This window comes from Natrix helvetica (genome assembly GCF_964273705.1).
Source record: "Natrix helvetica genome assembly, chromosome: 2".
In the NCBI taxonomy this organism is placed as follows: Eukaryota; Metazoa; Chordata; class Lepidosauria; order Squamata; family Natricidae; genus Natrix; species Natrix helvetica.
Window position 1 is genome coordinate 297280569 of NC_138552.1, and position 111708 is coordinate 297392276.

The 111708-nt window shown below is 47.9% G+C and overlaps 1 protein-coding gene across 1 annotated transcript; it reads left to right on the forward strand.

Annotated features, from left to right (window-relative positions):
* Nucleotides 1-16413: 16413 nt before the first annotated feature.
* Nucleotides 16414-96680, forward strand: SEZ6 (seizure related 6 homolog; the record flags this gene model as incomplete). Its single annotated transcript, XM_081943954.1, has 18 exons — nt 16414-16447; nt 33260-33697; nt 38092-38228; nt 59208-59400; nt 67412-67597; nt 68498-68666; nt 69836-70002; nt 70200-70394; nt 71254-71392; nt 73817-74013; nt 74803-74997; nt 81701-81892; nt 87899-88096; nt 89407-89445; nt 90695-90815; nt 90931-91033; nt 94571-96114; nt 96213-96680. 17 exons carry the CDS (start codon nt 16414-16416, stop codon nt 94604-94606), a joined length of 2739 nt encoding a protein of 912 aa, XP_081800080.1. The 3' UTR covers nt 94607-96114; nt 96213-96680.
* Nucleotides 96681-111708: the final 15028 nt, after the last annotated feature.

A 111708-nucleotide genomic window follows, 5' to 3' on the forward strand; every position in this document is an offset into this window, starting at 1 on the left:
GGATCATCCCTGACGATCATTTCATGGGCATCCATGAAACAGGCTATCCCTAGCCTCAAAAAGAGCCAACTACGCGCTCCAGACATCCTGCTTCGAGACTACCAGGGGAACCGAGTCCCCATCGTGGGCCAAGGCACATTCCAGATCCGTTTCAAGGACATCGTAGCCCAGCTGCCCGTGACCATCGCCAGCGCACCGTTACAGAACCTTCTAGGACTAGATTGGTTTGAAGCCTTGGGGCTAGAAGTCACCGGAATCAACACCGTGGAGAACAGCAGCGCTGAGCAGATCTTTAAGGAGTTCGAGGATGTGTTCAGCCCCGGTCTTGGTAAGTATGTGGGTAAACCAATCTCATTCAATTTAGACCCCAAAGTGGCGCCAATCCGACTTAAACCGAGACGAGTGCCTTTTGCACTCCACCCAAAAATAGACAAAGAGATAGATAAGTTAGTGGAGCAAGGAATCCTTGAGCCGGTGGATCACGCGCGCTGGGAAACTCCCATCGTGACCCCAGTCAAGCCAGACGGGTCAGTCCGCATCTGCGCGGACTATAAATGCACAATTAATGTCGCGCTACAACAAAGCGCATATCCTGTGCCAGTAGTACAGCACTTATTGCACTCGTTGGGGCCAGGAAAGATATTTGCTAAATTAGACATGGCACAAGCTTACCAGCAGTTGCCCGTGGATAGCGCCACAGCGGAGGCCCAAACTATAGTGACGCATAGAGGGGCATTCAAATGCAACCGGCTACAATTCGGTGTGAGCATTGCTCCAGGTTTGTTCCAGAGCGTCATGGAACGACTTTTGCAAGGGATACCGGGAGTCGTCCCCTATTTCGACGACATCTTGGTGTCCGCTGCAAACGAGGAGCAATTAAATAAAAGAGTCAGAACTGTTTTGGCCAGAATCAGAGAGAAGGGTCTCCGCCTTAAAAAAGAAAAATGCCAAATTAACGTGCCTAGCGTAGAATTCCTGGGATATAGAATCGATGGTCAGGGAATACATCCCACTTCAAAGAAAATTAAGGCGATCCAGGACGCCCCCACACCACGTAATCAGACCGAGCTGCAGGCCTTCCTCGGACTACTTAATTTCTACAGCGTTTTTCTGAGACAGAAGGCGACCGTTGCTGAGCCATTACATCGACTACTCCAGAGGAACGCAACATGGAGATGGGGACGATCCGAAGCAGCAGTCTTCGCCGCAGTAAAGCGCCTGCTCACCACTGACTCACTGCTAGTCCAATACAGCCAGACGGAGCTGGTATTGACCTGCGACGCATCACCATTTGGAGTTGGCGCAGTCCTCAGCCACAGGATGCCAAACGGAAACGAAGCACCCATCGCATTCTACTCCAGGACTCTTTCATCGGCCAAGAGGAATTACAGCCAGATGGACAGGGAAGCGTTAGCTGCTGTAGCTGGAGTAAAACGTTTCCACGAATACCTCTACGGCCGCGATTTTGAACTGATTACAGATCACAAGCCGCTGTTGGGACTTTTGGCGGGAAACCGCCCCACTCCAGTCTCCCTTTCTCCACGCATGACCAGGTGGACTGTTTTCCTGGCCGCGTACTCATACAAGCTGATACATCGACCGGGCTCCACTCTAGGACACGCAGACGCACTCAGCCGTTGCCCACTACCGGACCTTTTGCCAGACCCCACTCCCGAAGTACCGGTGTTACTCATTGACTGTTTGGACTCAGGACCGGTTTCTTCCTGCGACGTTGCAAGGTTCTCCTCTAAAGACAATATAATAAAGCAAGTTCAAACTTGGGTTTGGAGGGGGTGGCCGAAGGGAAATGTGGGCCCAGAATTCAAAGTGTTTTGGTCGAAACGGGACGAACTCTCAGTGTTACAGGGTTGTTTATTGTGGGGGGATCGAGTTGTTATTCCTTATGCTTTACGTAGAAATGTGTTAGATGCGTTACATGTTGGGCATCCGGGGATCGTTAGGATGAAGGCTTTAGCGAGAAGTTACGTTTGGTGGCCAAACATGGACAAAGAGATAGAGGAGTGGGTGGCCACTTGCGATCCATGCCAAGAATCGAGACCAGCACCCCCGGAAGCGCCCGCCACAGAATGGGAAAAGCCGAAAGCACCCTGGTCGAGAATACACATCGACTTCGCAGGGCCAGTTCAAGGTCAGACTTTCCTTATAGTTGTGGATGCATACTCCAAATGGCTAGAAGTAGTCCTAATGACTTCGACCACGGCAGAGGCAGTCATTAAGGTTCTACGGCGACTTTTCGCCACTCATGGCCTGCCCGACCTCCTGGTATCCGATAACGGGCCCCAATTCACGGCCATGCAATTCGAAACATACTTAGCAGGTCAGGGAATTCGGCATGCCCTCGTCGCGCCATTCCATCCGGCATCAAATGGACAGGCGGAGAGAATGGTGCGATCCGCAAAAGAGGCCCTCGCTAGGATGGGTCCAGGTGATTGGCAAACACGCATTGACCATTACCTCCTCATTCGGCACATTACCCCCAGCGCAACGACGGGTAGGAGCCCCGCTGAAATGCTCATGGGCCGCCGTCTACGGTCTCACCTGGACCGTCTTCACCCCAATTACTCTGCCACAGCACCCCCAGACTCCACAAGCAAAATTCGGAGTTTTAGCATAGGGGATTTGGTATACGCCCACAACTATGCAGGGGGAACATTGTGGATGCCGGCAAAGGTCATTGGCATCACGGGTCCACGATCGTATCTGTTAGAACTGGAAGATGGGCGGAACTGGAAAAGGCACATCGATCAACTTTGGTGTCGCCTGGCGCATTCAGACCTACGAGCTGAGAACGAGAGCTACCTACCAATGCAATGTCAGCCACTCGAGAGCCCCAACACAGAGAACTATGACACCTGCGAGCCCAGGACAGAACAAGAGGTCGAGCGCGAAACGGAACAACCCCCAAGCAACGTAAGCGAGCAGACCCCCGAACGCCCAAGCAACAAAAGCCTGCAAACCCCAGAACTCGAAGCAAAGAAAGCAACTGATCCTGCAACTACTTCTGACCAACCCGAACTGCGACGCTCCTCCCGAGTAAGGCAAACGCCAACATACCTTAAGGACTACATAACTAACCGCAATGTTCCGTCTAAGAGGGGAGGGGTGTTAGATATTAACATATATCGTAGTAAGTCTCCTCTCTGGTCCGCTGCTACAGCGGGAAACAGGTATCGCTCTGATTGGTCGAGAGGCGTACCCGATCCCTATAAAAGGGGAATCCTCTGGCCACAGAGCAAGCTGGATCACTACTACTACTACTAATAAAGAGCTGTTAAGTCACTTCATTGTCCGCAGTCTGTTCTCTCGTTGCCCAGATCTAACACTATGAATTTTAGTTTGCTGGGGACATAAATTTTCTGTATCAATTAATTCTCTGTCCCCGCTCTTCAGTTTAAATGTTTATCAAGAAAATCTGTGAATTTAATGCCAAGTAACTCAGTCCCTTTCTTGGATGGGTGCAACCCATCTCTTTTGTACAGTTTTTCATTGGACCAGCTACAGGCACCATGACTAATAAAACCAAAGCCTTCCCTTTTACACCACTCCTTTAGCCAAACATTAAACTCTGCTACACGCTGGCCCTTCCCTTTTTGTTCCTTATATACTGCTAAAACCTCTGAAAAGATAAGCCTACAACCTATACTATTAAGTTCATACCCCAAGTTCTGGAAATCATCCTTCACAGAAAGTACATCTTTTTGGGACTGATCATTTGTGCCAAGATGTATAATAGCATCAACGTCACAATTCTTACTTGCATTCTTGGCTATCTTAAGAATACGCCTCTTGTCTCTGCTGGCAGTAGCACCTGGCAGACACCTGACCTCTTTTAAAACCTCCATATCCTTTCCTAAATTTACATCCCTTACGATTGAATCACCAACCAGAAGGTGGCTTCTCTTTTTGGATACCTTGCTCTTCTTGTGCGACTGTTGTGTGATACCTGGTTCCCCATTTCACCTTTCCGAAGTAAGTTCTTCATTTTGAACCATGATCCCAAATGGATTTGAGTCATCATTATCACAACTACCTTGACCTGTCTCTTTAGTGTCCCCATTGAGGTCAGCAAGGGCGCTATATCTGTTATGCTAGGTCACAGCAAAAGCTTTGTGTTTATGGTTCACAGCTCTCACCCTGCCACATCCCACGGTTGTCCAGACTGCTCTTCTCCTGCAGGATCTTTGCGGTAGAGGGGGCTGATAGCATGGCATCGCCATAGAGTGGAATGGCCAAAATGGACACCAAATTTCTGCTTGGAGAGCACAGATTAGAGATTCTAGATAGGTAATCTGTCTATGTAGACTAGTAATTTGTTTACAAAGGGGACAGTATCCAAATTTGAAAAGAGCACTGCGAAATACAGGTGCAAGACAGCTATTACATTCAACTAAACCGGTCATTTTGAAATAAAATAAAATAAAATCACAATCTCAAGCGCACTAATCCAGAATGTATTATTACTATTTTGGTTTATAGATATATGATCCGTGCACCATTAGGCACGCGAGCTACTACCTAGTCCTCTTTGTCTCTCTGACTCCCCCCTTGTAGCCAGCAGCTCCAATCACCAGCCTCGATCTATCAACCAATCAATCAATCACCTATCATCTTTCTCTCAATCAATGTCTGTCTGCCTATCTGTCTGTCTATCATCTATATATTGTTGTTAGTTGTGAAGTCATGTCCGACCCATCGCGACCCCATGGACCACGTTCCTCCAGGCCTTCCTGTACATTTAAGCTCACTCTGACTGCTTTGGAGACTCCATCCAGCCACCTCCTTCTCTGCCGTCCCCTTCTTCTTTTTTTGCCCTCCATCGTTCCCAGCATGAAGCTCTTCTCCAGGGAGTCCTTCTTCCTTCTCATCAGGTGGCCAAAGTCTTTGAGTTTCCTCTTCAGGATCTGGCCTTCTAAAGAGCAGCCAGGGTTGATCTCCTCTAGGACTGACCGGTTGGATGGCCTTGCAGTCCAAGGGACTCAATGCAGGAGTCTTCTTCTCCAGCACCAGAGTTCAAAGGCCTCCATTCTTTGGCGCTCAGCCTTCCTTATGGTCCAATTTCCACAGCCATCCATTGCAACTGGGAAAACCACAGTCTTGACTATGCACACTATTTTTTTTCCCAGAGAAGAGACTAAATGGGTTTTCTGCGACGGAGAGAAGTGGAGTACACGGTGCAACCTGGCAACCAGTAGGAAAACAAGAATTAATGAATGTGAACCATGTATAATGCCTTTATTGCCTGCTTTGTGCGGTTCTTATTTTGCAGCCTCCAAAATAGCTGTGAGCAGAAGTTCCTGTTTTAAATTTAATTGCTGATGGGAAATACTCACAGAGGGTCTTCCTGGAAATAAAGAGAATCCCCATGCATTGTAGATTTTTCAAGGCATTTAATTCAGCTGTGAGGAAGGTCTTTTTGCATTCATTGGAAGGCTAAAGTTTCTCGCCCTTAAGGACCGGAAAGGAAGGAAGAATTCCCATGTAGATTTTGCATCAGGCAATTGTGAGGGATTTAATTCCGCTATGAGGAGAATATGTCTGCATTAATTGAAGGGCTGAAGTTTCTAGTCCTTAAGGACCCAGAAGAAGGAGAATTCCCATGTATTGTAGATTTTGCACCAGGCAGATGCAAGGCATTTAATTCAGATGCGTGGAGAGCCTGCCTGCATTCATTAGAGGGCTAAAGTTTCTAGTCCTTAAGGACCTGGAAAGAAGGAAGAATTCACATGTAGTTGCAAAATATTTAATTCCAATATGAGGACATGGCTGCATTCATAATACAATACAATATAATAGCAGCGTTGGAAGGGACCTTGGAGGTCTTCTAGTCCAACCCCCTGCCTAGGCAGGAAACCCTATACCGTTTCAGATAAATGGCTATCCAACATCTTCTTAAAGACTTCCAGCCCCAACAGCATTAGAGGGCTAAAGTTTCTAGTCCTTAAGGGCTGAAAGAAAGGGATGCACGTTGGTCGTCAGAGACAGGAAATGCTTCAAGCAAGACTGAAATATGTTCTCTGTCATTCTGGAAGCTTCCATTGCCTTTGTTTCGCCCTGTGATTAATACAGGCAGAATCACTTCAGCCAAATGGGAACACATTGGCATGATGCGCACAGGGCCCAAGTCCTGCACTTAGCTGGGTGCAGCATTTTTATTCGAGCCACAACACGCAACCCCAAGGCCACATTTGGCCTGGCACAACCCAAACCCCTCCGCACTGGGCCTGCCAATCAAAACCTGGAGCTCCCCGCCCCCCCAGTTTTCAGCAGAATGTTGAAGCAAGTGGCTTAGTCTGGTTTTTAACTAGGATAGGATACGATGGGACAGAATAGGATAGGAGATTAGAATTAGGAATAGAATAGAATACAATACAATTATAATTACAATTATTAGAATCAGAATTGTTAGAAAGAATGGAATGGAATGGAATAGAATAGAATAGAATAGAATAGAATAGAATAGAATAGAATAGAATGCAATGCAATGCAATGCAATTAGAATTAGAATTACAATTATTAGAATCAGAATTGTTAGAATAGAATGGAATGGAATAAATGGAATAGAATAGAATAGAATAGAATAGAATAGAATAGAATAGAATAGAATAGAATGCAATGCAATGCAATGCAATGCAATGCAATTAGAATTAGAATTACAATTATTAGAATCAGAATTGTTAGAATAGAATGGAATGGAATAAATGGAATAGAATAGAATAAAATAGAATAGAAATATAAAATAAAAGAATAGAATATAGAATAGAATAGAAATAGAGAATAGAGAATAGAGAATAGAGAATAGAGAATAGAATAGAATGCAATGCAATTACAATTAGAATTAGAATTACAATTATTAGAATCAGAATTGTTAGAATAGAATGGAATGAATGGAATGGAATGGAATAGAATAGAATAGAAATATAAAATAAAAGAATAGAATATAGAATAGAATAGAAATATAGAATATAGAATAGAATAGAATAGAATAGAATAGAATGCAATGCAATGCAATGCAATGCAATTAGAATTAGAATTACAATTATTAGAATCAGAATTGTTAGAATAGAATGGAATGAATGGAATAGAATAGAATAGAATAGAATAGAATAGAATAAAATAGAATAGAAATATAAAATAAAAGAATAGAATATAGAATAGAATAGAATAGAAATATAGAATATAGAATATAGAATATAGAATATAGAATATAGAATATAGAATATAGAATATAGAATATAGAATATAGAATAGAATAGGGAATGGAATATAGCAGTGATGGCTAACCTTTTCCGGACTGAATGCCCAAAGAGTGTGCAAATGTGCGTGTGTGCGCCTGAACCCCCCAAATGCAATGTGCGGCCCCAACGCATGCACCCCACGCATGTGCATGCAGCCCCCTGCAAGCGCCCCAACCCCATGCATGCACGTGCCCCCTGCATGCAGCCCCCCGCACATGTGAGGCAGAGACCGAAAGACCAGCTGGCCGGTGTGAGGAACGCGCATATGCGCAGCAGAGTTGAACTAGAGCAACGGCTCACCTGCCCACAGAGACTGTGCTGCGTCCCAGAGGTTCACCATCAGGGGAATACAGAATAGAACGGGGTGGGATGGGATAGGATAGAGCTGGGAGGGACCCTGGAGGTCTTCTAGCCCAACCCCAACTTCTAGCTTAAGCAGGAGAACCTGTACCATTCCGGACAAATGGTTGTCCAATCTCTTCTTAAGAACCTCCAGGTTTGGAACAACCACAACTTCTGGTGGCCAGCTGTTCCACTGGTTAATTTTTCTCACTCTGCCATTCCAGATAAGGGGCTGTCTAGTCTCTTCTTAAAAACCTCCAGTGATGGAAAAAATGGAAACTTATTTCATTTTTGTTTGCAAGTAGTCCTACGATTCCCTTAGTGACGGTTCAAACGGCACTGAAAAAGGGGACTTAGGACCATGTTTCCCACTTAACGCCCTCCGCAGCATCCCTGTGGTCATCAAAACTGAGGAACTTGGCAACCGACCCCTATTTACGACGGTCGCAGTGTCCCAGCGATCACGTGATCCCCTTTTGCGACCTGATCCGCAAAAGGAATGTGGAAACCAGATTCACTTAACAACGCTGTTACTAACTGAACAACTGCACTGATTCGCTTAAGAACGGTGGCTTCGAAAGTCGTAAAATGGGACAGAGCTCACCAAACAACTGTCTTGCTTAGCGATGGAAATTTTTTGTGGCACAATTGTGGTCGTAAATCAAAGACCCTCCCCCTGTAAGTGAGTTGTTTTAATTTAAATGTTTAATCGGTGTTTCAGTGGTTTCGCATGGGCTCTTGGGATGGGAAGGGGGGCTTGGAGGTTTTACGTTTTGCTTCCTCCTTCTTGTAAAAGTTGCGAGCTTAGATTAAAACGGGGTCAGCCCAGGTTCTTTGATCTCCTGTGCAAATTCCAAAAGTGAAAAATTCTCTTTATTTTTATAATTTCCTGCGTTTCGCAGACCCCGATTCCACACACACACACACACACACCGACTTAAGTTCTTCTTCTAATCTTTCAACAAATGGAAGGAAAGAAATAAATGTTTTGCCCTTTTCGTTCTCATTCTTAGCATTAGCTGCTTTGAGCTCAACGCCTTGCTGGGAAGAAAGCGGGATTAAAACCCCGGAAAAACAGAATAATGTCCAGAGAAGAAACGAAGGTTTTGCGTTTGGGTATTTTGCAGAGCACTTTAAACCCAGCTGGTGTTTTTCTTTTTTTAAATGACTGAACCAGAGACCATTGGAGCTTTCTGGAAATCTGCGCAGGCAGTGCTCGACTTACAACAGTTCATTTAGTGACCGAAGTTAGAATGGCACTGAAAAAAGTGACTTATGACTGTTTTTCACAATTATAACGGCTGTTGCACCCCCATCGCAATTCAGACGCTTGGCAACTGACTCACACTTATGACGGTTGAATGACCCGGAGTCACCCGATCCCTTTTTGTGACCCTCTGACAAGCAAAATCAAGATTCACTTAATGACCAGGTTACTAACAACTGCAGTGGCCCACTGAACAATTGAGTCAAGAAGAAATGGGGCAAATCTTACTTAACAACTTGAGATTGGACAGCCAACTGTCTGAAATGGTGTAGTAGGGACTCCTGCTTGGCCAGGGGGTTGGGCTAAATGACCTCCATGGTCCCTTCCAGCTCTATTCTGTTCTGATTGAACTCTCTCTCTCTCTCTCTCTCTCTCTCCAACTTCTGCATGTTGTATGTTCTCATGTCAGATTTTGCATTCGTACGTGGAAAAAAACGTCCCTTCTCTACCATGGATTTTTGCAAAGGTTGTATTTAAAGCTGTTTATCGTTTTAAAGAGGGAAAGGCAGAGAGAAAGGAAGGAAGACACCGCATCGTTTTGCTCCGAGATAATCTCTTCTCTGTACCGCATCCTAATCTGAATATTTGCTTTCTGTTCTGCATATTACCGTCTGTTGTAATTATCCATTTTGCATAATCTATTCTGTCGTCGCTAATCAGCATGCCGGCGTTTTCCTTCTGAAAGGCATTGAAGGTCTATAAACCTGAGCAATCTCCTGCCACATTATATTTCCCCACCTTCTTTTATCCCAAATCACGGAGGACTGGAAACCTGGGGGGTGTTTTCCCCCTCTTTTTAAAACAGGATTTAGGGGATGTTAATTCCCATCCTGAATTCTGCACATTTAAAGGAGTACGGGGAAAAGCACAAAAGATGATTAGGGGGCTGGAGGATAAAAGATGACGAAGAAATGTTGCAGGAATTGGATGTATTTGGTTTAATAAAAAGAAGGATTAGAGTGGAACAGGATAGCAGTTTTCCAGTATTTGAGGGGCTCCCCCAGAAAAGGGGCTCTCCAAAGCAGCTGAAGGCAGGACCAGAAGCAATGGATGGATTAGAAGACTCCCAAGGTCCTCTCTATAAATAACTGTTATACTGTTACGTTGGAATAGATTAGACTACACTAGTCTAGAATAGAATAGAACAGAACAGAATACAATATAATACAATACAATTAGAATTAGAATTATTAGAATCAGAATTGTTAGATAGAATAGAATAGAATAGAATAAAATAAAATAGAATAGAATAGCAATAAGAATAGAGTAGAATAGAGAATAGAATAGAGTAGAGTAGAATACAACACAATACAATACAATACAATACAATACAATGAGAATTAGAATAATTAGAATCAGAATTGTTAGAAAGGATAGAATGGAATGGAATGGAATGGAATACAATTAGAATTATTAGAGTTAGATTTGTTAGCATTAGAATAAGTTAGAATAGAATAAAATAGAATAGAATAGCAATAAGAATAGAATAGAGAATACAATACAATACAATAGCAAAGTTGGAAGGGACCTTGGCGGTCTTCTAGTCCAACCCCCTGCCTAGGCAGGAAACCCTATACCGTTTCAGACAAATAGCTATCCAACATCTTCTTAAAGACTTCCAGTGTTGGGGCATTCACAACTTCTGGAGGCAACTTCTGTTCCACTGATTAATTGTTCTAACTATCAGGAAATTTCTCCTCAGTTCTAAGTTGCTTCTCTCCCTGATTAGTTTCCACCCATTGCTTCTTGTTCTACCCTCAGGTGCTTTGGAGAATAGTTTGACTCCCTCTTCTTTGTGGCAACCTCTGAGATATTGGAACAATGCTATCATGTCTCCCCTAGAATAGAATAGAACAGAACACAATACAATACAATGAGAATTAGAATTAGAATTAGAATAATTAGAATCAGAATCATTAGAAAGGATAGAATGGAATGGAATGGAATGGAATGGAATACAATACAATTAGAATTATTAGATTTGTTAGAATTAGAGTAGGCTAGAATAGAATAGAAAAGGTTAGGATAGAATAGAAGAGAATAGAAGAGAAGAGAAGAGACGAGACGAGACAATGGATGGAAACCAACCAAGGAGAGAAGCAACCTGTAATTTTGGAGAAATTTCCTGACAGTGAGGACAATCAATCAGTAGAATAATTTGCCTCCAGAAATTGTGGGTGCTCCAAAATGGAGGGTTTTTTTTTAAAGAAAAGACTCAACAGCTATTTGACAGGGCTGGTAGGGTTTCCTGCTTGAGCCAAGGGGAAGACCTCCAAGGTCCCTTCCAGCTCTACTCTATTCTAATCTACTCTCCAGCCTGCATGGATTGCTTTTATTTATTTAGAAGGTGACTCCTAGTTTTCTTTTTTCTTTTTCTTTTGCAATGGACGAATGTGCTTTTGTGCCTGCTTATGCACCTTCCCAGCTCTGTTTGGTTTGCTCCTCCGCCACGGTGCCCGTTTCTTGGGGTGGGAGGAGGTCCCTTGGGGAACTGAGTTGCCCACCCCTGCCTTAATCACCCTCGCCTGCCCCTCGTGTCCTCCCCTCTCCTGGTCTCCCAAGGCGCATTGTCGTCCCCTCCCCCCCCAGCTTCAGCCGCATTAATATTCACGGGGCTTCCTCTCCACCAGCGTTTGACCTTGTGCGTGGCACGACTCTCCTTGAGTGGCACACTCATTTACACACTTGACACTTGTCACAGGTCGCCTCGACGGGCTCCCTGGAGCCTCGGGGAGGAGAGGCAGAAATGGCAGCTGACACTGACAGATCAGATCTCGTGTTGGGCGATTACGCTCATGTTGCGGTAACGGAGCTGCCGGCGGAGGGGACAGGCAGCCTGGCTGGCGGGGACGCTGCGTGCAACAGCAGCACGGGGCTGGGACGGGTTCTCCTCCATTTAACGACCATCCCCAACATTTCCGTGGCTAGTTGAGACATCGGTCCAGGTAGTGCGGCCCCGTTGTACGGCTTTTCCTGTCGGCATCATTAAACGAATCCCTGCAGATGTGAAATGAGTAACCCGGTTGTTGAGTGAATCCGTCTTCCCCACGGATTGCTTGTTAGAAGGGGATCGTCATGTGACCTCAGAGAACTGTGACTGTCATAAATGTGAGTCGGTTCCCAAGGGGCTGAATTTTGATCCATCAACCGTGGGAAAGTTCTAACGGTGGTGTGAAATAGGGTCATGTGCAGAAGTCGTATTCAGCCGGTTCAGACCGGTTCACCCAAACCAGTAGCGGAAACCTTTCACAGGCTCTATGCCAGGGGTGTCCAAACTTGGGATGTAGAGCAGATAAAGCAGATAAAAAACAGTATATAAACAGTCCTAAAAAATACCCAATTAAAATTACCCAGTTAAAAATATATCTGCCAAGAGGTATAATGAGGTTATGAATGGTCCAGGCCGGCTAAACGGAACAGGTGAGTCTTCAGTTTTCGTCGAAAGGAGAGAAAGTTGGTGGTGGTTCTGATATCGGGGGGGGGGGGGAGGTCATTCCAGAGGGTTGGGCCCATCACAGAGAAGGCTTTACTCCTAGGTGTCGCCCGTTGGCACTGCCTAGTGGACGGCACCCGGAGGAGCCCCTCCCTGTGAGAGCGAATCGGTCGCAGGGAAGTGTGTGGTAGGATGTGATCCCGCAAGTACCTAGGTCCTGAGCCATGGAGCGCTTTAAAGATGGTGATTAACACCTTGAAACGCACCCGAAAGACCACAGGCAGCCAGTGCAGCTCGCACAGGAGTGGTGTTACGTGGGAGTACCTAGTACTCCCAAAAATAGCCCGCGCGGCTGCGTTCTGGACTAGCTGCAGTCTTCGAGCGCGTCCCAAGGGAAGCCCCATGTAGAGGGCATTGCAGTAATCCAGCCGAGACGTCACCAGTGCATGAGTGACCGTGCGTAGGGCATCCCGGTCCAGTAGGGGGCGCAATTGGCGCACCAGGCGAACCTGGTGGAACGCCCCCCTTGCCACGGCTGCCACATGGTCATCCATTGACAGCCGGGCATCTAGGAGGACGCCCAAATTGCGCGCCCGTTCCACAGGGGGCAATTGTTCGCCCCCTATGGTCAGCGATGGAATCAACTGACTGAACCGGGTTGCCGGTAGCCACAGCCACTCAGTCTTGGAGGGGTTGAGCTTGAGTCTGTTGTCCCCCATCCAGACCCCGACGGCTTCCAAACACCGGGTCATCACCTCGACAGCCTCGTTGGGGTGGTCTGGGGTGGAAATGTACAGCTGAGTATCATCAGCGTACAGGTGGTACTCCACCCCAAAACCACGGATGATCTCCCCCAGCGGCTTCACATATGCGTTGAACAGAAGGGGCGAGAGGACCGACCCCTGAGGCACCCCACAAGTGAGTGGCCTCAGAGTCGACCTCTGCCCCCCTGCCAACACACATTGCGTCCGGTCGGAGAGGTAGGAGCCGAACCACCGCAAAACGGTGCCTCCAACTCCCATCCCCCCCAGCCGGCGCAATAGGAACCATGGTCGATGGTATCAAAAGCCGCCGAGAGATCTAATAGGACCAGGATAGAGGAACAACCCCTATTTCTGGCCCTCCAGAGATCATCGACCAACGCGACCAAGGCCGTCTCCGTGCTGTGTCCGGGCCGGAAGCCGGACTGGCGCGGGTCTAGATAGTCGGTTTCCTCCAGGTGACGTGGGAACTGTTGTGCCACCACGTTCTCTACAACCTATGTTTTTATGTTTCCATGTTTGTAGTCTATTTTATCTATTTCACTTGACTGTACACCGCCCCGAGTCCCTTTGGGGAGAGGGGGCGGTATAAAAATCGAAATAAAAGGTAAAGGTAAAAAGGGGAACTTTAAGACTTGTGGACTTCAACTCCCAGAATTCCCCAGCCATGCTGGCTGGGGAATTCTGGGAGTTGAAGTCCACAAGTCTTAAAGTTCCCAAGTTTGGACACCCCTGCTCTATGCCATCCTATTTAGGTACATTTTTGAGGCTGGGGGCTGAGCAAAGCAAATTTAGCGACCAACCAGTGGTAACAAAATGTGAAACAGGGGACCTTCTTTCATACGTGGTGGAAGTGTCCGAAAGCCAAAGAATCCTGGACCAAAATTCAAAAATGGTTAGAAGAAGTAACAGAACAAAAAACTGACATGAACCCTGAGCTGTTTCTTCTAGGAATAATAGAAAGAAATATTAGTAAGGATATCCAATATATAATGCTTCATGTAATCATTGCTGCCAGAATCTCATTTTTGGAAACAAAAAAACCATTCCCTCAAATGCAGAGATCATAAAACAGGTGCTAGAGTACGCCGAAATGGACAAACTAGCAATGGAACTAAGAGATCGAGAGGAAACGGAGTATTTATAAGATATGGGAAAGGTGGTAAAACTGGCTTGGAAAGAGATGTAAAATCAATGCATAAGGAACACCTAGTAAACTACAATAAAAGGAGATGGCATATACTTAGAAAGCAGTAGAGATGGAAATGTTGTATATACACGTATATGTTGTAAAAATGAGAAAGTATGAAACAAAGAGGAAGATGTAGAAGACAGCGGGTCATAAATTAGAAAACCCGAAATTAGAAAAAAGAAATACCGATAACGGAAAGCTGTTAAAGTGTAATGATGATTTTAATGTTTGGAAAATGCTGACTAAAAACACTTTTTTTTAAAAAAAATGTGAAACCCACCGCTGTTCATACGTCGCTTTTGTCAATGATGTTGTAACTTTGAACAGCCGCTAAACGAACCGTTGCAATGCGAGGACTAGCTGAATTTAACGTTTAAAATAAGGCAGGGGCACTCTGATTTCCTATCATGAATCCGTTCTCCAACTGAGATGACATCAATAGAATTCCTGAAATGTGCCAATTCTATAGGGGGGAAAGTGCCACAAAATTAAAAATCTGTTTTGCTGCAATTAACAGATTAACAGAGAATTGGAAGGGACCTTGTAGGTCATCTAGTCCAGCCCCCCTGCCCGCCCGAGAATCTTTTAATTTGGTGTTCATTTTTTTAGTGGGTATCTGGACTCCACCACAATGTTTGTCAACTTCAACCACTTTAAGACAACTGGACTTCAACTCCCAGAATTCCCCAGCCAGGGGAATTATAGGAGTTGAAGTCCACAATAAATAAAACTTTTCAGGCTGGGGAATTCTGGGAGTTGAAGTCCACAGTAAATGAAGGTTTTCTGGCTGGGGAATTCTGGGAGTTGAAGTCCACCAGTCTTAAAGTTCCCAAGTTGGATGCCCCTTGCTTTGAGGTATCTTGCTCAAGCAGGGGATTGGACTAGATGACCCCCAAGGTCCCTTCCAACTCTGTTATTCTGTAAGTCATCCTAGCTACGCTTCGCAGGGACGAAACGGCGAGCATGGATGACCTGCGACACACGAAGCCGCCCCCCCTCCCGCTCTTTGTCCCGTCTGGGCTTTCCTGCCTGTCAATCAATTTAATTGAGTGACCTGCCGGTGCGGAAGGTGGAAGAGGCGAGCGAGCGGCAAAGAGACCTTTCGTTTGGCCTCTTTGTGCTAACCGATGCTTCTTCGGTCTCCACTGTTGGTTCTTTTGACCCGGGGAGGGGGTGCTCCCCCAAGGTGACTTTAAGCAGCCCCCTCCCCCATTAGGCGTCTGAGGGCCCCCCACTCTCCAGGGGTTCCTGCATGCACCCTCTACCCGTGATGGCGAACCTATGGCAAGGGTGCTAGAGGTGCCACCCAGAGCCCTCTCTCTGTGGGCACCCGCACCGTTGCCAACTGGTCTTTCGGTTTCCCGCACATGCCTGCGTGCCTGCCAGCTGTTCTTCGCATGCGCTGAAGTGTCGGAAACCCAAAGACCAGCTGGCTGGCACACATGCGCTTGCCAGGCACCTCATCTTTGGGTTTCCGGTGTGAACGTGCCCCCGGGCAGCTGGTTATTGCATGCACCGGAGCGCCTAATCTTCGGGTTTCTAGCACTCCGACGCACCCAAAGGCCATATGCGCACTGCCCAGCTGGTCTTCAGGTTTATGGCGCTGCGGTGTGCCACGCATGCACACGCATTCCAGTTTGGGCACTAGGTGCCAAAAAGGTTCTCCATCCCTGCCCTATATGACGCCCGTTGGCTGAACCAAACATTCAGACTTCACACAACATCTGGATCCCATGCTCTGGGCTGGCTTCCCCAGCGCATGGGTTTAAACATGGGCTTGTTTGGATGCCATGCAAAGGCCCAGGCTTTTGGGGAGCTCTGCCACGTGCTGCCCATCACTCCTTCTTTTCCGCCACCCACCCACCCACCCAAAAAGGCCTACCCTGGACAAAGCATTGGTTTATTTGTTAATTAAATAGAATAACAGAGTTGGAAGGGACCTTGGAGGTCTTCTAGTTATGTATACAGGTAGTCCTCAGCTTGCGACCATAATTGAGCCCAAAATTTCGGTCGCTGAGCGAGGCAGTTGTTAAGCGAGTTTCGCCCCATTTCCTGTCCTTTCCTGCCGCCATTGCTAAGTGAATCATTGCAGTTGTGAAGTTAGTCCCAAGGCTGTTAAGTGCACCTGTCTTCTCCGTTGTGTTTGCTTGTCAGACGGTGACATGATCCAGGATGTGGCAGCCATCAAAAGGACGAGTTAGTTGCCTAGCAGTTGAATTTTATTCACGGGACTACGGCTGGGCTGCAATGGTTCCTTTTTTGGTGCCGTTGTAACTTTGAAACTAAAAGTTCCGTTGCAAGGCGAGGACTGCCTATAGGTGCATTCCTTCTCCTGCAGCATGCTAGTCCCTATGGAAGGTTTGGACTACACTTCCCATCCTCCAGCGACTCCATGGCCTGTCTGAATTACTGGGAGATACTGCAGGATCACTCTCTTCATAAGATCCTCTGAGAGAGAGAGAGAGGATGAGAGAGGGAGAGAGGGATGGGTGGGTGGAGGGACAGACAGAGATAGAGATAGATGATAGATGATAGATGATAGATAGATAGATAGATAGATAGATAGATAGATAGATAGATAGATAGATAGATAGATAGATAGATAGATAGATAGATGATAGATAGAAAGAGCGAGAGAAAGAGAGAGAGAAAGAGAGAAAGAGAGAGTGATAGAAAGAAAGAGAGAGATAGAAAGAGAGAAAGAGAGAAAGCTAGAAAGAGGTAGAGAGAGAAAAGAGAGAGAGAAAGAGATAGAGAGAAAGATAGAAAGAGGTAGAGAGAGAAAAGAAAGAGAGAAAGAAAGAGAAAGAGAGAGAGAGAAAGAGAGGGGGGATGGATTCTTGCTGCCTAGGAGAGCCCGTGGGGCCCCTCCCCTCCCTCCCCCCCTCTGCCACCTGAAAGCCTGCCAGCGCCCGCCTCTTCTTGCCAGATGTCCAAGGTTCTCGCCAGGTGGCTGCACCAGCCTCGCGCTTTCCCATTAATTAAATGTTGGTTTTTTCCACCACTCGTTGGACCTCCTTTATGGCCATTGTGGGAGTCCCAAGATTAGCCCCGTTAACAGCCGGCAGGAGAGCCACGCGGGGTCCCTCGCTCGGTCCGGGGGGGGGGGGGGGCTGCAGCTGCTCCCTTCCTCCGCTCCAGCCTGGATGGACCGAGCACAAAAAGCCAGCAATATGCCGTTTTCTCTTCCTTCCTTCCTTCCTACCTACCTTCCTTCTTTCCTTCTTTCTCTTTCTTTCTTTCTTTTTCTTTCTTTCTTTTTCTTCCTTCCTTCCTACCTACCTTCCTTCCTTCTTTCTTTCTTTCTTTCTTTTTCTTCCTTCCTTCCTTCCTACCTACCTTCATTCTTTCTTTCTTTCTTTCTTTTTCTTCCTTCCTTACCTACCTACCTTCCTTCCTTCCTTCTTTCTTTCTTTCTTTCTTTCTTTTTCTTTCTTTCTTTTTCTTCCTTCCTTCCTACCTTCCTTCCTTCCTTCATTCTTTCTTTCTTTCTTTCTTTTTCTTCCTTCCTTCCTACCTACCTACCTCCCTTCATTCTTTCTTTCTTTCTTTCTTTCTTTTTCTTCCTTCCTTACCTACCTACCTTCCTTCCTTCCTTCTTTCTTTCTTTCTTTTTCTTCCTTCCTTACCTACCTACCTTCCTTCCTTCCTTCTTTCTTTCTTTCTTTTTCTTCCTTCCTTACCTACCTACCTTCCTTCCTTCTTTCCTTCTTTCTCTTTCTTTCTTTCCTTTTCTTCCTTTCTTCCTTCCTTCCTTCCTTCCTTCCTTCCTTCCTTCTTTCCTTCCTTCCATCTTTCTTTCTTTCTTTCCTGGCTGGAGAATCCTGCTAAACTTTTACCGCCTCTCAGTCTGCAGCAGAGGCACAATGAATCGCGGGGCCATTAACTCAGTGCCAACGCCAAAACCTCGGCTTCCCAGAGGGGGCAGATTGTCCCGTCTTTAAAATGGGCAGAGCAAGAGTGAGGACAATTAACCTGGGGAAAAGCTTGCCACCGGAGGTTGTGGGTGCTCCATCATTGCAGGTTTCCAACAATAGACTGGATAACCATTTGACCAAGATGGCCTCGGGTCTCTCTTGGACAGGGGGTTGGACTAGATGACTTCTGAGGTTCCTTCCAGCCCAAGGATGGATGGATGGATGGATGGATGGATGGATGGATGGATGGAAGGAGAGCAAGGATAGGGAGGAAGGAGGGAAAGAGAAGGAAGGAAGGAAGGAAGGAAGGAAGGAAGGAAGGAAGGAAGGAAGGAAGGAGAGCAAGTGGAGGGAGGGAGGAGGGAAAGAGAAGGAAGGAAGGAAGGAAGGAAGGAAGGAAGGAAGGAAGGAAGGAAGGAGAGCAAGAGAAGGAAGGAAGGAAGGAAGGAAGGAGAGCAAGTGGAGGGAGGGAGGAGGGAAAGAGAAGGAAGGAAGGAAGGAAGGAAGGAGAGCAAGAGAAGGAAGGAAGGAAGAAGATAAGAGAAGGAAGAAAGGAAGGAAGGAGAGCAAGTGGAGGGAGGGAGGAGGGAAAGAGAAGGAAGGAAGGAAGGAAAGAAGGAAAGAAGGAAGGAAGGAAGGAAGGAAGGAAGGAAGGAAGGAAGGAAGGAAGGAAGGAAGGAAGGAAGGAAGGAAGGAAGGATCTGATCAGAGGAAGTTCCAACCTGGAGTAAAACGGAAATGTCCTGACAGTGAGAACAATTAATCAGTGGAACAGCTGGCCTTCAGACTCATACTTACGACGGTTGCAGCGTCCTAGGGAGGGTGTCACATTATCCCGTTTGCGACCTTCCTGCAAACAAAGTCAACGGGAATTCACTTCACAGCAGCAGCAATTTGCTTAACAACGGTGGCAAGGACGGACGTAAAACAGAGCAAAACTCACTTAACTATCTCGCCTAGCAACAGACGTTGCTAATTGTGGTTGTAAGTTGAAGACTCCCTGTGTTTCTCTCCAGCCACAGCGGAGTCCAGCAGCTGGCCTCTCTGGGGTCTCTTAACCCCCATTTCTAGAGACCCATCATCCCTGCCCGGAGGGATGATGAGCCCATGTGCCTGCAGCTGGAGGAGGCCCACTTCATGGACTCTCCCTTCCCAGCTGGGGGCTTCCTGACCCAAGAGAGAAATTCTCAGCATAAACTTTAATTAGGGATTTTCATTCTCTTTAATCTGGAAGCAACACCTGGGCAGCCATGGAGGCTGGAAGGGGCGGGGGATGTAGAAGTGGGGGGTGGGGAGAGCTCCTGGCTGGTTGGGGGAGGGGGCTCCTGAAAATGGAGGGGGGCGCAGACCAGCAACAGCAAATATTTCACGCTTGAGGGGGGGGCATTTTCCTGTCTGTTCTTGCAAGGTTGGCTTGTGTCGTAGAAGTGTCAGGGGGCCTGGGAGGTCCTTTAATCCACAGCCCCGAATTCTGACTTTGGCAGTTTTAAGATTTGAGACCTTCAACTCCCAGAATTTCCCAGCCAGCAGAGCATGGAATTTGAATTTAAAGCCTGCTGGCTGGGGGATTCTGGGAGTGGAAGTCCTCCCCTCTTAAAGCAGGCTGGCTGGGGGATTCTGGGAGTGGAAGCCCACCCCTCTTAAAGCATGGCTGGCTGGGGGATTCTGGGAGTGGAAGTCCTTCCCTCTTAAAGCATAGCTGGCTGGGGGATTCTGGGAGTGGAAGTCCTTCCCTCTTAAAGCATTCTGGCTGGGGGATTCTGGGAGTGGAAGTCCTTCCCTCTTAAAGCAGGCTGGCTGGGGGATTCTGGGAGTGGAAGTCCTCCCCTCTTAAAGCAGGCTGGCTGGGGGATTCTGGGAGTGGAAGCCCACCCCTCTTAAAGGATGCTGGCTGGGGGATTCTGGGAGTGGGAGTCCTCCCCTCTTAAAGCATAGCTGGATGGGGGATTCTGGGAGTGGGAGTCCTCCCCTCTTAAAGCATAGCTGAATGGGGGATTCTGGGAGTGGAAGCCCACCCCTCTTAAAGCATTCTGGCTGGGGGATTCTGGGAGTGGAAGTCCACCCCTCTTAAAGCATAGCTGGATGGGGGATTCTGGGAGTGGAAGTCCTCCCCTCTTAAAGCATGCTAGCTGGGGGATTCTGGGAGTGGAAGTCCATCCCTCTTAAAGCAGGCTGGCTGTGGGATTCTGGGAGTGGAAGTCCTCCCCTCTTAAAGGATGCTGGCTGGGGGATTCTGGGAGTGGGAGTCCTCCCCTCTTAAAGCATAGCTGGATGGGGGATTCTGGGAGTGGGAGTCCTCCCCTCTTAAAGCATAGCTGAATGGGGGATTCTGGGAGTGGAAGCCCACCCCTCTTAAAGCATTCTGGCTGGGGGATTCTGGGAGTGGAAGTCCACCCCTCTTAAAGCATAGCTGGATGGGGGATTCTGGGAGTGGAAGTCCTCCCCTCTTAAAGCATGCTAGCTGGGGGATTCTGGGAGTGGAAGTCCATCCCTCTTAAAGCAGGCTGGCTGTGGGATTCTGGGAGCGGAAGTCTATCCCTCTTAAAGCATGCTGGCTGGGGGATTCTGGGAGTGGAAGCCCATCCCTCTTAAAGCAGGCTGGCTGGGGGATTCTGGGAGTGGAAGCCCACCCCTCTTAAAGCATTCTGGCTGGGGGATTCTGGGAGTGGAAGTCCTTCCCTCTTAAAGCATTCTGGCTGGGGGATTCTGGGAGTGGAAGTCCTCCCCTCTTAAAGGATGCTGGTTGGGGGATTCTGGGAGTGGAAGTCCTCCCCTCTTAAAGCATTCTGGCTGGGGGATTCTGGGTGTGGAAGCCCACCCCTCTTAAAGGATGCTGGCTGGGGGATTCTGGGAGTGGAAGTCCTCCCCTCTTAAAGGATGCTGGTTGGGGGATTCTGGGAGTGGAAGTCCTCCCCTCTTAAAGCATTCTGGCTGGGGGATTCTGGGAGTGGAAGTCCTCCCCTCTTAAAGGATGCTGGCTGGGGGATTCTGGGAGTGGAAGTCCTCCCCTCTTAAAGCATTCTGGCTGGGGGATTCTGGGTGTGGAAGCCCACCCCTCTTAAAGCATGCTAGCTGGGGGATTCTGGGAGTGGAAGTCCTCCCCTCTTAAAGCATGCTAGCTGGGGGATTCTGGGAGTGGAAGTCCATCCCTCTTAAAGCAGGCTGGCTGTGGGATTCTGGGAGCGGAAGTCTATCCCTCTTAAAGCATGCTGGCTGGGGGATTCTGGGAGTGGAAGCCCATCCCTCTTAAAGCAGGCTGGCTGGGGGATTCTGGGAGTGGAAGCCCACCCCTCTTAAAGCATTCTGGCTGGGGGATTCTGGGAGTGGAAGTCCTCCCCTCTTAAAGCATGCTAGCTGGGGGATTCTGGGAGTGGAAGTCCATCCCTCTTAAAGCAGGCTGGCTGTGGGATTCTGGGAGCGGAAGTCTATCCCTCTTAAAGCATGCTGGCTGGGGGATTCTGGGAGTGGAAGCCCATCCCTCTTAAAGCAGGCTGGCTGGGGGATTCTGGGAGTGGAAGCCCACCCCTCTTAAAGCATTCTGGCTGGGGGATTCTGGGAGTGGAAGTCCTCCCCTCTTAAAGCATTCTGGCTGGGGGATTCTGGGAGTGGAAGTCCTCCCCTCTTAAAGGATGCTGGTTGGGGGATTCTGGGAGTGGAAGTCCTCCCCTCTTAAAGCATTCTGGCTGGGGGATTCTGGGTGTGGAAGCCCACCCCTCTTAAAGGATGCTGGCTGGGGGATTCTGGGAGTGGAAGTCCTCCCCTCTTAAAGGATGCTGGTTGGGGGATTCTGGGAGTGGAAGTCCTCCCCTCTTAAAGCATTCTGGCTGGGGGATTCTGGGAGTGGAAGTCCTCCCCTCTTAAAGGATGCTGGCTGGGGGATTCTGGGAGTGGAAGTCCTCCCCTCTTAAAGCATTCTGGCTGGGGGATTCTGGGTGTGGAAGCCCACCCCTCTTAAAGCATGCTGGCTGGGGGATTCTGGGTGTGGAAGCCCACCCCTCTTAAAGCATGCTGGCTGGGGGATTCTGGGAGTGGAAGCCAACCCCTCTTAAAGCATGCTAGCTGGGGGATTCTGGGAGTGGAAGTCCATCCCTCTTAAAGCAGGCTGGCTGTGGGATTCTGGGAGCGGAAGCCCACCCCTCTTAAAGCATTCTGGCTGGGGGATTCTGGGAGTGGAAGTCCTCCCCTCTTAAAGCATGCTAGCTGGGGGATTCTGGGAGTGGAAGTCCATCCCTCTTAAAGCAGGCTGGCTGTGGGATTCTGGGAGCGGAAGTCTATCCCTCTTAAAGCATGCTGGCTGGGGGATTCTGGGAGTGGAAGCCCATCCCTCTTAAAGCAGGCTGGCTGGGGGATTCTGGGAGTGGAAGCCCACCCCTCTTAAAGCATTCTGGCTGGGGGATTCTGGGAGTGGAAGTCCTCCCCTCTTAAAGCATTCTGGCTGGGGGATTCTGGGAGTGGAAGTCCTCCCCTCTTAAAGGATGCTGGTTGGGGGATTCTGGGAGTGGAAGTCCTCCCCTCTTAAAGCATTCTGGCTGGGGGATTCTGGGTGTGGAAGCCCACCCCTCTTAAAGGATGCTGGCTGGGGGATTCTGGGAGTGGAAGTCCTCCCCTCTTAAAGGATGCTGGTTGGAGGATTCTGGGAGTGGAAGTCCTCCCCTCTTAAAGCATTCTGGCTGGGGGATTCTGGGAGTGGAAGTCCTCCCCTCTTAAAGGATGCTGGCTGGGGGATTCTGGGAGTGGAAGTCCTCCCCTCTTAAAGCATTCTGGCTGGGGGATTCTGGGTGTGGAAGCCCACCCCTCTTAAAGCATGCTGGCTGGGGGATTCTGGGTGTGGAAGCCCACCCCTCTTAAAGCATGCTGGCTGGGGGATTCTGGGAGTGGAAGCCAACCCCTCTTAAAGCATGCTAGCTGGGGGATTCTGGGAGTGGAAGTCCATCCCTCTTAAAGCAGGCTGGCTGTGGGATTCTGGGAGCGGAAGTCTATCCCTCTTAAAGCATGCTGGCTGGGGGATTCTGGGAATTGAAGTCCTCCCATCTAAAATCCTGCTGGCTGGGGAATTCTGGGAGTGGAAGTCCATCCCTCTTAAAACATGCTGGCTGGGGGATTCTGGGAGTGGAAGCCCTCCCCTCTTAAAGCATAGCTGGCTGTGGGATTCTGGGAGTGGAACTCCTCCCCTTTTAAAGCATCCTGGCTGGGGAATTCTGGGAGTGGAGTCCACTTATTCTAAAGCATGCTGGCTGGGGTATTATGGGAATTGAAGTCCTCCCATCTAAAAACCTGCTGGCTGGGGGATTCTGGGAGTGGAACTCCTCCCCTTTTAAAGCATCCTGGCTGGGGGATTCTGGGAGTGGAAGTCCTCCTCTCTTAAAGCATCCTGGCTGGGGGATTCTGGGAGTCCACCCTCTTAAAGCAGGCTGGCTGGGGGATTCTGGGAGTGGAAGCCCACCCCTCTTAAAACAGGCTGGCTGGGGGATTCTGGGAGTGGAAGTCCTCCCCTCTTAAAGCAGGCTGGATGGGGGATTCTGGGAGTGGAAGTCCTCCCCTCTTAAAGCATCCTGGCTGGGGGATTCTGGGAGTGGAAGCCCATCCCTCTTAAAGCAGGCTGGATGGGGAATTCTGGGAGTGGAAGCCCTCCCCTCTTAAAGCATCCTGGTTGGGGGATTCTGGGAGTGGAAGCCCATCCCTCTTAAAGCAGGCTGGATGGGGGATTCTGGGAGTGGAAGTCCTCCCCTCTTAAAGCATGATGGCTGGGGGATTCTGGGACTGGAAGCCCATCCCTTTTAAAGCATCCTGGATGGGGAATTCTGGGAGTGGAAGCCCATCCCTCTTAAAGCAGGCTGGCTGGGGGATTCTGGGAGTGGAAGTCCTCCCCTCTTAAAGCAGGCTGGCTGGGGGATTCTGGGAGTGGAAGACCTCCCCTCTTAAAGCAGGCTGGCTGGGGGATTCTGGGAGTGGAAGTCCTCTCCTCTTAAAGCAGGCTGGCTGGGGGATTCTGGGAATGGAAGTCCTTCCCTCTTAAAGCAGGCTGGCTGGGGGATTCTGGGAGTGGAAGACCTCCCCTCTTAAAGTATGCTGGCTGGGGGATTCTGGGAGTGGAATTCCACCCCTCTTAAAGTATGCTGGCTGGGGGATTCTGGGAGTGGAATTCCACCCCTCTTAAAGTATGCTGGCTGGGGGATTCTGGGAGTGGAATTCCACCCCTCTTAAAGCAGGCTGGCTGGGGGATTCTGGGAGTGGAATTCCATCCCTCTTAAAGCAGGCTGGATGGGGGATTCTGGGAGTGGAATTCCACCCCTCTTAAAGTATGCTGGCTGGGGGATTCTGGGAGTGGAATTCCACCCCTCTTAAAGTATGCTGGCTGGGGGATTCTGGGAGTGGAATTCCACCCCTCTTAAAGCAGGCTGGCTGGGGGATTCTGGGAGTGGAATTCCACCCCTCTTAAAGTATGCTGGCTGGGGGATTCTGGGAGTGGAATTCCACCCCTCTTAAAGTATGCTGGCTGGGGGATTCTGGGAGTGGAATTCCACCCCTCTTAAAGTATGCTGGCTGGGGGATTCTGGGAGTGGAATTCCACCCCTCTTAAAGTATGCTGGCTGGGGGATTCTGGGAGTGGAATTCCACCCCTCTTAAAGTATGCTGGATGGGGGATTCTGGGAGTGGAATTCCACCCCTCTTAAAGTATGCTGGATGGGGGATTCTGGGAGTGGAAGTCCTCCCCTCTTAAAGTTTCCAGGTTTGGAAAACAAGGATTTTCTTGTTCTTAGGACCATCCCAATCTGGCTCTGAAATAACTAGCAGTTTCCGCTGCCAGCATCTGGTTCTTTAAAGTAGACTGCCCTTAAATACGGAAGCTCCTTTGATGGAAGGGGACAAATTAAATTTGCAAGGAGAAATTAAGATGCCCCCAGGACATCCTGCTGACAGGAAGGTCCGGCCAGGTGTTTTTTCTTCATGTGTTAAATTTGGGTTTGTTTAAATTTATGATTAATCGCTTAAATGTATCCCCACCGCCTCACGGGGTAGACCCACGTTCTAAAGAGTCGCTGTGGGGAGGAATGGGGAGGGGTCTCTAAATCTGATAAATAAAGTGGGGATTTCATGCAGGCTCCGCAGTGGGGGGAGGGAACTGATGAGAGAGTTTATTACCCTCCCCCCCCCCCCCAGTGGCTGAGCATGGACAGCTAAATAAATGGCTGTTCTCCCCATTTGGCCAAGGTTGAAGGGGCCAGGACATCATCATTTCAGGGGGTCAAGAGGGCCCCCATTAACGTCAACAGAGAGATGGGGAGTCATAACTCCATCTGCATTAGTGTGGAACCCATTTGGCCACAGTGGGGGAGGAGGAGAGAAAAGAGGAGGGAGGGAGGAGAGGAGGAGGGGATGGGAGCAGGGGGAGCAGAAGGAGAAGGAGAAGGGGAGGAGTAGGAAGAGGAAGTGGAAAAGGTGGAGGAGGAAGAAAGGAAGGAGGAGGAAGAGGAGAAGAGGGGGAGGAAGAGGAAGGGGAAAAGGAGGAGAGAAAAGAGGAGGGCGGAAGAGAGGGAAGGAGAGGGAAAGTGGAAAGAGAGGAAGATGGGGAGGGAGAGGAAGAGGGGGAGAGGAGGGGCAGAGGAAGAGAGGAGCAGGGGAGAGGAAGGGGAAGAAGGGAAAGGAGAGGAGGAAAGAAGAAAGTAGAGAAGGGAGGGAGGGAGGAAAGGAAAGGAAAATGGCATCAAAACAAAATAGGTGTATGGGATGGTAAGCAAAGCGACCCCGGTCCTATATTTTAATCTTTTATATGGAAAAATGAATGTTTAAAAGCATTCAAATCTGATAAGAATAATAACCATGAGAATTTATACTTGTAAATGTGTTCATGAGACTAAAAAAAAACCTTTTACAAAAAAAAAGGAGGGGGAGGAAGAAGGGGAGGAGGAGGAGGAGGGGATGGGAGCCGGTGGAGCAGGAGGAGAAAGAGAAGGGAAGGAGGGAGGAAAAGGAAGGGAAAAACAAGGAGGAGGAAGAAAGAAAGGAGGAGGAAGAGGGGGAGGAAGAAGAGGAGGAGGAGAGGGTGGGAGAAGGCAGAGCAGGAGGAAGAGAAGGGGAGGAGGAAGAGGAAAAGGAGGAAAAGGAAGAAAGGAAGGAGGAGGAAGAGGGGGAAGAAGAGGAAGGAGAAAAGGAAGAGAGAAAAGATAGAGGGGAGGAGGAAGGGATGGGAGTACGGGGAGCAGAAGGATAAAGAGAAGGGGAGGATGAGGGGGAGGAAGAGGAAGGGGAAATGAGGAGAGAAAAGAGGAGGGGGAGGAAGAAGAGGAGGAGAGGATGGGAGCAGGGGAGCAGGAGGAAGAGAAGGGGAGGAGTAGGGGAGGAAGAGAAAGACAAGGAGGAGGAAGAAAGGAAAGAGGAGGAAGAGAAGAGGGAGAGAAAGAGGAAGGAGAGAAGGAAGGAAGGAAGGAAGGAAGGAAGGAAGGAAGGAAGGAAGGAAGGAGGAGTTTCTGGGGTCCATTGTAATCGTAAGTAAGTCGAAGTCTACCGGTATTTCCTTGTGCAGCATTGCAGGCTGACTCTGCACACTGCCAGCAGTTCGATCCTGAAGGGCTCAAGGTTGACTCAGCCTTCCGTCCTTCCCAGGTCACTAAAATGAGGACCGAGATTGTAGGGGGCCAGAGGCCGACTCTGTAAACCGCTTAGAGGGGGCTGGAAAGCGCCGTGAAGCGGGATATAAGTTTTAAGAGCCCTTGCTAAGCGCTCTTCCTTCTGGCAGGGACGGCAGGTGGGGGCTGCAAAGGGGAAATCAAGGCATTTGGTGGTCATTCCTTTCCGGATCTTTCCGTTTCAGATCCCGACCCTTGTGAGCTTGTCCAGTCCGGTTGGTCAAACTGGACCTTTGAAACCAAAGTTTGCTTTGGAGACACGCAACGATTTCCCTGCCCTTTCCTGCCAAAGGCACGGCTTGCCTCGCAGCTTGGCTCGATGGAGGCGATCTTCGCAAACTGTTTTCACCAATGTGAAACCCGTTTTGCATCTTATTTGCATGCATCGATGTGGTTTGTGTACAGATTGTTCCCTCATTTGCATATTCAGGGGGAGAAAACATTGGCAGGAGTGGGAAAACGCGGATCTCCAAGGATAATTGGGATTCTGCACGCGGTAAGGAGCAAAATTCACTCCGGAACACTGTCTCACTTAACAACAGACATTTGGGGCTCCACGGTGGTCGTATTTCGAGGATTACCTGAACTGGCAGTCCTCGACTTGCGACCAAAATTGAGCCCCAAACTACCGTTGCTAAGCAAAACACTTAAGGGACGTGCGCTCCATTTTACGACCTTTCTCGCCACTGTTGTGAAGCAAATCGGTGCAGTTGTGAAGTTGGTAACACGGTCGTTAAGTGAATCCGGCCTGTCAGAAGGGCGGATCACGTAACACCCTCCTCCCCCAGGATGCTGCGTCCGTCATAAATATGAGTCGGTTGTCAAGCATCCGAATTTTGAAAAAATTGTGAAAAAATGGATGTAAGCCAGTTTTTTCCCTGCTGTTGTAACTTTGAATGGTCACTAAATGATTTGTTGGGAGTTGAGGGCTACCTCTACACATTGTTGACACCCACCTGTGCCCCCCTGCCCCCCCTGCCCCCTGCTCATGTGCACATAACCCCCACTTCCCCCCCCATGCTTGCGCACACGCCTCCCACATGCATGGTAGAGACCCCAAAATCAGCTGGCTGGTGCGAGGAGCCTGCGCATGGCGTTTCTTTGTGATCCTGAAATCTGCTGAGAACAAATTGGTTTCATAATTAAATAAATATCTTAAGCAATTCCCTTTCTAGGCCAGGAAGGATTTTAGGAAGGAATAACAGCATCGGAAGGGGCCTGGGAGGTCATCTAGTCCAACCCCCTTGTCAAGCAGGAAATCCCATATAGGCCGACCTCAGCTTACAACCACAATCAAGCCCAAAATTTACGTCGTCAAGTGAAAAACTTTGCGAATCTGCCCCGTTTTTAACGACTTCCCCTGCCACATTTGCCAAGTGCTAGAGCTCAATGAGGAACATGGTTGTTAAATGAACCTGGCTTGTCAGAAGGTCGCAAAATGAGTCCTAGATGCTGCAACCGTCATAAATAGGAGTCACTTGTCAAGAATCCGGATGCAAATCACCTGGGATGCTGCGGTGGTCACAAGTGTGGGTTGGGGGGGGGGAAGCGGTCATAAGTCATTATTTTCAGGGCCGTGGTGACCTCGAACGGTCACTAAATGAACTGTCGTAAATCGAGGACTACCTGTAATGAGTTTCGGGCAGAGGGGTGTCCAGCCTCTCCTTAGAAACCTCCAGGGGTGGAGCAGCTTCTGGAGGCAAAAGGTTCGATTCCCTGCTCCCTGCGGTGGGTCATAGACGGGTGGGAGGGTTGGATATTGGGGGTCCCGGGGGGGGGGGGGGGAACGACAATTTTGAAACTGGCAAAAAAAAAAACCTGTAAAAATGGAAAAACCGGGAATTAAGGAGCTGCACCAGCCACGAGTGCGGGACGGCCCACTAATCCCGCTATTAAAACCTGAAAAGAAATCCTGGCGCCTTCCCGTATAAACTCATTAACTTTTATGGCGTAATAAATGAATTCTATTAAAGCATAATTTGCTCCATGCTGGGGGCGTTTTAACCTCTGGACGCCTCCACGGCAGCTGCCTGTCGTCTCCCCCCCTTGCTATCCTGCCCCCCCTCCCCGACCCAGCCGACTCCGCAGCCCCCCTCTCCCCCCTCCCATTCCAGGTTGGCTGGGTGGGGAGGGGGCTTCTTGGCCAGCTGCCCACAGAGATGCCGCTCCGAAGCTGTAGTGTAGCCTCCGTTGCAGCTCTGCTTAGAGAGGTCACCCCAAGATCATCTAGTCCACCACCCCCTGCTCTCCTGCAGCTCTGGGAGCCTGGTTCTCCCCCTGCTGTGGAGGTCCTCCCTGGGCCCACGTGAATTCTGCCTTCCCCGGTCTGAATTTTGCCTCCCAGAGTGGCAGGGAGCCTGGCAGGGCTAGCCAGGTGGCCGTATGGGCAGCTGACGGTGCCCCTGGTGGCCTGTTTGGGGCTCCCTGATCTCGGTGGTGGTGCCTGCAGAGGTTGTTCTACCCGAAGAGGTGGCATCCTCACTGTTGGGAAGGAGAACGAAAGGAAAGGGAGATAAAAAGGGAAAGGAAATGGGGAGAAGGAGGAGGAGGAGGAGGAAAGGAGGAGGGAGGAAAGGAGAAGAAAAGGGAAGGTGAAAGGGGGAAGAAGGAAGGGAGAGAAAGAAAGGAGAAGGGAAGGGAAGGAAGCAGGGAAGGGAGGAGGAATGAAAATAGAAGGAAGGGAAGGAAGAAGGGAAGGAGAGAAGGGAAGGGATTGGGAAAGGAAAGGAAGGAGGAGAGCGAAGAAGATGGATTAGGAGGAAGGAAAGGAGAGAAGAAGGAAAGGAGGAAGGAGGAAAGGAGAAGAAAAGGGAAGATGAAGGGAGAGGAGAGGAGAAGGAAAGAAGGAAGGAAAGGAAAAGAAAAGAAGAAAGGAGGAAGGAGAGAAGAAAAGGAGAGAAGGGAACGGGGAAGGGAAGAAGGGAAGACTGGGAGGGGGGCTGGTGCTCTCTGAGCTGGGTGGTTTCCTTGCAGACATTTCATGACCCAATTAGATAGCATCATCAGTGCTAGAAGAGAGGGGGGCTGGGAGGAAGAAGAGGAGTCCTTGTGGTTGGTTCTTACTTGCAGACGTTTCATGACTCAACTAGGGAATGTTATCAGGGTTAGAAGAGAGGGGGTTTGAGAGGAGGAGGAGGAAGAGGAGGAGGAAGGCTATGGGGGGTCCTTGGTGTTCTCTGTGCTTGGTGGTCTGCTTGCAGATGTTGCCTGGCTACCCTAACAGCTACCCTCCTCAGGGCCACTTCTGATTCCCACCTGTGCCAACGAAGGGCAGAGGCAGGTGCCACTCCGCCTGTCTTGGCAGCATTCCACACTTCTGACCGGGAAATCCCAGGAAGCTCCAGGACCTGCCTGGCTGGGGAATTCTGGGAGTTGAAGTCCACAGGACTCAAAAGTAGTCACCAAGTTTGGAATCCCGCTGGTTTATGGGGCCTGTCTGTCTGTCAGGCGCAAACGTGTGCCTACCTGTGCGAACACACCTGCCTGTGTGGGCAGGGAGACCTGCCAGCCTTCCAGCTGGCACAGGGGGCTGTGCCCACAACTGAAGCTTGCGGGGAAAACACTGGAGGCAATGAAACATTTTTTCCTTGCCAAGCCAGCCGTTCAGGTGCAGCGAGTCAAACAAATTAAAAGAGAACATCCAGGTGTGCTCACTGCCACAAACGACTCATGTCATTCAGACCCATCATGTCTGAAATAGTATAGGCGGGTTTTCCTGCATGCACAGAGGGTTGGACTAGAAGACCTCCAAGGTCCCTTCCAACTCTGTTTTCTTCTTCTTCTTTTTACGTTCCTTTAATCCCTTCAAGGCGACTGAGTGGAGCTGAATGTTTACTAGCCAGATGCCCTTCCTGACGCCTATATGGAGTTCACAGCAGATCACCTTCTCTTTGCACCCTGATAGAGAAACATCTGGTGCTACCCAGGATTGAACTCTCAACCTTCCAAGCAAGCAACTTCACCGCTAAGCCGCTCCCTTCTGACTCTGTTATTATGTCACATTTAAGGGGAAAAATCAGAAAGCGATTGTTCTGTCCCGTGATTCCAATGAATATGCAGACACCGGCTTGGCTGTCTTCCACGACTAAATAAGGAGATAAAGCCACCCCTTGTCTAGGAGCCTAGAAGGCTATCTTCAAGAAACCAAGATTAGACTTACAGAATGCTTTCTCAAAGGCTAGTAAAGTGGACTGTTGTTTCCTACAAAGATTCCCCTCCCATCGCTCCACCTATAAACTCTTTGGGAGGGGCCACAACAGTAGCCAGCTGTCCCTATTTCCTTCTATGATGTCGTCTCCACAGCTGCTCCCTTCTCCTCTCAGCTCTACGCACACGCACATCAGGGACAACCTCCCTCTGTTCCTCCTCACTGCTCCCTGACTCAGATGCCACCTGGTGGCCAACAGGCCTCTCTAGTCCCTGCTCTGACTCCAAACACCTTCCAGAGTCTTCCTCATCCTCCAGAGCAGTCCCACAATGGTCTGAGCTGTCAGAGTCCACAACAGCTGTAGACCTCAAATGATTGTGGTTGAGAGTTTGGGGTGTCAATACAGGTCGGTGCAGGGCAATTGTGTCCTTGACTTACGGACACAACTGAGCTCAAAATTTCCATTACTAAGCAAGACCGTTGTTAAGTGAATTTTGCCCCTTTTTACAACCTTTCTTGCCACCATTGTTAAGCAAAACATTTCAGTTGTTAAGTTAGTAGCACAGTTGTTCAGTGAATCAGGCTTCCCTATTGACTTTGTTTGCTTGTCCAGGACGCAAAAGACAATCACATGACCCCGGGACACTGCAAACCGTCATAAGTACATGCCAGTTGTCAAGCCTCTTAATTTTGATCATGTGACCACGGGGATGTTGCAAGGCTTTTGTGCGAAAAATACTCATAAGTCAGGTTTTTTTATAAAAAAACTACCGTTTTAACTTCGCATAGTCACTAAATGAAACGTTGTTAAGTCGAGGACTTCCTGTAACACCATCAACCACGCTGTTATTGACATGAGGGGAGGGAGGGGAAGGCCAGGCCGTTTTCTCTCCTGCAGTGGGATAGCCATTAAGGAGAAACTTCGTAACAGTGAGGACAACTAACCAGTGGAACAGCTTGCCACCAGAAACCTTGGGGGCTCCATAGCTGGAGGGTTTTTAAGAAGAGACTAGATCAGGAGTCGGCAACCTGCAGCTGGGGAGCCGCACGTGGGCTCTTCCGTCTCTCTGCTGTGGCTCCGTCCCTCAAATTATGCATCACAACCGTCAATGTGTGTGACACCCACCAGCACATGATTGATTGAGCATTTTGTCCCCCCGTTGGCCAACCACGGAGAAATCCAAGGAACGCTTCAGAAGTAAACAGAACGTTTAAGTCAACGACATACGAAGTTAGTTTTGCTCAGGAAATATTCAGGCGCGGGAAAGGTTTGTGTCTTTTCTGTGGAAAACGGGTCCAAATGGCTCTTTTGAGTGTTTAAGGTTGCCAAATCCTGGAGTAGGTAGTCACCTGTCCTGAAATGGTATAGGATCACCTGTTTCAGCAGGGGGCTGGACTAGAAGACCTCCGAGGCCTCTTCCAGCTCTATTCCATTCATAATACTCGCAGTTGAGTAGCCCCTCCATTCAACGGGCACCTGGAAAGAGCACAGGGAGGGGAGGGTCCTCTTCTGCCCCCCCTTGCCAAAATGGGGCAGGGGGGTGGGGAAACGCAATGCCAGCCCTCCTCCCTGGGTGCCCGCCTGCAGCACGGCTCTGCCAGCGAAGGAGGCCAACGCACCAGGGAGGCATTTTTGATGGCTCATTACCGGCTAATGAAAGCAGTTTAGCATTTAGCTTAATGGCTCTAAATGGCGCACAACTTACAGTAGTTGGTGATAATGAGAATGCGGGAAACCAGGGCCTGTTTTAAACCAGCTTCACTGCAGCAGCAGCAGGTAGAAAACTCCCTTGGGGGGGTGGGGGGGGGCACAGCGCCTCTCTGAAGAGAGAGGGCTCTGGGGCATGTGAAGAGATCTTTCTGGAGCATCTGGCTCAGAAGGAAGGTTGCTCTGAGACGACCTTGCAAACTTTAACCCTGTGTTTTTCAATCTTGGCAATTTTAAGAGGGGGGGGGGCTTCCACTCCCAGAATCCCCCAGCCAGCATGTTGAAGTCCGCCTCTCTTAAAGTATTCTGGCTGGGGGATTCTGGGACGCCGTTTTAAGCGGCAACCATAAAGGGGCCATTTCGTTTGTTTGCTTATTTACTTGCTATCTACTTATTTACTTTCCAATTAATTAATTTAATTAACTCTTTCCGCCGCCCATCTCATTATTGCAGCGTTTCTGTACCTCTGGGGAGGTAGGAGCCCCCGCCTCACTTTTGCTTAAGCCGAGGGCTCCTGGGGCTGGACTAGATGCCCTCTGGGGTTCCTCTGCCCTTCGCCTTCCACAGCTCACCGCCCTCTCCGTCTCCTCTTCTTTCCCCCCTCTGCAGGCTTCTCCCACGAGGATCCCGACTCCGAGGCGACCGCCAGCTCCGAGGCCGAACGGACGGCGCCCCCCACCCGCGACCACCCGGCGCGCCAGGCTCCCTTCACCACTACGGCACCCACCCTGAAGCTCCTCAACCACCACCCGTTGCTGGAGGGCTTCTTCCCCGAGGAGCCCCCGCCCAGGGACGGCTTGCAGCCAGCGCCCCTCCTCGCCTGGGCGACCCCCCGCCGCCCGCCAGCCCCGGGACCTGCTGCGACCCCCACTCCGCCAGCCGCGTCTCCAGCCTCGGGGCCCGCGGGCGCCGTTAGCCTGGTCTCCGCCCGGGACCCCCAGCCGGCGCGCCCCAGTTCCTCGGGGATCGGGGTCTCCAGCCCCAGGGAACTGTCCCCGGGGGCCACGTCGAGCAGGGGACCTGAGACCCCTACTGCACCTGTGGCAGGTAAGAGAGAAGAGGAGGAAGGAGGAAGAGAGCGGGAGAAGTTTGGGGGCTTCCACGCACAGATTCCGGGGCGGAGTTGCGCCAGCTACATCCCAGGCTGGTGGTCCTCGTGGGTTGGAGGAGCCCCCAGCCCCAGCAGGCGGCAAGGAATCTAGGTCTCCAAAGGAGGAAGGGGGTAAAAGAGGAGGGGGGGAAAGGGTTGGGGGCATTAGGGACCTTCAGATTTGGACAAAGTTCTAAATTCAGCTGGTGCAAAGGTGCCCCACGTGGGGGGGGGAGGGGGGAGCACAGGATTGGGGAACAGTAAAACCTGCCCCCCCCCCAATGCCATGGCTTTCCTTGAGCTGTCCTCCCCCCACCCACCCCATTCTGGACAGTTGCCCTGGACAGCCAAAACTGGACAGGTCCTGCAGCAAAATCTGGGCATTCGTTGGGCTTACGACTGCAATGGAGCCCCCAAAAGATAAGGGGCCATTTGGACCCATTTTCCCACAGGAAACCCACCAGAACCCTTTCCTGGGCCTGAGTAATCCCTGAGCGGCCACAAAAGAAGCACATGTAGTTGAATGTTCTGTTTACGACCTTACGCCTCACGGTTGTTAAGTGGATCGCTGCAGCTGTTAAGCGAGTGGCACGGTCGGTTGTGAGGATTTTGGCAGTCAGAAGGCGGCCGAAGTGGATTGCGTGACCCCTCCCCCCCAAGATGCTGCCGACCGCCATAAATACGAGTCGATGGCCAAGCAGCGTCTGAATTTTTGTCCTCTGCCGTGGGTGCAAAGGTCGCAAGGGTGAAAACTGGTCCTCCTCGGTGCCCTTTGAGCGGTCACTAAATGAAGCGTTGTCATTTGAGGACGGCCAGTAACCACTTTTGGCCCTTCCTGGTTGCGAAGCCCCCCAAAACCAGGACAGCACAAGCAAAGCATAGATCTCCCTTCAAACTAGGCTACTCTTGCGGTCAGCAAGCCAATAGCAAACCCTGGATCCGGATGGGGGTTTGTAAGCGATCACGGATTGGGACGTTTCAATTCTACCTCCTGCAGGTGATTTTTTGCCATCACGTCTTGCTTGGGAAGTAGAGGAGCCTTTTGTGTGTGCACATGTACACACACACACACACACACACACACACAGAATCCTGGTCCCACCTTAGAAGAGCCCCTCACCCCCCCGCCCCCCAAATAATGCAGCCCCAACTCCATCCCCAAAAGTGAGGCAGCCTGTATGCCAGGCTGCTTAAGCACAATTAAAATTAAATTTTAAAAAATACGTTGAGATTTTGGGGAAAGTGCAGAGAGGAGGGAATTAAAGGCCTGGAGACAAAAACCATGAAGAATGATTGCAGGATTTGGACTTGGCCAGTCTAAAAACTGGGACACGGTGGCTCAGGGGCTAAGATGCTGATCTTGTCGATCAGAATGGACGGTTCGAATCCCTAGCACCGCATAACGGAGTGAGCTCCCGTGACTTGTGCCAGCTTCTGCCAACCTAGCAATACAATACAATACAATAATACAATACAATAGTAGAGTTGGAAGGGACCTTGGAGGCCTTCTAGCCCAACCCCCTGCCTAGGCAGGAAACCCTATACCGTTTCAGACAAATGGCTATCCAACATCTTCTTAAAGACTTCCAGTGTTGGGGCATTCACAACCTCTGGAGGCAACTTCTGTTCCACTGATTAATTGTTCTAACTGTCAGGAAGTTTCTCCTCAGTTCTAAGTTGCTTCTCTCCTTGATTAGTTTCCACCCATTGCTTCTTGTTCTACCCTCAGGTGCTTTGGAGAATAGTTTGACTCCCTCTTCTTTGGGGCAACCTCTGAGATATTGGAATAATGCTATCATGTCTCCCCTAGTCCTTCTTTCTCTTAAGCTAAACATACCCAGTTCCTGCAACCGTTCTTCATATGTTTTAGTCTCCAGTCCCCTAATCCTCTTTCTTGCTCTTCTCTGCACTCTTTCTAGAGTCTCCACATCTTTTTTACATCGTGGTGACCAAAACTGGATGCAAATATTCCAAGTGTGGCCTTCCCAAGGCCTTGTAAAGTGGTATTAACACTTCACGTGATCTTGATTCTCTCCCTCTGTTGATGCAGCCTAGAACTGTGTTGGCTTTTTTGGCAGCTGCTGCACGCGGCTGGCTCTTATTTAAATGGTTGTCCACTAGGACTCCAAGACCCCTCTCACAGTTACTACTATTGAGGAAGGTACCACCTATACTGTACCTGTGCATTCGAAAGTACATAAAAAATGCAAGTAGAAAAATAGGAACCACCTTTGGTGGGAGGGGAACAGCGTTCCGTGCACCTTCGGCATTTAGACATGCCGGCCACATGACCCCGGAGACATCTTCGGACAGCGCTGGCTCTTCGGCTTTGAAACGGAGATGAGCACTGCCCCCTAGAGTCAGGAACGACTAGCACCTGTGTGCCAGGAGAATCTACCTAGTCTAGAGAAAAGAAGGAGGGACATTAGGTCAGTATTCCAGTATTTGGGGGGCTGCCCCAAAGAAGAGGGGGGCAATTTATTTTCCAAAGCACCAGAGGACAAGAAGCAACGGATGGAAACTAATCAAGGAGAGAAGCAATTTGGGATTAAGGAGAAATTTCCTGACAGTGAATTAACCAGTGGAACAGCTTGCCTCCGGAAGTTTAGATGCTTCATCCCTGAAGGTTTTTAAGAAGAGACTGGACTTACCTCGATTTGTACAGGGCTTGAGCAGGGGGCTGGACTAGAGGACCTCCAAGGAGCTCTTCTATTCCGAATGAAAAAATAAATCCTGATTCTTAGTCTTGAGTAGTGAAAGGTCTGGAACAGGGGTGTCCAACTTTTAAGACCTGTGGACTTTCAACTCCCAGAATTCCCCAGCCAATAAGTCCATAGGTCTTAAAGCTGCTAAACAAGGACATCCGTGGTCTGGAACAATTTTCTCTCCGAGAATATCCGAGATGCCCGGCTGCTTCTAGCAGGGGACAGAGGCCCCCTCCCCTATTGTTCCTTGGGGGGTGCTGCTGCTGCTGCTCTGAGAGCCCCCTGAAAAGGGGAGGCCTCCTCCCACACCAGCCCTTGCGGGGAGGGGGGTTCAAAGGGGGGGGGTCAGTATTTTTCATTTGAGGCAGTAAACCTGCTCAGGTGGAAAATCCAATTTTGGATTGCTGGCAAGATCCCTGATGCACTCAGTTCTGGATGGAGACTCCGTTCATCAGAAAAGGGTTGAGTTTGGGGAGGGGGCCTGGAAGGGAGTAGGAGGCAAAGCCCCTTCCGGTCTTCCCAAGGGGAGAGCAATCATTCAGTGGAATAGTTTGCCTCCAGGAGTTATGGGTGCTCGATCTCGGGGGGGGGGGTTCAGAAATAGACTGGACAGCCAGTTGACTGGGGTGGGATAAGGACTCCTGCCTTGAACAGGGGGTTGGACTAGTTGACCTCTGAGGTCCCCTCCTGTCCTGTGATTCTATGATTTAGGAAGGGGGGGAAGGGGGAAAGTAGAGTAGGAGGTTGACTCTGTAAACCACTTAGAGTCAGAGCTGTAAAAGCACCGTGAAGCAGTATATACAGTAAGTCTAAGTACCTTGGGACGGAAGGGATGGGAAGGAAGGAAGGAAGGAAGGAAGGAAGGAAGGAAGGAAGGAAGGAAGGAAGGAAGGAAGGAAGGAAGGAGAGAGAAGTGAAGAAAAGGGAGGGGAGGGGAGGAAAGGAAAATAGGAGCGAGGAAGAGGGGAGGAAGGAAGGAAGATGAGGAAGGGAAGGAATGGCAAGGAGGGAGAGGGAAAGCCAGGAAAACAGGAAAGAAGAAAAGAAAAGGAACTAGGAGGGAGGGAGGAAAGGAAAATGAGGGAAGGAGGAAGAGAAGAAGGTAATAAGAGAAGAAGGGAAAGAGAAGGGGAGGAAGGAAGGAAGATGAGGGAAGGAGGAAGGGAAGAATGAGAGAAGAAGGGGAAGGGAAGGAGAGAGGAAGGGGAAGGAAGAAGAAAGGAAGGAGAGGGAGGGAGGGAAAGGAAAATAGGTGCGAGGAAGAGGGATGGAAGAAAGGAAGGGAGATGAGAAAGGGAATAAGAGAAGAAGGGGAAGGGAAGAAGGGAAGAGAAGGGAATAAGAAGGCAAAGGGAAGGAAGGAAGGAAGATGGATAGAAACTCATCAGAGGGAAATCCAATCTGAAACTAAGAAGGAATTTCCCAACAGTGAGAACAGTTAATCAACGGAAAAACTCGCTTCCTGGAATAATGGGTGCGCCGTTGCTCTTGTCTTGGTCTTCATTTGTCTGTGATGATATAATGAGGACTCTTGCTTTGGGCTGGGGGCTGGACTAGAGGACCTCTGAGGTCCCTTCCAGCTCTGTTATTCTGTTAAGGCTCTCTTCCTTCCTCCTCCCCCCTTTTCAACCCCTCCCCCCGTCAAGCAACCTGCAGCTGGAACCTGACCGGACCTCGAGGCTCCTTGGCGTCTCCGCTGTCCAGCAACCTCCCCTACGAAGGCAGCTGGCTGGACTGTGCCTACACCATCTCCGTCTATCCTGGTTACGGCGTGGAGATCCGGGTGAGTGAGTCCCACGGAAGGGAAGGCGTGAGCCAAGCTGCTTTTGAGAAGGAATAGGCAGCACTCCTTGGCTCAATCTTTGGAAAGGGGTCTCGGGGAGTTGGGAAGAGGGGGGGGGAAACCTTCCCGGGTTTACGACCGCTCCAGTAGGGTGGGGCATGAACCAATCAGAGAATTGGGGGGGGGAGACAGGGACTCAAACAACGAACCCTATTGGGGGTAATCCATTCGTTTCGCAACAGTGCAAAGTTATAGCTAGTCCTCGACTTACGACCACCATTGAAACCAGAATTTCTGTGGCTAAGTGTTCTGACCGAGGCTTCCCCCCAAAGCAGGAGGCAGAGTCCTGGTCCCGACTAAACCCCTTTTATAAGACGGATGTGAATTCCTCTCGTTCACATCCAGCCAAGGCCTGGCAAACAGTCTTTCAAAGGAGTATTTATGACCACAGACCTTATCTAGCTTGGAAAGCTGCCATGTCAATATTTCCCAAATGAGGGGCTGTGCAAGGAAAGACTCTGGGCACAGAGTCTCTGGGATTCACGGACAGATCTTCCCACTCCTGAAGCGAACGAATGAAGGAATTGTCTCCTGCAAAAGCCCCCTCCCCTTTCGCTCCCCTTTTATTTCCCCTGGGAGGGGCCATTCACTCTCCACCTGTGGCTTTACTCCCAAGTCGACCCTGATTTCTTAGCTGTTCTTGTCTTCTGGCAACTCCACACATGCGCACCCTGGGAACAGGCTCCAGCTGTTCCTCTGCCTCACTGCTGTCTGATTCCGAAGGCAGCTGATAACTGTCAGACGGCCCTGGTCCCCTCTCTGCCTCCAGCACAGAGCCCTCGTCCAAGCCTTCCCCAGACTCCAGGACTGGCCCATCTCCCTCCCCAACCCTCCTCACTGTCCGACTCTGCTGCCAGCTCTGTTGGCTGCTGGCGAGCCACAACACTAAGCAAGACAGTTGTTCAGTGAGTTGCGCCCACACTTACGGCCGTTTCTGCCATGGCTGTTCAGCAAATCATTGCAGTTGTTAAGTGAATCTAGCCCCATGTTTGTTAACTTTAACCGTTGACCTCAAGGCCCTTTAAGTTGAAATCCCCATGTGTTTGGATTTGAACTCCCAGAATTCTGGGAGTTGAAGTCCACGCGTATTAAAGTGCCCAGGGATGAGAAGCACTGCTCTAACCATTAGCCTCCCCTTCCTCACATTTCAAGCCCCCAGCAGTCACTACAGCTATGTGGGGGTCTCACGCTCAGATGCCCACCCTGAGGCCACACCCACTCGCTCCCCTCTGTGGGCACCAGGTTGGAGAAGGCCAGACCGACGAGTTTCCATCCCTTCCCGGATGTTGGCATGTGCCTGGCGTCATGCACGCACGCGGGCACACACACAAATTGTGCTCGGCTGGTAACCACCGCCGGGCACACGTGGCCTTTGTTTGCCGCACGTGCTAGGAACGGCGGGTGGCACCTCCAGAGCTCAAGGCTGTTTGCTCTCCTAATGACAAGCAATGATCTGTCATTATGCCAGCATGCCAACACCCGCGGAGCGGAGAAGATGCTCAGTTCATCTGCAGGGGAGGCTGGGAGGGGCGGGGGCCGTTCGCAATGCCAGGGAAGCTGAAGGGCAAACAAACCGAGATGTTGGCACTGAAGCCGTGCCCTTTGATACGGGCATGACCCGCGCATAGGGCACCTATTTGGGCTTATTTGTTGTGCCGGCTCTTGTGAGCATTATCAAATCAAATCAAATTTTATTTGATTAGCCGCACCCTCTCCAGAAGGACTCGGGGCGGCGTACAATTAAAACACATAAAAATTTACAGATATAAAAAATACATAAACATATACATATACATGTGCATGGAGGAGGTAAACACGAATAAAATAGCATTAAAATTCCAATTTAAAATCCCTCGATTACAATACAAAATACACAATTAAAAAACCCGTCAGGAGCGATATGATAAAACTATGGTTGAGCCCGGCCAGCTACTTGGAAGAGGTGGGTCTTGAGCTTTACGCGGAAGGAGCGGAGGTCAGAGGTGGTCCTGATATCAGGGGGGAGGTCATTCCACAGGGCTGGGCCCATCACAGAGAAGGCTCTGCTCCTAGGCGTCACCCCCCGACACTGTCTGGTGGACGGCACCTGGAGAAGTCCCTCTCTGTGTGAGCGAATTGGTCGCAGGGATGTATGGGGCAGGATACGATCCCGCAAGTAACTAGGTCCTGAGCCATGGAGCACTTTGAAGATCGTTATCAAAACCTTGAAACGCACCCGATAGACCACAGGAAGCCAGTGCAGCTCGCGCAGGAGAGGTGTCACATGGGAGTACCTAATCTGGACCAACTGAAGTCTCCGAGTGCATCTCAAGGGAAGCCCCATGTAGAGAGCATTGCAGTAGTCGATGCGAGACGTCACCAGCGCATGAGTGACTGTGCGTAAGGCATCCCGGTCCAATAGGGGGCGCAATTGGCGCACCAGACGAACCTGGTGGAACGCCCCCCTTGCCACGGCTGTCACATGATCATCCATGGACAGCCGGGTATCCAGGAGGACGCCCAAATTGCGCGCCTGCTCCACGGGGGCTAGTTGTACGCCCCCAATGGCCAGAGATGGAAGTAACTGGTTGAACCGGGGGGGGCGGAAGCCACAGCCACTCTGTCTTGGAAGGGTTGAGCCTGAGTCGGTTGTCATCCATCCAGACCCGTACGGCTTCCAAACACCGGGACATCACTTCGACGGCCTCGTTGGGGTGGTTCGGGGTGGAAATGTACAGCTGAGTATCATCAGCGTACAGATGATATCCCACCCCAAAACCACGAATGATCTCACCCAACGGCTTCATATATGTGTTGAACAGGAGCGGCGAGAGGACCGACCCCTGTGGCACCCCACAGATGAGGGGGCTTAGGGTCGACCTCTGCTCCCCTGCCAACACACGTTGCGTCCGGCCGGAAAGGTAGGAGCCGAACCACCGCAGAACGGTGCCCCGGACCCCCAACCCCTCCAGTCGGTGCAACAGGATACCATGGTCGATGGTATCAAAAGCCGCCGAGAGGTCTAATAGGACCAGGATAGAGGAACAACCTCTATCTCTGGCCCTCCAGAGGGCCCCTTTGGTCTACTGGTGAACCCCAGGCTAGAAACCAGGAGATGGTGAGTTCCAGTTCCACCTTAACCATGAAAGCAGGCCGGGTGAGCCTGGATGAATTACTAGGAGACTGGGAGTTCTAGTTCCACCTTAACCATGAAAGCAGGCCGGGTGAGCCTGGATGAATTACTAGGAGACTGGGAGTTCTAGTTCCACCTTAACCATGAAAGCAGGCCGGGTGAGCCTGGATGAATTACTAGGAGACTGGGAGTTCTAGTTCCACCTTAACCATGAAAGCAGGCCGGGTGAGCCTGGATGAATTACTAGGAGACTGGGAGTTCCAGTTCCACCGTAACCATGAAAGCAGGCCGGGTGAGCCTGGATGAATTACTAGGAGACTGGGAGTTCTAGTTCCACCTTAACCATGAAAGCAGGCCGGGTGAGCCTGGATGAATTACTAGGAGACTGGGAGTTCTAGTTCCACCTTAACCATGAAAGCAGGCCGGGTGAGCCTGGATGAATTACTAGGAGACTGGGAGTTCTAGTTCCACCTTAACCATGAAAGCAGGCCGGGTGAGCCTGGATGAATTACTAGGAGACTGGGAGTTCCAGTTCCACCGTAACCATGAAAGCAGGCCGGGTGAGCCTGGATGAATTACTAGGAGACTGGGAGTTCTAGTTCCACCTTAACCATGAAAGCAGGCTGGGTGAGCCTGGATGAATTACTAGGAGACTGGGAGTTCTAGTTCCACCGTAACCATGAAAGCAGGCCGGGTGAGCCTGGATGAATTACTAGGAGACTGGGAGTTCTAGTTCCACCGTAACCATGAAAGCAGGCCGGGTGAGCCTGGATGAATTACTAGGAGACTGGGAGTTCTAGTTCCACCGTAACCATGAAAGCAGGCCGGGTGAGCCTGGATGAATTACTAGGAGACTGGGAGTTCCAGTTCCACCGTAACCATGAAAGCAGGCCGGGTGAGCCTGGATGAATTACTAGGAGACTGGGAGTTCTAGTTCCACCTTAACCATGAAAGCAGGCCGGGTGAGCCTGGATGAATTACTAGGAGACTGGGAGTTCCAGTTCCACCGTAACCATGAAAGCAGGCCGGGTGAGCCTGGATGAATTACTAGGAGACTGGGAGTTCTAGTTCCACCTTAACCATGAAAGCAGGCCGGGTGAGCCTGGATGAATTACTAGGAGACTGGGAGTTCCAGTTCCACCGTAACCATGAAAGCAGGCCGGGTGAGCCTGGATGAATTACTAGGAGACTGGGAGTTCTAGTTCCACCTTAACCATGAAAGCAGGCCGGGTGAGCCTGGATGAATTACTAGGAGACTGGGAGTTCTAGTTCCACCTTAACCATGAAAGCAGGCCGGGTGAGCCTGGATGAATTACTAGGAGACTGGGAGTTCCAGTTCCACCGTAACCATGAAAGCAGGCCGGGTGAGCCTGGATGAATTACTAGGAGACTGGGAGTTCTAGTTCCACCTTAACCATGAAAGCAGGCCGGGTGAGCCTGGATGAATTACTAGGAGACTGGGAGTTCTAGTTCCACCTTAACCATGAAAGCAGGCCGGGTGAGCCTGGATGAATTACTAGGAGACTGGGAGTTCTAGTTCCACCTTAACCATGAAAGCAGGCCGGGTGAGCCTGGATGAATTACTAGGAGACTGGGAGTTCCAGTTCCACCGTAACCATGAAAGCAGGCCGGGTGAGCCTGGATGAATTACTAGGAGACTGGGAGTTCTAGTTCCACCTTAACCATGAAAGCAGGCTGGGTGAGCCTGGATGAATTACTAGGAGACTGGGAGTTCTAGTTCCACCTTAACGATGAAAGCAGGCCGGGTGAGCCTGGATGAATTACTAGGAGACTGGGAGTTCTAGTTCCACCTTAACCATGAAAGCAGGCCGGGTGAGCCTGGATGAATTACTAGGAGACTGGGAGTTCTAGTTCCACCTTAACCATGAAAGCAGGCCGGGTGAGCCTGGATGAATTACTAGGAGACTGGGAGTTCTAGTTCCACTTTAAACATGAAAGCAGGCCGGGTGAGCCTGGATGAATTACTAGGAGACTGGGAGTTCTAGTACCACCTTAACCATGAAAGCAGGCCGGGTGAGCCTGGATGAATTACTAGGAGACTGGGAATTCTAGTTCCACCTTAACCATGAAAGCAGGCTGGGTGAGCCTGGATGAATTACTAGGAATCTGGGAGTTCCAGTTCCACCGTAACCATGAAAGCAGGCCGGGTGAGCCTGGATGAATTACTAGGAGACTGGGAGTTCCAGTTCCACCTTAACCATGAAAGCAGGCCGGGTGAGCCTGGATGAATTACTAGGAGACGGTGAGTTCCAGTTCCACCGTAACCATGAAAGCAGGCCGGGTGAGCCTGGATGAATTACTAGGAGACGGTGAGTTCCAGTTCCACCTTAACCATGAAAGCAGGCTGGGTGAGCCTGGATGAATTACTAGGAGACTGGGAGTTCTAGTTCCACCTTAACCATGAAAGCAGGCTGGGTGAGCCTGGATGAATTACTAGGAGACTGGGAGTTCTAGTTCCACCTTAACCATGAAAGCAGGCCGGGTGAGCCTGGATGAATTACTAGGAGACTGGGAGTTCTAGTTCCACCTTAACGATGAAAGCAGGCCGGGTGAGCCTGGATGAATTACTAGGAGACTGGGAGTTCTAGTTCCACCTTAACCATGAAAGCAGGCCGGGTGAGCCTGGATGAATTACTAGGAGACTGGGAGTTCTAGTTCCACCTTAACCATGAAAGCAGGCCGGGTGAGCCTGGATGAATTACTAGGAGACTGGGAGTTCTAGTTCCACTTTAAACATGAAAGCAGGCCGGGTGAGCCTGGATGAATTACTAGGAGACTGGGAGTTCTAGTTCCACCTTAACCATGAAAGCAGGCCGGGTGAGCCTGGATGAATTACTAGGAGACTGGGAATTCTAGTTCCACCTTAACCATGAAAGCAGGCTGGGTGAGCCTGGATGAATTACTAGGAATCTGGGAGTTCCAGTTCCACCGTAACCATGAAAGCAGGCCGGGTGAGCCTGGATGAATTACTAGGAGACTGGGAGTTCCAGTTCCACCTTAACCATGAAAGCAGGCCGGGTGAGCCTGGATGAATTACTAGGAGACGGTGAGTTCCAGTTCCACCGTAACCATGAAAGCAGGCCGGGTGAGCCTGGATGAATTACTAGGAGACTGGGAATTCTAGTTCCACCTTAACCATGAAAGCAGGCTGGGTGAGCCTGGATGAATTACTAGGAATCTGGGAGTTCCAGTTCCACCGTAACCATGAAAGCAGGCCGGGTGAGCCTGGATGAATTACTAGGAGACTGGGAGTTCTAGTTCCACCTTAACCATGAAAGCAGGCCGGGTGAGCCTGGATGAATTACTAGGAGACGGTGAGTTCCAGTTCCACCGTAACCATGAAAGCAGGCCGGGTGAGCCTGGATGAATTACTAGGAGACGGTGAGTTCCAGTTCCACCTTAACCATGAAAGCAGGCTGGGTGAGCCTGGATGAATTACTAGGAGACGGTGAGTTCCAGTTCCACCTTAACCATGAAAGCAGGCTGGGTGAGCCTGGATGAATTACTAGGAGACTGGGAGTTCTAGTTCCACCTTAACCATGAAAGCAGGCCGGGTGAGCCTGGATGAATTACTAGGAGACTGGGAGTTCTAGTTCCACCTTAACCATGAAAGCAGGCCGGGTGAGCCTGGATGAATTACTAGGAGACTGGGAGTTCTAGTTCCACTTTAAACATGAAAGCAGGCCGGGTGAGCCTGGATGAATTACTAGGAGACTGGGAGTTCTAGTTCCACCTTAACCATGAAAGCAGGCCGGGTGAGCCTGGATGAATTACTAGGAGACTGGGAATTCTAGTTCCACCTTAACCATGAAAGCAGGCTGGGTGAGCCTGGATGAATTACTAGGAATCTGGGAGTTCCAGTTCCACCGTAACCATGAAAGCAGGCCGGGTGAGCCTGGATGAATTACTAGGAGACTGGGAGTTCCAGTTCCACCTTAACCATGAAAGCAGGCCGGGTGAGCCTGGATGAATTACTAGGAGACGGTGAGTTCCAGTTCCACCGTAACCATGAAAGCAGGCCGGGTGAGCCTGGATGAATTACTAGGAGACGGTGAGTTCCAGTTCCACCTTAACCATGAAAGCAGGCCGGGTGAGCCTGGATGAATTACTAGGAGACTGGGAGTTCCAGTTCCACCTTAACCATGAAAGCAGGCCGGGTGAGCCTGGATGAATTACTAGGAGACTGGGAGTTCTAGTTCCACCTTAACCATGAAAGCAGGCTGGGTGAGCCTGGATGAATTACTAGGAGACTGGGAGTTCTAGTTCCACCTTAACCATGAAAGCAGGCTGGGTGAGCCTGGATGAATTACTAGGAGACTGGGAGTTCTAGTTCCACCGTAACCATGAAAGCAGGCCGGGTGAGCCTGGATGAATTACTAGGAGACTGGGAGTTCTAGTTCCACCTTAACCATGAAAGCAGGCCGGGTGAGCCTGGATGAATTACTAGGAGACTGGGAGTTCTAGTTCCACCTTAACCATGAAAGCAGGCCGGGTGAGCCTGGATGAATTACTAGGAGACTGGGAGTTCCAGTTCCACCGTAACCATGAAAGCAGGCCGGGTGAGCCTGGATGAATTACTAGGAGACTGGGAGTTCTAGTTCCACCGTAACCATGAAAGCAGGCCGGGTGAGCCTGGATGAATTACTAGGAGACTGGGAGTTCTAGTTCCACCTTAACCATGAAAGCAGGCTGGGTGAGCCTGGATGAATTACTAGGAGACTGGGAGTTCTAGTTCCACCTTAACGATGAAAGCAGGCCGGGTGAGCCTGGATGAATTACTAGGAGACTGGGAGTTCTAGTTCCACCTTAACCATGAAAGCAGGCCGGGTGAGCCTGGATGAATTACTAGGAGACTGGGAGTTCTAGTTCCACCTTAACCATGAAAGCAGGCCGGGTGAGCCTGGATGAATTACTAGGAGACTGGGAGTTCTAGTTCCACTTTAAACATGAAAGCAGGCCGGGTGAGCCTGGATGAATTACTAGGAGACTGGGAGTTCTAGTTCCACCTTAACCATGAAAGCAGGCCGGGTGAGCCTGGATGAATTACTAGGAGACTGGGAATTCTAGTTCCACCTTAACCATGAAAGCAGGCTGGGTGAGCCTGGATGAATTACTAGGAATCTGGGAGTTCCAGTTCCACCGTAACCATGAAAGCAGGCCGGGTGAGCCTGGATGAATTACTAGGAGACTGGGAGTTCCAGTTCCACCTTAACCATGAAAGCAGGCCGGGTGAGCCTGGATGAATTACTAGGAGACGGTGAGTTCCAGTTCCACCGTAACCATGAAAGCAGGCCGGGTGAGCCTGGATGAATTACTAGGAGACGGTGAGTTCCAGTTCCACCTTAACCATGAAAGCAGGCCGGGTGAGCCTGGATGAATTACTAGGAGACTGGGAGTTCCAGTTCCACCTTAACCATGAAAGCAGGCCGGGTGAGCCTGGATGAATTACTAGGAGACTGGGAGTTCTAGTTCCACCTTAACCATGAAAGCAGGCTGGGTGAGCCTGGATGAATTACTAGGAGACTGGGAGTTCTAGTTCCACCTTAACCATGAAAGCAGGCTGGGTGAGCCTGGATGAATTACTAGGAGACTGGGAGTTCTAGTTCCACCTTAACCATGAAAGCAGGCCGGGTGAGCCTGGATGAATTACTAGGAGACTGGGAGTTCTAGTTCCACCTTAACCATGAAAGCAGGCCGGGTGAGCCTGGATGAATTACTAGGAGACTGGGAGTTCCAGTTCCACCGTAACCATGAAAGCAGGCTGGGTGAGCCTGGATGAATTACTAGGAGACTGGGAGTTCTAGTTCCACCGTAACCATGAAAGCAGGCTGGGTGAGCCTGGATGAATTACTAGGAGACTGGGAGTTCTAGTTCCACCTTAACCATGAAAGCAGGCCGGGTGAGCCTGGATGAATTACTAGGAGACTGGGAGTTCTAGTTCCACCTTAAACATGAAAGCAGGCCGGGTGAGCCTGGATGAATTACTAGGGGACTGGGAGTTCTAGTTCCACCGTAACCATGAAAGCAGGCCGGGTGAGCCTGGATGAATTACTAGGAGACGGTGAGTTCCAGTTCCACCGTAACCATGAAAGCAGGCCGGGTGAGCCTGGATGAATTACTAGGAGACTGGGAGTTCTAGTTCCACCTTAACCATGAAAGCAGGCTGGGTGAGCCTGGATGAATTACTAGGAGACTGGGAATTCTAGTTCCACCTTAACCATGAAAGCTGGCCGGGTGAGCCTGGATGAATTACTAGGAGACTGGGAGTTCTAGTTCCACCTTAACCATGAAAGCAGGCCGGGTGAGCCTGGATGAATTACTAGGAGACTGGGAGTTCTAGTTCCACCTTAACCATGAAAGCAGGCCGGGTGAGCCTGGATGAATTACTAGGAGACTGGGAGTTCCAGTTCCACCTTAACCATGAAAGCAGGCTGGGTGAGCCTGGATGAATTACTAGGAGACTGGGAGTTCTAGTTCCACCTTAACCATGAAAGCAGGCTGGGTGAGCCTGGATGAATTACTAGGAGACTGGGAGTACTAGTTCCACCTTAAACATGAAAGCAGGCCGGGTGAGCCTGGATGAATTACTAGGAGACGGTGAGTTCCAGTTCCACCTTAACCATGAAAGCAGGCCGGGTGAGCCTGGATGAATTACTAGGAGACTGGGAGTTCTAGTTCCACCTTAAACATGAAAGCAGGCCGGGTGAGCCTGGATGAATTACTAGGAGACTGGGAGTTCTAGTTCCACCGTAACCATGAAAGCAGGTTGGGTGAGCCTGGATGAATTACTAGGAATCTGGGAGTTCCAGTTCCACCTTAACCATGAAAGCAGGCCGGGTGAGCCTGGATGAATTACTAGGAGACTGTGAGTTCCAGTTCCACCTTAACCATGAAAGCAGGCCGGGTGAGCCTGGATGAATTACTAGGAATCTGGGAGTTCTAGTTCCACCTTAAACATGAAAGCAGGCCGGGTGAGCCTGGATGAATTACTAGGAATCTGGGAGTTCCAGTTCCACCTTAACCATGAAAGCAGGCCGGGTGATCCTGGATGAATTACTAGGAGACGGTGAGTTCTAGTTCCACCTTAACCATGAAAGCAGGCCGGGTGAGCCTGGATGAATTACTAGGAGACTGGGAGTTCTAGTTCCACCTTAACCATGAAAGCAGGCCGGGTGAGCCTGGATGAATTACTAGGAATCTGGGAGTTCTAGTTCCACCTTAACCATAAAAGCTGACCGGGTGAGTCTGGATGAATCACCAGGAAATGGTGCGTTCTAGTCCTTTCTCAAGCAAGGAAGCCAGCTGGGTGACATTGGGACAATCACCAGGAGACTGGGAGTTCTAGTCCTGCCTTTGGCATGAAAATCAAGTAGGGGATTTTCAGCCGGCTCCTCTCCCTCACCTCAACCTACCTCAAAGGGTTGTTGTTGGGGGGGGGGGAGGAAAGCGGATGAACTATATCAGCCTCCCTCAGTTATTTATAACAATAATCAAGGCAGGAGAAAAATAACATAAATAACAGCAAATACCCCAGAATAAATCGGCTTCTGCCACGGAGATGGCTCAGCTGCGGAAATTGGGGCCAAGTCCAAGAGGAATGTGCAGGGGAAGCACGGAATTTGAGCCACGGAAAGGAGGATCTAAGAGCAGCTAAGGCAGGGGTGTCCAAACTTGGGAACTTTAAGACTTGTGGACTTCAACTCCCAGAAGTCCACAAGTCTTAAAGTTCCCAAGTTTGGACACCCCTGAGCTAAGGGGATCAAAGGCTAAAATAGAGGAAGAACGGCTGCAGGTTTGGGGTCTGGCTAGTCTAGAGAAAAGAAGAATTAGGGGGGACACGATAGCAGCTTTCCCATAGTTGAGGGGCTGCCACAAAGAAGAGGGGGTCAAATTATTCTCCAAAGCACCTGAAGGCAGGACAAGAAGTTATGGATGGAAACTAATGGAGGAGAGAAGCAACCGGAACTAACACACAATTTCCTGACAGTGAGGACAATTAACCAGTGGAACAGCTTGCCACCAGAAGTTGTGACTGCTCCAACAGTGGAGGTTTTAGAGGAGAGATTGAACAGCCATTTGTCTGAAATGGTATCCGATCTACTGCCTGAGCAGAGGGCTGGACTAGAAGACCTCCAAGGTCCCTTCCAGTTTCTCTTCCTTCCCTTCCCTTCCATTCTATTCTATTCTCTCTTCCCTTCTCTTCTATTTTTTGTTCTCTCCTCTCCTCTTCTCTTCCCTTCTATTATATTTTCTCTTCTCTTCTATTTTCTCTTCCCTTCTATTTTCTCTTCCCTTCCATTCTATTCTATTCTATTTTCTCTTCTATTTTCTCTTCTATTTTCTCTTCTTCTCTTCTATACTCTTTTCTTTTCTCTCCTCTTCTACTTTCTCTTCTCTTCTATTTTCTCTTCTCTTCTCGTCTCTTCCTTTCCATTCTATTCTAATCTATTCTATTCTCTCTTCTCTTCTATTTTCTCTTCTCTTCTCTTCCATTCCATTCTGCCCTATTCCTCTTCTCTTCTCTTTTCTATTCTATAAATTCTAATTCTACCTTATTTCCTGGACTTCCTTGAAATCTCTCTCACTTGAGCATTTCTGGGCAGATTTCCCCTTTTTTTAAAGCGGAGAAAGGCTTCGTAGGCTCTGGGACGGATGCATCGCTCAGCAGCCGAGGCAGAGGCCCTTTGCGGGCGGGCGAGGGGAGGAGGAGATTGAGGAAGAATTGGGGAGGGGAAGGCCTGCAGGGGTGCTGAGAGCTCCGTTGCAAAGCGATGTCTTCCCCGCATCTCAATGAGGAGCTACAAAGGCAGACGCCGGAGGCTTTCGGAGAGGCAGCCAGGCGTGCCCACTCGGCAACACAGCGAAGCAAATGTCAAATCGATCGCAGTGGCATTTGGCCGACATTTCAATGGTACCTGGCCTTCCCCTCCCCCCACCGGGCTCCTGGGGCATCATTAGCTCACCTGGAGCCCAAGGACCCCTCCCCCCAGCTGCATGCCTTGCCTCTGGCCAGGGGGCAGAGGGGGCATCCCTGGGGCACCATCAGCCGAGGACAAAGAGGCACACACGGTGTAAGACAGGAGGAAACGGCACCGGGAGGGGGTCGGGGGTGGGTGGGAGGAGTCCCTGGGGGAGATCTGTGTGAGTGTGTGTGTTGTCAAGGGGCCGAAGCTTTTAGAAGGGGCAAGCTGGCACTTGGCCCACTGGCCTCTCCGGAGAAGGAATTCTTCCCAGCACAGACCCCCACACCCAAGGAGAACGAGGAAGGAAGGAAGATGAGAAAGAGACAAAGAGGAGAAGGAGGAGAGGAAGGAAAAATGGAGGGGGGGAGGGAAGAAGGAAGGGAAGGAAGGAAGATGAGAAAGAGGCAAAGAGGAGAAGGAAGGAAGGAAGGAAGGAAAATGGAGGGAGGGAAGAAAGAAGAGAGAAAGGAAGGAAGGAAGATGAGAAAGAAACAGAGGAGAAGGAAGGAAGGAAGGAAGGAAGGAAGGAAGGAAGGAAGGAAAAATGGAGGGAGGGAAGAAGGAAGAAAGTAGGAAGAGGAAGGAAGGAAGATGAGAAAGAGACAAAGAGGAGAAGGGGGAGAGGAAGGAAAAATGGAGGGAGGGAGGGAAGAAGGAAGGGAAGGAAGGAAGATGAGAAAGAGACAAAGAGGAGAAGGAAGGAAGGAAGGAAGGAAGGAAGGAAAATGGAGGGAGGGAAGAAAGAGAGGAAGGAAGGAAGGAAGATGAGAAAGAAACAGAGGGGAAGGAAGGAAGGAAGGAAAGAAAAATGGGGGAGAGAGGGAAGAAGGAATGAGAAAGAGGAAGAAAGGAAGATGAAAAAGAGGAGACAAAAGAGAAGGAAGGAAGGAAAAATGGAGGGAGGGAAGGAGGGAAGAACGAAGAAAGCAAGAGGGTGGGAAGGAAGGAAGGAACAAGGGGGAAGGCAGGAAGGAAAGAAAAATGGAGGAAGGGTGGGAGGAAGAAAGGAGCATGATGGAGGGAAAGGAGCAATGGGGAAGGAAGGAAGGAAGGAAGGAAGGAAGGAAGGAAGGAAGGAAGGAAGGAAGGAAGGAAGGAAGGAAGGAAAAATGGAAAGGGAAGAAGGAAGGAAGAAAGGAGCAAGACGGAGGGAAGGAAGGAAAGAAAAATGGAGGGAGGGTGGGAAGAAGAAGGCATGATGGAGGGAAGGGAGGAAGGAGGAAGAGGAAGGAAGGAAGGAACAAGGGGAAGGAAGGAAAGAAAAATGGAGGAAGGAAAGAAAGAAAAATGGGGGAAGAGGGAAGAAGGAAGAAAGGAGCAAGAGGGAGGGAAGGAAGGAAAGAAAAATGGAGGAAGGGAGGAAGATGAGAAAGGGACAAAGAAGGGAGGAAGGAAGGGAAAAAAAGGTCCTCAGAGGGAGATCCTACCTGGAATTGAGAAGAAACTTGTTGACAATTGAGATTAATAGGACAATTAATCTCAATTGGCAGGAAATTTCTTCTTAATTCCACCCTATCTCCGGAACTTTTCAAGAACAGACTGGACAGCCATTTCTCCGGAATCCTATAAGGTCTCCTGCTTGAGCAGGGGGTTGGACTGGAAGACCTCCGAGGCCCCTTGCAACTCCCTCCTTCTGTTACTCTGTCTCTTTGCTCTCCTTTGCCACCTGTCTGCCTTTCTCCCCCTCCCACCCCAGATCTCTGGCACCTTTGTGATGTAATTAGGGGAAGAGGTTTGTGGCTTTGGGCCATTTATCACCCAGCAGCCCCATTTAATTACCGTAATTAATATACAACCACTGGATTAATGAGAGACGGGAGCAGAGGGTCGTTTATCAAGATAAGCTACGCCGGGGCTGCTCCCAGGAATTACCGCTTGGCTGGTGCCCAGCCGCAGGTGGGTGAGATGCTTTCGGAACTGCCGGACGGATCCAGTCAAATGATCCTCCCTTAAATACCTTCATCCTTCGCTGATATCAAAGATCTGTGCTTGCAAAATGCAACTTGCTTTTCCGATACAGAATGGCCTTAAATTTATGCCCTTTCCAATTTCTTTCAGCCCCCCAGGGCAATCGACCAAACTCTGTACTTCAAGAGAGGCCCCAAATCCAATTCTGCAGGTAGTCCTCAGACTTACGACGGCAATTGGGAGGAGGATTTCCCATTGCTGGCCAGAGCAGTTGTGAAGCGAATCTCCGAATCCCAAAAATTGGAAGGGATCTTGGAGGTCTTCTAGTCCAACTCCCTGGCCCAGCAGGAGAAAATAAAATCTCACCCGATTTTTATGATAGTTTTTTTGAACCATCGTTGCTAAGTGAATCGGCGCAGTTCTTGACTGATTCATGTGGTCGTTAACCGAATTTGAATCCCCCCTTTGACTTGTGAGTAACTGTCTGGGTGGACAGGTCACAAATGGTAAACGTTGCTTGCCAAGTGCCCGAATTTTAACCGTGTGATTGTGGGGGATGCTACAAAGGTTGCAAGTGTGAGGATCTGTAAGGAGGTCACATGATCCCCTTTTGTGACCGTCTGACAAGCAAAGTCAGTGGGGAAGCTGGATTCGCTTCACCACCGTCTTATTAACAGCTGCAGTGATTCGCTTAACGACCGTGGCAAGAAAGGCTGCGAAAGGAGACAAAAATGGACAACGTTGGGCTCTCTTGTGGTCGTAAGTCAAGGACCAGCTGTATTCTACGCCTTGCTTCTGACGCAGCCAGGGAGGAGTGGGGAGCGGAGTTCTCTTGAGCCTGGCAGGGCAGTTGTGTGGCAGTGGGAACTTTAGAGCCAAGTCACTATCTTGGTTTATGCCCAGCTTGTATAAATAAAGTTGGTGGCTTTCTGTGCCAGGAAGAAAATGGAAATGCTGGAAGCTGATGGTAACATCCTCTGCTCAAAGTCCCAGCTCATCTCGTTGGCCTCTGTTTCGGCACGTCCGGCCAACTGCTACGTTTCTCCAGGCTGTGCCCGTTAGGGACTGCGGATTTTCTGCCACTAAGAAATGTTGGGGAAGGGAGCGATTTAACTCATCAGCTCCCATTCCTGCTTCATGGGGAACCTGCTTTTGTTGTTTGAGAAATGGGGTCCAGAACTAGAATAGAATAAGGGAGTTGGAAGGGACTTGGAGGTCTTCTAGTCCAACCCACTGCCCAAGCGAGAAAACCTATACCTCTTCAGAGAAATGGCAGTCCAATCTCTTCACAAGGACCTCCAGGGATGGAGGCAAGCCATCTCCACTGGTTAATTGCTCTCACTGTCAGGAAGTTTCTCCTTATTTCTCTCCTTGATTGGTTTCCACCCGTTGCTTCTTCTCCTGCCTTCGGGGGCTTTGGAGGAGAGGTTGACTCCTTCTTCTCTATGGCAGTCCCTCAAATATTGGAACTCTGCTATCATGTGAGGTGGGGGCCCTTAAACTCCATATCATTTGAATCTTCCTGAAGCTAGGATTGGAGCTGCTGGAGAGAAGGAGGGGGTGAGTCACAAGACAAAGACACTGAGGTGGGGGCCCGCGCGCCTAACGGCGCGCGAATCATATATCTATAAACCAAAATAGCAATAATACATTCTGGATTAGTGTGTTTGAGATTGTGATTTTATTTATTTCAAAATGACTGGCTTAGTTCAATGTAATAGCTGTTTTGCACCTGTCTTTCGCAGTACTCTTTTCAAATTTGGATACTGTCCCCTTTGTAAACAAATTACGAGTCTACATAGGCAGATTACCTATCTAGAATCTGTAATCTGTGCTCTCCAAGCAGAAACTAGGTGTCTACGTCAGCCATTCCACTCTATGGTGAAGCCACACTATCAGCCCCCTCTACCACAAAGATCTTGCAGGAGAAGAGCTGTCTGGACAACTGTGGGATCTGGCAGGTTGAGAGCTGTGAACCATAAACCCAAAGCTTTTGCTGTGACCCAGCAAAACAGATATAGTGCCCTTGCTGACCTTAATGGGGACACTAAAGAGATAGGTCAAGGCAGTTGTGATAATGATGACTCAAATAAGCAGGGGATCGTGGTCCAAAACGAAGAACTTTCTTCGGAAAGGCGAAAAGGGGAACCAGGTATCACACATCAGTCGCAGAAGAAGATCAAGGTATGTAAAAAGAGAAGTCACCTTCTGGTTGGTGATTCAATCGTAAGAGATGTTAATTTAGGAGAGGATACGGAGGTTTTAAAAGAGGTCAGGTGTCTGCCAGGTGCTACTGCCAGCAGAGACAAGAGGCGTATTCTTAAGATAGTCAAGAATGCAAGTAAGGACTGTGACGTTGATGCTATTATACATCTTGGCACTAATGATCTATCCCAGAAAGATGTACTTTCTGTGCAGAATGATTTCCAGAACTTGGGGTATGAACTTAATAGTATAGGTTGTAGGCTTATCTTTTCAGAGGTTTTACCTGTATATAAGGAACAAAAAGGGAAGGGCCAGCGTGTAGCAGAGTTTAATGTTTGGCTAAAGGAGTGGTGTAAAAGGGAAGGCTTTGGTTTTATTAGTCATGAAGCCTGTAGCTGGTCCAATGAAAAACTGTACAAAAGAGATGGGTTGCACCCATCCAAGAAAGGAACTGAGTTACTTGGCATTAAATTCACAGATTTTCTTGATAAACATTTAAACTGAAGAGCGGGGACAGAGAATTAATAGATACAGAACATCTCTGTCCCCAGCAAACTAAAATTCATAGGGTTATAAATGCATGTAACATAGATGTGTGTGTGGGTAAGATTATCACTCCTGCTGTCAAGCAAAACCAAGCATGTAATAGTGATTGTCATACCATGTGCATGAATCACACAAGTGGCAAGAAAATAGGGGCAGTCAGGCATAATACAGGTTATGTAGACAGTAAACACAAGGTCAATCAAAATGGACTCAAATGTCTATATACCAATGCACAGAGCATGAGGAATAAACAGGGAGAATTAGAAATTCAAGTAAAAGAGGGCAGATATGATATTATTGCCATTACAGAAACTTGGTGGGATGAAACTGACAAATGGAACATACAGCTAGAAGGATTTAAATTATTTAAAAGAAATAGACCAAATAAAAGAGGAGGTGGAGTTGCACTATATATAAGAAATAACTATGTCTCTACAGAAATAGAGCACAACAATAATGAGAACTATCTTGAATGCATTTGGGTCAATATTAAAGGTTGTGGGGGAAATGACATTGCCATAGGTCTATACTACAGGCCACCCAACCAAGCAGAGGAAGAAGATGAACTTTTTGCTAGTCAGCTAACTAAGGTATGTAGGAAGCACACCACAATAGTAATGGGAGATTTTAACTACCCTGACATCAACTGGGAAACAAACTCTGCACCAAGTGGAAGATCCAACAGGTTCCTAACAAACCTAGCAGACAACTTTGTTTTCCAAAAAGTAGAGAAGGAAACAAGGGGATCAGCCATACTGGACTTAATTCTCACTAACAGAGAGGAAATGATAGAAGGTGTTGAAGCCATAGGAACCCTGGGGGCAAGTGACCATGCAATATTGGAATTCAACATTATCCAAACACAAGTAGTAGAACAAAGTCAAACTAGAGTCTTGGACTTTAAGAAAGCTAATTTCAATAAACTTAGAGAGAGCTTGGGAAAAATTCCATGGATGAGAATCCTCGAGGGGAAAACAACTCAAGAAGCTTGGGAAATTTTGAAAAATGAGATTAGAAAAGCCCAGTCTAACACAATACCAATGAAGAAGAAAAACAACAGCTCCCAAAAGAAACCAGCATGGCTGCATAAACAACTATCTGACAAACTGAAAGACAAAAAAAGTAAGTATAAAAAGTGGAAGGAGGGGGACATAACTAAGGCAGAATATCAGCAAATAGCCCGAGCCTGTAAAGATGAAGTGAGGAAAGCTAAGGCTCACAATGAAGAAAGGCTTGCCACAAAAGTAAAAATTAACAAAAAAAGCTTCTTCCAACATGTTAAAAACAAGAAAAAAAGTTAAGGAAACAATTGGTCCATTGCTAGGAGAAAGTGGCAAGAAGGTGACAAGCAACAGGGAGAAAGCAGAACTATTTAACTCATGTTTTGCATCTGTCTTTACACAAAGGGATAAAACAGTCCAACCTATCAAAAGCAGCACCACAAAATTAGGAACACAAATTGAAATAGGGAAGAAAATGGTAAGTGAGCACCTGTCTACCCTAGATGAGTTCAAATCACCAGGACCGGATGGATTACACCCCAGAGTTCTGAAGGAACTAGCAGACGAGATCTCAGAACCACTGAATTATATCTTTCAGAGATCCTGGAACACCGGGGAACTACCAGAGGACTGGAAAAGAGCTGATGTGGTTCCCATCTTCAAAAAAGGGAAAAAATTAGATCCAGGAAACTACAGACCTATCAGCCTAACCTCAATACCAGGAAAGATTCTGGAAAAAATAATCAAGCAACGAATTTGCGAACACCTAGAAGCAAACAAAGTAATAGCCAAAAGCCAACATGGATTTGTCAAAAACAGATCATGCCAGACTAATCTTATTGCATTCTTTGATAATGTGACAAAATTAGTGGACCAGAGGAATGCCGTTGATATAGTTTACTTGGACTTCAGTAAGGCTTTTGATAAGGTAGACCATAACCTACTACTAGATAAAGTAGAAGAATGTGGGTTAGACAGCATCACCACCAGATGGATTGGTAACTGGCTGACCAACCGCACTCAACGTGTAGTTCTCAATGGAACTGCATCTACATGGAGGGAAGTATGCAGTGGAGTACCCCAAGGCTCTGTTTTAGGCCCAGTACTCTTCAACATCTTCATCAATGATTTGGATGAGGGAATAAATGGGGAACTCATCAAATTTGCAGATGATACCAAGCTGGCAGGAATAGCCAACACTCCAGAAGATAGGCTTAAGATACAGAAGGATCTTGACAAACTTGAACATTGGGCACTATCTAATAAAATGAAATTCAATGGTGAAAAGAGTAAGGTTCTACATTTAGGCAACAAAAACGGAATGCACAGGTACAGTATAGGTGATACCTTACTCAGTAGTAGTAACTGTGAGAGGGATCTTGGAGTTCTAGTGGACAACCATTTAAATATGAGCCAGCAGTGTGCAGCAGCTGCCAAAAAAGCCAACACAGTTCTAGGCTGCATCAACAGAGGGATAGAATCAAGATCACGTGAAGTGTTAATACCACTTTATAATGCCTTGGTAAGGCCACACTTGGAATACTGCATTCAGTTCTGGTCGCCACGATGTAAAAAAGATGTGGAGACTCTAGAAAGAGTGCAGAGAAGAGCAACAAAGATGATTAGGGGACTGGAGGCTAAAACATATGAAGAACGGTTGCAGGAACTGGGTATGTTTAGCTTAAGAGAAAGAAGGACTAGGGGAGACATGATAGCATTATTCCAATATCTCAGAGGTTGCCACAAAGAAGAGGGAGTCAAACTATTCTCCAAAGCACCTGAGGGTAGAACAAGAAGCAATGGGTGGAAACTAATCAAGGAGAGAAGCAACTTAGAACTGAGGAGAAATTTCCTGACAGTGAGAACAATTAATCAGTGGAACAGCTTGCCTCCAGAAGTTGTGAATGCCCCAACACTGGAAGTCTTTAAGAAGATGTTGGATAGCTATTTGTCTGAAACGGTATAGGGTTTCCTGCCTAGGCAGGGGGTTGGACTAGAAGACCTCCAAGGTCCCTTCCAACTCTACTATTGTATTGTATTGTATTGTATGTCCCCCCAGTCCTTCTCTTCCTTAAACATTCCCAGTTTCTCCAACTATTCTTCATATGTTTTAGCTTTAATAATAATAGAACAGAACAGAACAGAACAGGAGGAGGAGTGAGAAGGGAGGACAGGACAGGACAGAATAGAACAACAGAAGAGAATAAAAGAGGAGGGCAAGGAGGAGGGAGACGGTTGGACAGAACAGAACAGAATAGAACAACAGAACAGAACAAAATAGAACAGGAGGAGGAAGAGGGGAGGACAGGACAGAACAGAATAGGAACAACAGAATAGAATAGAATAACAGAACAACAGAACAGAATAGAACAGGAGGGCAAGGAGGAGGGAGACGGTTGGACAGGACAGAACAGAACAGAATAGAACAACAGAACAGAACAAAATAGAACAGGAGGAGGAAGAGGGGAGGACAGGACAGAACAGAACAGAATAGGAACAGAACAGAATAGAATAACAGAACAACAGAACAGAATAGAACAGGAGGGCGAGGAGGGAGACGGTTGGACAGGACAGAACAGAACAGAATAGAACAACAGAACAGAACAAAATAGAACAGGAGGAGGAAGAGGGGAGGACAGGACAGAACAGAACAGAATAGGAACAGAACAGAATAGAATAACAGAACAACAGAACAGAATAGAACAGGAGGGCAAGGAGGAGGGAGACGGTTGGGCAGGACAGAACAGAACAGAACAGGAACAGAACAGAACAGAATGCTTTTTTGGCCAAGTGTGACTAGGCACACGAAGAATTTGCCTTTGGTACAAAAGTTCTCAGTATACATGGGAAATAGCAAAGTAATAATCATAAAAATGATACCAATAATAAAAGATGGTGGGACAGATGGGAAGGATAATAGTAATACAGACATATCTTACACGGCTTGTACCACCGTTCTACCTCTTTGTTGACCTCCTTCACACGCTACATCTGGTATGGTCGTAAGTCGAGGACTAACTACAGAATTTTTTCAAGGACAGAATTGGGGAATCGGAGTCCGTGCTGTTACCTGCCCGGTCCCACCGCCTGCCCCCTTGCCAGTCCCAAAGTAGGAGCCGGTGCCCCATGACGCTTCTCTCTTACCCCCCCTCCCCCTTTGCAGGTGCAAAACATCAGCCTTGCGGTGGGCGAGACAATCACCGTGGAGACCCTCGGAGGCCTGGAGCCCGTTCCACTGGCCAACGAGTCCTTCCTGGTGCGTGGTCAAGTGGTCCGTGGCCCCACCAACCAGGTGCTGGTTAGGTTCCAGAGCCCTTCTCCAGCCAACCCAGGGACCTTCCACTTCCACTTTGAAGGTAAGACTCTCCATTGAAGCTGGGGGGAGATGGAGGACTTCTGCTCAACCCTGGGGAAGTCAACGGTGGGGGAGAGATGCTGCGGACATCTGCCCCCCATTGGCCTCGTAGTCCTTCAAAAGTAGACAATGCAGCACTCTTTCAGAATTCAGTTCACGGATCCTTACTGGAGAATTCCATCAGCTGGCCTACCATGAAGGGCTGGCGTTTGTTCTCATCCTCACAAAAGGGAACCTTGACCTCCTGTCATTTTTGCTGACTTTCCCATCACGAGTCCATGCAGAGCAGTGGTGAAATTCAAATTTTTTTACTACCAGGCGTGGCTTGGTGGGCATGGCAGGGGAAGGAGACTACAAAATCCCCATTCCCTCTTCACTGCAGGGTAAGGATACTGCAAAATCTGCATTCCCTCTTCACTCCAGGGTAAGGATACTGCAAAATCCCCATTCCCTCTTCACTCCAGGGTAAGGATACTGCAAAATCCCCATTCCCTCTTCATTCCAGGGTAAGGATACTGCAAAATCCCCATTCCCTCTTCATTCCAGGGTAAGGATCCTGCAAAATCCCCATTCCCTCTTCACTCCAGGGTAAGGATCCTGCAAAATCCCCATTCCCTCTTCATTCCAGGGTAAGGATACTGCAAAATCCGCATTCCCTCTTCACTCCAGGGTAAGGATCCTGCAAAATCCCCATTCCCTCTTCACTCCAGGATAAGGATACTGCAAAATCCCCATTCCCTCTTCACTCCAGGGTAAGGATACTGCAAAATCCCCATTCCCTCTTCACTCCAGGGTAAGGATACTGCAAAATCCCCATTCCCTCTTCACTCCAGGGTAAGGATACTGCAAAATCCCCATTCCCTCTTCATTCCAGGGTAAGAATCCTGCAAAATCCCCATTCCCTCTTCACTCCAGGGTAAGGATCCTGCAAAATCCCCATTCCCTCTTCATTCCAGGGTAAGGATACTGCAAAATCCCCATTCCCTCTTCACTCCAGGGTAAGGATCCTGCAAAATCCCCATTCCCTCTTCACTCCAGGGTAAGGATACTGCAAAATCCCCATTCCCTCTTCACTCCAGGGTAAGGATCCTGCAAAATCTGCATTCCCTCTTCACTCCAGGGTAAGGATACTGCAAAATCCCCATTCCCTCTTCATTCCAGGGTAAGGATACTGCAAAATCCCCATTCCCTCTTCACTCCAGGGTAAGGATACTGCAAAATCCCCATTCCCTCTTCACTCCAGGGTAAGGATACTGCAAAATCCTCATTCCCTCTTCACTCCAGGGTAAGGATCCTGCAAAATCCCCATTCCCTCTTCACTCCAGGGTAAGGATACTGCAAAATCCCCATTCCCTCTTCACTCCAGGGTAAGGATACTGCAAAATCCTCATTCCCTCTTCACTCCAGGGTAAGGATCCTGCAAAATCTCCATTCCAGTGGTAGGTTTCAAAAGTTTTTAGAACCTATTCTGTAGGTACAGCCTGTTTTGTGGGAGTGGCTTGGTGATCATGTGACCGGGTGGAAGTGGCTTGGTGATCATGTGACCGGGAGGGAGTAGCTTGGCAGTCATGTGACTGAGTGGGAGTGGCTTAGCAGTTATGTGACTGGGTGGGAGTGGCCAAGTCGATGTCACTGAATTCTTTGCCACAAAGAATGACCTACAAAAAGAAGATATAAAAGAAAGGAAATTTATTATTTTGTGCACTTACTACTTAAATAAGAATAAAATAAGTACACAAAACAATAAAACAGCTACTTACAGAGGACATATGGCTGTCCTTGCCGATCTTCAACATTACTGACCATCTTACACACACCCTTCCAGCCCCTCTGCCTCTTCCCTCTTCCTGGATTCACTCAGACATTTTTAAAACTCACAGCCTGAGCACACACTCTTCTAACAGCCCCTCTGCCTCTTCCCTCTTCCTGGATTCACTCAGACATTTTTAAAACTCACAGCCTGAGCACACACTCTTCTAACAGCCCCTCTGCCTCTTCCCTCTTCCTGGATTCACTCAGACATTTTTAAAACTCACAGCCTGAGCACACACTCTTCTAACAGCCCCTCTGCCTCTTCCCTCTTCCCCAACATCCTCCCCCCCCCCCCCAGCCACTCACCAGTTGTTTCTTCTTCTGGTTCTTCTTCTGAGAACTTTTCGGCAGCGTGGTGCGGATGGGCGGGGCAAGTGAAAGAGCGAACGAGGGGAGGGAGCGTTCTGGTACGGGGTCTCCTGACCAACGGGTACGGGAAGGCACGCTAAATTTCACCACCTGGTACGGCCGTACTGGGCCGTACCGGTTGAAACCCACCCCTGCTGCATTCCCTCCCAATTCTGGGGCCAACCAGATGTGGTATTTGCCGGTTCTCTGAACTACCCAAAATTTCCACTGCTGGTTCTCCAGAACCTGTCAGAACCTGCTGGATTTCATCCTGGATGCAGAGCCTTCTTCACACGGCTCCTGTCTGCCCTCAAAGCCTTGGGTCTGGTCTGCTGAATGCAGGTCACCCTCAAATTCAGTGTAGAGAAAAGTCAAGTCTTACACTTAGGCAAGAAAAGTCAAAAGGACACATATAGAATGGGTAAAACCAGGCTTACTAGCAGTCGGAGAGGGACCTTGGAGTCTTAGTGGACAACCAGCTAAATAGGAGCCAACCGTGTGTACTGGCAGTAAAAAATGCCAACGCAATCCTCAATTGCATTAACAGAGGGATACAATCAAGATCAAGGGAGGTATTAATACCACTCAATAAACCCTTAGTAAGACTACAACTAGAGTACTACATTCAGTTTTGGTCACCACACTATATTAGTGTGGTCACCACACTAAAGATGTTGAGACTAGAAAGTGCAGAGAAGAGCAACCAGGATGATGAGGGGACTGGAGGCTGAAACATAAGAAGAACGGTGGCAGGAACTGGGCCTGGCTAGTCTAGGGAAGAGAAGGACCAGGGGAGACAGGAGAGCATCTTCCAATATTTGAGGGCCTGCCACAGAGAGGAGGAAGAGGGTCAAGCTATTGTCCAAGGCACCCGAAAGCCAGAGAAGGAACAATGGATGAAAACTGACCAAGGAGAGATTCAACCTGGAAGTAAGGAGGAATTTCCTGACAGTGAGAACAATCAACCCATGGAAGAGAAGTTGCCTTCGGAAGTTGTGGGAGCTTCATCCCTGGAGGCTTTCAAGAAGAAACTGGACTGCTATCAGTCAGAAATTGTGTAGGGTCTCCTGCTTGGGCGGAGGGTTCGACTAGATGACCTCCAAGGTCCCAACTCTGCTGATCTGTAAAGTTACAGCTATTCATTTAGTGATCATTGGAAGCCAGATTCCCTTAACAACTGTGTTGCTGTGCAGTTGTTCCCTTAGCAACGGCGGCAAGAAAAGTTGTAAAACAGGGCAAAACTCAGCTAACGGTTTTCTCGCTTAGCAACAGAAAATTTGGGCTCAATTATGGTTGTAAGTCAAGAAAAGAGCAGCCAGGGTATGTAGCAAGTTGTTCTGACCCAACTCCCCAAACACAACAAACCCTTTGAAGTGAACTCAAAAGATTCCATGATTAAGAATTCCGGCAGCCCCGGCAAAAAGTTTCTCTCTCACCGCAGGCTAAGAAGTCTGTCCGGCAGGGAGATGAATAGTTGCCTGGCACATCTATTCATCTCCGCCCTCTGCCTTTGATCCCCAGAGCTAGGGTGGGGCTTCACTAGCAGCGGTGGCTCTTCTGTCCCGAGGACCAGCCCATAGACTTCCATTGTTCTCCTCTCCTCTGCCTTTCTTTCCATTGGCGCATCAGGGACTGGACCCAGCTGTTCCTCCTCTTCCTCATCAGCCACCTCCTGACCTGGGGGTTGTTGACGCTCCATCTGAGAGCTGAGGGACGGCCCAGCCTCCACCTCTCTCTCTCTCTCTCTCTCTGCCAGCTCCATTCGCTCTTCGCCCTCGGAGCTCCCAGGTTGCCTTGATGTTGACCCTGATTCCCACACCTCCTCCTCTGATTCGGCTGCTGGAGGGGACGGCGGCCGACAGGCCACAATGCAAATGCTTCAATCCATCGGCAGGGCCCCCAATGCTCCATTGCCACACATGTATGTACGTATGTACACACACGCACACACACACACACACACACCACAATAGCAGCTCCAGGGTGTGCCACAGTGCCAGGATTTTCGCTTGCAGCTGTAGAGCAATTAGCTAATTGGAAGCTCGCTAATCGCCGCAGGAGCTAATCGCTGATGCTGCCAGGTTAAAGCGGGCACCTCCGAAGAAGCAGCGTCTAATGAGGAGGTAATTGGCCCCAACAATTAACACAATTTGCACAGAGTGGGGGCAGGGAGGGGGGAGGACAGCTGTCACCGTACCTGTCTACAGATAACGCTGCTGGAATTTCTCTGCCATCCCATCATCCAAGCAGTGGTGGGTTCTGGATCCTGGTGCAACTGGTACGGTGCAACTGGGCCACCTTCTACCACATGAATGCGTGCATTGTGCACATGCATACTTACCTCCTGGGACGCTCCATGACGCCTCCGCGATGGTCCAGATGCTCGGCGAAGCGTCACGCAGGCACCGTACACTCCATGCGCGGAAGCCCCTAAAACCTCAGATACCGGAAGGGGCGCAGGTGGGCAGGTGGCCTCCCCAGAGCACCATACCGGAACGGTACCTGGTGCACCCGGCAGGCACCGGGATGCCCGTACCGGGGCGTACAGGCCATAACCCACCACTGCATCCAAGGGACAGAGATGTCCTCCTTCACCCTGCTTGCAAAGAGAGTGGTCAGCTTCACACAGCCTTACTACTCGTATTGGACAAGTGTGTTATGCCAGGCCAGGATCCCCAACCTGGTGTCCACCAGACGGGATGCATTAGAAACCCCCACATTTCCCAGGCTGCAGCGTACAGCAGTGGTCCCCAACCTTTCCAACTTGGCAGCCTGGAAGAAGGGACGGTTCTGTGGGAGTGGCAGGCACATGCGCACACAAGCAACTCCATTTGCACAAGCAGCGGGTGAATGCACATGCCATTCACACTAAGGAAGCGTCATGCAGTCAGCAGGTTCTGACCAGTTGTGGAGAACCGGTAGCAGAAACTTTGAGTAGTTTGGATAACCGGTAAATACCACCTCTGACTAGCCCTGCCCCATCTATTCTCTGCCTCCCAAGTCCCAGCTGATTGGGAGGGAATGGAGATTTTGCAGTATCCTTCCCCTGGAGTGAAGAGGGAAAGGAGGTTTTGCAGTATCCTTCCCCTGGAGTGGGCAGGGATTAGGGATTTTGCAGTATCCTTCCCCTGGAGTGAAGAGGGAAAGGAGATTTTGCAGTATCCTTCCCCTGGAGTGAAGAGGGAAAGGAGATTTTGCAGTATCCTTCCCCTGGAGTGAAGAGGAAAAGGAGATTTTACAGTATCCTTCCCCTGGCGTGAAGAGGGAAAGGAGATTTTGCAGTAATCCTTCTTCTGGAATGCGCAGGAATTAGGGATTTTGCAGTATCCTTCCCCTGGAATGAAGAGTGAATGGACATTTTACAGTATCCTTCCCCTGGCATGAAGAGGGAAAGGAGATTTTGCAGTATCCTTCCCCTGCCACATCCTCCAAGCCATGTCCACCAAGCCACGCCCACAGTAAAAAAATTTGAATCCCACCACTGCTTGCACAGTTTGTTTCCGAATGTGTTGCAGTCTGGTAGTGGACCATAGACCGTAGGTTTGGGGACCCCTGGCGTAGAGGATACTGTCTTGGGGGTGTGAGAAAGACCTTGGAAGGCGGGATGAAAAGATGCTGACAGATAAGAGACAGCCAAACCCTCAGCTGCATAATGGGCAAAAAAAGGAGCTCCGAAGAAACCTTCCCTAGTTTCCCAGACTGCAAAGGAGACAGTGAGAGAATCGTATTTTCAGACCTGCAAGATTCTGTTCATGCAGCTTTGCGATAAAGTAAAATTAGTTGTAGAGGGTTGTGGTGGCTCAGTGGCTAAGACGCTGAGCTTGTCGATCAGAAAGGTCGGCCATTCAGCGGTTCGAATCCCTAGCGCCATGTAACGGAGTGAGCTCCCGTGACTAGTCCCAGCTTCTGCCAACCTAGCAGTTCGACAGCATGTAAAAATGCAAGTAGAAAAATAGGAACCACCTTTGGCGGGAAGGGAACAGTGTTCCATGCGCCTTCGGTGTTGATCATGCCAGCCACATGACCACGGAGACGTCTTCGGACAGCGCTGGCTCTTCGGCTTTGAAACGGAGATGAGCAGCGCCCCCTAGAGTATAGGTATTCCTCAACTTACAACCACATTGTGCCCCAAACCTCTATTGCTAATTGGGACACTTGCTTGTCACAAAAGGGGAATCACTTGATCTTAGGACACAGGAACGGTCGTAAATACGCAGCATCCTGGGCGTCACGGGATCCCCTTTCGCAACCGTCCGACAAGCAAAGCCAACGGGGGAAGCCAGATTCGCTTAACGACCGTGTGACTAACTTACCAACGGCAGCGATTTACTTAACAACCGTGGCAAGAAAGTTTGTAAAACAGGGCAGAGCAACTCTCTCGCCTAACAGTGGAAATTTGGGGCTCGATTCTGGTCGTAAGTCGAGGACTACCGGCGTCGCATTTGCAGGCGGGAGGCACTGGGTTTAGGCCTTGGCCTCTGCAACGTGGGTCGAGCAGACAGTCCTGGAATAGATGCTGCCTCTGATGTGGCAGAGAACAAGGGATGGGGAAGAGCACAGTTGCCCAGGACGATGGACAGGGGGTTGTTTTAGCCATGGACTTTAGTGCTCAGGACTGACCAGGGGTGTCAAACACAAGGCCTGCAGATCCGGCCCACAGGGCCGTCCTGGAAAATGTAATGGCCCGGCCCGCATCGGTTCAGCCCAGTTTACCCAGTACAAAGAGGAGACAGCTGGTCAGCATGGCTTCGGCCCAGTCTACCCATTCCAGAGAGGAAACATGCCAGCAGTTTGGACAGTGACTGAAGGGGGGGATCTCCCAAAAAAGGAACCACAAAATAGGAAGGGAAGGAGGAGAACAGGGAAAACCCTGGAGAAAGTGACTAGAACAATAAAAGTAAATGCTCTGAATAAAAGATACAACAGCCACAAAAACAGGGAAAAGAAAAAGAAGAAGTTAGGGGAAAGAGGGAGAAGAAGGAAAAGAATTAAAACCGGGACTTTTGGGGAGCCCAAGAGAAAACGGTGAAAAGAGGAAGGAAGGGGAAAAGAGTTGCATTAGTAGATGAAAGAGAATAGTGGTAAGATTGTTATGGTGACGCAACTAATTAAGAAATAAAGAAATGATGGTATATTGATCATGGTAGAAAAAAAATGGAAAGAAATGCTCTCTATGCTTCAATTGAATGAGAGGATGGGTGCTGTTTATAGCAAAATACACCAAGGGAGGAAATAAGAAAAGGAAAATTTGGGGTAACTTTAAAGGGGAAAATTGAAGATTTTGTTTATGTATTAAGGAAAAATAACTATAAAGATGGAAAATAATGGAATAATTTGGCTGAAAGTGAAAATGAAAACTATGATGTCAAAAGGATGATGGAACTGAGAGGTTGTAAAAGAAAAGACTCAGACAATGCTTTGTTCCTATAATATCTAAAATTTGCATTAAAAAATAAAAAACCTTGACTGGCAAACTGGCCACGCCCACCCAATCAAACATGCTCACCCAGTCAGCCACGCCCAGCGAGTGGCATCAAGCTGGCCATGCCCACCCAGTTGCCCACGCCCACCCATCCCCTGAGGTCAGCCACAGCCCTGACAGGGCCCTCAATGAAACTGAGTTTGACACCCCTGCACTAAACCAACAGCCCTCAACCTTGGGACCAGCAGGGACCAGTTCCATGGAGAGAGGTATTTCCGTGTGGTTTCACATGCTGCTTGAATCCTGTGGGTGGGACTTTGCTTGTTTGCGCGGACTGGTTTCTGATACGCCACAACCCGGTGCTGGTCCACAGACCGGGGATTGGGACGCCTGCATTAAGCTACTGTCCGCGTCTCTCCTCCATGTCCAGCGTACTTGCTGAGTTGTGCCTTCCCTGCGCGGCCGGTGTACGGCGATGTCTCTGTCACCAGCACTCACCCAGGGGGCCGAGCGTGCTTCTCCTGCGCTGTCGGCTACCAGTTGGTGGGGAAGCCCTGCCTGGCATGCCTCAATGCCACCCATCCCTTCTGGAGCATCCAGGAGCCTACCTGCATCGGTGAGTTTTTCTCCATTCTTCCTCCATCCATCTCTTTCTCCCTCCCTTTTCTTCATTCCTTCCTTCCCGCCTTCCTTTCTTCCTCTTTTCTCCATTCTTCCTCCATCCATCTCCTTTCTCCCTCCCTTTTCTTCATTCCTTCTTTCCTTCCTTTCCGCCTTCCTTTCTTCCTCTTTTCTCCATTCTTCCTCCATCCATCTCCTTTCTACCTCCCTTTTCTTCATTCCTTCTTTTCTTCCTTCCTGCCTTCCTTTCTTCCTCTTTTCTCCATTCTTCCTCCATCCATCTCCTTTCTCCCTCCCTTTTCTTCATTCCTTCTTTCCTTCCTTCCCACCTTCCTTTCTTCCTCTTTTCTCCATTCTTCCTCCATCCACCTGCATCGGTGAGTCAGCTGGGAATTGGGGCAGCAGAGCAGGGGAGGGGGTTTCCCACGCCAGACCTGGACCCCAATTCGCGTTGCCTGTCAGCTGTCACCCTAATCTTGCTGTGCTTCGCTGTTACACAATGACAGAGTGCCATGAATCGTGGGGAAGGTGGGGACGAGGAAGGTGACGCTTGGGGAATTGAAAGTAGAGACTGTACCACCTCGAGACGCAGCCTCAAGGTCAGGCAGCTGGAAAAAGAAGGGAGAGGCTTACCAGGCGGTGCTCGGAGAGACCGTTATGAAAACGTCTTACATGCCGGATTGGTTACAGTGCAGTGGGCAGCGAGGGACAGTTAGAGGGTGGGAAAGTAGAACTTAGGGATTTTGGCGCACGATTCTCGGTTCTGGCTATGCACACCTGCAATACATTTTATCTCTAATAAAATTATATCTTTCTCAAGAAATGGAGCCAAGGGTTGCTTAGGAGTTCAGGTCCTGGACAGTCTGATATTGCCCCTTCCGTGCTCTTCTTGCAGCGGCGTGTGGAGGGGTGATCCAGAATGCCACCACCGGGCGCATCGTGTCGCCAGGCTTCCCGGCCAACTACAGCAACAACCTGACCTGCCACTGGGTGCTGGAGGCGCCCCCTGGGCAGCGGCTACACCTGCATTTCGAGAAGGTCTCCTTGGCAGAGGATGACGACAGGTGAGCCCTCAGAGGACAGGAGGGCAAGGGATGGGGGGCTGCCGAGGGGTTCTGCTCAGGCTGGTGGTTTGCTAGGACCTTGGCTGCTTTCTCGCCACGGCCCTTTGAGGTAATTAAGGTGAAAGAGAGTGCCCCTTGCTAGCTGGGGGAGTCTGGGAGTGGAAGCCCACTCCTCTTAAAGCATGATGGCTGGGGGATTCTGGGAGTGGAAGCCCTCCCCTCTTAAAGCAGGCTGGCTGGGGGATTCTGGGAGTGGAAGTCCACCCCTCTTAAAGCATGATGGCTGGGGGATTCTGGGAGTGGTAGCCCACCCCTCTTAAAGCATGGCTGGCTGGGGGATTCTGGGAGTGGAAGTCTATCCCTTTAAAGGATGTTGGCTGAGGGATTCTGGGAGTGGAAGCCCTTCCCTCTTAAATCATGGTGGCTGGGGGATTCTGGGAGTGGAAGTCCAGCCACCTTATTGAAGCAGGCAAGGTGAAGAAACCTATTCTAGGGCAATAGCATTTCCAGTCTACAACCTGACTGGTCAAAAGCTGCCCCCCCCCCCCCCGAGACAGCGTTCATCCTCCTCAGACTAATCATCCCAGCATCCCGTTGGGGCATCCACAGAGGATGAGTAAAACAATGAAGATTCTATTCACTGCCATGGATAGATGGTCCTTGACTTACAGCCATTCATTTCCTGACTATTTAAAGTGAAAAGGGCACTTAAAAAGGGATTTATGGCCATTTTTCACACTTACAACCATTTCAACGTCCCCATAGTTACGTGATCAAAATTCGTCTGCTTGGCAACTGGCTCCTATTTATGACGGTTGCAAAGTCCCAGGATTGCGCTATCCCCTTTTGCAAGCAAAGTCAACGGGGATAATCCTGATTCACTTAATGACTGTGTGACTCACTTAACAACTGCAGGGATTGACGTGGCAAGAAAGGTCGTAAAACGGGGCAAAACGCAGCTGCCTTGCTTAGCGTGGAAAATTTGGCCCCCATTGCGGTCGTAAGTCGGGGACTGCCTGTCATCAAACTCATTTTTTCCCTCGCATCGCAACACGCGTAAGCAAGGGGCCATCGCACAACTGGGGTCCCAGTTTTGGACCCTCTCTCTTGCCCCAAGTCTTGGAATTCTTGAGACCCTCAGGAAGTTAATGCGCCCCTCTTGGTTGCAGGCTGATCATCCGTAATGGCAACAACATCGATGCGCCCCCAGTGTACGACTCCTACGAGGTGGAGTATCTGCCCATCGAGGGGTTGGTCAGCACCAGCCGTGGCTTCTTCGTCGAGTTTTCCACGGATAGTGGCGGCGTGGCTGCCGGCGTGGCCCTGCGCTATGAGGGTGAGTGGCCAAGAGGAGCTGGGGTCCCTCGTCCCCCCAAGGCTCCCCCTTGGATGCTATTGCAGCGGGTTGGACTAGAAGACCTCTAAGGTCCCTTCCCAACTTCAACTGTGCTGGCTGAGGCTGATGGGAGCTGTAGTCCGGCATCCAGCAGGGACCAGACCAAGCCCTCCTTCTCCCTGCTCTGCCCTTTGCAGCTTTCCGTCCCGGTCACTGCTACGAGCCCTTTGTCAAGTACGGCAACTTCACCTCCAGCAGCGGGAGCTACAAAGTGGGCACCACCGTGGAGTTCACCTGTGAGCCCGGCTACACCCTGGAGCAAGGCTCGGTCATCATCGAGTGCGTGGATCCCTCCAACCCCCAGTGGAACGAGACGGAGCCAGCCTGCCGAGGTGAGGGAGGGGAAGGAAATGACAAGAGTTGGCTCCCTTGTGGCGACTTAAGGATTCTAGGCTGCTTCCTCTTTTGACTCCACCTCCCCACACACAGGTTCTTCCATTCCTTTTCCCAACTTCTTTCCTACTCATCTTTTTTCTTTCACTTCCTTCCTTCCTTCCTCTTTTCATTCATCTCCTCCCTCCCCCCTTCATTTCTTTCATTCCTTCCTCTTTTCATTCTTTCCTTCCCTCCTCCCTTCCTCTCTCCATTTCCTTCCTTCCTTTCTCTTTTCATTCATCTCCTCCCTCCCCCCTTCATTTCTTTCATTCTTTCCTCTTTTCATTCTTTCCTTCCCTCCTCCCTTCCTCTCTCCATTTCCTTCCTTCCTTCCTCTTTTCATTCATCTCCTCCCTCCCCCATCCCTTCATTTCCTTCATTCTTTTTCCCTATATCTCCTTCCCTCCCTCTTCCTCTCTCCCTCTTCTTCCTTCCTTCCATCCGTCCGTCCGTATTGTCCATTAAACTGATTCATGGCTAAAAGCCTAAGCCCAGGAATCGCCTCAACTCCTGGTGGGCAACTTCTAAGAGCTGGATAAGCCTGAACTGAATTCACGGGGCTGAGTTTAGTCCGCTTGCAGCTACTCAGGGATTCTGGGCTGAGGGCTCTTTTAACTCCACCCCCAGCTTCTGTCATTCCTTCTTCAACACTTCTATCCTCCCTTCCTTCCCTCCTTCCTTCCCTCCCTCCTGAGGGAGAGAAATGTCACTTGTACTGAATTTTAAAACAAAAAGCTAGAAACTCAGACAGGGATCTAAAACCCGAGCGTTGGCAATGCACACGTATGACCTTTTTCTCACGCGTGTCCCCAACAGCCGTGTGCAGCGGGGAGATCACGGATGCCTCCGGAGTGCTTTTGTCCCCCAACTGGCCCGAACCGTACGGAAAGGGGCAGGATTGCATCTGGGGGCTTCACGTAGAAGAGGACAAGCGCATCATGTTGGAGATACGTGTGTGAGTGGACTGCTTCTCTCTTCCCCTCTTTCGGAAGGAAGGAAGGAAGGAAGGAAGGAAGGAAGGAAGGAAGGAAAGATGGGGAGGAGGAGGGAAGGAATGGAAGGAGGGAAGGATGGGGAGGAGTAGGGAAGGAAGGAAAGATGGGGAGGAGGAAGGAAGGAATGGAAGGAAGGAAGGAGGGAAGGATGGGGAGGAGTAGGGAAGGAAGGAAGGATAGATGGGCAGGAGGGAAGGAATTAGGGAGGGAAGGAAGGAAATATGGGGAGGAGGAGGGAAGGAATGGAAGAAAGGAGGGAAGGATGGGGAGGAGTAGGGAAGGAAGGAAGGAAGGAAAGATGGGGAGGAATAGGGAAGGAAGGAAAGATGGGGAGGAGGAGGGAAGGAATGGAAGGAGGGAAGGATGGGGAGGAGTAGGGAAGGAAGGAAAGATAGATGGGCAGGAGGGAAGGAATTAGGGAGGGAAGGAAGAAAAGATGGGGGGGAGGAGGGAGGGAAGGAAGTAGGGAGGGAAGGAAGAAAAGATGGGGGGGAGGAGGGAGGGAAGGAAGTAGGGAGGGTTTATTATTTGATTATTTCCTTCTATCAGTTTCAGTGTTATATATGTGATGTTTTTATATTTGTGTAAGCCGCCTTGAGTCCCCAGGTGTGAATAGGTGGCAATCTAGATTTTCTAAATAAAATAATAAAACAGTTTGTCTGAAGTAGGGGAAGGTCTCCTGCTTGAGCAGGGGGGTTGGACTAGAAGACCTCCAGGGTCCCTTTTATTTTGTCACTCTCTAATTCTAGTAAAACACCAGAAGACTTGATGGATGGCTAGGGAATGCCTGCCAATCCTGCCTGGCAACCCAAACCAGGGAGGGCCTGGCACGCACACCAATGCACACGCAACACGCACACATTCACACACAGACACACAACACAGACACACATGCACACACACATTGCACACAATGCACACACAATGCACACACACAACGCACATACAACACAGACACACATGCACACACACAACACACAATGCACACACAACACACACACAACACAGAAACACAACACACACAACGCACACACAACATGCGCACACATGTACACACGCACAACGCACAAACACACACAATGCACAAACACAACGCACGCACACAACGCGCACACATGTACACACGCACAATGCACACACAACACACACATGCGCACCCACAACGCACCCACAACGCATACACAACACAGACACACATGCATACATACATAGAACACACACAACACACACACACACACACAATGCACACACAACGGATACACATGCACGCACACAACACACAATGCACACACAACACAACACACAACACAACACACACACAACGCGCGCACACAACGCACACACAACACAGACACATGTACACACACACAACATACACACGCACACACACAACGCACACAACACAACACACAGCACACACAACACACAAATGCACACAGACACACAACACGCACAACCCAAGCACCCCACACACACAACCCAGCCAGCCAGCCAGCCAGCCAGAGAGAGAGCCACGCCCAGCCACCCGCACCCTGGGTGTCTCCTGGGGTTTGCGAGGGGTCCGAAGGGGAGGCGGAGCCTTTATTTGCCTCCCTGGTTTTGAACATTTCTCCACCTTCCCCGACGGGATTCCCGTAACGGTAGAAGGCAGTCTAGGAGGGAAGGCTGCCAGACAGCCACGCGTGTCTTCGGGCGCCCGGGGCAGCCCAGCCAGGCCCACCGGTGGCAACCAGGACGGCCAAGTGGATTTGTATTTGGGGGGGGGCGGGATGTGAGGAAGCGTGAGAAACGTCCACTTGAGAAGGTTGGGTTGAGAGAAAAGGAGATGGGCAGAGTCAGAAGGGATTTCTCTCTCTCTCCTTCCTTCCTTCCTTCCTTCCTTCCTTCCTTCCTTCCTTCCGCTTTGTTTGAGAGACTTCCCTCCCTTCGTGGCTGCCATGGAAGAGGGAGATCTGGGCCCAGCTGATCAAGATTCTTCTCAACAGAAGATTTGTAGCTGAGGGTTGGACTCTGGGATCTCTGGGGCTCTGTGAGCTGGGCGGTCTCCTTGCAACGTTTCATGACCCAACTAGGGAACATCATCAGTGCCAGAAGGGAGAGGGGTTTGCAGAGAGGAGGAGGAATGATGGAGGAGGAGGAGGACCGAAGGGTGCTTTCTGAGTTGGGAGGTTTCCTTGCAGACGTTTCATGACCCAATTAGGTACCATCATCAGTGCTCGAAGGGAGTGGGGGAATGAGGATCAGGCTGAGAGAAATGCAGAATAAAATCCCATTTATAAGCCAACGTTTGGATTTTCTTCCTTGTGATTTGCTAGGAAGACATCAAAGGGCCCCCTTGCTGAGGCAGCCCCCTTTTCCTCCCCCCCCCCCGCTTGTCCTTAAAGGTTGCGTCTCGGCCAAGGCGACACCCTGACCTTCTACGACGGGGACGACCTGACGGCCCGCATCCTGGGCCAGTACTCAGGCTCCCACCGGCATTTCCAGCTCTTCACCTCCATGGCGGATGTCACCGTCCAGTTCCAGTCGGATCCCGGGAGCAGCGCCGTGGGTTACCGGCATGGCTTCATCATCCATTTCGCGGGTAAGTGGAGCAGCTGCCTTCCCGGGAGACCCTCCAGACGGCCTTTGCGGCTCAGCTTCCAACATGCACCGGGAGGGGGGGGCAGAGGGGGGGATTGCAATTACAGGTAGTCCTTGACTTATGACCACAAATGAAGGCCAAAATTTTCATGGCTAATTAACCCAGTTGTACAATGAATTTTGCCCTGTTTTACGACCTTTCTTGCCTCAGTTGTTAAGTGAATCACTGCAGTTGATAAGTTAGGGACACAGTTCTTAAGTGAATCACTGCAGCTGTTGAATTAGCAACTCAGTTGTTAAGTGAATTGCTGCAGTTGTTAATTTAGGAACACGGTTCTTAAGTGAATCACTGCAGTTGAGAGGAACATGCTTATTAAGTGAATCACTCAGTTGTTAAGTAAGGAACACGGTTGTTAAGTGAATCACTGCAGTTGTTACGTTAGTGGTTGTTAAGTGAATCCCCCCTCCCCATTGATCTTCTGGCCAGCAAAGTGAAGGGGGGAATTCTAGATTCACTTAACAACCGTGCTACTAACATAATGACTGCAGGGATTCACTTAACAACAGTGGCAGGAAAGGTCGTAATGTGGGGCTCAACTCACTTAACAACTGCATTGCTTAGCAATGGAAATCTTGGCCCGAATCATGGTCGTAAGTCGAGGACTATCTTTGGACACCCAGTTGAGGCAGCCAGGAGGGGGAGCTTCCCATTGGGGAAGAGGCTCTTGTCCCCAAATCAGATGCCAAGGGGTCCCCTCCCCAGCCTCCCACCGTCTTTCTCCCCTGCCAGAGGTTCCCCGCAACGACACCTGCCCGGAGCTGCCGGAAATCCCCAACGGCTGGAAGACCACCTCGCACCCGGAGCTCATCCACGGGGCCGTGGTCACCTACCATTGCTACCCTGGCTACGAGCTGGTGGGCACCGAGATTCTCATGTGCCACTGGGACTTGGCGTGGAGCGGGGACCTGCCCTCCTGCCAGAGAGGTGAGGGGGGGAGTGGGGGAGGTCTGGGGATGGGAGGGAGAAAGGAAGCAGGGAAGGGAGGAAGGAGAAAGAAGGGAAGAAAGGAAAGGAAAAAGGGAAGGAAGACAAAAAGGGAAGGAAAGGAGAGGAGAGGAAAGGAAGATAAAAAGGAGAGGAACAGAACGGAAAGGAAAGGAAGGAAATGGATGAAGAAGGGAAGGAAAGTGAAAGAGAGATTTCTGTAAACCACAGGAACATCTGGAAGCATATTAATCCTTTTTTTCAGGTGAAAATTAGACAACTTTTCCAAGAGAATTTTCCCCTTTTTAAATTGCGTACTCGTGACAGAAATAAATGTGTAGCCCGTAGAGCTTCCTGTGGTTTCCTTGCAGGCGTTTCATTACCCACCCTCAGTGCTATGGAAAGGAGGAGGAGGAATAGGAGAAAGGAGGGAGGGAGGGAAGGAAGGAAGGAAGGAAGGAAGGAAAGGAGAGGATGGGAGAGGGGAAAAGGACAGAAGAGGGAGGGAGGGAAGAAGAAAGACAGGAAGGAAGGAAGGAAGGAAGGAAGGAAGGAAGGAAGGAAGGAAGGAAGAGAGGAGAGGAGAGGATGGGAGAGGAGAGGATGGGAGAGAGGGAGAAAGGACAGAAGAGGAAGAGGAGGGAGGGAGGGAAGAAGAAAGACAGGAAGGAAGGAGGGAAGGAAGGAAGGAAGGAAGGAAGGAAGGAGAGGAGAGGATGGGAGAGGGAAAAAGGACAGAAGAGGGAGGGAGGGAAGAAGAAAGACAGGAAGGAAGGAAGGAAGGAAGGAAGGAAGGAAGGAAGGAAGGAAGGAAGGAGAGGAGAGGAGAGGATGGGAGAGGAGAGGATGGGAGAGAGGGAGAAAGGACAGAAGAGGAAGAGGAGGGAGGGAGGGAAGAAGAAAGACAGGAAGGAAGGAGGGAAGGAAGGAAGGAAGGAAGGAAGGAAGGAGAGGAGAGGATGGGAGAGGGAAAAAGGACAGAAGAGGGAGGGAGGGAAGAAGAAAGACAGGAAGGAAGGAAGGAAGGAAGGAAGGAAGGAAGGAAGGAGAGGAGAGGAGAGGATGGGAGAGGAGAGGATGGGAGAGAGGGAGAAAGGACAGAAGAGGAAGAGGAGGGAGGGAGGGAAGAAGAAAGACAGGAAGGAAGGAGGGAAGGAAGGAAGGAAGGAAGGAAGGAAGGAGAGGAGAGGATGGGAGAGGGAAAAAGGACAGAAGAGGGAGGGAGGGAAGAAGAAAGACAGGAAGGAAGGAAGGAAGGAAGGAAGGAAGGAAGGAAGGAAGGAGAGGAGAGGATGGGAGAGGAGAGGATGGGAGAGAGGGAGAAAGGACAGAAGAGGAAGAGGAGGGAGGGAGGGAAGAAGAAAGACAGGAAGGAAGGAGGGAAGGAAGGGGAAGAGGACTCTGAGGTCCTTGGTTGTTTTATTGCAGGCGTTTCATGACCCAACTAGGGAACATCATCACTCTGTCTGTTCCCTGTTTACATGCAGTCCTTTGCCTTCCCATTGTTGTGCCTGTGCCGGGGGGGGGGGGTCTGTGAGTGTGCTCGCACACGCTTTCCTCCATGGGTTTTAAATGTATTTTAAGATGGTTCGAAGCTGGCCAGAGTCCCTTGCTGAGATGGGCAGCCTAGAAATGAAACAAGGGAGGAGCTTTGATCTCCCATGCTTAGGGCTGCCCCCTTCACCCTCTCCAGCCCACCCCCAGCCCCGGACAGCCCCACTGGAGAGCGGCTCCTTCTGGGTCATCCCCCCCACCCAATCGGCTGCACCAGGGACTTGGGATGGCCCTTGAGCCATGTCCGTGTGAGAGAGGGGGGGGGAGGGAGGGAGGTGGATGGTTCTCTCCTCTTTAGCATCCTGAACAATGAAACTGTAAGCATTTTAAATCCTCTGCCTTTCAGAGGGGGGAGGGGGAATCATGCCACAATTACCCCCAGAAAAGTGCCCCACATTTTAAGGTGGCAATCAGCGATGTTGAGCCGCCCCTTTGACTTTTCAGAGGAGCCAGACTGAGTGTTGATGAACAGCTACTTTCCAAAAATTTAGAGCAGGGTGTGCAATCTTGGTCCCTTTAAGACTTGTGTGGACTTCAACTCTCAGAACTCCCCAGTAAGCATGTATGCATATACTGGCTGGGGTATTCTGGGAGTTGAAGTCTCCACGTCTCCAAGCAGAGTTGGTCCCCTCTGCTCTAAGGACTTCGACTCCCAGAATTCCATAGGCTGGTTGGGGAATTCTGGGAGTTGAAGTTCACAAGTTTTCAAGCAGCCAGGGTTGGACCCCCCTGATTTAGAGTCTTCCTAAGGAGGATCTTCTTGAGTAAGAAGGAAGGAGGGAGGACCCCAATGGCAGAAGCATTCGGGGAGGGGGCAATAGCAGGTGCATCCACGTGGGGGGTGACATTTCCTTAAAGCTCCTCCATTGTGCTTGTAAAACCATTGTTGGCTGTATGTTGGGTGTGTTAAGAGCTCCCCCTCCTGGCTGATGAGGGGATCGCCTGGAATATCCGAAGGAAGCATTGGGGAAACAGCGTTCTGCTTAATGACTGACCGCTGCCAAAAATATGATCAAACCCATTTTATGACTGTCGCAAGTTATGTCCATGATGGGCAGGCTCCGTTCCTGTTGTAACTTGACGGCCATCTCTACACATTCATTACTTCCTGCCTCGTTTTTATCCTGTCCCTTGATGTACAGGGGACCCTCCTTGGCTTACATTCGTTTAGTGACCGCTCGAAGTTATGATGGCATTGAAAAAATGACTTAGGACCATTGTTCACACTTACGACTGTTACAGCCTCCCTGTGGTTACGGGACCAAAATTCAGATGCTGGGCAACTGACTTGCATTTATGACGGTCGCCGCGAACGGGGTCACATCGTCCCCTTTTGCGACCATCTGACAAGCCAAGTCAATGAGAGAAGCCAGATTCGCTGAACAACCATGTTCCTCACTTAACAACTTCAGTGCTTCGCTTAACAACTGTGGTGAGAAAGGTTGTAAAAGGGGACAAAACTACCTCAACCGAAATTATGCACTCAATTGGGATTATAAGCTGAGAACTCTGTGTGTGTGTGTGTGTGTGTGAGAGAGAGAGAGAGAGAGAGAGAGAGATGAGAGAGATGAGAGAGATGAGAGAGAGAGACAGAGGGAAAGATGAGATAGATAAAGAGATAGATATAGATACAGAGAGAGAGAAAGATGATAGATGATAGATAGATAGATAGATAGATAGATAGATAGATAGATAGATAGATAGATAGATAGATAGATAGATAGATGATAGATGATAGATGATAGATAGATAGATAGATAGATAGATAGATAGACAGACAGACAGACAGACAGACAGACAGACAGACAGACAGACAGACAGACAGACAGACAGACAGACAGACAGACAGACAGACGGACGAGAGAGAGAGAGATCTGAAATAGTATAGGTTCTCCTGCTTGAACAGGGGATTGGACTAGAAGTCCTCCAAGGTCCCTTCCAGCTCTTGCTCTCTCAATATGTGTGTGTGTGTTTTGTGTGTGTGTCTGTGTTGTGTTGTACCGGTACATATATGTGCGTGCATGTATATGTGTGAGAGTATACATATATATATATATATGTTAATAATTCCACTGCAGGAGTTCACTAAATGTCAGAGTTCAAACCGGAAATGTTTCTCCTAGAGATAATGAAGGTGAAATACAATAGAAAGTTAAAGTATTTGATGTTACACGTAATAACGGCTGCAAGGATTGCTTTTGCGCAATATTGGAAGAAAGATAGTATTCCGCCAGAGGGCTTAGTAATCCAAACAATATACGATTGTGCAGAAATGGACAAACTCACAGTAGAGGATGATTTGGAATACGATGCAGGGTGGGAGAAATGGTATGAATCAGGGTGGGGGGGTCCTGCCTGCATTGCTACCAGTTCGGCGCACAAAACATTTGACGTGTGCATGCTAGCTTCGCTCTCACACACACACACCCAGATGCACGTTCTTGCGTATTTGCATCTAAAACAGTCTGCGCATGCGCACATTTTTTCAATGAAGATTGTTCTGCGCATGTGCAGAACTGAAAATCAAGATCGCAGTCCCGAGGATGGAACCCATTTGGGTGCGTGTCCGGCTGAGTTACTATCTATTCAGCCGGACCGAACAGGAAGCCACCTCTGGTATGAATGGCTAGGCGATAGGAATAAGAATTGGAAATGTGCATAAGGTTGTATATATTCATAAGGTTGAATGTGTATATTGTATCAAATATTGATTCTAGTTATATGGATAATGCCACAGATCTCCTACTCATGATAGAGATATGGAAAGAAAAATTGCGAAATAAAAATTATTAAATCCTGTGGGATTTTCGCATACAAACGGATAAAATACTGGCGCATAATACACCAGACATCACACTGGTTGAGAAAAATAAGGTTACAATCATAGACATCGCAATACCAGGTGATAGCAGGGTCGCCGAGAAGGAAGATGAAAAAATCGCGAAATACCAGGACCTAAAAATCGAAATCCAACGATTATGGCACAAACCAGCAGTGGCAATTCCAGTGGTAATCGGCACACTGGGAGCTATTCCAAAAGCACTGGAATTACATTTAAAACAGTTAAAAATTGACAAAATCACCATCAGTCAAATGCAAAAGGCCGCACTGCTAGGATCCGCACACATATTACGAAAATACGTTACGACGTCCTAGGCCCCTGGGTGGGGCCCGACTAGTAATCAATGCCAAATCTGGCGAAACAACTGGCCGCTGTGATACAATTCTGTTGATGCAATAACAACAACAACAACAACAACAACAACAACAACAACAACAATAATAATAATAATAATAATAATAATAATAATAATAATAATAATAATAATAATAATAATAATAATAATAATAAAATAAAAATAATTCAATTCACAAATTGAAGATAAACAGCAAGAAAAAAATCACAAAGTACCGGGACTTGCAAATTGAGGTTGAGCAACTGTGGAAAAAGAAATCATGTGTTGTCCCGATTGTAATCGGAGCCCTTGGAGCAATACCTAAAGGGCTACCTCGCTATTTGGAAAGTCTAAATTTACCTGACTTGAACATTCTGACTCTAAAAAAAAAAACACCCTACTTGGAACAGCTTATAAAAGTACCACTGGGACCATCAGGTTGAGAAGGGTTTAGAGAATGAGAAAGGCAAGATCTTGTGGGACTTCAGAATCCAAACTGACAGGCACTTGGCCCACAACACACCTGATATAACAATAGTTGAAAAGAAAAAAGTTTGGTTCATTGACATTGCAATACCTGGTGATTCACAAATTGAAGATAAATAGCAAGAAAAAAATCACAAAATACCGGGACTTGCAAATTGAGGTTGAGCGACTGTAGAAAAACCCAATTCTTTGGTGGTTATGAAGGCTGCTGCATACATCAGCTGGTTTGTTTCAGTTAATGTAGTGGTTTGAATGGTTTGCACAGCTTCATTGACCTTTTTAAGTACATTTCTCAATTCTTTCCGGTTCTCTTGGTTCAGCTTTGGCAAACTTGTCTTTCAGCATCTTCCATTTGATGCTTTATTTTCTCAGCTAGTTGAGCACTATCTGTTGGTGCTTGTTCTTCAGTGCTTCCTTGTTCTTTATCTTCATCCATTTCAGCAGCCTCTTCCTCTCTTTCTCCCTCAGTTTGCTCTTGAGTCTGCAAATCATTCTTGATGTTACTCTTCTTTGTTGGTATACTCAGACCATTAGTTGCTTTCTCTTCGATTCCTGTTAATTTTGCTATAGTGAAAAATTTGTGGCTCAGAATTACACGTCATTGGTCCATTAGCCTTTGTTCACTGATATCACAGTCCATGTGGTTCACCTTCCAAATTTGATACATTCGTTTTTGAAATCCACGTTTTTCTGGCTCAGACTGATAGTAAGCTTCCATAATAGAGATGTTTTCTCCCCTGGTCCAGATTTTTTGCTTTTTTGCTTTTTCTTCCAGTAGCTTGTCAGCTCCATGGCCTGGTTGCCTAGCAGAGGGAGCTGAGCCCAGTAGCTCATTTCGCGCAGAATGCCCAGGAGCCATAGCATCCAATGGAACCCTTGTTAATCCGGGCGACGGTTCAGCCGGCATAAATTTCATTTTTCTCATATTCTTCATGTTTGAATGGGTTGTGAAGCAAATTTTGTCTGGCCCTTCACCTAAGACCTGTCTGATATGGTTGCACCTGTTCAGCGTAGCCCTTAGGATCACTAGAGCGCACAAGCCCCTCCACCACGACAAGGAGGGGTTGTTGTTATTGTTATTATTATTATTCCAGGTCATAAATGGATTATGGACATAAGTCGAGGACTGCTTCTAAAAGATGGGGTGGAGGCGGGGGTGTCTGCGCAACCCTTCCTGTGCTGGAATGGACTGTTCCCATACCCTTCGCCGCCCCTTTTTCGCCCCCAGGGTTCCGCCCCAGCCATTCACCTCTACCATTTCGGCTCCGCTGTTTGGCCCCCAAATGTTTGCACCGACCAATGGGGCGCAGGCTCTTCAATCACGGGCCATTTGGCGAACTACTGTGAAATACTGTTCATCCCAGGCTTTTGGGCTCAGGGGACAGTTCACTGCCAGCCATGTGCCCTGGCTTCTGAACGCAGACCCCTCCCAATTGCCCCGGGGTCTCCCCTTGCCTGCTTACTGGTTCCCTCTTTGTCTCTCTTAGTGACCGCTTGTCCAGACCCCGGAGACGTGGAACACAGCCGTCGCGTGGTCTCCGCCAACAAGTTCCCGGTGGGCTCGGCCATCCAATTCCTCTGCAACAAAGGATACCTTCTGGTCGGCACTGGGGAGCTCGTCTGTCACGACCGGCCGGCCGGCGGTCCCAAGTGGAGTGACCGGCTGCCCAAATGCATCCGTAAGTTGAGTCTGGGGGGGGGGTCTTCCGCCCAAGAGGAAGGCGAGAGGTTCGCTTGGGCGATGAACAGAGATCAAAGAAATCCCCTATTTAAATAAAAAACCTCTGTTTCCTGTATTTGCTGCTGGGATGTCTCACATAGTCACTCTGACAAATTCAAACTCCTCTCTGGCCCAGTTCTGATTTTGCCCGTTGATTTTTTAGATTTTTTTACTCGGCCAAGGGAGAAACCCTTCGGCCTTTTAAAAAAAACCAGGGTTTCTCAACCTTGCAACTTTTAAGATGGCTGGACTTCAACTCCCAGAATTCCTTTGCTGGCTGAGGAATTCTGGGAGTTGAAGTCCACACATTGTAAAGTTGTTAAGGTGAAAAATACCGATAGTGCTCGCCTATACGACATTTAATGACCGTTCAAAGTTACAACAGCACAGAAAAAAGGGTCATGATCGGTTTTCACACTTATGACCCTTCCTGCATCCCCGTGGTCCATGATCAAAATTGAGACACTTGGCAACTGACTCACATTGATGACGATCACAGTTTCTTTGGGGTCACTTGATCCCTTTTGCGACCTTCCGACGAGCAAAGTCCAAGGGTCATTTCACAACTGCATTGATTCACTCAACAAACTATGTCAAGAGAGGTCATAAAATGGGGCAAAACAATTTAATATATATCTCAGTTAGCAACGTAAATGTTTGGCTCAATTGTGGTCATAAATCGAGGATAGCTTGTGCTGATATAGAAAATGACCCTTGGATTTAACTTAAATCAGTATACAGGTAGTCCTCCAACTTATGACCGTAATTGAGCCCAACATTTCCATCGCTAAGCAAGACAGTTGGTAAATGAGTTTCATCCTGTTTTACGACTTTCCTTGCCACGGTTGTTAAGCGAATCACTGCAGTTGTTAAGTTAGTAACACTGTTGTTAAGTGAATCTGACTTCCCCCATGGACTTTGCTCGTCAGAAGGTCGCAAAAGGGGATCATGTGAACCCCGGACACTGCAACAGTCATAAATACGAGTCAGCTGCCAAGTGTCTGAATTTTGATCACATGACCAATGGGGATGCTGGAATGGTCATAAGTGTGAAAAACAGTCATAAGTCTCTTTTTTCCTGTGCCGTTGTAACTTTGACTGGTCGCTATATGAACGGTTGTAAGTCGAGGGCTTCCTCTTTTTATCTACAAAGAATATATACATACACATACTTTAGTCAGACCTCAAACAAACAGCAATCAGCAGTTACAGCACGGAAGTATAGATAATAGATAGATAGATAGATAGATAGATAGATAGATAGATAGATAGATAGATAGATAGATGATAGATAGATAGATAGATAGATAGATGATAGATAGATAGATGATAGATAGATAGATAGATAGATAGATAGATAGATAGATAGATAGATAGATAGATAGATAGATGATAGGTAGGTAGGTAGGTAGGTAGGTAGATAGATAGATAGATAGATAGATAGATAGATAGATGATAGATAGATAGATAGATAGATAGATAGATGATAGATAGATAGATAGATAGATGATAGATAGATGATAGATAGATGATAGATGATAGATAGATAGATAGATAGATAGATAGATAGATAGATAGATAGATGATAGATAGATAGATAGATAGATAGAAAGATAGAAAGATAGATAGATAGATAGATGATAGATAGATAGATAGATAGATAGATAGATGATAGATAGATAGATGATAGATAGATAGATAGATAGATAGATAGATAGATAGATAGATAGATGATAGATAGATAGATAGATAGATAGATGATAGATAGATAGATAGATAGATGATAGATAGATAGATAGAAAGATAGAAAGATAGATAGATAGATAGATGATAGATAGATAGATAGATAGATAGATGATAGATAGATAGATGATAGATAGATAGATAGATAGATAGATAGATAGATAGATAGATAGATAGATGATAGATAGATAGATAGATAGATGATAGATAGATAGATAGATAGATGATAGATAGATAGATAGAAAGATAGAAAGATAGATAGATAGATAGATGATAGATAGATAGATAGATAGATAGATGATAGATAGATAGATAGATAGATAGATAGATAGATAGATGATAGATAGATAGATAGATAGATAGATAGATAGATAGATAGATAGATAGTAGATAGATAGATGATAGATAGATAGATGATAGATAGATAGATAGATAGATAGATAGATGATAGATAGATAGATGATAGATAGATAGATAGATAGATAGATAGATAGATAGATAGATAGATAGATAGATAGATAGATAGATAGATAGTAGATAGATAGATGATAGATAGATAGATGATAGATAGATAGATAGATAGATAGATAGATGATAGATAGATAGATGATAGATAGATAGATAGATAGATAGATAGATGATAGATAGATAGATAGATAGATAGATGATAGATAGATAGATAGATGATAGATAGATAGATAGATAGATAGATAGATAGATAGATGATAGATAGATAGATGATAGATAGATAGATAGATGATAGATAGATAGATAGATAGATAGATAGATAGATGATAGATAGATAGATAGATGATAGATAGATAGATAGATAGATAGATAGATAGATGATAGATAGATAGATAGATAGATGATAGATAGATGATAGATAGATAGATAGATGATAGATAGATAGATAGATGATAGATAGATAGATAGATGATAGATAGATAGATAGATAGATAGATAGATAGATAGATAGATAGATAGATAGATAGATAGATGATAGATAGATAGATAGATAGATAGATGATAGATAGATAGATAGATGATAGATAGATAGATAGATAGATAGATAGATAGATAGATAGATAGATAGATGATAGATAGATAGATAGATAGATAGATGATAGATAGATAGATAGATAGATAGATAGATAGATAGATGATAGATAGATAGATGATAGATAGATAGATAGATGATAGATAGATAGATAGATAGATAGATAGATAGATAGATAGATAGATGATAGATAGATAGATAGATAGATGATAGATAGATAGATAGATAGATAGATGATAGATAGATAGATAGATGATAGATAGATAGATAGATAGATAGATAGATAGATAGATGATAGATAGATAGATAGATAGATAGATAGATAGATAGATAGATAGATAGATAGATAGATAGATAGATGATAGATAGATAGATAGATGATAGATAGATAGATAGATAGATAGATAGATAGATAGATGATAGATAGATAGATGATAGATAGATAGATAGATAGATAGATAGATGATAGATAGATAGATAGATAGATAGATAGATAGATAGATAGATAGATGATAGATAGATAGATAGATAGATAGATGATAGATAGATAGATAGATAGATGATAGATAGATAGATAGATAGATAGATAGATAGATAGATAGATGATAGATAGATAGATAGATAGATAGATAGATAGATAGATGATAGATAGATGATAGATAGATAGATAGATAGATAGATAGATAGATAGATAGATGATAGATAGATAGATAGATAGATAGATAGATAGATGATAGATAGATAGATAGATGATAGATAGATAGATAGATAGATAGATAGATAGATAGATAGATGATAGATAGATAGATGATAGATAGATAGATAGATAGATAGATAGATGATAGATAGATAGATAGATAGATAGATAGATAGATAGATGATAGATAGATAGATAGATAGATAGATAGATAGATAGATAGATAGATAGATAGATAGATAGATAGATAGATGATAGATAGATAGATAGATAGATAGATGATAGATAGATAGATAGATAGATAGATAGATAGATAGATAGATGATAGATAGATAGATAGATGATAGATAGATAGATAGAAAGATAGAAAGATAGATAGATAGATAGATGATAGATAGATAGATAGATAGATAGATAGATAGATAGATAGATGATAGATAGATAGATGATAGATAGATAGATAGATAGATAGATAGATAGATAGATAGATAGATGATAGATAGATAGATAGATAGATAGATAGATAGATGATAGATAGATAGATAGATAGATAGATGATAGATAGATAGATAGAAAGATAGAAAGATAGATAGATAGATAGATGATAGATAGATAGATAGATAGATGATAGATAGATAGATAGATAGATAGATAGATAGATAGATAGATAGATAGATGATAGATAGATAGATAGATAGATAGATAGATAGATAGATAGTAGATAGATAGATGATAGATAGATAGATGATAGATAGATAGATAGATAGATAGATAGATGATAGATAGATAGATGATAGATAGATAGATAGATAGATAGATGATAGATAGATAGATAGATAGATAGATAGATAGATAGATAGATAGATAGTAGATAGATAGATGATAGATAGATAGATGATAGATAGATAGATAGATAGATAGATAGATAGATAGATAGATAGATGATAGATAGATAGATGATAGATAGATAGATAGATAGATAGATAGATAGATAGATGATAGATAGATAGATAGATAGATAGATGATAGATAGATAGATAGATGATAGATAGATAGATAGATAGATAGATGATAGATAGATAGATGATAGATAGATAGATAGATGATAGATAGATAGATAGATAGATAGATAGATGATAGATAGATAGATAGATGATAGATAGATAGATAGATAGATAGATAGATAGATAGATAGATAGATAGATAGATGATAGATAGATAGATAGATAGATGATAGATAGATGATAGATAGATAGATAGATGATAGATAGATAGATAGATGATAGATAGATAGATAGATGATAGATAGATAGATAGATAGATAGATAGATGATAGATAGATAGATAGATGATAGATAGATAGATAGATAGATAGATGATAGATAGATAGATAGATGATAGATAGATAGATAGATAGATAGATAGATGATAGATAGATAGATAGATGATAGATAGATAGATAGATAGATAGATAGATAGATAGATGATAGATAGATAGATGATAGATAGATAGATAGATGATAGATAGATAGATAGATAGATAGATAGATAGATAGATAGATAGATAGATGATAGATAGATAGATAGATAGATAGATAGATAGATAGATAGATAGATAGATAGATGATAGATAGATAGATAGATGATAGATAGATAGATAGATAGATAGATAGATAGATAGATAGATAGATGATAGATAGATAGATAGATAGATGATAGATAGATAGATAGATAGATAGATAGATGATAGATAGATAGATAGATGATAGATAGATAGATAGATAGATAGATAGATAGATAGATAGATAGATAGATGATAGATAGATAGATGATAGATAGATAGATAGATAGATGATAGATAGATAGATAGATAGATAGATAGATAGATAGATAGATAGATAGATGATAGATAGATAGATAGATAGATAGATAGATAGATGATAGATAGATAGATAGATAGATGATAGATAGATAGATAGATAGATAGATAGATGATAGATAGATAGATAGATAGATAGATAGATAGATAGATAGATAGATGATAGATAGATGATAGATAGATAGATAGATAGATGATAGATAGATAGATAGATAGATAGATAGATAGATAGATAGATGATAGATAGATGATAGATAGATAGATAGATAGATAGATGATAGATAGATAGATAGATAGATAGATAGATAGATAGATAGATAGATAGATAGATAGATAGATAGATAGATGATAGATAGATAGATAAAGAGACGAGCCTCTTCTTATTACAGGTTCTTAAAGTGATATCAGCCCCCAAACCTTGCTGACTCATTCCTAGCATTATATCATCATAGCAGTTGGTCAGCTCTTAAATCAGGGGTCTCCAACCTTGGCATCTTTAAGCCTGGCGGACTTCAACTCCCAGAATTCCCCAGCCAGCTTTGCCGGTCAGCTCTTAAATCATTACCCTGCCGTTCTCTTCTTCCAGCCGAGGTGTATGAACCCTGCACCAATCCAGGTGGACCTGAACACAGCACTCAGCACCCTGAAAAGCGGCTCTACCAAACCGGGACTACCCTGCGCTTCACCTGTGCTACTGGCTACCTGCCGCTGGGCAACACCGTCCTCCGATGCCTGCCTGGGCACCCCTCGCACTGGAGTGGCCCTCCCCCGCTTTGCAAAGCCGGTCAGTCTCCGCGGGGCTGGGGGGTCACAGGGATGAGGGTCAGCTGTCCGGAATCCTCTGCATGGAGTGGGTAGATCCCACATACTCCAGGTAGTGCTCAACATACGACAGTTCGTTTACGACGCTTGCAATATCCCGAGGGGACACGTGATCTGCTTTTGCAACCTTCTGATTCACAAAGTCAATGAGGAAGCCAGATTCACTTAACAACCGGGTGACTCACTTAAAAACGGCAAGGATTCGCTTAACCATCCTGGCCAGAAATAGGGTAAAAAACGGAGCAAAACTCACTTAACAAATGTTTCACTTAGCAACATCAATGTTGGGCTCACTTGTGGTCGTAATTAGAGGACTACCGGTGTTTATTTCTTTAATATATTTAATTGCATTTGTTTAATTGTAGTTGTTTAATTGCAGTTGTTTAATCATAGTTGTTAAATATATATAACACTTCACAACTGCAGTGTTTTTCTTAAGAACCACGGGAGAAAAGGTCATAAAATCAGGTGCGACTCACTTAACAACTGCTTTGTTTTGTGTGCATCCAACTGCTTAGCAACAGAAACTCTACTCCTGATTCTGGTCATATGTTGAGGACTCCCCATATTCAGGCGGTCCTTGACTTACAACAGTTCATTTAGTGACTGTTCAAAGTTACAACGGCCCCCCCAAAACGCCTTAGGACTGTTTTTTACATTTACGACCGTTGCATCCTCCGTATTCAGCATTCAGAGGCTTGGCAACTGGCATGTACTCATGACGGTTGCAGCGTCCCAGGGTCACGTGATCCCCCTTTTGCGACCTTCTGACAAGCAAAATCAATATGGATGCCAGATTCACTTAACGACTGTGTGACCAAGTTAACATCTGCAGTGATTCACTTAACAATTGTGGCAAGCAAGGTCGTAAAATGGGGCAAAATTCACTTAACAAATGTCTCACTTAGCAACATAAATGTTGTGCTCCATTGTTGTCGTAAGTCGGCCACCTGTAGAAAAAGGCGGAGGGCTCTAAAATGATTTGAAATCACTCAGTCAACCGTCCAGCAGGCGGGAGCGGAGCAGGGCCACCTGGTTCCCACCACAGTGTTACTCAATCTCGGCAACGTTAAGGTGGGTGGACTTCAACTCCCATAATTCAGAGCTGGCTGGGGAATGCTGGGAGTTGAAGTTCACCCGTCTTAGAGCTGCCGAGGTTGAAAAACTGGCCCAGGGAATGGAAAGAGGGAATTTCTCAGCTGGGAAAATCGCTCTGGGGATTGGCAGTTTGCGATGTCCCCTCCATAATGCCATTCTCTGCTTCCTTTCCAGGCTCTAGCGATGAGTTTTATGCCAACCCGAAACTGGACGGTAAGACGGGGAGGATCCCAAAAACTTCCTTTGCCCAGGCTGCTGCCTTCCTCTGCTCCGAGGGGGGGGCGGGGCGTGCAGGACGGCCGAAGTGCAATCGGACTCTGCTGATGTTTGTGTTATCCCACTGCTTGCGACTACCTTGCATTTTCTGACTTCCCTACAAGTCAGCCCCTCTAGGGCAGGGGTCAACAACCTTTCGGGTCTCAGGGACCACTAAGTTCATCCTTTAAAATCCCGTGAACTACCAATATGATTTTTTAAAAAAGATAAATGGTATTCAGTGTAATATAAAAAAAAGCAAATACGTTTTCGGTTGACCACAAAAAAACTTCTCATGGGCCACCAGGGGTCCACGGACCATTGGTTGGTGACCACGGACCTAGGGCAGGGGTGTCAAACTCAAGGCCTGCGCCAGACGTCGGTTCCTATCGGTTCGGACCAAGTAGGTAGTAACTCGGCCGGCCACGCCACTGAACCGGTTCTATCGCCCGTGGCGCCATCTTGATTTTAGGTCCTGTGCATGTACAGAACAATCTTCATATACAGAAATGTGTTTCCCCCCCCCCTTTTGTAACGTTGTGTGCATGCACAGACCTTTTTAGGTGCCAATGCGCACCTAACCAGCAGTAATGCCGGGAGCAACCCACCCCTGGCCTGCGGGCCAAATCTGGAAACAGCAAAGGACTGGCCGGCAGTGCCTCTGCTAGCAAAAATGGAGCTCGGGGTGGGGGGGGCATGCAAATTCCCCTCCCCCAAAGTCCATTTTAGCTGGCAGAGAGCAATCAAACCAAACTAAAAACAAAACAGAAGGAGAAAATTTTGCATTTGAGCGTGTAAGAAGGGATAGGGAAGGAGAAAAGGAAAGGCAGAGAGAGAAGACAAATTTTAAAAAGGGGAAAAGGGGAAGAGAACAAGGAAGAAGAAAGGAGAATGAAGGGGGAAGGAAAAGAAAAGGAAGGAAGGAAGATTATAATGGGAGTGAGTGAGGGTCTCAGGAAAACCTTAGCACTTGGCCATCACAGGTGCCCCTGACATGAGTCCTGGGTCATGCCCATCCCAGCCACGCCCCATCCCCTCCCCCCCCAGCCCTCCAAGGTGAAACACAACCCTGATGTGACCCTCAATGAAATCGAGTTTGGTACCCCTGCTGTAGGGAGCTGAGCTTTGGGGTCCTGCTGTCCCCCCTCTCCACTGCCCTGCAGGTGCCCCCCCCCCCAAAAAATGAGCCTGCCGTTTCTTCCTGCAGCTGTGGCCAAGGTGATGCCAGCCAGGGACCCCTTGCAAGGCTCCAGCGTGGCTTTTGCGGTCTTCCTACCGGTGGCTGTGGTTGGGCTCCTTCTGGGCACCGTCTACCTGTGCATTTCCAGGTGAGCTGCCATGGTTGGGTGGGGAAACAGTCTGGAGGCGGGTGGGGGGGTCACAGCCTACCACTACCACCCCCGTTGGTGTCTTGACCCCATTCTCCTTCCCTCCTCTGCCCAGGCATCAGGGGAAGACATCCCTGCCAGGACCCTTGTCAACATCACAATCCTATGACCAGATGGCAGATGGCTCGGCTTTTGACAATCCCACCTATGAGACTGGAGTAAGTGGGGGTCCCTTCCTTCCCAGCGGTGAGGGCTCATTGAGTGGGGCATGGGGGGGGGGAGAAAGAGAGAGAGAGAGAGGGGGAGAGGAGGGGAGAGAGATGGCATAAGGTCTCCTGCTTGAGCACAGTCATCGGGAGACAATGAGTTCTAGTCCCACCTTAGTCATGAAAGCTAGCTGGGTGACTTTGGGCCAATCCCCAGGAGACTGGGAGTTCTAGTCCCACCTTAGTCATGAAAGCTAGCTGGGTGACTTTGGGCCAATCACCCAGAGACTGGGAGTTCTAGTCCCACCTTAGTCATGAAAGCTAGCTGGGTGACTTTGGGCCAATCCCCAGGAGACTGGGAGTTCTAGTCCCACCTTAGTCATGAAAGCTAGCTGGGTGACATTGGGCCAATCCCCAGGAGACTGGGAGTTCTAGTCCCACCTTAGTCATGAAAGCTAGCTGGGTGACTTTGGGCCAATCCCCAGGAGACTGGGAGTTCTAGTCCCACCTTAGTCATGAAAGCTAGCTGGGTGACATTGGGCCAATCACCAGGAGACTGGGAGTTCTAGTCCCACCTTAGTCATGAAAGCTAGCTGGGTGACTTTGGGCCAATCACCCGGAGACTGGGAGTTCTAGTCCCACCTTAGTCATGAAAGCTAGCTGGGTGACTTTGGGCCAATCCCCAGGAGACTGGGAGTTCTAGTCCCACCTTAGTCATGAAAGCTAGCTGGGTGACATTGGGCCAATCCCCAGGAGACTGGGAGTTCTAGTCCCACCTTAGTCATGAAAGCTAGCTGGGTGACTTTGGGCCAATCCCCAGGAGACTGGGAGTTCTAGTCCCACCTTAGTCATGAAAGCTAGCTGGGTGACATTGGGCCAATCACCAGGAGACTGGGAGTTCTAGTCCCACCTTAGTCATGAAAGCTAGCTGGGTGACTTTGGGCCAATCACCCAGAGACTGGGAGTTCTAGTCCCACCTTAGTCATGAAAGCTAGCTGGGTGACTTTGGGCCAATCACCAGGAGACTGGGAGTTCTAGTCCCACCTTAGTCATGAAAGCTAGCTGGGTGACATTGGGCCAATCACCAGGAGACTGGGAGTTCTAGTCCCACCTTAGTCATGAAAGCTAGCTGGGTGACTTTGGGCCAATCACCAGGAGACTGGGAGTTCTAGTCCCACCTTAGTCATGAAAGCTAGCTGGGTGACATTGGGCCAATCACCAGGAGACTGGGAGTTCTAGTCCCACCTTAGTCATGAAAGCTAGCTGGGTGACTTTGGGCCAATCACCAGGAGACTGGGAGTTCTAGTCCCACCTTAGTCATGAAAGCTAGCTGGGTGACTTTGGGCCAATCCCCAGGAGACTGGGAGTTCTAGTCCCACCTTAGTCATGAAAGCTAGCTGGGTGACATTGGGCCAATCACCAGGAGACTGGGAGTTCTAGTCCCACCTTAGTCATGAAAGCTAGCTGGGTGACTTTGGGCCAATCCCCAGGAGACTGGGAGTTCTAGTCCCACCTTAGTCATGAAAGCTAGCTGGGTGACATTGGGCCAATCACCAGGAGACTGGGAGTTCTAGTCCCACCTTAGTCATGAAAGCTAGCTGGGTGACTTTGGGCCAATCCCCAGGAGACTGGGAGTTCTAGTCCCACCTTAGTCATGAAAGCTAGCTGGGTGACATTGGGCCAATCCCCAGGAGACTGGGAGTTCTAGTCCCACCTTAGTCATGAAAGCTAGCTGGGTGACTTTGGGCCAATCACCAGGAGACTGGGAGTTCTAGTCCCACCTTAGTCATGAAAGCTAGCTGGGTGACATTGGGCCAATCACCAGGAGACTGGGAGTTCTAGTCCCACCTTAGTCATGAAAGCTAGCTGGGTGACTTTGGGCCAATCACCCGGAGACTGGGAGTTCTAGTCCCACCTTAGTCATGAAAGCTAGCTGGGTGACTTTGGGCCAATCACCAGGAGACTGGGAGTTCTAGTCCCACCTTAGTCATGAAAGCTAGCTGGGTGACATTGGGCCAATCACCAGGAGACTGGGAGTTCTAGTCCCACCTTAGTCATGAAAGCTAGCTGGGTGACTTTGGGCCAATCACCAGGAGACTGGGAGTTCTAGTCCCACCTTAGTCATGAAAGCTAGCTGGGTGACATTGGGCCAATCACCAGGAGACTGGGAGTTCTAGTCCCACCTTAGTCATGAAAGCTAGCTGGGTGACTTTGGGCCAATCACCAGGAGACTGGGAGTTCTAGTCCCACCTTAGTCATGAAAGCTAGCTGGGTGACTTTGGGCCAATCCCCAGGAGACTGGGAGTTCTAGTCCCACCTTAGTCATGAAAGCTAGCTGGGTGACATTGGGCCAATCACCAGGAGACTGGGAGTTCTAGTCCCACCTTAGTCATGAAAGCTAGCTGGGTGACTTTGGGCCAATCCCCAGGAGACTGGGAGTTCTAGTCCCACCTTAGTCATGAAAGCTAGCTGGGTGACATTGGGCCAATCACCAGGAGACTGGGAGTTCTAGTCCCACCTTAGTCATGAAAGCTAGCTGGGTGACTTTGGGCCAATCCCCAGGAGACTGGGAGTTCTAGTCCCACCTTAGTCATGAAAGCTAGCTGGGTGACATTGGGCCAATCCCCAGGAGACTGGGAGTTCTAGTCCCACCTTAGTCATGAAAGCTAGCTGGGTGACTTTGGGCCAATCCCCAGGAGACTGGGAGTTCTAGTCCCACCTTAGTCATGAAAGCTAGCTGGGTGACATTGGGCCAATCACCAGGAGACTGGGAGTTCTAGTCCCACCTTAGTCATGAAAGCTAGCTGGGTGACTTTGGGCCAATCACCAGGAGACTGGGAGTTCTAGTCCCACCTTAGTCATGAAAGCCAGCTGGGTGACTTTGGGCCAATCACCAGGAGACTGGGAGTTCTAGTCCCACCTTAGTCATGAAAGCCAGCTGGGTGACTTTGGGCCAATCCCCAGGAGACTGGGAGTTCTAGTCCCACCTTAGTCATGAAAGCTAGCTGGGTGACATTGGGCCAATCCCCAGGAGACTGGGAGTTCTAGTCCCACCTTAGTCATGAAAGCCAGCTGGGTGACTTTGGGCCAATCACCAGGAGACTGGGAGTTCTAGTCCCACCTTAGTCATGAAAGCCAGCTGGGTGACTTTGGGCCAATCCCCAGGAGACTGGGAGTTCTAGTCCCACCTTAGTCATGAAAGCTAGCTGGGTGACTTTGGGCCAATCCCCAGGAGACTGGGAGTTCTAGTCCCACCTTAGTCATGAAAGCTAGCTGGGTGACTTTGGGCCAATCCCCAGGAGACTGGGAGTTCTAGTCCCACCTTAGTCATGAAAGCTAGCTGGGTGACTTTGGGCCAATCCCCAGGAGACTGGGAGTTCTAGTCCCACCTTAGTCATGAAAGCTAGCTGGGTGACTTTGGGCCAATCCCCAGGAGACCCTCCACTCCGCTTTGGGGGAAGGGGCTGCCTTGTATGACTTGTATGACTTTTGGGGTCTGAGCAGCCGATCTCCAAAGGCCCAACCCTCTGCAGACTTTTCTCTCTGCAGGAGATGCCGGCGGCAGCGTATGAAGTCTCCATCTAGGGCAGAAGCCGCCCCTCAAGGGGGCAGCCGGAGGGGCAGGCCCCACCCCAACCCCTGGATCACGGAGCCCCCCTCCACTCCTCCCCGCCCTGAGAAAGGACCTGTAAATACCTCCAGCCAGACTCTCCCAGGAAAACCATCACACCTGGAGGGGAGGGGGCTGCTGGCGGATGAGGACCCCACCAGGACCCCACGGCAGCTGCAAAGGTCAGCCCCCACCCTCCCAGCCCTTCCTCAGCAGGGAGGGTCTCCTGTCCTGCTGACCCACCTGGGATGCTCCTCCCATCTTCCCTCCAGACCTTTCTTAGAATGCTCCTCACCAAACTCCCGAGATGCCTCCTGACAATCTTCAGCAACCATCGTGGGACCCCCAACTTTTTTAGCCCGGGACGAGACCCCCGAACAGCCTGCCCCACCAAAGGCTCCCAAGAGCGAGACATTCTCCACCCCCTCCGCAAACTGGACGCTTCCTCTTCAGAGTAAATCTCTATGGGGACGATTCTCCATTCCTTCACGTCATGGTGGTCCCAGGGGGGCTTTCCCCCCCCCCCAAAAAAAAGGCAGCTGGATGTTCTGGGTTCTGCTTTTCTCCTTGAAAACTTTTCACTTCCCATCCGAGAGGCTTCTCCGCTTCTGCTCGTCTTCGGATGTTCTGTGAGGAGAGATTCTGCCTTCCGTCGGCCGAAAGCCACCTCTGAGTTTAGGAGGGCAGAATCGGTGAGAAGGGCAGAAATTGTTTTCAGAACAGCCGGCAGGCGATGGCCGCTTCTCAGGCTTCGGAGTCAACTGGGTCTCCGGGGAGAGATGCCAGTTTCAGCTGAGCCCTGATGGTGTTATCTAGTAGGGTGATGAAACGTCAGCAAGGAAACCACCAAGCTCAGAGAGCACTATAGACCCCGTACTCATCTCCTCCTCCCTTCTGGCACTGATGATGTTACCTAGTAGGGTAATGAAATGTCTGCAACAACCAAGCTCAGAGAGCATCGAAGAGCCCCACAGTCTCTTCATCTGCCTCCTCCTGCTTCTGCTTCTCCTCCCTTCTAGCACTGATGGTGTTACCTAGTGTGGTAATTAAACATCTGCAAGAAACCCATCTAGCTCAGGGAGCACCAAGGATTCCACAATCATCTTTCTCCTCCTCCTCCTCCTCTTCTTCCTCCTTCTCTTCTTCCTTCTCCTCATCCTCTTCTTCTTCCTCCTTCTCTTCTTCCTTCTCCTCATCCTCTTCTTCTTCCTCCTCCATCCTCCTACTTCTCCTCCTCTTCTTCTTCCTCTTCCTCCTTCCTCCTCCTACTTCTCCTCCTCCTCTTCTTCCTCTTCCTCCTCCTACTTCTCCTCCTCCTCCTCCCTTCTAGCACTGATGATGTTACCTTGTAGGATAATGAAATATCTGCAACAGCCAAGCTCAGAGAGCATCAAAGAGCCGCAATCTCTTCCTCCTCCTCCTTTTTTAACACTGGTGGTGTTACCTATTGTGGTAATGAAACATCTACAAGAAATGCACCAAAGTCAGGACCCCACAGTCTCTTCTCCTCCTCTACACAAATCTAGCACTGATGATGTTACCTAGCTGGGTTATGAAATGTCTGCAAAAAACCCCACCCAGCTCAGAGAGCACCAAGGACCCCGTAGTTCAGGCTTGGGTCCCAAAGATTCTCCTTTATTGGTACTGATCCAAGCAGCTAAGCAGGTTCAAACCTGCTCCAGGCATGGAAAGGGGACCACGGGGAAATTCCAACTTGGGCTCGGTTAATAAATAGATAGGGAAACCCCCGGCTGGGGGCTGCACTGAGAAATTGAGAAAAATTCCCCAAAGGCGGCAGAGGCAAACAGAGAAACTGGATGGGCTTGAAGTCAGCAAGATGTCTCCACCGACAGCCCCCTCCCCATTGCGATGGCCCCCTCCCCATTCCTGTCTAGGCAAGGAAGGCTACGAACCATCTCAAGAGGCCTTTAGCCGTCCAACACACACAAAAAGGAGAAATTTCTTATATCAACGTCCAGGAAGGAGATGGGGGTTGGACTAGATGACCTCCGAGGTCCCTCCCTTCCATGAAGCTGAGGATCTTTTCAGTTTGAGCAAACTTGGATGGGGCCCGGGGCTGGGGGGGGGGGAACCCAGTGGAGGAAGAAAAAGGGGGGTGGGTGTGCCATCTCACATGGGTGGGCCTCTGACTCTTGCTTCTGAATTTTGGTGGGTTTTTGCTTTTGGAGTTTTGGTATGCCAACGGAGAAGGTTCATTTCAAACGGGGGAAACTTGTGCTGCCAATTTGGGGGATGCTGGGATCGGGTGGGGAGGGTGTTTCCTTGGGGGGGCACAACCAAGGGTCTCGGCGGCCCCACAGGACTTGGCTTTGTCATCCCTCATCTTAAGGGGCCAGGAGGCAAAGACCCTCTGGCTTTAGGACAACCAGAAGCAGAGGGGGCTGGGGTGGTTACCCTTGGTGGTCCTGCACACTGAGCCATTTGATCCTGGGAGGGGGGGAACCAAAGCCACCATTGACAGAAGGCAGCATTGGAAGGCGGGGTCCCCTTTGGTTTCAATCAAAGCATGCAAGAGGGAAGTGGAGCTCCCGCTTGTAACTCAACCTCAACCTTCCTGTCTCCAAAGTTGGTCTTAATGCCCTGAGGAAGTGGAGGAGGGGGGTGGAGGGTCCCAGAATGAAGTTCCGTCACTGGCGTTAAGCCACGCCAAGTCGGGGGGGGGGAGACAGATGCAACCATCCCTGACATCGTCCTTGGTGGAGACGCCTCTCTTGAGGAGCCTCAAGGAGAGAAGGCAGCCTCTTGTCCCCAAACAATCCAGGTCCTTGTTTTAGCAACCACGGAAGGACGGAAGGCTGAGTCAACCGCGAGTCGGTCAGGATTGAACTCCTGGCAGTCGGCAGTTAGCCTGCAATACGGCACACTGTGCCACACCATGGCTTCCTTCCGCTTCCTCATTTCCGTTCCTTCTCATCTTCCTCCCTTCCTTCCTTTGATTTACCTTCCTTCCATCCATCCATCTCATTTCCCTTCCTGCCTGCCTTCCTCATTCCTTCCTGCCTTCTTTTCTTCCCCTCATTTTCCTTTCCTCCCTTCTTCCTTACCTGTTTCTCTCCCTCCTTCTCTCCCTCCCTCCCTAGCAATAGCATTTAGACTTATATACTGCTCTCTCTCAGCTAGTTTAGACTGTCAGCCTCTTGTCCCCAACAATCTGGGTCCTCATTTTCCCAACCTCGGAAGAATGGAAGGCTGAGTGAACCTCGAGCCGGTCAGGATTGAACTGCTGGCGGTGGGCAGTCAGCCTGCAATCCTGCAGTCTAAGCACCAAGACAGGCCTTGGCAGTTTGCTAACCCAGCCAAAGGGTCCGTAGACCTCGGCCCACCTTCTCCTGTCATCTTTGGGATACAGCAGGACTTCTGAAAAGCAGAGACTCTGCCCAACACACATTTGAATTTGAACTTTTAATATTTATCTACAGGTAGCCCTCGACTTAACGACCACAATTGAGCCCCAAATTTGTATTGCTAAGCGAGACAGTTACTAAGTGAGTTCGGCCTCGTTTTACGACCTTTCTTGCCCACAGCTAAGTGAAACACTGCAGTCGTTATGTCAGTCACAAGATTGTTAAGTGAACCCATCTTCCCCCATTGACCTGGCTTCTCAGAAGGTCACAAAAGGGGAACAGTTGACCCCCGGACACTGTGGCCATCATAAATATCAGCCACTTGCAAAGCCTCTGAATTTTGACCGCAGAGATGCCGCAACAGTCGATAAGTCTGAAAAACGGTCCTAGATCATTCCCCCCCCCCCCAGCTCTGTTGTAACTTCAAACCTTCACTAAATGAACAGTTGTAGGTCAAGGACTGTTTGTACCATCCTGAGTTAACGCTTTAGTAAGGATCAAGCTGGATCTTGTAGGGATTTAATAGAAGCCTGCTTTGACCCAGCTAAGGCCTTCTTCAGGATTGCCCTCAAACCCCCAATCAGGTCCTGGAGTGTTGATGTGCAACTGGATCTCATCAGCTTTTGGATGGTACGTCATGCTCAGAGCATGGACAACCTTGTGCTGCAGATGCTAGAGAGAGAGCTGAGACCCCTGGTTCCCCACATGAAGCAACCCCCCCCCCATTTTAAGCCACTCCACCTCCACTGGCTGGGAGGGGTCACTTCGGAAGGGTCAGGAATGCCTATGAGTCATGGCTTCCTACCTGTAATCTTAGGAGGGATCCAGAAGGTCCACCAAGAGGAATGGTCCCATCCTCCAGAAGGATCTCCACAAAGGATTAGGCCCCTTTGGAAAGGCTACCAGACGTGGCCTCCAATCTTAGGAGGGATCCAAGAGGAATCCTCCAGGTGTCAACAGGATCTCCACAAAGGATTGCCCACCTAGGAATGGGCAGAACCTCTACAATGCATGGCCTCCAAACCCGTCTTGGGAGGGATCCCTTAAAAGAAGGATCTGTGGATCACCAAGATAGATCATCCCTCCCTCCAGATTTCAATGAAAGGGCATGGACCTCTTAGTGACCCATACCCTTCAGTCCGGGGCCTGGAGGTCTTTTGAGGGTCCTCTGGCTGAAGCCCCCCCCCATTCTACACCTCCCCTACAAATGACCAAACATCCCCTTTGAATCCCGGGGGAGGGGAGGGGTTACATCTCTCCACTCCTTACTCTCGCTTTGTAGACCTTTCCCCTCTCTCTGGAGGGGATGAATTAGCAGAAGCCCCTCTCTTGGGTCCTCCCCCCTCCCTTCTCTATGAGAAGGCTGGACTGTTTTGGAGAAGACCAGGGTGGTCTCCAGCCCCCCTTGGTGCCCCTCCCCGGGGTCTGGAGGGGAAGGGAGCTTTTTAATAATTCAGTGTCTAACTACAGAGCTCATCCCTTCCCCTCTTTGCAAGTGGTGGGTGGGGGGAATCTTAGATGGGGGAGGGGGCCAACTTTTTTGGACTGTTTGATGAATAAACTGGTGTTTTAAAAAAAAGTCTGGTCTGGTGACTCGCTTTTCCCGAAGGGACCTGGACAAATATCGGAGGCCCCAACAGGCTGATTGGGAGATTCTGGGAGCTGAAGGTGCCATTTTGATTGGGGAGATCCAGGGGGCGCCTTTTTGATTTCCCACAGAGGAAGCCCCGTACGATGGAGCCCCCCCAAATCCCCTTGGGAAGCAAGGCAGTTGCGAAACGTGCCCTTGCTCCGTTTTACAACCTTTCTCGCCACAGTGGTTCAACGAATCACCACGGTCGTTCAGTTTAGGTACACAGTCGTTAAGTGGCTCTGATTTCCCCATTGACTTGGCTTATCAGAAGATCACGTGCCCCCAGATCACACTGCAAACCGTCGTAAAGAGGAGCCAGTTGCCAATTGTCCAAAGTTTGATTTCACAACCGTGGGGATGTTGCAATAAATAATTCACTTTTTCCCCCAGTGCCATTGTAATTTTAAATGATCCCTAAAATGGTTGTAAGTTGAGGACTATCTACTCCAGGGAACCAAAGCATTTCTCAACAACAAAAATACCTGTGGTCCTTTTTTTTTTTTTTATTAAAAGAGTTTTGTACAAACAAATTTTCCCCCTTTTCACCCCCCCCTCCACACAATATAAATCTCATACAAATGTTATACCCCCCCAACCCCCCCGCAAAAATTCACATTCAAATATTATACCAAACACTTTACCCCCTCCCCTCCCCCCATCTTAAAATAGATTACTCATAACCCCTCTCCTCCCAACAAACACTATATAAATTTCTCTTAAATTAATAATAACACATTGATCATTTTCTAAGCTAATTTAACATCTATAACTCTTAATATAAATTTCTCCTAGCCTAACAATGTTTCATTAGTCCCATCTTCTAATTTATTCATACATATATATTGCCCCACCCTCCACCCTAACCCTCCCCCACCTCCCACACAAACCCACCCCCCTGACTTCCGCTGTATACCACTCTAACAATTCCAAACATCCCATATACTATTTACTCTGATCATCTATCGGTCTAAACATTCTTACCTAAAGGCTAGATAATAACTCCTAGTCTGGTATTTATTCTGTATATAATCAATCCATTTTGCCCATTCCTGTGTGTAATCCTCCTGTTTCTGAGCTTTTAAGAAAGCTGAAATTTTTGCCATTTCAGCGAACCCCGCCACCTTCTGAATCCATTGATCAATTGTCGGCAAAAAATCTTTTTTCCAATGTTGCGCAATCAACAACCTAGCTGCTGTGACCATATACAAGGCCAATTTTGTTTCCCCTTTGGTAAAATCCTTAACTATACCCAGTAAAAACATTTGTGGAGTGAATTGTATTCTTTTCTTAAATACATTCTGCATAACCCACCATATTTTTATCCAAAAAGCTTTCACCTTGTTACAAGTCCACCATACATGAAAAAAGGTAGCATCTAGACACCCGCATCTCCAACATTTTGGTTGAACATTTGGGTACATGCATGATAATTTTTTAGGATCTAAATACCATCTGTAAAACATTTTATAGAAATTCTCCCTTAAATTCTGTGACTGTAAATTTAACATTCTGAACCCATATTTTTTCCCACGTTTCCAACATAACCACTTCACCAAAATTCTGAGCCCATTTAATCATACAATCCTTAACCAATTCACTTTCTGAGTCTCTTTCTAACAGTACATTATATATTCTTTTAACTTGTTTTGGACCAGTCTCTTTTATCTGCTTAATCAGTTCCACTTCTTTATCCATAAAGCCGACCCTGCGATCTTCTTCCCATCTCTTCTGAAGCTGTATGTAATGTAACCAATTTAAAGTAATTCCTTCTTCCAACAGCTGTTCCAAAGTTTTTAACTTCCATTCGCCCCCATCAGCAATAAGCACATCTTTATATAAACAACCCCCGAGTGACTTAATATTCATAATCCCCATGGTGTCTGCAAGATCCAACCAAAGCGGTATTTTATAATCCCAATTGGGCCGGTGCTTCTTCCATATTCTCATCAAGGCACTACGGAGAACATGGTTGTTGAACACTTTATCCACCCTGTCTTCATAAAAAAGATATGCATGCCATCCCAGAACAAGATCATGGCCTTCTATATTCAGCAATTCCATTTTTGTTTTCCCAAACCAATCTGCTACATGCGTTAATACCGCAGCTTCATAATACAATCGAAGGTTTGGGAGTCTGAGGCCGCCTCTTTCACGTGTATCTTGCATAATCTTCATCTTTACTCTCGGTTTTTTCTCCTTCCAAACAAATTTATTTAATGTTGTTTGCCAATTTAACAAGGTTTTATCTGACTTGAGCACCGGAATCATCTGGAATAGAAAGATAAATCTAGGTAGAATGTTCATTTTAATTGCTGAGATCCTTCCAAGCAAAGACAATTGTAACTTTTTCCACGCTTCAAGATCTTTCTGTATCTTTTGCCACAACACTTCATAGTTATTTGAGAAAAGTTTTGTGTTTGATTCTGAAATTTGTATTCCTAAATATTTAACTTTAGAAACTATTTCAAAACCTGCTAAACTTACAAGTCTCTTTCTTTGAGTCTCTGTCATGTTTTTAACCATCATTTTCGTTTTGTTTTGATTTAGTCTAAACCCAGACACCATGCCAAATTCTACTATGATATTTTTCATCTGGATTATTGATTTCAAAGGATGTGAAAGGGTAATAACCAGATCATCGGCGAATGCTCTAGTTCTGTATTCCTTTTGCCTGATAGCTATGCCATCTAAGGATTTTGAGTCCCGAATTGCGTTCAACAAGACTTCCAAAGTTAAAATAAATAACAATGGGGATAATGGGCAACCTTGTCTTGTGCCTTTTTGTATCTCGAAAGTTGTTGACAAATTTCCATTAATAATAAGTTGTGAATTTTGTTGCTGATAAATTGCTCCAATCGCCTGCCGCAATCGTGGTCCCATATCCATCTTTTCCAAAGTCTTGGTTAGAAAGTTCCAATTCACTCGATCGAAGGCCTTCTCTGCATCCAAGAAAACCAGCACTGCAGAGATCTGCTTATTCTTATCAAGATAGTCAATTAAATCTATGAGTTGCCTTACATTCTCCTTCATATGTCTGCCTTCAATAAATCCTGCTTGATCATGATGAATAATCTCTTGAATAACCGGCATCAATCTGTTGGCTAGTACCTTAGCAAATATTTTATAAGCTGTGTTCAGAAGAGATATCGGCCTGTAATCCTCTGGTTTCTTAGGGCCCTCTTTATCTTTAGGTATCAATGAGATAAAAGCCGCTTTCCATGAGGAGGGTATTTTACCTCCTTGTTGTATATTACAAAATAGTTGTGTAAGATATTCAATCATTTCCAGTTGTAAAGTTTTATAATACATTGCAGTCAAACCATCAGTCCCTGGAGCCTTAGCTAATTTAAGTTGATTTATAACTAAAGTGATCTCATCAGCGGTTATAAGACGTTCCAAATTTGCCTTTTGAAGCACAGAAATTTTTGCAACCCTTTTTCCTTCCAAAAAATCATCTATTAACTTGTTCTGTATATTATCCTGTACATATAGCTTAGTATAATAGTCCACAAATGATTTTTTAATCAACTCTTGTTGATATACCATCTTCCCTCGAAACTCAATTTTATCAATAATTCTGTCATTCATATTCCTTCTCAAAGTATATGCTAACCATCTACCAGGTTTATTAGCGTTGGCAAAGGTGTTATGTTTAGCAAATTGCAAATTGGTTGCTGTTTGTTCTGCTATAAGCATCTGAAATTGATCTTTCAACAGCTTTAGCGCCATCTGGAGCGCCTGGTCATTCGGGTTTATTATAAGCAGCTGTTCTTTGCGTTTTATTTCATCTTCCAATTCCATTCTCCTTTTCTGTCTAATTTGTTTGTGTTTAAAGTTCATATGTATCAGGACCCCACGCATATAAGCTTTACTTGCATCCCAAACTATTTCAATGGGAGTGCCCTTATTCATATTAAAACTGAAAAATTCCTTCATGTGAAAGATGTACTTTCTGTGCAGAATGATTTCCAGAACTTGGGGTATGAACTTAATAGTATAGGTTGTAGGCTTATCTTTTCAGAGGTTTTACCTGTATATAAGGAACAAAAAGGGAAGGGCCAGCGTGTAGCAGAGTTTAATGTTTGGCTAAAGGAGTGGTGTAAAAGGGAAGGCTTTGGTTTTATTAGTCATGAACCCTGTAGCTGGTCCAATGAAAAACTGTACAAAAGAGATGGGTTGCACCCATCCAAGAAAGGAACTGAGTTACTTGGCATTAAATTCACAGATTTTCTTGATAAACATTTAAACTGAAGAGCGGGGACAGAGAATTAATAGATACAGAACATCTCTGTCCCCAGCAAACTAAAATTCATAGGGTTATAAATGCATGTAACATAGATGTGTGTGTGGGTAAGATTATCACTCCTGCTGTCAAGCAAAACCAAGCATGTAATAGTGATTGTCATACCATGTGCATGAATCACACAAGTGGCAAGAAAATAGGGGCAGTCAGGCATAATACAGGTTATGTAGACAGTAAACACAAGGTCAATCAAAATGGACTCAAATGTCTATATACCAATGCACAGAGTATGAGGAATAAACAGGGAGAATTAGAAATTCAAGTAAAAGAGGGCAGATATGATATTATTGCCATTACAGAAACTTGGTGGGATGAAACTGACAAATGGAACATACAGCTAGAAGGATTTAAATTATTTAAAAGAAATAGACCAAATAAAAGAGGAGGTGGAGTTGCACTATATATAAGAAATAACTATGTCTCTACAGAAATAGAGCACAACAATAATGAGAACTATCTTGAATGCATTTGGGTCAATATTAAAGGTTGTGGGGGAAATGACATTGCCATAGGTCTATACTACAGGCCACCCAACCAAGCAGAGGAAGAAGATGAACTTTTTGCTAGTCAGCTAACTAAGGTATGTAGGAAGCACACCACAATAGTAATGGGAGATTTTAACTACCCTGACATCAACTGGGAAACAAACTCTGCACCAAGTGGAAGATCCAACAGGTTCCTAACAAACCTAGCAGACAACTTTGTTTTCCAAAAAGTAGAGAAGGAAACAAGGGGATCAGCCATACTGGACTTAATTCTCACTAACAGAGAGGAAATGATAGAAGGTGTTGAAGCCATAGGAACCCTGGGGGCAAGTGACCATGCAATATTGGAATTCAACATTATCCAAACACAAGTAGTAGAACAAAGTCAAACTAGAGTCTTGGACTTTAAGAAAGCTAATTTCAATAAACTTAGAGAGAGCTTGGGAAAAATTCCATGGATGAGAATCCTCGAGGGGAAAACAACTCAAGAAGCTTGGGAAATTTTGAAAAATGAGATTAGAAAAGCCCAGTCTAACACAATACCAATGAAGAAGAAAAACAACAGCTCCCAAAAGAAACCAGCATGGCTGCATAAACAACTATCTGACAAACTGAAAGACAAAAAAAGTAAGTATAAAAAGTGGAAGGAGGGGGACATAACTAAGGCAGAATATCAGCAAATAGCCCGAGCCTGTAAAGATGAAGTGAGGAAAGCTAAGGCTCACAATGAAGAAAGGCTTGCCACAAAAGTAAAAATTAACAAAAAAAGCTTCTTCCAACATGTTAAAAACAAGAAAAAAGTTAAGGAAACAATTGGTCCATTGCTAGGAGAAAGTGGCAAGAAGGTGACAAGCAACAGGGAGAAAGCAGAACTATTTAACTCATGTTTTGCATCTGTCTTTACACAAAGGGATAAAACAGTCCAACCTATCAAAAGCAGCACCACAAAATTAGGAACACAAATTGAAATAGGGAAGAAAATGGTAAGTGAGCACCTGTCTACCCTAGATGAGTTCAAATCACCAGGACCGGATGGATTACACCCCAGAGTTCTGAAGGAACTAGCAGACGAGATCTCAGAACCACTGAATTATATCTTTCAGAGATCCTGGAACACCGGGGAACTACCAGAGGACTGGAAAAGAGCTGATGTGGTTCCCATCTTCAAAAAAGGGAAAAAATTAGAACCAGGAAACTACAGACCTATCAGCCTAACCTCAATACCAGGAAAGATTCTGGAAAAAATAATCAAGCAACGAATTTGCGAACACCTAGAAGCAAACAAAGTAATAGCCAAAAGCCAACATGGATTTGTCAAAAACAGATCATGCCAGACTAATCTTATTGCATTCTTTGATAATGTGACAAAATTAGTGGACCAGAGGAATGCCGTTGATATAGTTTACTTGGACTTCAGTAAGGCTTTTGATAAGGTAGACCATAACCTACTACTAGATAAAGTAGAAGAATGTGGGTTAGACAGCATCACCACCAGATGGATTGGTAACTGGCTGACCAACCGCACTCAACGTGTAGTTCTCAATGGAACTGCATCTACATGGAGGGAAGTATGCAGTGGAGTACCCCAAGGCTCTGTTTTAGGCCCAGTACTCTTCAACATCTTCATCAATGATTTGGATGAGGGAATAAATGGGGAACTCATCAAATTTGCAGATGATACCAAGCTGGCAGGAATAGCCAACACTCCAGAAGATAGGCTTAAGATACAGAAGGATCTTGACAAACTTGAACATTGGGCACTATCTAATAAAATGAAATTCAATGGTGAAAAGAGTAAGGTTCTACATTTAGGCAACAAAAACGGAATGCACAGGTACAGTATAGGTGATACCATACTCAGTAGTAGTAACTGTGAAAGGGATCTTGGAGTCCTAGTGGACAACCATTTAAATAGGAGCCAGCCGTGTGCAGCAGCTGCCAAAAAAGCCAACACAGTTCTAGGCTGCATCAACAGAGGGATAGAATCAAGATCACGTGAAGTGTTAATACCACTTTATAATGCCTTGGTAAGGCCACACTTGGAATACTGCATTCAGTTCTGGTCGCCACGATGTAAAAAAGATGTGGAGACTCTAGAAAGAGTGCAGAGAAGAGCAACAAAGATGATTAGGGGACTGGAGACTAAAACATATGAAGAACGGTTGCAGGAACTGGGTATGTTTAGCTTAAGAGAAAGAAGGACTAGGGGAGACATGATAGCATTATTCCAATATCTCAGAGGTTGCCACAAAGAAGAGGGAGTCAAACTATTCTCCAAAGCACCTGAGGGTAGAACAAGAAGCAATGGGTGGAAACTAATCAAGGAGAGAAGCAATTTAGAACTGAGGAGGAATTTCCTGACAGTGAGAACAATTAATCAGTGGAACAGCTTGCCTCCAGAAGTTGTGAATGCCCCAACACTGGAAGTCTTTAAGAAGATGTTGGATAGCTATTTGTCTGAAACGGTATAGGGTTTCCTGCCTAGGCAGGGGGTTGGACTAGAAGACCTCCAAGGTCCCTTCCAACTCTACTATTGTATTGTATTGTATTGTATTGTTTTTTAAGTTCATCAACATTTTTTTCATATCTAAATAAATTTTCATTTACTCTCCAAGACCTTCTTGGCCTCATCCCTAATTCAATTTGTAACCACACCGGACTATGATCGCTAAGTGTCCTGGCGAAAATCTTGGATTTCTTGGCTTTAGGAAGTAGATCTGGTGTTAACAAAAAGAAATCAATCCTTGAAAAGGATTTATGTCTATCTGAATAGAAAGAAAAATCCATCTCATTTAGATGTTGCGTCCTCCAAACATCTTTTAATTTCAAATCGTCTTGTAAATCAAAAAAAGCCTTTGGTAATTTGGTAGTGAATTTCGTCTTTGTACTCTTGTCTATCTTTGGAGAAATCACTCCATTCCAATCTCCCATTATTAGAATACTTTTAAAGTTCCAGTCTAAAATTTTTAAATGGAGCATCTTATAAAAACTTTCTTGGCGTTGGTTAGGAGCATATATTCCTAGCACCAAAATGGAACCGAAGTCTGTATCAAATTGAATTGCTATATATCTACCAGCGTCATCTGCCTCTATAACTTTAGTTGAAAATCTTTTATTTATATATATCACCACACCATTTTTCTTTACCAAATCAGAGGCAGCATAAAATGTTCCCAGTTTTGAATTCACTAAGTACTTCTGGTCTTGCAACCTAATATGAGTCTCTTGAAGGCAAGCAACATCATTATTAAATTGCTTCAAATAATAAAATATTTTTTCCCTTTTTTGTGGGGAGTTCATTCCATTCACGTTCCAAGATAATAGCTTAAGCATCTTTAGATCTGGTCTGGAGCGCTGAAAGCATTTGCTGAAGATCTCTCTCCACAAGACCAATCTTCGGCCCTGCTCCTCCCATGGCTCCGGTTTGCTTCTTAGCTTCTTTCTTAGCACATTGTGTTTGAGGGTCGACGCGCTTGTGAGATTCTAACATTTGTCTAGTCGTGGATCTGGTAATACGTTGTTCGACAGGTTTAAATATTGGCATTTCAGTGAGAGACTTAGAAGGTCCTTCTTCCAAGAAGGAACACAACCTGTGGTCCTTTTTGATGGTCTCTGTGTTCTGACCGAGGCTTCCCAAGAGCATGAAACAAACTCCTTGTCCTCACAAAAAAAAAAAAAAAAACACCTTGCATTAATTGACTGTGGATTCTGCTCCTTCACATCCAGCAAAGTCTTTCCAGGGAGGATTTACGGTCACAGACCTTCTCTGGCTTGGAGAGCTGCCAGGCCGAGATCTGCAGAACTTGGCAAGGAGTCTCGGAGAGTCATGAACCAATGAAGCGAACTGATGGTCTCCTGCAAACTCCACTCCCCTTTTGCTCCTCTTTTATTCCCTCTGGGAGGGGCCATTCACCCTCCACCTGTGACCTTACTCCCCAGTCCACTCCTTTAATTGTTCCCTTCGTCTGGCCACTCTGCGCATGCGCACACTGGGAACAGGCTCCAGCTGTTCTTCTGCCTCACTGATCTCTGACTCTGAAGGCAGCTGAGAACTGTCAGACGGCCCTGGCCCCCTCTCTGCCTCCAAGACAGAGCCCTCCTCAGAGCCTTCCCCAGACTCCAGGACTGGCCCAGGTTCCTCCCCAACCCTCCTCACCGTCTGAATCTGCTGCCAGCTCCACTGGCAGGCTGCAACACTCTGAGGTTTTGTGACCAGGAACATGTTTGCACCTTTGACCGCCCGCGCGCGCGCACACACACACACACACACACCCAAATGGAGAAAAAAGAACCTGGGTAGACATGCTGAAGCTGGAACTCTGAGAGGCGCTTGCAGTGGGCAAAGTCTGGGCAATCTCTCTGGATCTTCTCCTGCCTTGGTCACCTCCCTTGGTCCACCGGAGAAGGCCTGGGCAGGAAGGCTGAAGCCCGGGTTCCCCATGCGGCCTGCAATTGGTCCCAGGTGGAGGTTATTTACGCATTGGGTGGAAAGAGGGTGGAAGGGGAAGGGTGACCTGGGGGAGCTGTGCCCCTTCCCCAGTGTCAACAGGAGAGGTTTCTCAGTGCCAGGTGAGCAGAGAAGGGGCACTCATGAGGTCACTTAGTTGGCTCATGAAACATCAGCAGGAAAGGGCTCCGTTGTCATTGCCCTCCTCCTGGCAAACCCTGCTCCCTTCCGACACTGATGATGTCACCTAGATGGGTCATGAAACGTCTGCAAGAAAACCACCCAGCTCAGAGATCACCAGGGAGCCCACAGTCCTCCTCCTCCCTCTCCTCCCTCCTCCTCCCTTCCTTTCTAGCAGTGATGATGTTCCCTAGTTGGGTGTTGAAACGTCTGCAAGAAAATAAGATAAAGTAATCTAAAGTAATACACACCCATACACATACATAACACACATACAATATACATATACATCTATCTGTCTGTCTGTCATTCTGTCTATCTGTCTGTCTATCTATCATCTATCTATCTATCTATCTATCTATCTATCTATCTATCATCTATCTATCTATCTATCTATCTATCTATCTATCCATTTGTCCATCCGTCTGTCCATCCATCCATCCTATAAATAGATATCTGCACCCATACATATACATATATACAGACATACAAGCAGAGGGAGAGAATCAAGATCACGTGAAGGGTTAATACCACTTTACAAGGCCTTGGTAAGGCCACACTTGGAATACGGCATTCAGTTTTGGTCACCACTATACAAAAAAGATGTGGAGACTCTAGAAAGAGTGCAGAGAAGAGCAACAAAGATGATTAGGGGACTGGAGACTAAAACATATGAAGAACGGTTGCAGGAACTGGGCATGTCTAGTTTAATGAAAAGAAGGACCAGGGGAGACAAGATAGCAGTCTTCCAATATCTCAGGGGTTGCCCCAAAGAAGAGGGAGTCAAGCTATTCTCCAAGGCACCTGAGGGTAGAACAAGAAGCAATGGGCGGAAACTAATCAAGGAGAGAAGCAACTTAGAACTGAGGAGAAATTTCCTGACATAACAATTAATCAGTGGGAAAGCTTGCCTCCAGAAGCTGTGAATGCTCCAACACAGGAAGTTTTAAAGAAGATGCTGGATAACCATTTGTCTGAAGTGGTGTAGGGTTTCCTGCCTAAGCAGGGGGCTGGACTAGAAGACCTCTAAGGTCCCTTCCAATTCTGTTATATGTACATATATGAATTAATCACTGTCCATTTGGAAGACATAGTGGAAAGAGGGAGAGTTCACAAGGTTGATGCCATATATGGACAAAATTGTGACTGAACCTAGATGCTGTGCTTTGGATACCATGAAGCCCCCTCCCAGGAGGTAACAAGGAAAAGAGGTTGTGAAGAGGATGCGTAAGGGTCCCAGACAACCCTGCAGACCCTGCTCAAACATCGCTTACATGCCATGTCCTGGACAGGAGTGAACTTCCAATCTTCTTTTCTGCCGTCCTCACCACTCTCTGCACCGCCTTCCTGTAGGAAGCAGTGATGCTTCCATACCAGAGAGTAACACAATGTGACAGGATGCTCTCCATCCTCCCTCTGCAGAAGGTGGTGAGGACAGCGGGAGGAGGATGTACTTTTCTCATGCCACGGGGAAAATGCAGGCGCTGCCGGGCCTGCTTCACTCCACTGTGACCAAGCCAGCCTAGCACAGAAATGTGATGCTGCTAACTGGCTAGTCTAAAGAAAAGAAGAATTGGGGGAGACATGATAGCAGTGTTCTAATATTTGAAGGGCTGCCCCAAAGAAGAGGGAGCCAAATTATTCTACAAAGCACTCGAATGCAGGACAACAAGCAATGGATGCAAACTAATCAAGGAGAGAAGCAACCTGGAATTCAGGAGAAACTTCCTAAAAGTGAGGACAATTAACCAATGGAACAGCTTTCCACTAGAAATTGTGGGCGCTCCATCACTGGAAGTTTTTAAGAAGAGACTGAACAGTCGCTTGTCTGAGATGGTTTGGATAGTTATTCTGCTTGAGCAAGGGGCTGGACTAGAAGACCTCCAGGGTCCCTTCCAGCTCTATTCTATTCCAACTCCATCCCCCTCCCCCCCACTTCTTAGGCAGGAAACCCTGCACCACTTCAGACAAAGGGTTCCCCAATCTCGTCTTTAAAACTTCCACTGTTGGAGCAGCCACCAACCTCTGGAGGCCAGTTGTTGTTCCACGGATGAATTGTTCTCCCTGCCAGGAAGTTCCTCCTTCGTTCTAGGTTGCTTCTCTCCTTGAAGAGAAGGTTGCCGGAGCTTTTTGCATAGGTTCTCCTGCATGAGCAGGGGGCTGGACTAGAAGACCTCCAAAGTCCCTTCCAGCTTCTATTCTATTTTATTCCTTATTCTTTTCTGTTCTATTTTATTCTATTCTATTACATATTTTATTCTATTCTATTCCTTATTCTGTTCTGTTCTATTTCATTCATTATTCTATTCTATTCTGTTCTCTTCTATTCCACTTATTGCTGTTGCCTTCTGTTCTATTCCATTCCATATTTATTTTCTTTTCTATTCCATTCATTATTCTATTATTCTATTCTATTCTACTCTTAGTGCTGTTCTGTTCTATTTCTCCAGAGTTAGCAGAAAACCAGCCAGCTGAGGGATCACCAGGGACCCCACGGAAGGGGCAATCTTTTGTTCCCCCCACCCAGACAGGGAGCCATTCCAGGATTGGATGCCTTCTACAGAGGCCTGACATTCTGCAAGCTATGCCAGCTTTTCTGCCAAGAACAAAATCAACCCCCTCCCCCGTCTCTAATGGCCAGCGTGGCATGGGGACCCCCAGCGC